The sequence below is a fragment of the Trichomycterus rosablanca genome, chromosome 20 (assembly GCF_030014385.1).
Source record: "Trichomycterus rosablanca isolate fTriRos1 chromosome 20, fTriRos1.hap1, whole genome shotgun sequence".
Lineage (NCBI taxonomy): Eukaryota > Metazoa > Chordata > Actinopteri > Siluriformes > Trichomycteridae > Trichomycterus > Trichomycterus rosablanca.
In genome coordinates this window covers 25164256-25308434 of record NC_086007.1, presented here as the reverse complement: position 1 = coordinate 25308434, position 144179 = coordinate 25164256, and the positions used below count along the sequence as shown (strand labels likewise).

The 144179-nt window shown below is 43.0% G+C and overlaps 3 protein-coding genes and 1 long non-coding RNA gene across 6 annotated transcripts; 1 reads left to right on the top strand and 3 right to left on the bottom strand.

Annotated features, from left to right (window-relative positions):
- Positions 1-52067: 52067 nt before the first annotated feature.
- arhgef12a (Rho guanine nucleotide exchange factor (GEF) 12a) lies at positions 52068-96348 on the bottom strand. 3 transcript variants are annotated; one of them, XM_063017137.1, is made up of 39 exons: positions 94808-96346; positions 84282-84302; positions 83741-83835; positions 79540-79638; positions 77988-78037; positions 75738-75795; positions 73782-73957; positions 73274-73384; positions 71980-72060; positions 71760-71888; positions 69989-70087; positions 69786-69896; positions 69257-69355; positions 68421-68463; positions 67839-67944; positions 67542-67679; positions 67405-67437; positions 65696-65810; positions 65488-65593; positions 64729-64923; positions 64484-64613; positions 63350-63385; positions 62407-62549; positions 61940-62086; positions 61772-61857; positions 61514-61639; positions 60992-61106; positions 59701-59801; positions 58754-58831; positions 58560-58635; positions 58262-58429; positions 56308-56395; positions 56129-56206; positions 55927-56006; positions 55665-55826; positions 54464-54625; positions 54162-54376; positions 53294-53363; positions 52068-52964 (listed from the first exon to the last, which is right to left on the bottom strand). In XM_063017137.1, the coding sequence occupies exons 1-39, from the start codon at positions 94837-94839 to the stop codon at positions 52954-52956; spliced, it is 3969 nt and encodes a 1322-aa protein (XP_062873207.1). In that variant the 5' UTR covers positions 94840-96346; the 3' UTR covers positions 52068-52953. The 3 variants fall into 3 exon arrangements, with proteins under 3 accessions (XP_062873207.1, XP_062873205.1, XP_062873206.1); XM_063017135.1 differs by having other exon boundaries at positions 54162-54625; positions 94808-96348; XM_063017136.1 differs by lacking the exon at positions 84282-84302 and having other exon boundaries at positions 54162-54625; positions 94808-96348.
- Positions 96349-101291: 4943 nt separating this feature from the next.
- Positions 101292-104762, bottom strand: tlcd5a (TLC domain containing 5a). The gene is made up of 3 exons (XM_063017189.1): positions 104692-104762; positions 102683-102892; positions 101292-101947 (listed from the first exon to the last, which is right to left on the bottom strand). The coding sequence occupies exons 2-3, from the start codon at positions 102876-102878 to the stop codon at positions 101415-101417; spliced, it is 729 nt and encodes a 242-aa protein (XP_062873259.1). The 5' UTR covers positions 102879-102892; positions 104692-104762; the 3' UTR covers positions 101292-101414.
- A 1391-nt stretch (positions 104763-106153) lies between these two features.
- On the bottom strand, positions 106154-130368 carry oafa (OAF homolog a (Drosophila)). Its single transcript, XM_063017185.1, has 4 exons — positions 129745-130368; positions 110387-110521; positions 109457-109637; positions 106154-108481 (listed from the first exon to the last, which is right to left on the bottom strand). Exons 1-4 carry the CDS (start codon positions 129973-129975, stop codon positions 108207-108209), a joined length of 822 nt encoding a protein of 273 aa, XP_062873255.1. The 5' UTR covers positions 129976-130368; the 3' UTR covers positions 106154-108206.
- On the top strand, positions 123794-139770 carry LOC134334754 (uncharacterized). The gene is made up of 3 exons (XR_010015522.1): positions 123794-123864; positions 131492-131600; positions 139691-139770. It is a non-coding gene; the product is annotated as an uncharacterized LOC134334754 (long non-coding RNA).
- Positions 139771-144179: the final 4409 nt, after the last annotated feature.

Below are 144179 nucleotides of genomic sequence, written 5' to 3'. Positions count from 1 at the left end.
GATAGATAGATAGATAGATAGATAGATAGATAGATAGATAGATAGATAGATAGATAGATAGATAAATGATAGACAGACAGAAAGACAGATAGATAAATAGACAGACAGACAGACAGACAGACAGACAGACAGACAGACAGACAGACAGACAGACAGGTGATAGATAGAAAGACAGATAGATAGAAAGACAGACAGATAGAAAGACAGACAGACAGATAGATGATAAATAAATGATAGACAGACAGACAGATAGACAGATAGATAGACAGAAAGTTGTAAATAGTGTTTGTACACTACATGGCCAGAAATATGTGGACAACCAAATAGAGGCATTAAACCAAGAGCAGGTCCTCCACCCTATGTGACCATTACAGCCCCCAATGAAGGACTGTCCATGACATTTGGAAGAGAATTTCAGGTAATAGGCAAGTTCAGTCATGTTAGACATTCTAATTCATCCCGAATGTTTTCAATAGGCTTGAAACCGGAAGCCCGTTCAGGCCACACGAGGGACCAAGTTATGGGCTTTAAAAAGGAATCAATTCCACTTAATGAGAACTGGTTCCAGTACGAACTCTGCCGATGCCTCATTGACACGATCATCAGGCACCGATCTCGCTCCGAGAGCCGATTCATCTGCTTGTTTACCCTCCACTCGTCCTGATTACAACATCCATTAAGACCTTCATGAGTATCGTGGAGCAAAAGAACATGCAGTAAATCTCACTGGGATGTTTTACTGGTGCAGTGCAGCTGACGCGCACTTCCTCTGTTCCCCGTACCGCTCAACTTCAAGCTGACTTGTAGCAACAAATGACACCCTATAATTAAATTTCACTGCTTATCCGATTAGGAGCGCGGAAGCCTAATGGCATCGCTTTAATCATCCTAATGTGAGTCTGCACACGTAGCTCAGCTTAGGAAGTACCTGCAGTTACCATGACAACAAAACGGGACCAAAGCCTCGCCTCCGTACCGACTCCGGAAATGTCAACGGCCCGTCATGACTTCTGCTTATCAGCGTCGCCTTGTGCAGAATTTACAAACTATTCAGTCGCTCTTATCAGAGGAGGAAAATAATCAAGTACAAAGAATTTCTTCACTGTATTTGTTAGTGTGTTCGGATTTTGAAGGTCGTGTTTTATACTTTGGTTCCATTCGTGACAGGAGGGGTAATTACAGGTTACCCATAATTCATCAGTCCAAGTTTAATGTCAAACACAGTCATGGACAATTTTGTATCTCCAATTTATCAAACGTACATGTCTTTGGACTGTAGGAGGAAACCAGAGCTCCAGAAAGGACCCGGACTGGCGTCAGTGCTACCCACCAAGCCAACAGCACATAACCATGAGCTTGTTGTTCAGCATTTAGCAGAAGCTTTTATCCTAAGCGACTTACAGTACTGTGGCAGTATATTGTCTAAGCAATTGAGGGTTAAGGGCCTTGTTGGCAGTGGTGGGGCTTGAACCAGCGACCTTTTGATTACTAGTCCAATACCTTAACCGCTAGGCTACAAATGCCCTATGGGGCCAACCCCAAATCAGAAAAAGTTGGGACAGTATAAAAAATGCAAATAAAAAAACATACTGTTTACCGGACGGCTCCACCCAGGAATCGAACCCAGGAGCTTCTTGCTGTGAGACAACAGTGCTACCCACCAAGCCACCAAGCTTGTTGGCCACCCCATAACAACCCCAAATCAGAGAAAGTTGGGACAGTATGGAAAGAACAAAAAAATACAAAAAACATACTGTTGCCATTTACTTTTGTAGCATTTAGCAAACACCTTTGTCCAAAGCGACCCACAATTATAACTGAATACATTTTGAGCAATTGAGGGTTAAGGGCCTTGTTTAGTGTCCCACAGTTTAAGACTGTTGATGGTGGGGCTTAAACAGGCAACCTTCTGATTCCAGCAACACATTCCAAACAACGTTGGGACAGTAAAGCATTTACCATTTTGTAATGTTGTGTTATTTTGTACCGTTCTTCATGCAAACATGTCTTAATGTGTGCGATCAGGCATAACATGATCATATTATGACCACCTTCCTAATATTGTGTTGGTCCCCCTTTTGCTGCCAAAACAGCCCTGCAACTGTGATGCTCTGTGTATTCTGACACCTTTTTATCAGAACCAGCATGAACTTCTTCAGCAATTTGAGCTACAGCAGCTCGTCTGTTGGATCGGACCACACGGACCAGCCTCGTGCATCAATGAGCCTGTCGCCAGTTTACCACTGTTCCTTCCTTGGACCACTTTTGATAAATACTGACCACTTCAGACCGGGAACACCCCACAAGAGCTGCGGTTTTGGAGATGCTCTGACCGTCAAGCCATCACAGTTTGGCCCTCGTCAAACTCGCTCAGATCCTCACGCTCGCCCATTTTTCCTTCTTCTAACATCAACTTTGAGGATAAAATGTTCACTTGCTTCCTAATATATCCCCCCCACTAACAGGTGCCGTGATGAAGAGATGATCAGTGTTATTCACTTCACCTGTCAGTGCTTATAATGTTATGCCTGGTCGCTGTATAAAGATCACATAACTGCTGACTTTTGGCTTTTTGGAGAGAAGATGAGGGTTTGGGTTTTTCTTGCCACATTGGTAAGAGCCAACTGTTCCATGTACTTTTAAGGCATGCAGTGAAATTGCCTGCACCTGTATATACACACACAAGTGTAACTAATGCAACTTTTGACTCTGTCCGCACAGATTTAATCTCTGTTTAGTTTCCTTTTACGGTAACATTAGAAAATGTCATGTGATTGTAAGATGCACAGCAGGCCTCGAATAGCGTAACGGATTCCACTGTAAGGTGCCAACCTGTTTTCTATGGAAGAAACAGAAGAGAGAATCAATTATTCACTATTATAGTGAAAGCACATCAGTAAAACGCTGTATGCCAGCCTGGCTGTGCTTAATCTTAGCGGAGAAAACAGCATTACCAGCCGCATCTAATGACGTTTTAGGATGAGCGCCATGAAACACATTCATAATGTGAACTGCAATTCGATGTACTGGATTATTATCACAATACCAGAATTATAAGGAATGATATGAAGCACCAGGATTTTCTACTGAAGAAAAGGAAGCTCGATCCATCACACGAGCAACGATCGCTGCTGGCTTGTCTCATAATTTTACATTTAATCAAGCCGAGTTCCAGAATGCACAGCAAATTGAATATTGATGTACCTATAATTTCATTAACTGCTGCTTAGCTGTTAATATGTCTTCCCGTTTAAGCAAATGGATTTTTTAAAAACGCTTTTAAAGAGATCTCGGGGGGAAGGTAGACGTCCACATTCCACAGGTCGGTACAGGGGCCACATTTATTTATTTATTAGGATTTTACCGTCATGTTTTACACACTTTGGTAATATGAATGGCAGGTAGTTACTGCTTACACAAGATTCATCGGTTCAAACACATGGACAATTTTGTATCTCCAAGTCACCTCACTTGCACGTCTTTGGACTGTGGGAGGAAACCGGAGCTCCCGGAGGAAACCCACACAGACACGGGGAGAACATGCAAACTCCACACAGAAAAACCCAGACCCCTCCATCTGGAAATCAAACCCAGGACCTTCTAGCTGTGAGGCGACAGTGCTACCCTCCGAGCCACCGTGCTGCCCCGCTGTGCCTGAGGAAGGTTAAATTGGATCCTCTTTTGGCTGGTAAAGGTGCCTGTATGACGTTTAGCAGACGCTTTTATCCAAAGCGACTTTCATTACTGTTACAGTATACAGTCTGAGCAATTGAGGGTTAAGGGGCCCAACAGCAGCAACCTGGCTGTGGTGGGGCTTGAACCAGCGACCCTCTGATCACTGGTCCAGTACCTTAACCACTAGGCTACATCTGGCCCTATCAGAGACTTTTAGTCCTATAAACGGCTTTATCGCTGGTCGTGACAGGAAACACTGGGCGCAAAGAAGGAACACCCTAAACAGGGCGCCAATCCGTCGGCCAACAAAGACGCCCAGCAGGCCGATAGCACAGTTGAGATCTGGGTCAGATTCTCTATTTTAATTAATCTATTTGTTGTACACTTTTTACATAAAGGAGAAGATCCTGGGTTCGATCCCCAGGCGGGGCGGTCCGGGTCCTTTCTGTGCGGAGTTTGCATGTTCTCCATGTGTCTGCGTGGGTTTCCTCCCACAGTCCAAAAACATGCAGTCAGGTTACTTGGAGACACTGAATTGCCCTATAGGTGAGTGTGTGTGTGTGTGGATGTGTGTGTGTGTCTGTCCTGCGATGGACTGGCGCCCCATCCAGGGTGTTACTGTGTGCCTTGCGCCCATTGAAAAGCTGGGATAGGCTCCAGCACCCCCCTGCCACCCTAACTGGATAAGCGTCAGTTGTGCTGTGTATGATTATGTACATGACAAATAAACCTTGACTTAATTTCATTTGATTTTTATTTGCAGCAAATCTACAGAAATCCTGGAATATTGTGTTGTTTTATCAGAACATTGGGTTCATCCTAAAATAATACTTGATGCGTCCTTGATTCTTAGCTTTTACGTTTTTCGGGACGTCGTCCTTGCTTAGGAACGCTTCGTTTCTCTAAATGCAATCAAACAAATCAGAGGAACACAAGGCATGAGGTTTGTGGAGCGAGGGTACGATGGTGTCTCCTACACAGACGTACTTCACATCTAATTATCATGATGTCATAAATTCTTCACATCTGAAGCAATTTGCAAGTGAAGTCCTTTTGTAACACTTTAATTCATGATGCAACACAAACAATAACACGCCATCAACAAGTGACAACAAGTGGTGCTTTAGTGAGCGAGGATGTCTCATTCCACAAATATTCATGTTATATATAGATCCAGCCCTATTTGCTATTTTGGTTGAGAGTCTGAATAGCTTCTATTTGTGAATAGAAATTCAGCTGAAGCACAAACCAGCCACTTTTGGCCGTCTGCACTGAACTGGAAAGCGTCAGCACTCGGGGAATAGAGACGCGGTGCATTATACCACAACAGCGTTCAGAACACAACCAGAAAAAGAAAACTTCCTCTGTCTCTCTCTCCAGTCTTGTAATAGCACCAGAGAGCTTATCATGCATTAAAATTTATCAACACTAAGCACTAAATCTTGTTTTTCTTTATTATTTTATTTCCAATCATATGGGGAGCACAACTGAGATCTGCGTCAGAGTAAACTCGATTGGTTTCACTTCCAGCCGGGTTCAGACTTCTGTAACGGCCTCCGGGGAGCCGTGGCGGCACCGGGCGTGTTTGTTATTCGGTCTGCCGCCTCACAAAGAGCCACTGCATCAGCGCCGGGAACTGAAGCACTCCGGGCTGAGATATGCTTCCTCAGGAACGAGTCTTTTACTGGATATCGGAACAGTGGGAGGTTTTCGGCTATTGTTACACATTTTAAGCACTTTCTAGAAAAAAAATCAACAGTGTTTAATAAACCAAAAATACAGGCTGTACACGGCCTACCAAGTGTTCATTGACTTTCCTTGTAGCTGTTTTCTTATTATAGATTTATAATAGAGAAAAGCTTAGGAAAAAAATCTGTGGTATAAAGTTAAAGTGAAAAATGTATACATTCTTGTGAAAGGCTATAAGGTTTTTGCAACTTATAGATATATACAACAAAAAATGAGAAGTAGATATGATTATACACTGTCGAGTCACATTATTATGACCACCAGCTTATATCCAGATTAACCGCTGTGTGCAGCTCGGACAGAAGCTGGACGGGCTGGGGGTGACTCAATAAGATCCTGGTAGGTCGTCACAGGTATCTGGAGCCATGCTGACTGCAGTGCATCCCACATCTGCTGGAGGGGGCGTGGGGGACGATCCACAGAGCGAACATGACCATTGAGGAAGTCCCAAAGATGCTCAATTGGGTTAAAGTCTGGGGAATTAGGGGCCAGGGTAGAACTTGCCTGACATGCCAACTTCCATCCGTTTCATGAAGCAGAAAATGCATTTGTTCACTTATGATACACTTTCACCACAGCAGCACACGAACAGTTCACAAACTGCACAGTTTCAGAAATACTGCCACCCTTGGCTCGAAAGCCAATAATCATCCCTGTTTGCAACTCTGATAAATCGCCCCTTTTACCTATGACAGTAACGAGGCATATGTGCAGACAGCCTATCACACACCTTACATACCCACCAAGCCAGCTCATGAAAAATGACTTCCTAGATAGATAGCTAGATAGATAAGTAGATTGACAGACAGACAGACAGACAGACAGACAGACAGGCAGACAGACATATAGATAGATAGATAGATAGATAGATAGATAGATAGATAGACAGACAGACAGACAGACAGACAGACAGACAGACAGACAATAGATAGATAGATAGATAGATAGATAGATAGATAGATAGATAGATAGACAGACAGACAGACAGACAGACAGACAGACAGACAGACAGACAGATAATAGACAGATAGATAGATAAGCTAGATAGATAAGTAGATTGACAGACAGACAGACAGACAGACATATAGATAGATAGATAGATAGATAGATAGATAGATAGATAGATAGATAGACAGACAGACAGACAGACAGACAGACAGACAGACAGACAGACAGACAATAGATAGATAGATAGATAGATAGATAGATAGATAGATAGACAGACAGACAGACAGACAGACAGACAGACAGACAGACAGACAGACAGACAGACAGACAATAGATAGATAGATAGATAGATAGATAGATAGATAGATAGATAGACAGACAGACAGACAGACAGACAGACAGACAGACAGACAGACAGACAGACAGACAATAGATAGATAGATAGATAGATAGATAGATAGATAGATAGATAGATAGACAGACAGACAGACAGACAGACAGACAGACAGACAGACAGACAGACAGACAGACAGACAGACAGTAAGACAGACAGAAAGACAGACAGACCCAGAGCTTCAGTACTTAAAAAGACTTTTAGATTATAAGACTCATCTTTCCAATTACTTATTTTATTAAAAGCCTTTTTCTCAATGTATCTCTATGAATTTCCTTTGGCACTAAGTCTCATGCTTTTAGGAACCCAATATTAAATAATTAGTGAAAATGAAGAAATAAGCCTCTCAAACGAGGCTGTTCTTAATGTATCTGTAGTTCCTGAATCGTATGTTGTCCTCGACTCCGGGCTGATGCATGTGTGTGAATAAGATAAAAATAAAATAGATTTTATTTACCAACAGTAAACCAACACCCCCCATCTCCACGTTCTCCTGGAATTAACGATGGCAGGCAGAAGCAGACTACAGTCTGATAACTAGTGCAAGTGTGGCAGTCCTGGTTGAGAAGCAGATTGTGTGTCGTACTGCTTTGGCATTTCAGGTAAATTAAATCCAGATCTGTGCATAAACAAGGCTGGCGGACGGTTACGTCGCATTAAAGCAGCTGCTGGAGACGTTCATGGTTCTGCTCGGCCACCTGTGTTCATCTCGACAAGGAACAAAACAGCTTCGCTTCTCTGTTTCTCACCTTTTACCATAAACAACAAAAATAAGCCACATCAGGCAGTCGGGAGCTGGATGATTTGTTTTCCAGCTATTAAAATTCTGCTCAGCATCGTTAAGTGGACAGACAGGAGCTGATTCAAACTTAACGGGTGAATAACAATTCTCTTAAAGTTTAGGGTTTAATAATAATGCTACAAGCATTCAGGAGCATTCAGTACAAACATCTCACCCTAAACAGTGTTGCACTAAAACACAAGAGTCATTCATTACTTATTTATTTTACTACTTTATTTTATATTAAAGTTATTAAACCCCCTGGACAAGTCGTCAGTCCATCACAGAGCAAACACACACACACACACACTCAATTAAGCGTCAATTAACCTGGACTGTGGAAGGAAATCCACACAGACACGGGGAGAACATGCCAACTCCACACAGAAAGGACTCGGTCTGCTCCACCTGGGAATCAAACCCAGGACCTCCTTGCTGTGAGGCGACAGCGCTACCCACAGAGCCACCGTCCCACACATGAGAGTCGGGTTGACTAAATATGCTTGTAGGTTTAGTCTGGCACTTGGCCTTACCTAAAAAAATGAACATCCATCTCAAATGATCTCAAATGTTGTTGTTTTTTATCTGAACTTACAGATTATTTGTTTATTTCTACGCTACATTTCCAATATATGTTTTGTGTGGATTATATTGACTCGCGACTTGACTCGAACTCGTATTTTGTGACTTGTGAACATCTCCGCTCAGGTGGCACAGTGGTAAAACACACTAACACACCAGAGCTGACATCTCAAAATTGGCTCGTCTGTCAGGGTCGGATTGCTGGAGAGGATTCATCATAACTGATGCAATTACGACCTCTGCTGGCTGATCGATAGTGCCTGGGGATCGGTGTGTGACTCTCTGAGACTGAGCCCCATATGAACCTGCAGGTGAAAAGATGCGGTCAGCTACTGCACACGTGTCGGAGTGTGTTAGTCACGGCTGTCCTCGGTCAGGAGTGGAGATCAGCATCAGTAGAGAGGAAGCATAACACAATCGGGTAATTGGATACGACTAGATTGGGAGAAAAACTGAGAAGATGCGGAGCAAAAAATCCAACTTTAGCTCATGTTTACCAAAATGCCTGACGATCCTTTACCTCAGGTTATTAACCTGTAGCCCTTCCACCATTTGTGTCCCCTGACACATTAGTGCAGCCAGTATTTCTACACTATAGCAGTCCCCGAGCCCCGCCCCTCAGGAGCCGCTCTGGGTCACCGATGCAGCCCGGCTGATAAAAAGGTTGAGAACCGTTTTCTACCAGTTTTGTGTCAGATTTGTTTATCTTAATCCAGTGAAACCAGCGGCAGCTCCCTGGATTTCACTGAATTTTTACAGTCCTAACAAGCCTGCAGGAGGAAACATTAAGCTGGAGTTAGTTCCTGACATTCAGCAATATTAACTGACATATTGACAGAGGACTATTAAAATTCTACAGGCGCTGAGCAGCTCATTTACAGGCCGAAGCTAAAGGAGCTGAAGGAAGCAGAACCTCTGAGTTTTTTTTTTTCACCCAGCACAGGCACTAAAGAGCCGTTCATGCCGTGTCATATGAAAGATTTATGGGAAATGATACAGAGCAGGCGTTTCGGGGAAATGCTTCAATAAATAATTACATTTATAGAGGGCGGCAGGGTGGCGAAGCGGGTAGTGCCTGGGTTGGGTTCAACGGCCGGCGGCTGAGGTCCTTTCCGTGTGGAGTTTGTGTGGGGTTTCATACAGGTGCTCCGGTTTCCTCCCACAAGTCCAAAGTCGTGCAGTCAGGCCAAATTAAGCAACTGAAAATTGCCCCAAGTGTGTGTGTGTGTGTTTGTGTGTGTCTGCCCTGTGATAGACTGGCTACCTACCCAGTGTGTTTTCTGCCTTTCACCCAACAAACTGGACCCACCGTGACCCTGACCAGAATAAAGCGGTGGTAAAACAGACAATTTACATTTTTGGCATTTACTGTAGCAGACGCTTTTATCCAAAGCGACCCTCAGTATACAGTCCAAGCAATTGAGGGTTAAGGGCCTTGCTCAAGGGTGGCAACCTGGCAGTGGTGGGAATTGAACCAGCAACCTTCTGCTTACTAGTCCAGTACCTTAACCACCTTAAGCAGCTCAGTATTAGTGCCTATAGTTTGAAAATGGGACGTTTAACAAACTCATGGTTGGTTGTCCACATATATTTAGCCACACAGTGGACACGATGTTAGCCCAACATCTTTGCGATCCAGGTTTGAATCTCATCTGTGCTATCGCCCGGTTGGCAGTTCGTTGGATGGACGAAACCCTGCGATGGAATGGCACCATGTCCAGGGTGTTCCCTCCCTGTGCCCAGCTAAAAAAAAGGTGTATTTGATTGCTTTTTCTCACCATTTCCTGTCGTTTTGTTTTCTTCCTCAGGCAATTACAGCAGGGCATTGTGGGCACATGCCAGTCTGAATGACACATAATGAAACACAGTGGCCGCATCGGTGATCTGACCCGTCTTCCCCGCTATGCCGTGCTGGACTTCTAATTTAATGCCTTCCAGCTCCTCAGCGTGCTGTAACGAGCATCTGTCTCAAGACGTCTTTCCATCGGACTGGCAGAGACGCTCTGATTAATTTGAACCCGAAGCCATTGATCAGACTCGGCTTGTTTGACGCGATCGATTCCACCGGGGCTTCTGTGATGTGGTGATAATCTGAGCTGTGATGTGATGATAATGACTGAGAACATTTCACAGATCTGAACCAGCAAGCTGCTGCAGGAGATTCTGAGGTCATTCGGTCCACGCTCGGTCCAGACAGTCTGGTCTGTGTGTATCGAAAACCGTCCAGTTTTATCTGGAAGGTAAATAAGTGTCAGTTAGTAGGTTTTATTTATTTAATATACACAGATCAGCCATAACATTAAAACCACCTCCTTGTTTCTACACTCACTGTCTATTTTATCAGCTCCACTTACCATATAGAAGCACTTTGTAGTTCTACAATTACTGACTGTAGTCCATCTGTTTCTATGCATGCTTTGTAGCCCCCTGTCATACTGTTCTTCAATGGTCAGGACCCCCACAGGACCACCACAGAGCAGGTATTATTTAGGTGGTGGATCATTCTCAGCACTGCAATGACACTGACATGGTGGTGGTGTGTTAGTGTGTGTTGTGCTGATATGAGTGGATCAGACACAGCAGCGCTGCTGGAGTTTTAAACACCATGTCCACTCACTGTCCACTCTATTAGACACTCCTACCTGGTTGGTCCACCTTGTAGATGTAAAGTCAGAGACGATCGCTCATCTATTGCTGCTGTTTGAGTCGGTCATCTTCTAGACCTTCATCAGTGGTCACAGGACGCTGCCCACGGGGCGCTGTTGATATTTAATTGGTGGACTATTCTCAGTCCAGCAGTGACAGTAGGGTGTCTAAAAACTCCAGCAGCACTGCTGTGTCTGATCCACTCATACCAGCACAACACACACTAACACACCACCACCATGTCAGTGTCACTGCAGTGCTGAGAATGATCCACCACCTAAATAATACCTGCTCTGTGGTGGTCCTGTGGGGGTCCTGACCATTGAAGAACAGGATAAAAGGGGGTAACAAAGCATGCAGAGAAACAGATGGACTACAGTCAGTAATTGTAGAACTACAAAGTGCTTCTATATGGTAAGTGGAGCTGATAAAATGAACAGTGAGTGTAGAAACAAGGAGGTGGTTTTAATGTTATGACTGATCGGTGTGTACTGATAAGCCAAAACATTATGACCACCCAAATTTGGTAAATATCAGTGTGTGTTATTCCTTTAATGAACTGGCAACCCGATTGGTGTGTTTCCTGCCTTTCGCCCAGTGAATCGGACCCACAGCAACCCTGACCAGGACAAAGCGGTGGTAAAATACACAATGAATGAACGAATCTCAGTAAATGAGGCTCTGAATCTCTCAGGCAAACATCAATATGACCTGTTTTATTATTCATAGATGCTGGAATGTTCCACGAATGCTCGACTGCTTCTCTGCCATCGTGCACAAAATGGTTAAAGACACAGAGGACAGGCGTTCACGCGGGTGCCGGTACGAAGGCGCCCGAAAAAAGACGCAGCTCGCAATTCTGCCCTCCACAATCAGTCCGGCGAATATGGGTACATCTGTCATGTGGGCGCAGCAAGGGCTGGTAAATAGATGGAAGTAGGGAAACGGTGCAGCCAGCCAGCGTCTCGCATTATTTCTTTCCACTTGTGATTGCATCTGTGATGGGGTAGTTCATCGTCTTTAATCAAACTGTCCTCCCAGTTATTTGTCTTGTAGATATACGGCGAGTGTCCCGTCCTGTGTGATGCATTACACACGGCGAGACGGCCGCTATAACATATTTGGAACATTTGTTTCCACATCTTGACAAAATCAGTGACTACTAACTTCCAATTCATTCTTTCATTCATTTATCCTGGTCAGGGTCGAAGTGGGTCCTATTTATTAAGCAAAAGGCAGAAAACACCCAGATCAGGTCGCCAGTCCATCACAGAGCGACTGCTCTCCACGATCAAGCATCTCCAGGATTAAGAAGCATAAGGAAACAATAAAGAAGTGACAAACAACCCCATTATTTTACATTTGCCTAAAATAGGTTCGATGGGTTCGATTCCCAGGCGGGGCGGTCCGGGTCCTTTTTGTGCGGAGTTCTCCCCGTGTCTGCGTGGGTTTCCTCCGGGAGCTCTGGTTTCCTCCCACAGTCCAAAAACATGCAGTCAGGTTCATTGGAGACACTGAATTGCCCTGTAAGTGAATGGGTGTGTGTGTGTGTGTGTATGTGTGTCTGCCCAGCGATGGACTGGCGACCCGTCTAGGGTGTTACTGTGTGCCTTGTGCCCATTGAAAAGCTGGGATAGGCTCCAGCACCGAACCCTGACTTGCATATACACTATATGACCAAAAGTATTTGGACGCCTGACCATGAGCTTGTCGGACGTCCCATTTCAAAAACTAATTCTATTAATATAGACTGACCTCTGTGAGATCTCTTCAGCTATAACAACAGCCGCTCCTCTGGATTCAGTATGTAGATGTATAAAGCTGAAATAAAAATAAAGCTTTTTAAAGCGTCGCTTTAACCCCCGAGTCAAAGCATTAAGCCAAATTAAACACACTCACTTCGTTTGTTCTTAGTTACAGCAACAGAAAATAAAATCTCATCTAATTTCCGACATAAAAGCAGACAGGTAATTACAGATTTAAACCAAACGATGCCCTTAGGTGGCGAGGCTGGTGCAGAACGCTGGGGATTTCATTAGCAGCGGTTCTGAGTTTACTCTGCCAAACAGCTTGTTGGTCATAAAATGCTTTATTTTCTTATTTTTATTTTTATCAACCACCATTGAAGAACAGCATAACAGGGGGCTAACAAAGCATGTAGAGAAACAGATGGACTACAGTCAGTAATTGTGGAACTACAAAGTGCTTCTATATGGTAAGTTGAGCTGATAAAATGGACAATGTGTGTAGAAACAAGTAGGTTGCTTTAGTGTTATGGCTGTAGCAGGTACAGCAGTGTTGTTGGGATTTGGTTGGAAGAATAATGCTCCAACCAAAAATATAAAGCCTGCTGTGATTGTTAGGGTGAATGCAGCGGTGAGAATGATCCACCCCACCACCCAGATATTTGGTGTGTTAAAAGCGCTTTAATTTCAGTTGACCAGAGGTCAGTTTTGGAAAGATTTATGAGGACAGAGCTTCTTTTATTGCACTTAACTATAGTGTGACTCCCCAAATTCTCACTCCGCTCCCAGGTTTCATTACGGGCCAGTGATAGCTCAGTGGTTAAGGTACTGGACTAGTAAACAGAAGGTTGCCGGTTCAAGCCCCACCACCACCAAGTTGCCACTGTTGGGTCCCTGAGCAAGGCCCTTAACCCTCAATTGCTTATCGTGTTCTGCTCATTGTGTAAGTCGCTTTGGATAAAAGCGTCTGCTAAATGCTGAAAATGTAAATGTAAATGTACTAATGATGCACTAAGAGTGTGTGTGTACAACTTCTAATTACTCACAATTCTGCAACAAACTGGCCATTATTAGTCCGAAAAGTATAACTGTGCTCTAAAGTGCTGGTGGGCGGACACACACACACACACACACACACACAGATCTCATTTGTCCTGATTAGGTGAGTGTTACGTGGCTGAACTATTAGCACCTCGGCTTTTTCTTCGTGGCTCCGCTAATTAGCCGCCGGTGGAGAAGCCGCCGGTCCTGAGGGTGTTCGTACGGGTTGTACAAAGTACGTCCCTTTTGCTGTCGCTGCATTTGACTCACTTTGGGAGCTTGCAGTTATATAATTTAGACTCCTGTGCATTCGGGACGCCCCGTGAAAGCTCGTCTTCGTTAATAAATGAAATAAATAAATGAAAACAAATGGAAAAATGTACATTGGTTACATACAAAAAACACAAATAAATATTCAGCTTGTTGCCTCTGTGAGCACCAAACTGGCTGTACTGGAATCTGCTGTGGTATTCAGCACACATCATTTTCACTGGCTCCTGCAGGGGCGTCTACTTCAACGTACTGCTCCCAAAACACTGATCTGAAAGCATGATGGCTCACGTTTTTTGCTCATCTTGCATGTACCGGAATAGCCCCTGTGACCTCCATACTCACCGCAGATGTGCTGGAATGGGCTACAGCGGTCTGGGAATATCGCTGGCGAGAAAACAACTAACCATGATGAATTGATTCCCGCATTCAGTGTGAAGTTTGATCACTCATTCAGTAAAAAAAACTGTGCTTCCGTTAAGGGCACCCGACTATTTGGAAGTACTAGGGAAGCGTCAGCTAGGCTGGGTCTATTAGCGGCTGATAATTGTTTTGATAATAATACTAAATATTATTAACATTATTTACTACATTCTATTTAAGGTCGGTAACCAGCTCAAATATTTTATTTTTTATATGTAAACACCAGGTCACCAGTCCATCACCAGTTCGATAATATCATTCTAATAACAGCAGGTTATTTTAAAACCGAATTGCCAGTCATGCCAGGTCTGGATTCTCAAAGAGTGTTGTGTCACATATGGAGGGACATGCTATGCCCTGTGTGTTTTACCACCACCTGTGCTGGTGCCTCGACCAGATAGCAGGAGACGCTGTTTGGATCTTTCAGGCCTGCTGGGCACTTGGCAGTCCTGTAGCACAGGGTTTTTTTAAACCCTGGGACGCGACCCTTGGGTGGGTTTGCCAGCCAAAAAAGGGTCACAGATAATGATAATAATAATAATAATGATAATAACAATAACAATAATAATAATAATAATAATGACAATAACAATAACAATAACAATAATAACAATAACAACAATAATAATAATAACAATAATATGATAATAATAATAATAACAATAATAATAACAATAATAACAATAATAATAATAGTTATAATACTACTACTAATAATAATAATAATATAGTAATAATAATAATAATAATAATAATAATAACAATAACAATAATAATAATAATAATAATAATAACAATAATAACAATAATAATAAGAGTAATAATATAATAATAATAATAATAATAACAATAATAATAATAACAATAATGATAATAAAAATAATAATAATAATAATAACAATAATAATAATAGTAGTAGCAACAATAATAATAATAATATTAAACACAAAATGAACTTGTATACAAACGCCCCCTTGTGGAGGCTTTATGTTACATCTTGTAAACCACAGTTGAACCAGATTTCCACCGTTTTTATAAATGAAGTATATTTCATTAAGTGTTTTGTTTTTATAAATCGCTTGTGTTGCTTGGGTGGCAGTAAAAATCCTGAGCAAAATGTGGGTCGCTTGAAGATAAGTTGGTGTAGCACCACTGAGATCAAACTCAGAAGCTTGAAGCTCTTTGCAGTGGTTTGCATTGCCAAAGTGCCACGTATGGACGTTTTAAAACAATAATTACAGTAAGTAAACTAAGCTTTGTTAAGCAAACCATCGTTTAATGACCTAATGATGTTTATTTGATGTTGAGCTTTTCATTTAATGAAAATCTGAGCTTTCTTATCTGATCTGATACGATGACAGCAATCAAATTAATTATTATTTTTGCCTGAATATGAAAATGAATTAGTTCATGTTTTGTGGAATGTGCACTTTTCACAGTAACACGCTGGAATAATTCAGCAATCAGGAAAGAAATTGGACTGTGATGGTGTTGCTCTGAGAATGAGGTAATTGGCTGAAAAAGATTGAAAACCCTGCAATAGGCTCCTAGTTCTAACAGTCACTTACAGAAACCGAGTAAAGAGCTTTTTCACCCTCAGATTTCTCAGAAGGTCTCAGGAGGGTCAGTCGTTAACTCCTCTGAACTGGTGATTTAATCAGGTGATTAGTGTCTGTAAAGCACGACAGACGAACGCTGCGGCCGAACACCTTGCTATTTTCAGACGTTTATGTTCCACGTGTAAATATGATGAGGGGAAATGAAAGCAGATACAGAAGCTTGTTATTAGAGCAGATGTTAAAATGTGGAGGATCACGCCGAGACGAGAATGGCCATAAATAAGAAAGAGAGAGAAGATCAGAGGGAAAACTTAACAAAACCTGATATAATAATTATAATAATATTTATTTGTTATATGTTTTTATTTTAAGTAAAAAATCTTAATGATTAACACACCCAAATAAATTCCATATGTATTTCAATTCATCTTAATAAATTCCATATCAATTTTAATTCATGGTAATAAATTCCATATGTATTTTAATTCATGTCAATAAATTCCATATGTATTTTAATTTATGTCAATAAATTCTATATGTTTTAATTTATGTCAATAAATTCCATATGTATTTAAATTCATCTTTAAAAATTCCATATAAATTTTAATTCATGTTAATGAATTCCATGTTTTTTAATTCATGTTAATAAATTCTATATGTGATTTAATTCATCTCAATAAATCCCATATGTATTTTAATTCATCTCAATAAATCCCATATGTATTTTAATTCATGTCACCAACAGAAAATCACACTATGCTCTCTGTATTCCTCCACCACTAATGCAGTGGGAGTCCCTGTTTCAGCAGCATAGAGGTGAATCGATATTACTTTTCCTCCCTGGTAAAATGTAAACTGTTGGTTTTTTTTAACACAGGTAAACAATGTGATACAGATTCAGTTGTACTAGCGAGTATTTCATTCAGAATGACGCTCGCAAACCCAATAAACCGATTTTAAAAAAGAATCCAAGAACAATTTCATCAGCGAATGCTTCAGGGTGTTACATCACGCTCCTGAATTATAGACGCTAATTCAATTGGATTTAAATGAAATTCCTTTTTTTTCCACATTTCAGTTATGACAAGAGCAATACAGCGAGCAAACTCAGATCACAGAGAGAAAATTCAACACTCTTCACATTAATATATGAAACCAGGATGAAATACATTCCATGGATCAGGGGTGCCGGGGTGCCACCCATCAGCTGTAACACCCAGAAATACTGTTCTGCTGGTAAATAATCCTTCAGTTTTTAAATACATGCTGTGTAACGATTTTAGAAGGAAGCTTATGTTGCTGTAAAAGGGTAAATACACTGATCAGCCATAACATTAAAACCACCTCCTTGTTTCTACACTCACTGTCCATTATTATCAGCTCCACTTACCATTTAGAAGCACTTTGTAGTTCTACAATTACTGACTGTAGTCCATCTGTTTCTCTGCATACTGTTTTAGCCTGCTTTCTACCTGTAGTGTGTGTTGTGCTGGTATGAGTGGATCAGACACAGCAGCGCTGCTGGAGTTTTTAAACACCTCACTGTCATTGCTGGACTGAGAATAGTCCACCAACCAAAAATATCCAGCCAACAGCGCCCCGTGGGCAGCATTCTGTGACCACTGATGAAGGTCTAGAAGATGACCGACTCAAACAGCAGCAATAGATGAGCGATCGTCTCTGACTTCACATCTACAAGGTGAAACAACTAGGTAGGAGTGTCTAATAGAGTGGACAGTGAGTGGACACGGTGTTTAAAAACTCCAGCAGCGCTGCTGTGTCTGATCCACTCATACCAGCACAACACACACTAACACACCACCACCATGTCAGTGTCACTGCAGTGCTGAGAATGATCCACCACCTAAATAATACCTGCTCTGTGGTGGTCCTGTGGGGGTCCTGACCATTGAAGAACAGCATGAAGGGGGGCTAACAAAGCATGTAGAGAAACAGATGGACTACAGTCAGTAATTGTAGAACTACAAAGTGCTTCTATATGGTAAGTAGAGCTGATAATAATGGACAGTGAGTGTAGAAACAAGGAGGTGGTTTTAATGTTATGGCTGATCAGTGTATATAACACCTTTCACATACACAAGGAAGAGATGGAGGAACACTTTTAGATTTTTAAGGAATTGGTCTTGACGTTCTCATTAATGTCGTGTATTTTGATTTCCAGGTGAATGAAAATCCATACGTAGATGGCAGAGCTAACACAACACCGGGCATGATGCTAATACGGACGGTCATAACCACGTTATCAGAGAAGCGCTCGACAGCTCTTGGGTGGGGGAATCTGTCTAGACGTCGCCTTCACGTGCAGGACTGAAGAGAAATTTCTCTTTTTATTCCATATCCAAATGGAATCAGATCAATATGGGCACAGGGGGAGATGAGTCTGCATTTGAAAGCAACGCTACGGGTACACGCTGCACCCCTGGTCTTCCTTTGATCTCAACCATACAAAGAGACTTCAGGCAAATAATGCCACGCATGCAGAGAACATTTATTAGGGTTTTTTTTCTTTTGGCTGTTTGTTTGCTTGCTTGTTTTATATCCTGTAATATTTGTACCATGGCCTCCTGCATGTCTATACAAATAGAGACATACGTAGAACAGTGGTTCCTATTTGCCAAGTCAAAACGAAAAGTCCCCACTGTTTATGTATTTTTTAACGCATGCAAGCAAACTAGCCTTATTTATATGGTCACACAGAGTACATGCTAATCAGTAGTGAACAATTAAGGTGACATACATTAAAGTTAAGTATCGTAATAGATTATTAATATAGTGGTGTAGAAAGTTCTAAGTCGCTGCCACTTCATATACATAAACACTCATGTATATATAATATTTGGACCATTGTCATGAATCCAGCCTCTCTGTGCTTCAAAACTCATGTTTTATTTATGTGCCACGCCCCTGTCTCCGGGAGTACGTGGTTGGGGAAGCTTTGTTTATAGTGTCAGGACAGGAAGCTGACGCCCCTCATGTTTATTGGACAATAGCTAATGATCCACAGCTGAACCTCATTTCAGGTTGAGTGCTCAAGGTATTTAAAGACTGGCTGTGGATCATTCGGTGGAGGTAATTTTGATGGTTACCGTGTTCATGGCTGCTGGTCGCGCTGCTGGTCGCGCTGCTGGTCGCTTTGCTTTGAGAATCATGTATTGTAGTTCATGGATACTGTTATGAATCCTGGTTGGTCCCTATATACTAATGTATGTCATGTTGATTTAGCTTGCAGGGTGTTCAGGATAGTTTAGAGTCCTGTTTCATGTGGTTAGATTAACATTAGCAGTTAGCTTAGCGGTTAGCATAGGCCAGGTTTTGTCTTGTGTAATTCTGTCTTGTCCACTGTTATAATGAACAAACATTTTCAAGACATCTTTCTACAATAACTGTGAATATAATACATGTATGCCTAAAACAGAGTTAGCAACATTAAAATATTACAACCACAAAAGGATTCAGACCCTTGGCTCTAGCATTCTAATTAGGGTAGGGTTTGCTTTATTTATGCTTGAGATGTTTTAGAACTCAGTTAAAGTCCTTTTGTTCGCAATAAAGTGTAATAAAGGTCTAGCAAAAGTTGTTTAGGTTCACCCTGATGTTAACACTAGTTTTAAATGTGTTAATGCATCATGGTTCCTCTGTTCTGGTACCAGGAGATCAGAAAGCAGACACACACACACACACACACACACGTCTGTTTCAACAAATTCTTAGCACATTAATCCTTTATTGCTGGGACAAAGTGTATATATAAAGTGAAATGTAGGGTGGGGTCACCTTCTGCAACAGCGCAGTCATGACTTGCAGTACTGTGACAGTACACTGTCTAAGCTATTGAGGGTTAAGGGTCCAACAGTGACAACCTGGCAGTGGTGGGCTTGGACCAGCGACCTTGTGATTGCTAGTCCAGTACCTTAACCGCTAGGCTATAATGCAGGGAAAAAACTGTTTTAGCAGACAAAACAAAGCGTGAAACCAACTCTGTATTGTGTAAACAAGTGTGTGAGACTGAGAGTCTGGTGAAACTGTGTATTGCAGCGTAAGCAGAAGTATTAAATTGAATCTAACAGCTTGAATACTTTCTGAATTCACTGTAAACGCCTGAGTAGAGCAAAATATCGCCAATGAAAGAGAGAGCGAGAAAGAACAGAGAGATTACGTAACGCCGTTCCTCACAGGTGTATAAAAACTCTCCGCTGACCCACATTAATTCATAACATTTATTATTACAGACTCTACGCACTCGCTCAGGTGATTAATTATACTGCAGGCCAGAATCATTTCCATTTTAATGCAGTGTGATTACAGAAGATTTAAAGAGCAGTTCCAGGGTAGTTGTTGTTCCGTTTACTAAGCGTGATAATGAATGTGGGGCGATTCGGAAAATACTGAATCAGCTCGGGAAATTCTCTCACATTTATCATTGTGATGGGTGTATAGGAGGAAAAAATGCATTCAGCAAGCACCTGTGGACCTTCCTGATTGTTGATTTGTGTATGTTTAGGTCAGTCGATCTCAGGTCAGGAATCACTGGCCTCATATGGTGAACAGTTATGACCTGGATTTGTCAGACCAGTCGACCTTCTTCCATTGCTGTGATGCCAGTGAACCCATTATAATAATAATATTAATAAGTTCAATTTATAGGCGGCACGGTGGGTAGCACTGTCCCCTCAAAGCAAGAAGGTCCTGGGTCCAAAAACGGTAGTTACTCATTACACAAGATTAATCAGTTCACAAGGTTATATCGAACACACAGTCATGGACAATTTTGTATCTCCAATTCACCTCTCTTGCATGTCTTTGGACTGTGGGAGGAAACCGGAGCACCTGGGGGAGAACATGCAAACTCCACACAGAAAGGACCCAGACCGCACCACCTGGGGATTGAACCCAGGACCTTCTTGCTGTGAGGTGCCAATTCTACCCACTTAGCCACCGTGCCGCCCTTCTGTGCTGTAGTATGTTGTGCTGACAATGTTTGATGTATGTGTTTAAGTATTGAGGCATTTTGTCTCTTTGGGGATTCCATAATCAATATAAAAGTGTCGCTTCTCTACACACGTGATCATCTCTGTGCTTCGCCTCAAAAGAACAAGCCAGTAAAGTATTATACTCATGATAGTTTGTCTATGTACAGTTTATTTCTTTCTTTTTGAACTCAGTAAATTCTAAAGACGCTCGTTACACTAGCAATCCTACGGCAATTCAGTCAGCAATCAGTTAGACAAAATGTCCAAGACGTTGAAGTGTAAAGCAGGTAAACACGACTCGAGTAAATGAGTTTGGAAAACTCCCAACCAATTTCAGGGGGTCAAAACACGGACGAGTATTTTCGTCTTTAAGACAATTGCTGGATGTTCTAGGTTTACAATCAACTATTAAGATAGCTGTGCTGTGTATTGTAGCTTCCATGTATTATATTATTTAATTTATGAGTGTAATTTAAATGACCGCCGTAAAATGTGGCACTTGTTTAAAAATTAGATTTTTGAAAAACGAGATTAATAAAATGAAACACATTTTCCCGTGAATTTAGTAGGGCCCTAATTATAAGAAACTACCATCAGCCTAATGTTTAATATAGTCCTGATCATGCCAGGCACACTTTCAGAGCGTGGGACTGAGCTGTGCCTGAATTCAGAGCTTTTCTCCAGTCTACTGCAGGGGTATTTGCATATGTCTCACTGTCCTTTACCTGTAATATAGGGAGGTCTCTCAGGGACACAGATGAAGCCCGGAGCCTGTCAGGCAAAACATGATTTATTGGTTAGCCGGCTAACTTAAAGTTAGTTTGACCTGACCCTGGATGTTCTGTTTTACATAAGTGGATGACATTTTTTCCTAGGGCGACTCGACATGGTGACTTGTTCTGCATGCCGTACTCGCTCTTCGGTTCGTTGTCACGGATCACACGCAGCTTTCAGACCAGTCGGCTCTCAAAGGTTTTATTTACTTCCTCACAGTGCTGAATCCATCGAAAAATATTCTCATTATTTAATGAAAAATAAACGTGTAAGACATCGTTTCTTAGATCAGAAATTTAGAACCTTTCAAGAGAAAATAAACATTAAGTGACCAAAATAATGTGTACACCTAATTATTGAGTTCAATTATATGCTTCTAACTTTGTACCTACAGTTCAGCATGTCTGTGTCCCATGGTCCGATGAGTTACAGAGCCCTTACAAAAACCTCAATTTATTTATTTATTTATTAGGATTTTAACATCATGTCTTACATACTTTGGTTACACTCATGACAGGACAGGTAGTCACTGCTTACACAAGATTCATCAGTTCAAATTTAATATCAAACACAATCACTGACGATTTTGTATCTCCAATTCACCTCACTTGGAAGTCCTTGGACTGTGGGAGGAAACCCACATGGATACAGGGAAAACATGCAAACTCCACACAGAAAGGACCCGGACAGCTCGGCTAAGTGGGTAGCACTGTCGCCTCACAGCAAGAAGGTCCTGGGTTCGATCCCCAGGTGGGGTGGTCCGGGTCCTTTCTGTGTGGAGTTTGCATGTTCTCCCCGTGTCTGCATGGGTTTACTCTGGGTGCTCCAGTGTCCTCCCACAGTCCAGAGACATGCAATTGAGGTTAACTGGAGACACTAAATTGTCCACGACTGTGTTCGGTATAGTCGATATATAAGTGATGAACCTTGTGTAATGAAGAACTGGATGATGCTGTTATAGGTGCAGCTTAATTCCTATTGTTTTGTAAAGGACCAGCCAACAATCTCACAGTCAGGTGTCCACATACTTTTGGCCATATCTTGAAAGTTTGAGTTATGAATACACGCTATTTCTGTTCTGCTCTGTATTTGTGTGTCACCCGGTGCATTTTGAGCGCCCTGTGTGATGCTGATAAGCTCGGTAAACATACAGTTTAGCCATCATTCACTAATCTGCACTCTACTGAAATACCTTGACATTTATTTACCAGCTCTCGCCCTAATAAAGAGCATCTACAGAACAACGTGTCAGTCGAGTTATTAAAATGGTCTTTGGTGGTAAGTACCACTGCTTTCTAAATACTGATAGGATCTTTTAATTTCAGTCCAGATTCATATAAACATTGCTTTTTCTGACATTCCAATAACGGAAGCCCAGAGGGAACATGAGGCTTATCATAAAATGACCTGTTATTACATGGAAGCTAACCTGCATGCACTGTGTAGATATGTGTTAGCATCAGTGTGTAATCTCAAGCGTGAAAAGCAGGCGGTTTTGACAGCTGTATGTGAAAATGTGAAAACCCGGACTGTAATTTATTTGTTTGATATTGTATAACATGCCATTAGGTGCTCAGGAGGTGCAGCGGTAAGTTACAGTACATTAGCCCACCACCAATGTGAGTCTGGGCTTTAGGGTGCAAATCCAGGGCTCATGGTGGATTAACATCCTGTTCAATGTGTGTTAAGCAGTACGCCCGGTGATTCCAAGAAAACCAGACCCACCACGACCCTGACCAGAATAAATAGCAGCAACCTGGCAGTGGTGGGGCTAGAACAGGCAACCTTTTGATTACTAGTCCAGTACCTTAACCACTAGGCTACAACATTCCATAAATTTACATTTTATCCAAAGCGACTTACAGCACCGTGACATTATACAGTCTAAGCAATTGGGGGTTAAGGGCCTTGCTCAAGGGCCCAACAGTGGCAACCTGGCAGTGGTGGGGTCAGAACCAGCAACCTTCTGATTACTAGTTGAGTACCTAAACCACTAGGCTACAACGTCCCATAAATTTACATTTTCAGCATTCAGCGGACACTTTTATCCAAAGCGACTTACAGTATCGTGACAGTATACAGTCTAAGCAATTGGGGGTTAAGGGCCTTGTACAAGGGCCCAACAGCAGCAACCTGACAGTGGTGGGCTAGAACCAGCAACGTTCTGATTACTAGTCCAGTATCTTAACCACTAGGCTACAACGTTCCATAAATTTACATTTTTAGCATACAGCAGACGCTTTTATCCAAAGTGACTTACAGGACTGTGACAGTATACAGTCTAAGCAATTGGGGGTTAAGGGCCTTGCTCAAGGGCCCAACAGCAGCAATCTGGCAGTGGTGGGGCTAGAACAGGCAACCTTCTGATTACTAGTCCAGTATCTTAACCACTAGGCTACAACTGCCCTAGAGCAGAACCAGACTAATGCCTAGTTTACAATACACGCCCCTAGGGATAAAAACTCGGCTCTCAATCGCTGTGTGAACTGTTCAACGACTCGATCCGAGCGGTCAAGTAAATTCTCTATATATATATGGAATTTGTGCCTCTCAGGTGGAGCAGCGGTGAATTGCGCCAGCCCACTACCGCTGGGATTCAAGGTATGAATTTCCAGTTGTGGCATCTACACACAGACAGGATTGCCAGGGACTCATGTTGGATTGGCATCCTGTCCTGGGTTTTTCTTTACTACATTGTGCCCAGTGATTCCAGGGAAAACTAACCAACCTTAACCAGGATAAAGCATTGGTTAAGCATGAAAATGAAATGAAATAAATATAAAAACACAGAGACTAGGAGGCTTCAAAGCACAATAAACAGTGACAAATGTACAAAAAGGTACAGAAGCCTTTAAACCACAATTGTTTGGGACCTAAAGATGCATAGATCCGGTTTTGAAAGCACTTGAACCGCCTTCAGGATTTATTGATATGTTATTGTGTGTTTAATAGGAGACAGATCTTGACTACTGACAGGCCAGGCTAGCACCCGTGCACACAGAATGTACCAGATCTTGGTGCAGGGATCAACATACAGTGTATCACAAAAGTGAGTACACCCCTCACATTTCTGCAAATATTTTATTATATCTTTTCATGGGACAACACTATAGACATGAAACTTGGATATAACTTAGAGTAGTCAGTGTACAACTTGTATAGCAGTGTAGATTTACTGTCTTCTGAAAATAACTCAACACACAGCCATTAATGTCTAAATAGCTGGCAACATAAGTGAGTACACCCCACAGTGAACATGTCCAAATTGTGCCCAAAGTGTCAATATTTTGTGTGACCAGCATTATTATCCAGCACTGCCTTAACCCTCCTGGGCATGGAATTCACCAGAGCTGCACAGGTTGCTACTGGAATCCTCTTCCACTCCTCCATGATGACATCACGGAGCTGGTGGATGTTAGACACCTTGAACTCCTCCACCTTCCACTTGAGGATGCGCCACAGGTGCTCAATTGGGTTTAGTCCATCACCAAGGCAGTTGTCATCTTGGAGGTTGTGTTTGGGGTCGTTATCCTGTTGGAAAACTGCCATGAGGCCCAGTTTTCGAAGGGAGGGGATCATGCTCTGTTTCAGAATGTCACAGTACATGTTGGAATTCATGTTTCCCTCAATGAACTGCAGCTCCCCAGTGCCAGCAACACTCATGCAGCCCAAGACCATGATGCTACCACCACCATGCTTGACTGTAGGCAAGATACAGTTGTCTTGGTACTTCTCACCAGGGCGCCGCCACACATGCTGGACACCATCTGAGCCAAACAAGTTGATCTTGGTCTCGTCAGACCACAGGGCATTCCAGTAATCCATGTTCTTGGACTGCTTGTCTTCAGCAAACTGTTTGCGGGCTTTCTTGTGCGTCAGCTTCCTTCTGGGATGACGACCATGCAGACGGAGTTGATGCAGTGTGCGGCGTATGGTCTGAGCACTGACAGGCTGACCTCCCACGTCTTCAACCTCTGCAGCAATGCTGGCAGCACTCATGCGTCTATTTTTTAAAGCCAACCTCTGGATATGACGCCGAACACGTGGACTCAACTTCTTTGGTCGACCCTGGCGAAGCCTGTTCCGAGTGGAACCTGTCCTGGAAAACCACTGTAGGACCTTGGCCACCATGCTGTAGCTCAGTTTCAGGGTGTTAGCAATCTTCTTATAGCCCAGGCCATCTTTGTGGAGAGCAACAATTCTATTTCTCACATCCTCAGAGAGTTCTTTGCCATGAGGTGCCATGTTGAATATCCAGTGGCCAGTATGAGAGAATTGTACCCAAAACACCAAATTTAACAGCCCTGCTCCCCATTTACACCTGGGACCTTGACACATGACACCAGGGAGGGACAACGACACATTTGGGCACAATTTGGACATGTTCACTGTGGGGTGTACTCACTTATGTTGCCAGCTATTTAGACATTAATGGCTGTGTGTTGAGTTATTATCAGAAGACAGTAAATCTACACTGCTATACAAGCTGTACACTGACTACTCTAAGTTATATCCAAGTTTCATGTCTATAGTGTTGTCCCATGAAAAGATATAATGAAATATTTGCAGAAATGTGAGGGGTGTACTCACTTTTGTGATACACTGTATATACATCTAATTAAATAATAGAAATAGAAACACTCTATACAAACATATAATAAACAGTACAGCAGTGACATAGACAGTACAGCATCAGACAAAGTGTGCAATGAAGATGTAACATTATTACAATTATGTTAAAATAAGCATGAAATAATTAGCCACATTAAGCGCGACATGCTTCATCATAAAGATGTTCTGCATAAACAACAATGCAAATTGGCATTCGCACGCCATCCAGATTCACCCGCTCAAAACAGCAAGCGACTGGTTTACATCCAGCTGTACATTAGCATATCCACATCCCGCAGGGTACTGACGAATGTCTTGTAAACAAAATTCATTTTCAGGGATAAAAGCACACAAGTTTAGCATGGAAATGAAGTAATTAGCTGATGATCATAGAAGTCTTGATCAAAAGACCAGAACGCATGCAGGAATAAAACCAGGAGAACCAGAGCTGGAAAATACGATCTATCATCAAACCTGAACCGGTGCTTGGATTTGAGCGCAGGCCTGTCGCAGGCAGTCAGGCGTGAACTCAGTAATGCATGCTAGGAGGAGCGGATACATCACGACTTAATAAACCCTCTGCAGATTGTTCACGTGGAGTGCATGGGCATAAAATGCTCTCGTTTCTTCCACTTCATGACCTGTCTGCTGTGAGCTATCGCGCTCGTCTCCTCCGCTGCTGAGATCCGGCCGTTACGGGATAATAACACAAAAGGGACTGATGCTGATTTCTCGATCTCAGAAAGCGGTGTCGGTTCTCGTTCTTTAAGAGATGAAGCACGATAAACAGTTTCAGTGTTCTTTTACATATTGTGCACGCTCAGTCGATTGTGCACCAGAAAAAAATGAACGTCTGTAACTTACCTGCATTCACGTTTGTGACATTTTAAAGTGATCTCTGACTGCTGAATCAGCATTTTTTACAGTTTTAGCATTTAGCGGACGCTTTTTTCCAAAGCGACTTACAGTACTGTGACAGTATATTCTTTAAGCAATTGAAGGTTAAGGGCCTTGCTTAAGGGCCCAACTGGCAGTGGTGGGACTTAAACCAGCGACCGTTCAATTATTAGTCTAGTACATCGATCAGCCATAACATTAAAACCACCTCCTTGTTTCTACACTCACTGTCCATGTTATCAGCTCCACTTACCATATAGAAGCACTTTGTAGTTCTACAATTACTGACTGTAGTCCATCTGTTTCTCTACATACCTTTTTAGCCTGCTTTCAATTCTTCAATGTTCTTCAATGGTCAGGACCCCCACAGGACCACCACAGAGCAGGTATTATTTAGGTGATGGATCATTCTCAGCACTGCAGTGACACTGACATGGTGGTGGTGTGCTAGTGTGTGTTGTGCTGGTATGAGTTTTTAAATACCGTGTCCACTCATTGTCCACTCTATTAGACACTCCTACCTAGTTGGTCCACCTTGTAGATGTAAAGTCAGAGACGATCGCTCATCTATTGCTGCTGTTTGAGTCGGTCATCTTCTAGACCTTCATCAGTGGTCACAGGACACTGCCCACGGGCGCTGTTGGCTGGATATTTTTGGTTGGTGGACGATTCTCACTCCAGCAGCACTGCTGTGTCTGATCCACTCATACCAGCACAACACACACTAACACACCACCACCATGTCAGTGTCACTGCAGTGCTGAGAATGATCCACCACCTAAATAATCCCTGCTCTGTAGTGGTCCTGTGGGGGTCCTGACCACTGATGAACTGCATGAAACAAAGCTTCATAGCTAACAAAGCATGCAGAGAAACAGATGGACTACAGTCAGTAATTGTAGAACCACAAAGTGCTTCTATATGGTAAGTGGAGCTGATAAAATGGACAGTGAGTGTAGAAAATGTTATGGCTGATCGGTGTACATGCAGCAGGTCTAACTGGATTTACAAATCACTGCTTTTTTGGTATCAGACTGGTGCTCAGCATGTTTGTTTTTTCTGAAGGTGATTTATTTTACTAGATTTATGATGTCTTGTGTTATCCAGTGCAGTTTACTGGGCTGGTGTCCACACCGCATGTGATATAAAATATAATAGTATATTTTAAAAAGCAATAGAATAAACAATCATTATTGTGCTCATGTTTCAAAAAACAAAGATGAATATCGTTCCTGTTTAGTGGCATCATAATGACATGCCACAGCCAGCCTGGCAGGTGCAACGTTATTGTTTTCCTGCTGTAAATAGCATTTAAACAAGGAGTAAAATTTAGTCTACTCTTATAAAATAGTGATAGTTGACATTAAACCTTGTGGAGGCAGGCAAAATGAAGCTGTCGTCATATGCTAAAGAAAGAGAAAATTTGGTCTAAACGGTCAGATGTAATTGAATGCACGAAAAATGTTCTGCTGACACTTTAAAGCTGCAGAAAGACACTTCTGTACACTTCTGCTTTTTTATTTATTTATTCGGATTTTAACGTCATATTTTACACACTTTGGTTACATTCATGACAGGCCGGATGGCACGGTGGCTTAGTGGGTAGCGCTGTCGCCTCCCAGCGAGAAGGTCCTGGGTTCGATCCCCAGGCGGGGCGGTCCAGGTTCTTTCTGTGCTCCGGTTTTCCTCCCACAGTCCAAAAACATGCAGTCAGGTTAATTGGAGACACTGAATTGCCCTATAGGTGAATGGGGGCTTGAACCGGCAACCTTCTGTTTACTAGTCCTGTACCTTAACCACTGAGCTATCACTGGCCCTATATGAGTATATAATAATACTCATTTAATCAGGATACCTGTACTGTACAAAACTGTAACCAAGTGTATATACAACAAATAAATGGGTGAGTGGGTGTGTGGGTGAGTGGGTGTGTGTCTGCCCTGTGATGGACTGGCGCCCCGTCCAGGGTGTTACTGTGTGCCTTGTGCCCTTTGAAAAACAACCCTGATTGGATAAGCGGTTAAGAGAGTGAGTGAGTTACACTCTTAACATCTGTAATTATTTTAGTCTGGGCTGAATATACTGAAACCGTCTCTCACACGATTCGTTCAGCGATGTGAGTGTTCAGCTGTTAGAGACGAGCCATTTCACAGCGTCGATCTGCTGATTCTAGTGTCAGTGTACATCTCACATCAGGCGATAACGAGCAGCCTTTGAGCGTGTGATACGACACGGGACGATAAGAATGAAATCCTACGGCGCACAGATTCAGTCCCGATACTGAAGCGACAAGGCCGCGCGCACAGTATAACGAGCTGGGTGTTATCTACTGTATCCTAATCCTCCATCAAACACGTGAAGGGCTTAAGCACAGTTCTGACGACTTTATTGAGAATAAGAATGAGGCAGAAAGACTCAGACGGAAGCTGCACAGTCATCGTGTTTTCAGCACAGTCAGTTTTAAAGGTGCTTTCATGCCAGAGCTCATAACTTTCTCATAACTTTAATCCCATTAAAGATACTGTATGTGTATATATTCTTTTATTGGTTTGGGCTGCAGGCCAGCAGGAGCAGTACGTCACTGAATGAAGCTTCACAACATCCACTGGTAAATTCTTACAAAGTGTTTAAGCAAATATGAAGGACTCGGATATTCCTATCGTTTTCTTCCAACACATTTATATTTACATCTTATCCAGAGCGACTTACAAAAGTAAACATTTCAATCTCTAGTTTAAGTAGACAACAGTCCGCTGAAACCCTGTTAGATTAATTAATTAATTTATTTATTTATTTATTTATTAGGATTTTAACGTCATGTTTTACACACTTTGGTTACATTCATGACAGGAACGGTAATTACTGCTTACACAAGATTTATCAGTTCAAGTTTTGCATCTCCAGTTCACCTCACTTGCACGTCTTTGGACTGTAGGAGGAAACCGGAGCTCCCGGAGGAAAACCCACACAGACATGAGGAGAACATGCAAACTCCACACAGAAAGGACCCGGACCACTCCACCTGGGAATCAAACCCAGGACCTTCTTGCTGTGAGGCGACAGTGCTACCCACCAAGCCAGTATGCCGGCGAAACCCTGTTAAAATAAAGTTTTGGGTTTTTTTAAGTAATAAATAAGCACGTTAGTTAGTATGTTAGCTCTCAGTTTAAGCGCTTAGTAAAGAGGTGATGAAGGTGTTTAATCATCTTTTAAAGACAGTAAGAGATTCAAATGTTCAAACAGTAGTTCAAGGAGGAGTAAATCGGTGGTCCCCAACCACCGGGCTGTGGACCGGTACCTGTTCGTGAGTCATTTATTACCGGGCTGACATTTAACAGAGAGAATAAATAATTAGAGATTGCTACAGGAGCAATTCAATTTCTGAAACACTTTGGGTGTTACTGTCGCTTATCACCACTAGGTGGGAGCAGCGTCTCGCTGCATCGTAAAAAAGCTCAGGATTCACCCAGACTTTCCATTTTATGGTTATTCTATATTAAATCCTCCCGCCCCTGCCGGTCCGTGAAATTATATCTTATATGAAACCAGTCCGTGGTGCAAAGAAGGTTGGGGACCGCTGGAGTAGATGATCCTCCTTCTGTCTGAAAAGACACACCCTGCATCTTTACCCCAGGGTCAGATTCCTACAGTGAGAGCCTCAACACGTACAGAGGACCAGCGCATCTCTGTCGGTATTGCTCTGTCGCTCATAATGGCACCTCAAGCAGACAGTAGGGGTCACTGTTGCAGCGGCATCCAGTCTAGCTTTATAAAAGCTTGTATTTAAAAAAGCTTGATTTACTTTGCAAATCAACCAGTGGATTTGCAGATCCGTCAGCCACGTTTGTTTTTTATTAATGAATAAATCTTCAGTATATATATTTATTTCAAATCTACACAAGATGTCCTTCGAATGTGCACTTTGAAATATCAAGGAAAAGGAAGGAAGTTAAAATAAAGACGTGTTTGACTGTGGAATAGGAAAAAATAGACACAATTTAATATTTGAATTAGTTTTTTTGCAAAGCCATTTTTGCCAATTATATCTGTATATATGAGACAATTACAGCAAAGTTTAATTAACCTTCTGCAGCAATGCACTGCCAAGTTTTGCCCCATTAGTTCTGACAAATTGTCTTTAATTCCCCAAGGATACTTGCTGCTTTTTATTATATTTTTAATGTGATCCAAGTCAGGAAATTGACCGTGTCATAAAAACTGTTTCTTTAAAAAATTTGAAAAAGAGTTGTTTGAGTTTAACATTTAATTGTGGGTTTGGTGTTTTTGGGATAATTTTTTGGGATTTTTTGCTGGCCATAAATAAACACGACTTTATGTTTATTTAACCAGAGCTGTTTTGGATGGAGTCTAGGAATAATTACGGATGCAGCTTTGGAACTGTTGTTTCTGCTGCTTTTAGGTCATCCTGCAACTCATTACCAACTACTGCTAACTTTTTACTTATTCTTAAGTCTAAGAGCTCACTGTAAAATAATTGTAAAAATAAGAGCTTATTGTAAAATAATTGTAAAAATAAGAGCTTATTGTAAAATAATTGTAAAAATAAGAGCTCATTGTAAAATAATTATAAAATAATTGTAAAAAATGAATGTGATTGATGTTTAAATATTTCATCCCTCAGAACTTCAGGAAGCTCCTTTATAGACTGTAGACAAAGGCGCAGAGCTTGGGGGTTCTAGGTCATAGAAACTTGTGCTTATCAGGGATGTCGGGTTGCTGTCGTTCTGCCTCTCTTGTCCGATCACTCAGGTTTGATGACGGTGGAAGAGGTGGGCGCTGATGTCCTGTGAAAGCCCTCATGACTGTGTTACCTGCTCGCTCTGTCTTTTAGTTATGTTGTAATAATCAGGGGTGCCCGAGTCTAAAGCTACTCTCTGCAAAACTGACATTTTACTCTTAATGATTTCACCTTTTAACTCCATTCTCTGTTGTTTTAATCCGAGGTGGTTCTGACGGAAACCTGTTTACCAACCCGAGGTTAAACCCTGCAAGTCGAGACTGCTGTGCCAACAATGCTGCTCCTGCTGGATGTGACGGAAACCTGGTGTGTTTGCAACTCCAATTGCTTACATTATTATTTTTTGCTAGTTATAACTTTAAATTTAATTTAAGTTTGTGTTTGTATGATTTGTGTAAATCCTGTTTATTTCAATGATCCTCCAGGCCACCCAAGGAGGACGGAGGCTCCTGCTGAGTCTGATTTCTCTCAAGGTTTCTTCCTTTATTCTTAAGGGAGTTTTTCCTCGCCGCTGTCGCCCCTCAAACCTGCTCAACAGGGGTCTGTTGGTCCTGGATTCTGTAAAGTTGCTTTGAGACAATGTTGTTGTTGTTGCTACTTGTGTGAAATCTTCCCATCTCAATTCCAAAATCTTTTATTCTTTTATTATGAAACTCGTTGCATTTTGCCTGATTTATTTATTTAATTCAGAGCATTAATATCCAGAGCTTGATGTATCCACAGGATTTACAGACGTATGTTTCATGTGCCATTTTAATGCTATAGAAGTAACCAAACATGTGAGTCACAAGACAGTTAATCTAAAGCATAAATCTGCCCTGACATTAAACATTAATTGTTCATGAGTCATTTCGTCTCCTTGTGAAATTTGCTAAAGCTTTATAAATATCTATTCGTAGGTTAACCTCCCCTAATAGAGTCTGAATTAAGTTTGAAAATTTAACTTTTATTTTAATGCATATACTGAGGACCTTAAAATCATATCATTTGTTTTTAAATTGAGAAACGACATAAAAGCCATTATTAAAGAGACACCACTGTAATATTAATGCAACCATATAAAACATTAATAAGTATTATGCAGATATTTTTGAACTCCAAGATTTTAAATCTTTTGCTCCAGAAGTTAATTAAAAATAATGCTGTATTATTGTTATATCTAAGTATCCAAAAGTATATGAACACACAATCCAAAAACACATCCTTTAATATGAAGTCGTGCTCCTCTTTTCCTACTGTGTGGATGAGTTACAGTGGAACCTCGATTTAACAGACTAAAAGGGGTCCGCACTGGTCCGTAACATGCGACTGTCAGAAACGGTGAGGTGTTTTTCCAGGGGGTGTGAAAATATACACAAACGCAGCACTAAGGTCCACAAAAGAGCCAAACATGCACATATGATGAAGAGGAAAATGAACAACGTACATAGATATGTTTTTGCCGTGATTGTGTAGTGGGGACTATACACCGACCAGGCATAACATTATGAGTACTGACAGGTGAAATGTTCACTTGTGAATAGAACCGATTATCTCTTCATCACGGCACCTGTTAGTGTGAAAATTTTATCCTCAAAGTTGATGTTAGAAGCAGGAAAAATGAGCGAGCGTGAGGATCTGAGTTGTTTGATGAGAGCCAGATTGTGATGGCTAGACGACTGGATCAGAGCATCTCCAAAACTGCAGCTCTTGTGGGGTGTTCCCGGTCTGCAGTGGTCAGTATCTGTCAAAAGTGGTCCAAAGAAGGAACAGTGGTAAACTATCTGGCTCACTGATGCACGTGGGGAGCGAAGGCTGGCCCGTGTGGTCTGATCCAACAGACGAGCTACTGTAGCTCAGATTACTGAAGAATAATATCTGAGAAAAAAGCGAGAACAGAGCAAGCCTCCTGACAAAATAAAGCCTCACTCATGTAAACAGAGAGACGTGTGCCGGCTAGTGGACGATTACTGAACTACTGGTCTCGGTACGCTTCTCGCTAGAGTTTTAAACAATCGGACAGGACGTTTGGTCTCCAGATTTTGTCTGTTATATCTGAAATCCATTAAATTGAGGTTTTACTGGCTAAGCAAAATATAGTACTGGGACTCTGTAGGAATCTGCTGCTAATCGATGTAAAAATGTGGTCAGGGGACGTCCAAACCTCAAAAACGTTAATATTCCAGGAATCTAAACACTGTGAAGGATGGAAGCCCTCACAATTAAAGTATCGACTATTAATATTTTTAAGATTTATTTATTTGAGGTTGAGTTTGGGTGAGAATCCTGGTAAATTCTGACCTGCACCCTGGTAAAACAGCGTCTCTTGTACGTTAAACAAACGTTCCTGTCTGCCTCAATATGTGATTTATTTTACCAGCTTGACTGTAGCACTCTCTGACAGGACCGCCGCCCAGCCTGTAATGGGCACGGCAACTGGAGAGGAACCGGAGATCGTGTCCGCTGACCCCAAAAAGCAATGTGTTAAATGCAGTAAAGAAGAGCAATGATTGCACGGTGGGGGTTCCGCTGCGGTTTCGTGCCCACACGAGTGATTCATCAGTCACTGTCACAGCAGCAATGTTTCATAAACAGATATGGATCAAATAAAGACGGTGCCAGCTGTGCAAACTAATGTATACAGGAATCACTGACTGACCGGGGCAGAGAAGATCATACCTGGGCACTAACGTGGATCAGTGGTCCACCAAAGGGAACTCAAGGTCTCAAGTTAAAGTCTCATTATTTACACATATATACAGGAGTCCCTGACCAGGGCAGAAAAGATCATACCTGGGCACTCGGGTGGATCAGTGGTCTGCTGTGCCAGGCACCACCATTCATTGTCTGTTTTACCACCACTCTGTCCTGGTCAGGGTCATGGTGGGTCCAATTCATGGGGCGAAAAGTAGGAAACACCCTGGACAGGTCAACAGTCTATACACACACACATACACACACACTCATATCTACGGCAATTTTGCATCTTCAGACTGTGGGAGGAAACCAACACAGACATGGTGAGAACATGCACAGAAAGCACCCAGATTGCTCTACCTGGGAATTGAACCCAGGACCTTCTTGCTGTGAGGTGACAGTGCCACCCACCACGCTTAATATATAAAAAATATTTATTAATTTAGTTAGTTAGTTAGATCAACTTTGTTGTTACTCATATGGCCAAAGAAACAGCACAAGCAGTTTCCTTCTTCAACACCCTTTAAACTCATAATTATATTAAGCTTACTTGACTGTGAACAGTGTAACTCATGCTCTAAAAGCTTCTAATTAATAGTAGTTCCCGATACTTCTTATTTTACTCCATATTACTAATTTCCTCTCATCATAATGTTCTTCTGAAGCACATCAGGGGTCCAACGAGAATAAAAAAGCAGGAACCTCCACCGAGCTGAAGACACAATGATGGTGATGATGATGATGATCGATTCCACACACGTGAAACCCTGCTGCTACCGGTACTCACGGGAGACGCCGCTCATCGTCTCTCCAGGCCGTAAACACTCGGAGGTCATTGTCATTACTCCGCAAACACTCCGCCCATCTGTACGGGGGATAAACTCAGCCCTCCAAAAATGGACGGAGCACAGAGAGGTCACTTTTCTTACTCTGCCAGAGATGGATGCGTAACAGGCTCTGGGCAGATGGCTGGTCTGGCTAATGTGTGTTGCTGGGAGAAACGGTTAATGGTGGGTCTGAATTGCAGTGAAATTGTGATGCACTTAGTCTCTCTGACATTGTAATTACACAGCACGATTAAAAGCTAATAGAGGGGAATGTATAATAACCTTTATGCCTCTCGCACCCCGGTCCTGTAATTTTAGATCTTTTGTGAGCCATTATCCACATCGCATCCATTAGCCTTCCGCGTCTAGCTCAAAGTATGTGGAGGTCAAACGTTATCATCTTCACTGTTGTGATATGTGTGTGTTACTGTACGTACCACGAGACATTTGGCATAGTGGGTTGCCTTGCTGCCTACTTGATCAGCTGCCTCAGTAGAGAGGATTTAGACGCACTACTCACATCACCGCAGTTTTAGCTTAATAAGCTAACACAGTTAGCCTCAGGCCATTCAAAAAAGAACTTTGTTGGTTGCTCCGCATTCTTCCGCCATACCATCGCAGGGCAGACACACACACACACACACACACACCTATAGGGCAATTCAGTGTCTCCAATTAACCTGGCTGCATGATTTTGGACTGTGGGAGGAAACCAGAGCTCCAGGAGAAAACCCACACAGACACAGAGAGAACATGCAAACTCCACACAGAAAGGACCCGGACCGCCCCGCCTGGGAATCGAACCCAGGACCTTCCTGCTGTGAGACGACAGTGCTACCCACCGAGCCACCGTGCCGCCCATCACTGCACCACCTGAGCACCCCAATAGATTACCACAGTAGAGCTTGAGCTGTGGCCTTAACAGACCATATTAGACTGGCTGTGCAAATCCACTGCTGGCTGGTGTAAAGAATAGTGTGGTGCAGGAGGCGAAGGAGTTATTTTAGGGAGTTTTCTTGAGGTCAAAAAGTTCTGTTATTATTACCACAACACAGACGGACTTTAATGTACGTATTTAAACTGTTCCTCATATTTATAGTGATCTTTATACATTTATTAATGTGCTTATTAATGATTTAATTCCTGTTTTATTGTTTTTATTTCCATAATCTAAACCAAAAATAAGGCATCTTTGCTTCCTACCAACCGCTGAGTGATTACAACCGGGAGGAGGACTTCCTGTGTGCCATCCGTCCCCACTATTCATAACTGCTGTGTAATCTAATTAACTGCCATCCTCCTTTTAACCGAGCCGGCCATTAGTCAACGTTAATTAGTTGTGCATTTAGTTGTGCTTGTGGCCCGCAGCGGCGTTTCATCATGGATCACTCCCACCAGAATCTGAGCTGCAGAAAGAGGCTATTAAAGATCCCACTACAGCACCAACACAACACAACACAGCCAGGGCAGCAGGGGTATAAAGAGGGGTATAAGGATTGGGGGGGGGGGGGGGGGGACCGTGTACATTTCAGGAACCTCTAATCGGACACAAGGTTCAACAGGAACCGTGTACAAAATAATAAAAATTGTATGAGATGGAAGATTCGGTGTCTTACCCTGTCAGGGGGGCACAAAAAAAATTATGTTGGCATGCTTGGCCTGGAGCAGGGTTAAATGGGGTCATCCGTTCTGAGCTCAAGAAAAAAGAACAATGTATTATCAGGCCACAATGGCACCACAGTGCCTAAATAAATTATACATATGGAGCAAGATCTGACCCAGGTTCTACACCCACTACAAAATCCAGCAGGATTGGCTTGAAAAGCTCAGCCTGTGTTTTGGCAACTGGCACTACTGGCATTACTCTGACCAGTTTGAGCAGAATAGTAAACCAGCCTAAAATAGCTTTCTAACTGCAGAAAGAGATCATTCATTTACTCATTGATTCATTCAATGTCTGTTTTAACACTGCTTTATTCTATTCAGGGTCACTGTGAATCCGATTTGTCCAGCAAAAGGTAGGAGACACTTCGGACAGGTTGCCAGTCCATCACGGGGCAAACACACACACACACACACACAATCACACAATCCATCATACCTAGGAGTATCCTTAGTAGCTGCAATTAACCTGACTGCATGTCTTTGGACTGTAGGAGGAAACCCACACAGACACGGGGAGAACATGCAAACTTAACACAAAAAGGACCCAGTTCACTCTATGTGGGAATCGAACCCAGGACCGTCTTGCGGCCACAGTGCTACCCTATATACCACCCTTAGAAGAGAATACCCAACAGACAATGAACATGCTATTCCAAAGCAATAGGCATTCATGTGGCGTTGGCTTCCTTTTGGACTCTTCTGGGATGGTTTTATACAAGATTTTGGAATGTGTCTGGGTGAATTTGTGCCCACTGAGTTAACAGAGCATTTGTGAGGACAGGCACTGATGTTGGATGTTCAATACAGATCTTAGCAATAGGTGTGGCTAATACTTCTAAAGACAGGGTGTGCAGCTACTTTTCGCCACGTAGTGTATATCTTGAGATTTCTATGACAACTGTCCTGTGTTTTTCATCTTTGACTAAATGATTGAAACAAATCCATCTTTGTTGGTCCTAATTTTTTGTCCATGATTATGGTTGGGGGTGGCACGATGGCTTGGTGGGTAGCACTGTCGCCTCCCAGTAAGTAGATCCTGGGGTTGTTCTTCTCATGTCTGTGTGGGTTTCCTCCGGGAGCTCCGGTTTCCTTCCACAGTACAAAGACGTTCATTCAGGTTAACTGGAGATGCAAACTTGCCTTGGGTGTGTGTGAGTGTGTGTGTGTGTGTGTGTATATATGTGTTTGCCCTGTGATGGACTGGCAACCCATCCTGGGTGTTTCCTACCTTATGCCCAGTGAATTGGACCCACTGCGACCCTGAATAGGACAAAGCGGTGGTAAAACAATGAATGAATGATTATTCATTGTTGAGTTTAGCTGGTGACCTCTTTGTGTTTACATAAATAGGGTTAGATTGACAGCATAGCGTAAACGATTCATAATTCATCATTATTTACCAGGAAACCCCAAATTGTACCATAAAATTCGCCCATATGGTCAGATGGAACCCAAGAAAGACCAAGGAACCCAGGCGTCATTCATGGTCAACTTCTACATAGTCAGGGGATTTTTGGACACCCCATGTGTCCCTTACACATGTCCGTAAACTTCTGATCTCCGCTGTAGATAAACCAGGACTGGCATGAGTAAATATATTCAATTGGCCGATGTCAGGATGTGTCAGTCAGCCCACCACATCCATTTGTGTGTGTTTGCAGTAGATGTGTGGTGAGCTGTGGCATTCAGCAGCCTGTCCGGGATGATTGGATTGGAAACAGGGAGCATATGTCACTCTCATCGGTGCCCGGTCCCTACCCATTCAGCTTGGCATCACAGCTGCTCTGGGTTTAGAAGACCAGGTACCATGGTGAATAATTTTAAACCATCCTGTTATCTGTCATGTCATTTCTGATTTACACTGAGGTCTAGAACATTCCACCTCTGTACCACCCCGAGCACCCGCGCTTTATTGTTTTACATTTTTAATTAAAAGACGAGTGAACACAAAATATAGTTTTTTTACATGATTTGCTTCTGTGATTAGTTAATCAATTAAGCAAATTTAAGTGATTATCAGGTTTAATAGACTGTAGACGGACGCAGGCTTGGTAGCTGCAGCCCTAACGGATCTAAAAATGTGGAAAAGGCTAAAAGATATCAGCAATCAGCACAAAAAAGCCACGTTTAAAAACGTCATTTGAATGGATAAATGAGACGTAAATTAGACGTTTGGCCTCTGATTCAATTCTTATTTATTGCCTATTGAAAGAAGAAGTCACGGACAAGCGCTTAAGAGCTTAATCAGATCAGTAAAATATGATTATCGGCATGCTTCAGTTCCATTTAGTTCATCAGAGTTTATCAGAATATGTGTGTATGTGTAAATGTATATTATATCCTACATAATATATAAGATTTATATATAAATATATATAAATATTTATAATATATGTAAAAATCTACCAGCAGCAAGATTAATTCAAAAACTCTTAATATTTTTACGTACAAAGGATAAATACATCCGAATTGATGTTTTTTATTTAGCTACAAAAAGTTTTACTCGTTTTCTCTCTTGTTTAGTTTGTACTGCTGTAAAAATATTTTTTTTAAGTTTTTAAATGTACCAGTACACGTCCCAGGCTGTGACCTGTAAAAAAAAAAAAAGGGACGGTATGAATATTTCCTCACGTCACCGTAACAGATAGTAAAAGTCAACACAACGAGCCACTTTAAAGCGAGTAGGAGGCGATAATAAATGACGAGCTGCGTCGTGGCTTTTCGCTTCGGTTAGCACAGAGCAGAGACGCGCGGTGACACACAGAAGTTTATAGCTTTGATAAATACGTCTATAAACGCAGGTGTCGTTCCTCCCCTCAGAGATGATCCAGCGCTGCAGCCGCCCTGCTGCACGACTGCTGCATCCCTGCTGCATCCCTGCTCAACCTGACATCAGTCACAAAGAGAAAAAATCCCCGGGTATGTGGTGGTGGCACAGATGGTGTTATAGACCGTTTATATTTAATATTAATTAAACACAACACGTCTGTCTGTATTAGGATTGGTACTGAGCACTGTAACTTCAGGTTCACGCTGCTCTGTACACATACAGAGAGAAAATTATTACTTTATTTATTTATTTATTTGGGTTTTAACTCCAGGTTTTACACATACTGTATGTGTCATTTAATGGCAAAACAGGTATTACGTTTCTGTCTGCTTATTTTATCTCGTCTTCATATTTTATGGCCTTTTATATTTTCATTTTTATTTTTATGGCTGCCAGGTAGATTAAAACTGTTCTTGTGTTCGGTGAGAAAATAAAACGACACATTTATTATTGTTATTTAATATACTTGCGGTGCCTATAGCCACTATATGAACAAAAGTATTTGGACACCCGACCATGAGCTTGTTGGACATCTTGGTTCAAAAACAACTAGTATTAATATAGAGTGACCTCTATATTATGTGATCTTTTTTCAGTTATGACCACATGCAGCCACTCTTCTGAGAAGGCTTCTCACAAGACTTTGAAGTATGTCTGAGGGAATTTGTGCCCATTCAGTAAAAAGAGCATTGTGGTGGAGTCTAAACATGTACATGAACATGAACATGCCCCACTACCCAATCTAGTAGTAGCTTAGTGGTTTAAGTACTGGCCTAGTAATCACAAGGATACTCAAGCCCTACTACAACCAAGCTGCCAATACTGGGCCCCTGAGCAAGGCCCTTAACCCCAGTTGCTTGCATTGTATTCATTCACAATTGTAAGAGGCTTGGGATAAGAGTGTCTAATAAGAGTAAATGCCATAAATGTAAATCCAGCACTAGCTAGCGTAGTAGACTGCTGCAGCACCCAAGTGCAAACTAAATGGGCACAAATTCCCACAGATACAGTTCCATTTCAATGCCCTTGTTTTTTCTAATGGAAAGTCCAACAATACTCAAATGGGGCCCAAGTTTTACACCACAGTTAAAGCGAACATCCACTGCCAACTAGATGTTTTGTTCAGGATTATAAATGCAAATTTAAAGACATTGTGCGTAAATCTGAAGTGGATTCATGCTTTAAAAGAATCTAAACAGAGGTGGTTGAATACTTCCTCCACTGCATGTTCTTTATTGTGCTCCAGACACCTGACGCAGGGGGCTTGATTTCTGCACTACATAGCAAACTCAAGTTCCTGTGAATCCCCTGAACATTTCCTCCCAAAACAAGTTCCTAAGCCTAACCCTGTCAGCCCAACGACTTTCAACCCTCAATCACGGCTGGTTCGATAGCTCGAACAGGACCAGTGAACCAGAGCGGGTCTTGGGCGGAGCTCACACCCATTCATTAGCTATTCCTGAAACAGTGCAGGTTCTAAGTCACTCCATTCAACCCCTATTTCCCTGCGCTGTGCTGCATTTGCATGAGCAGCAGTATAGATCCCTCTTCTACAGACTTGGCAGCCGGCTGAAGGTTCTGGCACACTACCAGCCTTGAGCACAGGCACCCTGGAAATTACATGTGACACTGCCTCAGCCGATCCCACATTTACACAATGCAGCTAGTTTCAATGGCCCACTGGCAAAAGAGCTGAAATGTGTTCATCAATTTACCAGGAGATGCCGTTGCAATTAAGCGCTGACGCAGGCATTTCAGCGGCTGCTACATGCACTAGCTAGAAAGAAGATGCCCAGGATACTAAATTACGTAAAGCTCTTACTGAATGCCCTAATGTTAACAAGACCTTTACTTTAGACTAATTAGAAGCTCCTTACATATACAAAGATTTGAGGCTTATAGGAAATTCTTTACTTACGCCAAGTTTAAAACTCAAATAGAGAGAATTTAGATTACACAAAGCTCATAGACTCACTACAATCCCTGTACTTACACAAAGCTTGTAAGCTAAATAAAACCATCTTTTCAACATAAATCCCCATAGTTACACAAAACTTATAGCCCCTTATTTAAAAAAAAGCCTTAAGGCTAACTACAACACCCTTAATTACACCCTTAATTACCCAAAGCTTGGAGACTAACCAGATAACTCTTTCTTAAAGCTTGGAGACTAACTAAAGACCCCCCAGTTTCTTAAAGCTCTTGGTTTATCAAAGCTTGGAGTGTAACTAAAGACCCCCTAGTTTCTTAAAGCTTGGGGTGTAACTAGAGACCCCTTAATTTCTTTTTTTTTTTTTAATGCATTTTCTCCCCTTTTTCTCCCTTTTAGGCGCGTCCAATTGCCCGAAGCTAACCCACGCCCCCTCCGGCACGTGGGCAGCAGCCGTATGCATTTTATCACCTACACTTTGGCGAGTGCAGTGCAGCTCAGCGTTGTGTACGGAGAGACACACCCTAAGAGCACTCTTTTCTCATCTCTGTGCAGGCGCCATCAATCAGCCAGCAGAGGTCGTAATTGCACCAGTCATGGGAGAGAGACCCCATCCGGCTTAGTCCCGCCCATATCTGAACAACAGGCCAATCGTTGTTCATGTGGCCGCTCAGCCTAGGCGGCAGGCAGAGCTGAGATTTGATACGATGTATTTGAGATCCAGCTCTGGTTCCATCGTGTGAGCGGCGACCCCTTAGTTTCTTTAACCGTGGAGACTACCTAAAGACCCCCTAGTTTCTTAAAGCTTGGGGTGTTACTAGAGACCTCTTAGTTTCTTAAACATTGGGGTGTAACTAAGGGCAGTTGTAGCCTAGAGGTTAAGGTACTGGACTAGTAATCGAAAGGTCACTGGTTCAAGCCCCACCACTGCCAGGTTGCCACTGTTGGGCCCTTGAGCAAGGCCCTTAACCTTCAATAGCTTAGACAATATATACTATCACAGCACTGTAGGTCGCTTTGGATAAAAGCGTCTGCTAAATGCCAAAAATGAATGAAATGAACTATGGGTATGAAGATACCAGTAAATCATAACCAGTCAGCTCTGAAATCACCTACAGGGACACACCAAAGTCTCATGTCAAGGAGAGATGATTTAGAGAGCGTAGATGATCCTTGCAGATTGCTTGGAGTGCATATTGGGCGCATCCTAAACACGCATTCATGTGTCCTTCTGATCCAGTCCCTACGTCTATCAGCTCATGACCTGGAAATCAATCAAGTCCCTAATCTCTGAGGACGTCTCATTTCACAGAGTCTGGGAGGCTAATTCAGAGAGGATACGTCGGTGTACCTCATATGTAAGGCATCATAGTGTGTTATCATAGTAAGCAAGGATCTCTCATTTAACCGCTCAGCCTGGATCTTCGAGTCCGTGTTTTCATTTTCTCTCTCCCCTCCCTGGCGTCCTTGAAAAGAAGGAAACAAGATGACGTTTTAAAAAATGAGATGCACCCTTAGAGAATTAAGACGTCCTTTAAGGGGGTCCGACTTCAATTTCCGGGTAACAGGCAGAAGGACGTAGGAAGCTGAGAGTCGAGGTGGCACTGATTAGTGTTTCGGGATGCGCCCCCTAACAAAAATATCTACAGGAGACAACATGAGACTAAATGAACAGTGAGTATGTCAAATGAACAGCTAAAAAAAGAACAGAAATGAAGCCGAGTCAGATTCTTGGAAGCCAACTTGTCTTTTAATTTAGAATGCTTTACTCCTCTCATTGGCCTTGGCTTATGGCTGTATTGATCTAACCGCTTGGACTTTACAGAATGAATTAGGATGGTCTGACAACCGTTCACGACTTTCAAACGAGTAAACACTAGAGCGTAAAAATCAAATGTCCAACAGAAAGAATCAATGCCGTGTTCAAGCCTGAACAACCTCACGATGGAATAAACCCAGACCTCCAGCTCCCACTGCAATACCAAAAGCAGAAGTCACAGATTCTCATCAGAAGGGGAAAACTTGATGTCTTTTGCATCTTGATTCAGTCTTATGAATAACATTAAAGGTCTAAACAAAGCCCCCAAAAAGAGGTTCCTGTCAGTCCATGTGGAGAATAATACTCAACACAGTGCAGGTAGTGTAGCTGGCACATAGCACCCGAATCCCAGGGGTACCCCAGGTTCCTCACACCTACCAAGACATGCCATCGAGTCAGCTGGTCAGGTGACCCCAAAAAGCCCTTGTAATCAATCTTTTAGTAAAAATTTATATCTCAGCAGAGCCTTTGACCTGGCCGGGTGTCCACACAGACACAGTCGGTCATGTATGAGGGAGGTAAGGTCCGACGTCTCTTCTCGCTGCTGCTGTGATGTATTATTTATTTATTCATTTATTTTATTAGGAGTTTAATTAGGTGGTAATTACACAAGATTCATCAGATCACAGTCATGGACAATTTTGTATCTCTAGTTCACCTCACTGCACGTCTTTGGACTGTGGAAGGAAACCGGAGCTCCCGGAGGAAACCCACACAGAACAGACCTGGACCACTTCACCTGGGAATCAAACCTAGGACCTTCTTGCTGTGAGGTGACAGTGGTACCCAACAAGCCTCCGCAGTGTCTGAGCAAGTGAGGGAGAGTGGCATGGAGTGTGGCTCTCCATAAGTAATGTGGGGACCCACAAGTGACCCCCCCATCGCCAAAATGTTTGACATTTACAGTTACCATTTCAATTCACACGTGACCTCCTTTTGTCTTGAGTCAATACATCATCATCATGTTTTACCACTGGCGTCCGTGCATTCACACACTCCAGACAGGATGCCAGTCTGTCGCAGGGTCTGCAAAGCATGAGGCTCATCACCTGACCGCTGACCATTAGAACATCAGGGTTCAGGAGCGTGGTCAGAATGTTTACCAAGAACGTAACAGATGTTGAACTTTTCATCCATTTTGTCCTTTGCTCTGAGCTCTTTCTCTTCTCTTGTTAGCAGTAGCGTACGGTTTGTATTGATCTGACCTCCGTGTTATTGCTTCTTTAAACGCTCTGCTAAGCATCCATGGGTTGTTAAATGAGTAAACTTGCTCTTCCTCCGTGCTCTGCTTCTCGCAGAAATACTCGAGACGGCGGCGAGGGAAATGATACCGATTCAGACGGGCAAGCAAGACAGATCAAGGGTGTAAAAGTTTCTCATTACACAGTGGTGAGGAACTTTGGACAACCAGCATCTTCTACAGTTATTTCATCAGTTTAATGTCCAGCAGACTGAAACACCACACAGCTGTAGCGTAAAGTTTTAAAACTTTCTATATAAACTCCGTACAGAACTTCTACTATATCTGTTCTAATGGCCTTTCAAAAAAATGGCTTTGCTTCTGTTTTTCTAATCACTATTCTGAACGTATGTTGTAAAATGTTATGTGGAGCCCCTGACCAGGGAAGATTTGTGTAGTCCGCTCATCCCGCCCTAGCAGAACCATGTCTGCTGCAGGCACTGCCAATTATGCCCGCTAGATGGCGCCCAGACGTATTATAACAATACAATCGTTTCATAACTACATAGTGCAGCAACACGTCTGCATGCACTCAACTGACGAACCTGCTGTGTCAGAGGGAGGGGAGGTCGCATAGGTTTTCTCCTCATTGTCTGGTTGAGATGCTGGCACAAGGGTAAAGCATGGCTCACTACAAGTATCCACTGACTGGTGTACCATATATGGCCAAAAGTATTTGGGCACTTGACTATAAGCTTGTCGGACATTCTAATTCAAAACCTAATGGTGTTAAAATAGATTGTAAAACCATATTAATACCGCTTTTCTGAGAGGTATGTCTGTGGGAATTTGTGCCTATTCTGTCTACAGCTCATTTGCATGGCTGGGCACTTATGTTGGTCAAGAAATTCTCAGTTGATGTTTCAATTTATTCTAAACCTGAGGTCAGGGCTCTGTGCAGGACACTGGAGTTTCTTTAAACAGAGTTTTCTTCATGTCTGTATAGAGCTTGCTTTGTGAACTGGGGCGCAGTCATGCTGGAACAGGAAAGGGCCTTCCCTAAACTGTTGCTGCAAAATTGGAAGCATATAATTATCTTTATATTAAAGATTGAATACACCTGTTAGCAACTGCTGGGGTCGAAACACATGAAATCAATAATTTTGTAATATTACAAATGTATTTTTCTTATTTAGGTGTTAATGTCGTCCTTATGAAGAGATTTAGAGCTAACTGGTTGTGTAATGAGCACCGGCTGGTTTTCCAGCAGTACATAAAGGAAGGATCCATCCATTTAGGCAAGTCAATACAAACAAAGAAGATTGATTAAAGGGACAATAAGCACCTAGCATTGAACCGCAAGTTATTACAGCCATATCGCAGCTGAAAACAACTCAATCAATATTACATTAGTCTATTTACAACAACAAATGACTCCGAATAGATGATCGGCTAAATCTCTGCTGGAGCATCACTGCACAACCCTGGTAATCACACGTCCTCAGTAATCATATCTCATCATGAGGAGCTTCACTCTCCAGTGATCAAAATGCTGCAAATCTGAGAAAGACAAACTGTTAGAATGTAGAAAAATTTCTATACATGACAAAAAACAACAAAGTCTCGTTTACTTTCAAGAGTTTATTTATTTATACAATACTGCTTCATCCCAGTCAGGGTTGTAATGAATCCAGTGCACAACCAAGCGCAAAACAAAGCCCGTAGGTAGGTAGGTAGGTAGGTAGGTAGGTAGGTAGGTAGGTAGGTAGGTAGGTAGGTAGGTAGGTAGGTAGGTAGGTAGGTAGGTAGGTAGGTAGGTAGGTAGGTAGGTAGGTAGGTAGGTAGGTAGGTAGGTAGGTAGGTAGGTAGGTAGCAAGCAGTGGCGGCTGCTGGTCTTTCAAAGAGGGGAAGCTCATTGTCGGCTTACATCATAAAATTTGTCAATTTATTTATATATAAATGTATAAATTCTCCCCTTTGTTAGTTTTCAAGAAAATGGCATGAAATGGGTTGCAGTTTGTCTTCCGACTTCACTCGCAAAATCTGCGATGGTACTGAAGCTCCCAGCGACAGCTGTCAATCAAAACGGGATTCGGCCTTTCGACTGATCCTCCAATCATCTTGCAGAAGCTCAGCGTCCAGACCCGCCCACAGCCCCATTCATCCCCAGAGACGCCCATGCAGCCCCATAGAAGCAAAGAGACGCTCAGACGCTCCGGGAATGTATGAGTTAAGTTAACAAAATCGAGTCGATTTGTGATAAGTAGCTGATTCTGAACGAACTCGTCTTCAAGATGAACGTGTTCTAACGCATTTGTAGTCAATGAAATGTTAACACAACTGTACATATTTGACCATTTAATTTTTGACATTTTAGGGGAAGCTGAGCTTCCCTTGCAGTCTTAGAGACATCGCCACTGGTAGGTAGGTAGGTAGGTAGGTAGGTAGGTAGGTAGGTAGGTAGGTAGGTAGGTAGGCAAACAGGTAGATAGATAGACACAGACAAATATATATACAGACAGACAGACAGACAGACAAATATTTTATTTTATTTAAATCATTAATAAAAACAGAGAGCCAGTCAGGGAAACTTTAGAGCAGCTAATAAACCTAAAGTGCTTTTAATATAGAACAAAACAAATTAGCCAAACTACAGTAAGATAAGAGCCAGAGACAGATTAAATGAATGTATTAAACATATTGTTTATATGAATAATTGTAAGATGTATTTACATGCTGCAGTCGAGGATGATAGTGCTTATATGTCAGATCATTCCTGTATTCCCTGTAACTGCTATCCAGCACATTTTGTGAGTTCTCTGAGAAGGTGCCTCATTATTATACCACGTTCACTTAATTATTAATGTGCTACGTTTACTTAAACAACTTCTCCTGAATAAATTGTACTTATGAGAGTAGCTTAAAGTACTTTATATTCTAATCGATTCAATCTGGAAGGACAAAATGTACTTTATACATAATTAACCATTTTCATCCTGCTGTAAGTTTCTCAGTCTTCTCTAATGTTCCTTTGGGGAAGAAAGTTTACCACGTCCTACAGCCACAGTATAATACAGCCTGGGGTCAGACGTGTACACACACACACACACTGCACACACACTGTACACCTTCTGCACACACTGCACACACACTGCACACACACTGTCATGTAGTATGGTTACACTCTGAAGAAGATTGTGACGTTACATGTGACACCACTAATTCAATGGTAACTGCACTAGCGTTCTAAAAAGGAAGGAAAGTGGACATTGGGTGGCGCAGCAGTAAACCAAGTTAGAATCTCAGCTCTGCTACTAGCAGGCCAGACACCTACACGGACACTGATTGGCTGGTCCAAGGGTGGGATTTTTAAGGAAAATTTATCATGACTTCTGCCATTACGACCCCTGCTGGCTGATCTATGGTACCTGCACAGAGATGAGAGATAATAGAGATCAGTGCATGACTCTCTGTGCACAACACGGATCCCCATATGAACTCAACTTGTGCAGGTGAAAAGAAGCGGTCGGATATTGCACACGTGTCGGAGGGGGCGTGTGTTAATCATGGCTCTCCTCGATCAGGAGTGGAGAAAGTAGGAATTAGATTGAGAGAAAAATTGGAAAAAAGAAGAAGGAAAGATGCTTAAACTATTTGTGGGAAGAAGCTAGAGAGAACTCGACTAATGACATTACTTAATAGTGCGATGGTCTACTGTTATCTACACAGACATCATTGGCCTGTGTTATGGCCGAAGCCCTGTAATGGCTTGGCCTTCTGTCCAGAGTATTCCTGTCTTGCCCCAGTGTTTCCCAGTGCAACCAGACTGCCTTAACCCTGACCAGAATAAAGCAGTTTATGAAAAGAAGGGTTTTACATACCGTAGCATCAAGAGAAAAGACAGAGAATTATAGAACAAAGGAAGAAACCTGAACAGCCTGGAGGTGTTAGAATTTAATTTAAACTAAACCTCGTGTGTGTGTGTGTGTGTGTGTGCATGAGAAGCATGTGATTAGTTTCCTCAACAAAACAGAGCAAGAGCTGCAAAACATTTAACATTCTTCCACTGCTTCTATCTAAATAAGGTTGGAGTCAGTTAATCCAGCTACCAGCATATTTTGGGAGGTATAAGAAAAACAGAAGAGGTATAAGAAAGCCACACAGACACAGGTCACACCCTACCAAAGGCTAGGTTTGAACCCAGAACCCTGGTGCTGTAAGGCACCTACACTACCTGCTGAACCTCCAGTTTCAGTGAAATCATTCATTAAAGTACACAGCGCTCACTGAAACCATGTTTTGCTTGTTTGCTTAATTCTTGGGTAAACACAGTAAGGAAGCAGCAGCTGAGGACTGAACCTGATGTTCCTTCCCCATGGTACACAGGGACTGATTGTTAAATCCTAGGAAGGAGCGTCTCTAAAACTCTCTACCTCTCCCGCAGAGACTGAGAATATAAGAGAAAGAAGGAAGAATCACATCCAAAACTGTTCTAGGCTTGAGAAAATCTGCCTGAGGCCTCATTCATGTGGACATTTTTGGCATCCGTCAGAAACACACTGCTGGCGCTGATTTCGATGCAAGAGTGAGTCAGTCATTCACCGACTGAACCGCGGTGAGCAGGACGTCCACGTGGGCTGTGAGCTCTCATCCGAGGCTGCACATCCGTGTTGATCCCGTCAATCAAATAAATGTATGTGGGAGGAGAAGTAAATGTGCACGGGGTAAAATTTTGGCTCCAGCATCTGATCGTTGTTTTATAGTACTACTGTAAATAATGCTAGGCTCTCATATTCTCATTGTTAGCAGTTAAGATTGGGATAGAGTGAATGCACCATGGGTGCACGCCAATAACATGATTAGTATTGTTTAAAAAGACAGTTTTTATTACTAATAATTATGTTGTTCTGTTCTGATGCATTGCTGTTAAACATGTTATCCAGGACTGAACGCTACAGGCTGCAATCAGACTTTTCAATAATTCATAATAATTTATAATAAATACCTACCATTATTGTATGCTATGCATACACCAACCTATAATGTTTACATTTATATATAGATATTCTTGTTTTTTATACTGTATCAGTAAATGTTGTAAGTAACAAGTTGTTTGTCTGACGTGAGCTGCTGTAAATTTCCTGCATAGGATCAATATCTATCTATCTATATATCCATCCATCCAACATGTAACATGTGTCATATGTCATATATGTTTTCTATGTACAAGTTACACAAATATATAAAATAACCCCACCCAGCAGACTGGAAGCCAATTTTGTCTGCTGCAGGCATTAGCCAACTCTGTTTGCTAGATGGCGCCCAGCCGACCGATAGCAGAGCCGAGATTCGAACCCAGAAACTCAGATTATCCCACTACGCCACCTGAGCACCCTAACACATATGGATGCTAACATATATGGATACATTTTATTATAGGTAATTCATATATTATAACATTATAACATGTTATAAGCTTACTTCTACATATATCCAGAGGATACATGTATGTTACAATAATATATCACCTTACAGGTAACATTACTGATATAGGGAATTGAGACGCCACAAGTGCTGTCATTACATCAGTGTGTTATTATGCTGTTTCCCCAGTAATGTTAAGGAAATGCTCCCAGCCTACAATCTCACATACAGCAAAGCAGCACTGCACATATAGTACATGCACTGTCTGAACGACGCCATCGATTCCTCCCAGTCCCACTCCTGAAAACTCCAGTTTATTGTGCGTAAATTGTGTTTAAATACTGTAATGCCAATAAGGATTGAAGTAATAAATCACTGTAATGCACCAGAATTAGGGAGCTCGAACTATATTTGCGTTTTACTTGGTTCTGTTATTGCTGCTGGTGAGAAACAGAATCACGCTGCAGAGTTTAGGTGCTTTAACAGAAAGTGTTCAACTGCCCCCTACCGGCCTGGAACAGAACTGACCAAACCTAACAACAGGTCAGTCCAGATCAAACGTTTGTTTAAGAGGAAAAAAAAAAACTTTTTCTTTTTTTACCAGCCGAATGCGAGTCCTGGTTTCAGTACACAAGCTACACCAACTAGGCATAACATTATAACCACCTTCCTAATATTGTGTTGGTCCCTATTTTGCTGCCCCGTGCGCAACTAACTGTGATGCTCTGTGTATTCTGACACCTTTCTATCAGAACCAGCATGCACTTCTTCAGCAATTTGAGCTACAGTAGCTCGTCTGTGTGACTGTGATGTCGGACCACACGCTGGTTTACCACTGTTCCTTCCTTGGATCACTTTTGATAGATATTGACCACTTGACCACTGCAAACCGGGAACACCCCACAAGAGCTGCAGTTTTGGAGATGCTCTGACCCGGTCGTCTAGCCATCACAACTTGGCCCTCGTCAAACTGGCTCAAATCCTCACGCTCGCCCATTTTTCCTGCTTCTAACATCAACTTTGAGAATTAAATGTTCACTCGCTGCCTAATATATCCCCCCCACTAACAGGTGCCGTGATGAAGAGATAATCAGTGTTATTCACTTCACCTATCAGTGGTTATAATGTTATGCCTGGTCGGTGTATATCAGTTAATTCAGGTGTGTTGGGGTAGCAAAATCATGAGAAGTAGGTCTCCAAAAATCATATTACGAGACTGATAGTCAATTTGTCTTCCGCTGCTGGGGATCTCTGATTGCATTCAAGGAGGGTATATTGCAGCTCACGTGCCGGTCCTAGCCGACCCCCTCTTTACGCCTCTATCCACTAACCAGCGATTGAAGACCCCACCCAGCAGACTTGGTAGCCAACTCGCGAGTTTTGATCTCAGCTCTGCTACCAGCAGGTCAGGCGCTTATACAGGTAAGTTTGCTTGTCAGAATGATGACAATGCAGGAGGGGATTCCTCATAACTGCTGCAATTACGACCTCTGCTGGCTGGTCGATGGTGCCTACAGTGATGGGAGTTAATGGAGATCTGAGTGTGTCTCTCCCAAGTGAGGTGAATTGGAGATACAAAATTGTCCACAACTGTGTTTGATATTAAAAATTGACCAGTAACTACCTGTCCCGTCATGAATGTAACCAAGTGTGTAAAACATGATGTTAAAGTCCTAATAAATAAATAAACAGCCAAATACTCTCACAACTGTAGGTCCACATGACATTTAAGCAAAATGTGTGGTATGAAACACTCACCAAAATAAGAAGCGACCTGCAGTTTTTCCCTGCGAGGTGCTTAACATTTATAGGTCATCACTTTGCTTTTAATGATTACAGAAATGCCACATTCCACCCAGCCTAACAAAACATGATCTAAAAAACAGAGCTTTTTATTCCGGACTGGAAAAAAATACATACAGATTAGTCGAGAAGTGCACAACTGCTTCTTTATTTCTGAGTTTTGCACCATTAGGCTGTGTGACGGGAGCGCTCAGGTTCCGTTTACATTTGTGTCATTTAACCAGATTGACTTACAACTGTGACGGAATAAAATACGAGCGACTGAGGGTTAAGGGTCTTGATCAGGGTGGTGGCGGTGAAGGGCTTGAACCAGCGACCGCTGAGCTTCTGCTGCCCTAGACATACCTGAACAGCTCAGTTAGAGGTCTTGCTCTTCTCTTGGAGAGGAAAAGAAAGATTAAGAGTCACCAGACATAAAGAAGACGGCACGGCTGCTCTGGATCTGGATCTTGTTTATAGGAGCAGCTTATACAGCAGCCCTGGAACCAAACTCCAGTCCTAAAGTCCTAAATCCTGAAGCATTTTAAAGCTGCAAGAATGGAAGAGCACGACCCCAAAAAAAAACACATGCAAGCAACTCGGGGAAGAAAGAAAATAAATATAATACATCCATGATTTAAAATTTCTTACATCATAACAATAAAAACCTTCTTTCTTGTTTATATATATATATATATATATATAATCTATATATATTTGTATATTTATATTTCGCCTTTTGTCTCTCTTTATCTAGCGAGGGCAAAGGGCAGGATTGGGCCGCCCATGCTGGCTGGACTGGGGGCGTACTGTGAATACATGAAGTCGCCCCGTCCTTCACTTCATTCATGTCCATTAGCTCAGCGTTGAGTTCTGTGCCCGGGGTGATGAGTGGTAATCTGGGCACAGAGGGGTCCGGTGAAGGGTGAAGCGCCCGCAGGTTCGCCGACAGCAGGAAAACGCCGTGCCACGCCCTTATTTGTTATCTGTATAGTGAAAGAAAGGGATGCAAATCAGATTCCATAATCATGTACCTGACCACTGATATGGGTCTGTTTTTCCTGCGTGTCACATGGCCAAACTTATGTGGACACCTGAGCGACACTTCCATAGATGCTGGCTTTTTTTTACCACCTAGATTTTGAACCATGACTACCAGGATTTATTTCTTTGTAGCCACAAGAGCACGACTGATGTTGACCAGGCGTCTTTGTGTGTTGACAGTCACAGAGATCTAGTCTGAGCCATTCTACTGATTAGAAGGGGTGTCCACATCCTTTTGACAGGTTGTTAAATAAAACACATTTAATGTTACCTCGGTTCTCTGCGGCGTCCGCTGACGATTGCCTCTGACGCACCAGACTGTAGTATCTGCTCTCCACCTCCTGTAATGAATGTAAAGGCACAATAAGCACAACAAGGCATGACAGTCCAGCACCAAATCCCAGTGACTGGCTCCAGTAGGTCACAAGGACCAACTGGTATGGCGTGGGTGTCTGATATCAATCACTATCTATGCTGACATGGGATATTCCGGTAGCACACCAGCACACCAGTCGGTCGGTTGGGCGCCCTCTAGCGGGCACAACTGGCAGTGCCTACAGCAGACAAAATTGGCCATCAGGTCTGCTGTGTTGTAAAGGACCAGACTAATAAGTGGGTGGGGTCTTCAAACACTGTGAAAAGACCCTGGTTAGCAGACTGAGGCGCCTGTGCAGAAGTGGAGGAGCATGGAGATCAGAGAGAAGACTGGCCTCAAGTGCAAATCCACCATGTAGCAGACAAAAAGGAAGGGGTCGAGGGACTGTGCATGCGGAAGACTAATTGGCTGTGCTTAAATCGGGAGAAAAAGGGACAAAATGCATAAAATAAATATACAAAAACGCCTTGATGGCATGTTCGTGTTGCACAGAGATCTGTCTCTAATGTGTTGACCGGCCCAGAGAACCGGAGCAGGTCCCAGGTGGTGCTATCGACCTGGACAAAAGTCCAAACAGGCACAAATGTGACCTCTGGTGGCTTATTTTTTCCTGACAAATGTGCATAAATGTCAGTCCAAGAACGCACATGTAAACACAGATAACCATTTTATTAAGACATTCAAATAAAGTATTTTCTTGGCCCCAACAGAGACCACAAACAGCACAGTAAGGTAAAAGGTAGAGCCAGAGGTGTGTCCAGACCTTGAGGTGGTTGAGGTCGGTCTGTAGTGAGCGCAGGTGTGTGAGAACCTCTCTGCTCAGGCGACAAAAGCTCTCTCCTGAAGACGAGGAGAACCTGAGGCTGATACCAGAATCGGCGGCGCAACCGCGAGAAAGTCCCGGCTCCTTCCTCCTGAACTGGACGTCATCATCGGTGCTGCTCTCACCGGAGCCGGAGCCTTCTAACACCAGGTAACCTGATTCACACACACACACACACACATTATTTATCTGTGGAACTGCAGCGCTTCTGTAATCAGGCGAGAGGTCTCGCACACACTCACTGTAGTCCTCTGTGCCCTCGTAGAAGCCCGTGTCCCCCGAGGACGTGTCCTGGGTCCTGCAGGATGTGCGCAAAGATGTGGTCCGGAGGAGACGCCGGCCGAGCCGCTCGCCGTCGGTCTGGGCCATCAGCTCGGTCACCAGCACCTGCTTCAACGCCGCCACTGGCAGAGCAGAACAGAAAACACACAGAAAACAGGAAACCGATCTTTAAGCCTGAGTGATGTTGCAATGAGATTCAACGATACACGACGAGAGAGCTGTTGGCCGCTTTATTTACCCAACACTAGAACTCAGATACTTTAAACTTGGACACCTGATTATGAGCTTGCTGGACAAGAAAAAAAATCTCACATACACCGATCAGCCATAACATTAAAACCACCTCCTTGTTTCTACACTCACTGTCCATTTTATCAGCTCCACTTACCATATAGAAGCACTTTGTAGTTCTACAATTACTGACTGTAGTCCATCTGTTCCTCTACATGCTTTGTTAGCCCCCTTTCAATGGTCAGGACCACCACAGGACCACCACAGAGCAGGTATTATTTAGGTGGTGGATCATTCTCAGCACTGCAGCGACACTGACATGGTGGTGGTGTGTTAGTGTGTGTTGTGCTGGTATGAGTGGATCAGACACAGCAGCGCTGCTGGAGTTTTTAAACACCTCACTGTCACTGCTGGACTGAGAATAGTCCACCAACCAAAAATATCCAGCCAACAGCGCCACGTGGGCAGCGTCCTGTGACCACTGATGAAGGTCTAGAAGATGACCGACTCAAACAGCAGCAATAGATGAGCGATCGTCTCTGACTTTACATCTACAAGGTGGACCGACTAGGTAGGAGAGTCTAATAGAGTGGACAGTGAGTGGACACAGTGTTTAAAAACTCCAGCAGCGCTGCTGTGTCTGATACCAGCACAACACATACTAGCACACCAGCACCATGTCAGTGTCACTGCAGTGCTGAGAATCATCCACCACCTAAATAATACCTGCTCTGTGGTGGTCCTGTGGGGGTCCTGACCATTGAAAGGGGGCTAACAAAGCATGCAGAGAAACAGATGGACTACAGTCAGTAATTGTAGAACTACAAAGTGCTTCTATATGGTAAGTGGAGCTGATAAAATGGACAGTGAGTGTAGAAACAAGGAGGTGGTTTTAATGTCATGGCTGATCGGTGTATGTTGGTTACTTACAGGTCTTCAGCGCCTCGTCAGCTCTGCAGGAAAAAGACTGAGCGTCGTGGCCGTCCAACAGCTCCGAGACAGGACACGTGCTTTCTGCACCGCCATGTTCCTGACCCTGATCCTCCTCCTCACCTCTGGAAGCGGGACCGGTCACCGCGTGCCGGCCTTTACCTGTACACCCGGAGCACAGACCATACAGACGGTGAGCGACACGACAGCGACCGGGAGCATCAGGGTCAGTTTAATGATTCGGCTAATACACGACTAATACCTGAGGCATGATTTCTGCCGGGAGACTCTCGCTCCGAGACTCTGGCAGGTTTTCCCACGTCCTCGCCGTTCCTCTCGCCACTGAAACGAAATAAAAGATAAAATGTGGCATTCTGGTGGAAAACGGAGGGGGACGAGTGGCTGTGATTGAGATTATAGGCTTGAAGTGAGCAAACACTACAGGAGAAGAGAAGTGCACTCACACAGATTGAGGCAGCGGGATGACGCAGTGTGGTTTGGAATTCATCGGTTTGGCTCTCTGAGCGATAAGCTTCTGCCACCTGGGGGGGATCGGGAATAGATTCAAACGATTGAAGAAATAAATAAAGAAGGTAAAGGATGGAGGATGAAATATAGACAGAAAAGAAGCATTCGCACTTACACTTTCTGTTCGGACACCGTCTGGGCCATCAGCTCGTAGATCTGAGCTCCCTTATCCGACATGGAGATCAGAAAGAAGGACCGGTTGTCTGTGCATGGACAGAATGTTAACTCAATCACTTTTGCATTTGTTATGTAATATATTTCTTCTACATGGATCCATCTAACATTAACACAGTGTCTTGTAAGTTTGTAAAACGCCCCGGACCTCAGCCGTCCCCCAACCCTTCCAGACATAGCTGATCATGTCTGTATGTAGACGCCCGACCATCCGACAGCGCCACTGTGGATTTAGCAGACGCTTTTATCCAGAACGACTTACAGAAGAGCTTGAACAGTAAACAGAATTAAGTTTTCTTTAATAAGATGCTATAAAAGCCAAAGTGCTTAGTAAAGACTCCGATGAAAGACCCCTGGATCCCAGCACTACCCGAGCACCCTTCATTTTAACACCTAGAGCAAATTTTCAATCAGTAATTCAAACACTGATGAGCACTGAATTCCACTTAGGGATGTAATTATTTAACCTCTTAACTAACGAATAATTGTTGTTTAATTAATGCCATCGGTTAAAAATAGATTTTTAATTCATTTCCATAGTCTCTATTTCCCCGGCTGCTCCCGTTAGGGGTCGCATTATTGATTTGGCACAGTTTTTACGCCGGGTGCCCTTCCTGACACGACCCTCACGATTGATCCGGGCACGACAATGCACTGGTTCATGCAGCTGGTTTATGTTTAGGACAGTTCAGTGTCCCCAGTTAGCCTGGCCGCATGTTTTTGGACTGTGGGAGGAAACCGGAGCACCCGGAGGAAACCCACACAGACACGGGGAGAACATGCACAGAACTCCGCACAGAAAGGACCCGGACCGCCCCACCTGGGGATCGAACCCAGGACCTTCTTGCTGTGAGACGACAGTGCTACCCATTAAGCCACCGTGGCACACAATTCATTTACGTAGTATTTCACGGTATTTTTTCACCTTTTTCTTCAGTGGACGTAAAAGCAGACACAATATATGTCCAAAAGTATTTGGACACCTGACCATGAGCTTGTTGAGCACAATGACCAGTCCAATATTTTTCAAGTGACCCACATTATGTCCATGATATTTTACATGACCCAGGCAACACAATCAATCCATCTTACTCCCTCTCCTCTGCTCTGTAGAATCTGATCCCACTGTGGTTTACAAGATGTAACATAAAGCCTCCACAAGGGGGTGTACAAGTTTCTTTAATTATTATTATTTCTCCCAGGGTTTGAGAAACCCTGCCACCGCACAGACCCAAGTGTTGGTGGTTCCTCTGGCCTGATCTGTGACCTTACAGACACATCCGGTCATGTCTGAGAGAGGGAAGACTGGCTGGGTAATCAGATCCTTGTTCCTGCATCAACAGTCTGTCCACAGTGGGTTCCTCTTGAATGATGGGTAAATGTGAAACCTTCTCAACAAGCATGGGTGTCATGTATGCAGCGCTCACAACTGTAATTGTGGGTTGCAAGGTCCTGGGTTCGATCCCCAGGTGAGACGGTCCGGGTCCTTTCTGTGTGGAGTTTGCATGTTCTCTCCGTGTCTGCGTGGGTTTCCTCCGGGTGCTCCGGTTTCCTTCCACAGTCCAAAAACATGCTAATTGGAGACACTGAATTGTCCTATAGGTACCTGGCCGCTAGGATGCATAAATCAGTGCATTGTAGTGCCGGTCCCAAGCCCATGGTTGTGTCAGGAAGGGCATCCAGCGTAAAAATTGTGCCAAATCAATAACGCGGACCACGATCAACCAGCGACCCCTAACGGGAGCAGCCGAGGACATAAACAGAAAGATTTAGGAATCTTATAAAGGTCCTATTGAGACGTTACAGCATGTTTTAAAACAGTGAGGTTCACACACGCCGCTAAACGGGTTCTGTGAAGGCCTGAATCGATAAGTAATTTGAGCAGAAGCCGTTACCTGTGGCGACGGAGCGCACTAATAGAGAGTTGAGTTTGATGACGGGGCTGAAGATGTGCTGCGTGTCCGCCGAGCCCGCTCGGTTCTTACTGTGGCACTTGAGAACGAGTTTCTCATCCTGCTTCTGCAGCAGGACCAGGATGTCATCCAGGAGCAGAGTGTATAGTTCTAACACACACACACACACACACACACACACACACACACACACACAGCTAATGAACACACTGCATTGCGTCTGCATCTTTAGGTATCATATATCAGGACCAGCCTTCCCGATAATCCCTCAGAGACCCACCAACAGTCTTGTCTTTGTTCAGCTTCCAGGTTAAAGGACCTTCATGGATCAACGTCTTCTTGGTCAGATCAAGATTCTGAAAAGATTTATGTTTATATAATATTAATAACCTCAGATTTTAGTAAATAACTGTTTATAAGGGTCAGTGTTAGACTTGTATACTGACAATGTAACAAGGTTTCCTAGTGACTGACCTTTAATTCAGAGATGAGCGGATTGTCGGTCTGCTTCAGAGAGGAGAGGTCCAGACGTCTCTGGTAGTCTTCCAGACGCTAATTAATACACACACACAAATGTTAAGTGCATAACACACTGTAAAACTGGACTCTTGATTATATAAATAAGGCCCTATCTAATTCATGGCCAAGAAAATCACATCCCAAACCGTGAAATGAACCTTTTCCCGTGTAATTCGCAATTGTGTTTAGCAATTTAACGTTTTTCATTCACGTAGTGTTCAAGTGCCTCACGTTTACTATTGGTTAATTCACACTATGAGGCGGTTCTAGCAATCCTACGGCAATTCAGTTAGCAATCGCTTAGTCAAAATGTCCAAGATGTCGAAGTCTAAAGCAGTTAAAAACACGACTCGGGTATTTCTGTGGACGCAGAGAGCGGTGGTCAAAGCACGGACGAGGATTTTCGGCTTTGAGACAGAGCATGAAGCCTCGCACCATCGCTGGATGTTCTAGGTTTACAACTATTAACGTAGCTGTGCTGTGTATTGTAGCTTCTATTTATTCTATCATTCAATTAATGAGTGTAATTTATAAATTATAAATACAAATTGAGTACATTTTCCTGTGAATTTAGGAGGGCGCCATATACATAGGGACATTCTCGGTATGTGCTGGGTGGCGCAGAGTCCTAATAAGCTATCACACGACCAAAGTTAGATCAAAGATCGAATCTCAGCAGTGCCACCGACCAGGCCAGGCGTCCAACAGACACAAGTAGCAGTGTCTGGGGGATGGACGAAGGGGGGTGGATATTGGACGAGGAATTTCCCCATCTGCCCCTACATAAAACCATCCTAGTGACTGACTGAGCTGGCAACTGAACAGCCTAGCCAACAGGAGGTGGACTTGATGACCACTGAGGTGGCTTCACATATTTGGTGTCTAAATGGATCAGTCCTTACCTGCTTATTCTCAGATTCCTTCACCGCCTGGTTCACGTGGTTGAGGATTTTGCGACAGCAATCAGCTGCTCTCTTTACCTTGTCTTTTTCCACAGAGTCACCTGGAGGCAAACACACACACACACACACACACAAAATAAATACCATATATAGGCAAAACCAGGGCAGCTAAATTGCTAATATTCCCAAGCGTAGAGAAACACATTCCATGCAAAGACTTAGACAAATGAGAAGCCATTACTGCCTCTTAATCCTAAGTTTTTTTTATTATATTCATAATAACTCTTTCATAACTCATAAAAGCAGGCAGGCGAAGATGAAGCAGGTGGAGCAAAAAGCTTTGAAACCAGAATTAGCCCCTTTAGAAAAATCCTGAAAGTTTAAGCACAGTCCATTCGTGATTCAGAAGTGCACGGCTAACAGAAAGTGCTAGCGAGCCTTTATTACAGGCTGCCGAATGGGAACGGCTCTGTGTGAGCAGGCCGGGTCCTTCGGGAGCTCGCTATACAAGCTGTTTCACTGATTCTTTTCTGGATTTTTCCCGCTTTATCTGCCAGTCTAGTCGTTACACAACCCCCTAACTGATTAACCGGGTCACCACACGCCCCCTCCAACACATGGCCAATCTGCTTCTCATCACCTGCCAGTGTTGGGTTCCCATACGGAGCAGTGTCGTGTTTGGAGAGGCACGCTATGCTCCCTAGGATTCGCACCGTGCCCGGACCAGTCACAAAGATCGCATATTGGGGTTAGCCAATAAGTTCGATTGATGTTTGATTAATGCTGTGGGTCGAAGCGCAGCTACTGATCTCTACAGATTTAAGACTGCTGACTGAAACGCACCCACACCCACCACACGGACGCTTCACGGAAATACGAATTTAAACCTTTTAATGTGTTTCTGTTAGTTCAATACTAAACGAAGGAGGCACCCAGGTGGCGCAGCGGGATATTCGGTTCAAAACTCGGCTATGCGACCGGTCGGCTGGGCGCCATCTAGCGGGAATAATTGCCGGTGCCTGCAGCAGACACTGATGGGCCACGGTGTCTGGTAGGGCGGGATTACCGGACTATGTGGGTGGGGTCTTTGAACGCTGTGCAAGCAGATAGAGGCACCTGTTCAAGAATTCTGCATTACAATCCCACGCGGACGCCGTTTTGTGTCAGTATGGAGCCTGACTGCATGTTAAACTCTGCACATGTGGATCTGCGTATTATATTACTTATTAAAATGATGAGGATATTTTGGCTGGAGTAAAGAAGTCAGTCTGCTGCGGGTGTATGTAAGCACCGGTGTATTTGGCGATGTTCTCCAGCAGCAGCGGGTACTTGGTGAGTCTCTGCATCTCAGCAGGGATGATGTCCTTCAGCTGCAGTCTCCGGCACAGTCGGTTACTCTCCGCTTCCTGCAGGCAGACAAAACAGAACTCGGTTGTTGACAAATCCCACATGAGACTGCCTGCTCCGCCCAGAGCCACTGACCTCTCATAACTGGCCAATCAACGTTTGGCTATGCACATTAGACCGCTGTGCCACTCAAGCAACCCAGTATGTACATTTTTAACCCAATAAACTAATAAAACAATGCAAACCAATATGTTCCTTAGAGTTACCAGACTAGGCAACATACCAGACTTATTGGAAACACAGGACCTGATTTGCTCCCACAAATTAAACATGTTCAGGTCATGATGTTTGTTCATGAAACCTGATAAGTGGATACAAGGTGAGAATACAGCAAGGACAGGGTGAACTTTTAGCAGCCAATCCACCTGCTGAGTCAGGAACGGAATAGTGCGCCATGTGCTGTCACCTGCATAAAGGTAATAAACCGCTGGTCCTTCTTCTGTCGGTTCTTGATGAGCTCCAGAGCGAAAGGCTGGTTGCTGCAGAAGGTGCTCACGGCTCGCTTCTTTCTCTCCATCTCTCCTCCGCCAAACTGATAAAAAAAATAAGCAGGGTCATATCCAGTCCCACATTTCTCCAATAATAATAATAATAATAAAGTTTAATTTATATATCACCTTTTACTAAAGTATTGGCACACCTAAGCATTAAGCGCTGCACTTACCCAAGACAGTAAATCGTCTCCAATTTTATCCACCACTGCTGAATCGACCCTCTTGCGTATGCCGGCCATCTGATCCAGTATCGTCACTAGAATCACATACAGAAAAATCAAACATAAAAAGAACCGGGATTTTGCACACACATGCAAACATGTTGATGTGTCAGGTACCGTGAAGCTGGACGATCTCCTCCAGGTTGGTGAAGATGTTTCTGATGTCGGCAGGGGGCAGGATGTTGTCCCGGGTCAGTTTCTGATAGAAGACGTTATCCAGGACTTTCAGCATGCGAACGTGAGCCCGCTCAGTGTAAAAGAGCTCTGAGGAAAAATGAGACGTACACATGTGTACATTTAAATAATAGAATAACAGAAGATACTCCAGAAATATTGGGACAGTGGGTGAGGTGCTTAAAAAACAGAATAACGTGTGTTCTAGATTTGCTATATTTAAATTGACAGCATTAAAAACCTGTTTTTCTTATTTTGTGAACAAATAATAATAATAATAATAATCATTTTTGCAACTGAAGGTTTTACAAGTAGCTTTTTTGTAAACAAAATAGAAATTCAATCTATATTTTACTTGAAATATTAGTTGACAAGGTCATGTACTAGTATCCTGCTCTGAGACAATTTACCATTTATGACCTCCTGTCTCTTAATCTCCTGGGGTGTCAGCCCAGCTAGAACCTCCCCTCCAACCAGCTGCTGCCAGTTTGGGAGATCCACATCTGAGTAAATTCCACCACTGGCATCATCATCACTGAGCACTTCTTCCATCCTAAAAGAGACAGTAAGAGGTGATGGAAACAAGGACAGCATGAGAAACAAGAGATTACTGAATATTAAATCAACATTGAATGTGATGTACAGCGCACACGAGTGACCAATCAAATCACAGCATCTAAATAAAAAGTCGTCCACAATCCCAGCAGTAGTGTGCTAGGGTCATTTTACATATTCCGTGACGTAAAACCAGTTTTCTGTGTGGTTATTCAAATAACAAGAGTGCGAGCTGGAATTAACGAGAGACGTCAATATTTAGGATCTTACTGGCTATGAGGAGTTTTCTCCCTGCTTGGTGACTGTGCAGTGGATGAATGAAATTAGGGATGTAACGATACACTCTACCCACAATGCGATACGATTCACGATACGATTTTGTCCCGATTTTTTTAAACAAAATGAAATTGAAGACAAATTATGACAAAGTTTCCTTTTATTATTTCTCTTTAAAAAAATACTCTATATGTGCTTATGTTTTATTTATCTAAATAATAAATGCCCTTTTATTTCTGAGGTAGGTACAAACTGTGCAAAACAATTTTGAATTAAGCCCAATTTGGCTGGAAAAGCACGAACCTGGCAACCAGGTGTATAGCGCCAGTGACGTCAGCCAGGCAAGGTGTATAGCGCCAGCGCCCTCTGCTGTGTAAAGTAAATATCGATTCATTTTACATCGCAACCGGTTTGAATCGTGGAATTTTTGAATCGGTTACTAGCTGATATTATGTTATATATTATGCATTGTTACATCCCTATATAAAATGATTGTTAAATATGTCGAAGATGCTTGATTACCTTCTGCTGAACCTGGGTGTGCCTTCATCCACAAATCTGAAGAACAAAAACAATTTATACAATAAGGGGAAACCACCATTGTTTCTGTTATTTAATATCCTTCTAGTGTGTTTAACCGCGTCTAAATAAACACAAAACCCTGTTACATTAAAGTGTCTAAATACTTTTTACTCACTCATGATCACTTTTCTGTTTATGACTATAAAACATAACATTAAAACCTAATTGCTAAATCATTTTTTAGTTCTATTTGTGCATTTGTCCTTTTTCTCCCAACCTAGTCATATCCAATTCCCCAGATTTTGACCAAGCAAGGCCGTACCTAATACACGCCCCCTCTGACATGCGTGCAGTGGCCAACCGCAACCTGCGGGTTCACACAGGGATCAGTATCACAAACGGAGAGTCATGCACTGATCATCGTTATTTCCCGTCTCTGTGCAGAGGCACCAGCCAGCCAGGAGTGATGTAGAACCCTTTCAGCCTGCCCCGCCTCAGACACAGCCAATCACATATGTGCACAGCTGAGATTCGGATTCTAGAGCTTGAGTGGCGGAGTGGCGGGATGGCGCGTGTAAGAAAGAATGCTTTATGTGGCATGCTGGATTCATTTTGACAAGCTCTAGTGAGGTGTCCATATACTTTTGGCCTTATAGTGCATCGCCATCATCAAAGCAGCTGCTTTATAGAACTACTTTACTGTCTAAAAAACAAATCCCATTAAAATATAAATCATTATTAAAACATAGTGCAGACCCATTTATCAGACTTACAACTGTGACTAAACACAATTTAAGCAACTGAGGGTTAAGGGCCTTGCTTAGGGGCCCAATCTTTAGTGGTGTGGCTTGATCCAGCAATCTTCTGATCAGTAGTCTAGTACATTTACATTTATGGCATTTAGCAGACGCCTGTACCCAAAGCAACTTACTGTACATTACAGTTAAAGTCTGCAGTCTGAGCGATTGAGGGTTAAGGGCCTTGCTCAAGGGCCCAACAGCAGCAACCTGGTGGTGGTGGGGCTTGAACCAGTGACCTTGTGATTACTAGTCCAGTACCTTAACCACTAGGCTACGGCTTGGCCCTAGTACCTTATCCACCAAGCTAACTGTGCCCGCACTCCAGACAACATACCGGTCTCCTTCTCGCTCCTCGTCCAGCTGCTCCAGACAGTAGGGTAGATAATCGCATGGGGGGTACGTCATCTCTGGCCCTTCCCCAACCTGAACGCCATCACTGAGTCGTGAAGGCATAGAGGACGGACCTGCAAAAACAAAATAGTATAAACACGCTTAATGTGTTTGCTTCCGCCCTCAGGGTCGTCTATATGAATTATTTAGTACTAAGGGATTTGAGAACTCCAGTACTCCAGTACTCACTGCAGTCTGAGTCTCTGAAGGCAGTATCCGAAACAGGACTGTAGGGGGCACTGTTGGCGAAGAATGTAGTGAGGTCAGAGCCTTCGCTCGACTGACTGTTGCGTAAACGCCCGCCCTCCACCAGCTCACTCTTGCCCATCGCCGGTTGCGACAGCTGTTTCTGCGGCTTCGGCTTGCTTTCCCCACTGCGGCTGACTGCACGCACACACACACACACACACACACACACACTAAACACTAAACACATTGAAAGAACTATTTTGGTCTCGGAAGGTTCCACCTTACACAGCTTACTAAGACCAGCTTTACACTTGAGTGATAACAGTGGTCTGATAAAACCATTACACGTCACATGATATGAGATTGTATACATAGGCACTGACAAGTGTAACTTTTAATGGCTAGGCTGGTCAGCACCACCTTAAGACATGGCCAATCATGTCTATGTAGATGCCCGACCGGCCAACAGCACTGCTGAGATTCAAACCCGGGGCTGGCACACATGTGGGCAACACTGTTCAGTTATTGTTTTCGAATCTAGCCGTTTGGACCCCTGTGCTGGCCGGAGATAGCCATGGACTAGCACCCATCCCCTCTTGCACAGGTCAACTAGCCGAGTTTAACAGCAGCCGGCAATTAATTCTATACTGGTTTACTTCATGCACTATACAATCCTCCCTATCTGACCGTCTCTCTCAGACAGACACTACACCCGTGATCAGGTTTGTAATACAAACAGAGCAGCGTTATCCGGATTACCAGGCGTCGTTTCGATTCGGCTGGGCCGGCGCGGTGGCCCCAGGAGATTAAATCGTGGCTTCTTGACCTTCTCTTCTCCCTCTTTCTCCAGCTTGCTGCTGCTTTTCTGAGGGGAAAAGAAAAACATCAGATGAAGAAGCTCAAAAAAAGGAACCCATTGTGAAGAGGAGTGGAGTGTATGAGGAGGAGAGGAGCGAAATACAAGTACCTTGATCTTGGGCAGGAAATGAATGCGCACACGCTTAGACTCCAGGTTGCGCTGCTCCTTGACCCTCACGCCGAGATGCTTCATGTAGGTGTAGATCACGTACTGTATTGTGGTGCTGCAGGTAAAAGACGGAGCTCGTTACACGACACATTCTCACCTCTCACAGTTCAGGAGGACGGAGAGGCTCATCCCAGCAAAAATAACAGAATCTGAATGGGAATCTACATGCTGGTGTAGATTATAGATTCTGGTATAGGGTATAGATTATTAGAGTACAGATTCTGGTATAGGGTATAGATTATTAGAGTACAGATTCTGGTATAGGGTATAAATTATTAGAGTATAGATTCTGGTCTAGATTATAGATTATTAGATTATATGTTCTGGTATAGATTGTAGATTATTAGAGTATATACTCTAGTGTAGATTATAGATTATATTATAGATTCTGGTGTAGATTATAGATTCTGGTGTAGATTATAAATTATTAGATTATAGATTCTGGTGTAGATTATAAATTATTAGATTATAGATTCGGGTGTAGATTATAGATTATTAGATTATAGATTCTGGTGTAGATTATTAGATTATAAATTCTGGTGTAGATTATTCGATTATAGATTCTGGTGTAGATTATAGATTATTAGATTATAGATTCTGGTGTAGATTAAAGATTATTAGAGTATAGATTCTGGTATAGATTATAGATTATTAGATTATAGATTCTGGTGTAGATTATAGATTCTGGTATAGATTATAGATTCTGGTGTAGATTATAGATTATTAGATTATAGATTCTGATGTAGATTATATATTCTGGTGTAGATTATAGATTATTAGATTATAGATTCTGGTGTAGATTATAGATTATTAGAGTATAGATTCTGGTGTAGATTATAGATTATTAGAGTATAGATTCTGGTGTAGATTATAGATTATTAGAGTATAGACTAGTGTAGATTACAGATTATTAAAGTATAGACTCTGGTGTAGATTATAGATTATTAGAGTATAGATTCTGGTGTAGATTATAGATTATTAGAGTATAGATTCTGGTGTAGATTATAGATTATTAGAGTATAGATTCTGGTGTAGATTATAGATTATTAGAGTATAGATTCTGGTATAGATTGTAGATTATTAGATGATAGATTCTGGTGTAGATTATAGATGATTATATTATATGTTCTGGTATAGATTGTAGATTATTAGATGATAGATTCTGGTGTAGATTATAGAAAGCGGTGTAGATTTATTCATTCATTGCTTATACCTACTACTCTGTAAAGACGTGTGTATGACACGACAGTACTCATATATTGTCTTATCGCAGTAGGGCCCTACCTATATGGTATTAAAAAATAATAACGGCAGTATGCAATGGATTGGGACACAGTCATAGGCAGGAGCCCAGCAATGAATTGGTGCCCTGCTTGTGCTCAGCATTTCCCAGTGAAACCGGACCTGAAGAGCATCATTGTTATTATTAAAATCATTAAAATAATTCTGCTGTACCCCATCCCACCCTGTCCCAGACATGGCCAATCTTGTCTGTGTGGACTTCCAACTGGCTGACTGAACTAGCCGAGCAGAAGGTGCAATCAGCATTCTGGACGAATGCCAGGAACATCCATGCCAGCCTACAACTGGCCCCCATGCAGAGCGGGTCCTTTAGTGTATTTAGGGAATGTTGTGCAGGGTTTTCTCACCACTTTTCCTCTTCTTTGTCTTGTAAAGGCAACCTGCCGCACAAAAAACGAGAAGCGAACGTAAGAGCACGATCGACGTGTGATCAGAATCATTGACCTTCGCTAGGTTAGGCTTTAGAGTGAACTCTGACTCTTACAGGATTTCGTCTATCCTGGTAATGAGGTTCTCGGCAAAGGATCTCTCTCTCTCCAAAGCTGCACTGTCCTTTAGCTGCTCCGAGTCCAGATGAGTCAGCTTTCCTTCGGCCAGGGTCAGGCCCATACTGCACTTCTGCCTGCACAAACATGCACAACCACTCAGTGTAAAGCACTCGCTCACAACTGACCACACAAATGCCTTAAACACATTGTAGAATGTATCTGAAATCTGTGAATTTATGTCTACTCAGGGGTGTCCAAACTCAGATCAGATCATCCACCGTCAAGAGTCTCACCTGAAGTCCTCCAGAATCCTCTGTATCTCGGGGAGAAGCGTTTCCTGCATCGTCTGAACGTACTGCCTGTGCAGTTCTTCAGGAATCAGCTCCGGTCTCCGCCGCTCTGAAAACACAGACCACATACCCACACGGTCACAGACATCCACGTGGACAAAAGTATGTAGACGTCCGACTATGAGCTTGTCCGGCCCCAAGAAACTACTCAAGCCAGAAATGAAATAGAGTCAAAATCGGTGACTATCATTTAGCAGCGACAGCTCGTGATGAGTTTTTAACGTCACTGTGGAGGAATTTTGGTTCAGATTTGTTTTATTTTATTACGTTGGAGGGTTTTCCAGCATTAACCACTTGTGTAAGGTCTTGCCACAGCACTTCAATGGCTTTTAAATCAGGGCTTTGACTCGGCCTTGCTTGTGTGCTGTGAATCATTGTCCAAAACTGAAAGTGCGTAAGGAGTAAGGAGGAATTACATTTTCACAGGACTATAAATCACGACAGCTTTGGGAATGTTGGGTACACAACAGTTATTAATTTTCTACATCTACTTAAGCTTAACTTCTCATTTAAAAGCAGACTTACCAAGTTCGGACGAGATGGATTCAGGTACAGGTACTTTCAAGCTCTGTAAAACAGGAAAGAGTTTTTACAAGAGTTCAGGTAGGTAGGTAGGTAGGTAGGTAGGTAGGTAGGTAGGTAGGTAGGTAGGTAGGTAGGTAGGTAGGTAGGTAGGTAGGTAGGTAGGTAGGTAGGTAGGTAGGTAGGTAGGTAGGTAGGTAGGTAGGTAGGTAGGTAGGTGACACTAGCCTAAGGGGAGTGACATTAAAAACGTTAAGGTTTTTCTTTTACATTTACATTTTCGGCATTTAGCAGACACTTTTATCCAAAATGACTTAAAGTACTGTAACAGTATATTGTCTATGCAATTGAGGGTTAAGGGCCTTGCTCAAGGGCCCAACAGTGGCAGCCTGGCTTAAACCAGCAACCTTTCAATTACTAGTCTAGTACCTTAACCACTAGGCTACAACTGCCCTGTCTAGGGCAGTACACATGCTTGTATTACTATGCTTTTGTTTGGTCTTTTTTAACTTATTATTTTATAATTATAATATTTTGCTTGTTTCTGTTTTTGCAGTTTTTTACTTAAATCTTCACTCTTGGTTATTTATGTCATGTATCTGCAGAAGTATCTGTCTTATTTTACGTTGTGAAATAAGAACAATGTCAGTATAAATCATAACAAATGGCACCAGTTCACCACAGACACACTTCAAAGTCTCGTGAAATTAAGCTAGGGTTAGGAAAAAGAAAAGCCAAACAAGAAAAACACACAAATCCCAAAGTCTAGAATCCACACTGACGTCCCACAGTCTTTCGAGTGAAGAGGATTAAGTTTAGGAATTACAGGTGAGACTTACAGCGCCATGATCGATAAAGAAGTTGAAGAAGTCCATAAAGACACGCCGTGTTTCTTTGGAGTTGGTGTGTTTGTAGAGGTCGGCATGAAGGTAGCAAAGCTGCAGGAGGAAGAAATTCCATCAGAAACGGGCTGAAAACAGGTCAGCAATTACGCAAACATGCGCATTAAATGAACGTCTGTTTGAGGTAAACGGCTAAAAAGTGAAATTTTAAACCCTACTGTACAGTTTTGGGATGAACAGGAAAGTCAGTTATGAGTCAGGCCTTTTAAGCAGCATTACTGCCGGATCTGGCTGAGCACAAACCTATATAGACATTGGGTCTGTATAGTAGTATAGTAGTATAGTATATATAGTATAGGGTACATAAGTAGTGAGTCTGAATAATCTGCCTTATGTGGTCGACGTCTCTTAGAATCCTCTGTACTGAGGCAGCTGCACAGGTAGGCATTAGGCAGCAAGGCAGCTCAGTAGGTTTTTAGACAGATTCTATTTCTTTAAATGCACGTGCAGGTGCTGGCGTCGTTACCACTGGAGCTGGGTCGAACTGGGACACCACGTGGTGCAGGAAAGCGGCGAGGTGAACGGGTCGTGTCTTCAGCAGCTCCACGCTCTGTAAACAGCTGCACTGCACGTTCACCTGCAACACAGACCAGCAGAACATCTGGGCTGAGGAGCGCAACTACAAGCAGGAGCTCCGCATACAGAAAAAAGTGGAACAGAGAGCGGTACCTGTTCCTGTTCAGACTCAAAGTATTCGTCCTCGACTCCTATGATCCGAGAGACCTGACGGGGCGAGGGGCCGCCCGCAGAGGAATGGAGGAGCGAGTCCTGCATGGAGAACAGAAGTACAGACACTTACATTTTCATCATTTAGCAGACGCTGCTATTCAAATTGCCGACTGGTCAAGATTTGCCGACTAGGAAGCAAGTCGGCGTTCGCTCGGCGATCGAAACTCGGCTCTCAATCACTATGTGTGAACTACTCAACAACTGGATCCGAGCGGCTCCGACCGAAGCGAGATTTCTAGCATGTCAGATATCTGAATCCGAGTTGCCCGACTGGCAATGAGTGCTATGTCGAACGGCCAATGAGAACACAAGATACGGTGTGAGGAAAAACGCAGGGGAGGAGTGTAAAAAGGTGGGACAGGGGCGTAATATAGTTTATATCAGAATACATCAGCACACACACGAGTTTTACAGTATTTCTGACCTGATCGTTCTCTACAAAACAGCCACGCTGCATTGCAAAAATATTTATTAACCTCCAACTCACTATAGAACAATCCCTGCTGCTCGCGTAGCCAAATCCACTCAGATTCATTTATTTTTCCTCCTTGATTTTATGCTGCGTATTACCGCACAAGCTTTGATCGCTCGCTACTTGTTGACGTGCATTTTTTTAAACCCCTCGCATTTGTTTTTGTGACAGAACGTAGTTTGGGAGACCAGAGACGCTCTCTTGCGATTCCAGTTGGTGATAGATGGTGTAGTGTGTGACCCCCTATCGCCGATCAGTCGTGTAGTGTGAAAGCCACACCGACTTGAAAGACTCCCGATTACAAGAGATCCAGTCGTGTAGTGTGAACTGTACAGCGACCTGACGACTTGGAAAGTCGTGTAGTGTGAACTTGGCATTAACCGCTAGGCTACAACTGCCTAGACACGAATCTGGCAACTGCTGTGCTTAAAAACCATGACAGACTATGACAGACACGCTAGCCCACCACCACTGCTGAGATCTAGAGCTTTTGGGTTCAAATCTCGGCTCTGCTATCGACCAGCCATACAGGATTAGCTGTGAAGGGATTCCTGATTGGCTCCTGCACAGAGACGGGGAATAATGGGGATCAGTGCCTGACTCTTTGTACGTGATACTGATCCCTGCAGGTGAAATAAAGCCACCGCACACATGTCGGGAGGGTGTTAGATACAGCCCTTCTTAGCCAGGAAAAGAGTCTGCAGCAGTGGAGGAGATACAGCTGGGGAATTGGATATGACTACATTAAGAGAAAAAAAATTTGAATTACAAAAGAAAACCAGTCTGGTTTGTCTTGGTCCACTTATCAGGACTAAAAGAAGACGGCATCAAGGTTCTTTTGTACGAGTGCCTGTAGGGCTCTCCTGGCATCTTCAAAATACGACAGAAGTGCCACCCTAGTACCAACGTCTCCTAAACAACACTTGTGGTTTTCTACCTACTTTCAGCATTTGTGTTTCTGGCCTGTCGTCTATTTGTACCTGAGCAAAGCTTCTTCACAATTCTGTAAATGTAAAAGACGATTCTGGTGAGCGGTTCTTTAACCCCTGAACACGTTGGGCTAGCGTAATCGGCGGTTCAACACATGTCAACCAAGGAGTAGATACGAGTAAACAAGATGATTTAAATGCAGCTTATTTTTAACAAGTATTTAGACTCAAACTAAGACTAGCAGACCATTAAAGGGTTAATACTGCTGATGGGAATGTAGGTTCCGGTTCCAGCTGTTATGTCTCTCACCAGGTCGGATGTTTCTTCGCTCTCGGGAGCAGGACTCGAGTCGAAGCTGTCCTGCTTCATGTTCTTGGGACTGCTGGAGTTTCTTTTGCACCGGCTCTCAGGGGACGCTGGGTAATATCCACGCAGGGCCTGTAGATCAGAATTCACCGTGTTTTTAAACATGCAGAGATGAAGAAAGTCACATGTCAAGGACTTTTAAAGTGCTAAAGAATGCACTTACGGGGCTGGAGAAGCCATCGGAGCCGGTCTGGTCGACATCCACCTCACCACCATTAAAACTGTCGCCTATATGCAGGTCATCCTAATAAAACAATTAATATTAGTAAGTCCAGTCACTATTATAAACCTTGAACCACTGTCCACTTAGAGCTTACATTTACATACAAAGTGACTTACAATTATCACTGAATACAAATTGAGCAATTAAAGGTTAAGGGCCTTGCGTAAGGGCCCAACAGTGGCAACTTGGTGGCAACTAAGAACTTAAATTTATGGCATTTAGCAGATGCGTTTATCCACAGCGACTTACAATTATCACTGAATACAATTTGAGCAAATGAGGATTAAGGACCTTGCTCAAGGCAACTTGGTGGTGGTGGGACTTGAACCGGCAACCTTATGATTACTAGTCCAGTACCTTAACCACTAAATTACCTATGTCTACTAAGAACATACATTTACATTTGCGGCATTTGGCAGACACGTTTATCCAAAGCAGCAATGCTAGGGGTTAAGGGCCTTGCTCAAGGGCCCAACAGTGGCAACTTGGTGATGGTGGGACTTGAACCGACAACCTCATGATTACTAGTCATAATCACCGCTGAGCCACCACTGTCTACTAAGAACTTACATTTACATTTGCCAGACGCATTTATTCAAAGTGACAATGCTAGGGGTTAAGGGCCTTGCTCAAGGGCCCAACAGTGGCAACTTGCTGCTGGTGAGGCTTGAACCGGCAGCCTTATCAAAGCGACTTACAATTATGACTGAATACAATTTAAGCAATTGAGGGTTAAGGGCCTCGCTCAAGGGCCCAACAGTGGCAACTTGGTGATGGTGAGCCTAGAACCGGCAACCTCCTGATTACTAGTCCAGTACCTAAACCACTGAGCTACATTTGTGGCATTCGGCGGACGCTTTTATTAAAAGCGACTTACAATTATCATTGAATACAATTTGAGCAATTAAGGCAATTGAGGGATAAGGGCCTTGCTCAAGGGCCCAACAGTGGCAACTAGGCAGTGGTGGGACTTGAACCGGCAACCTTATGATTACTAGTCCATAGACAGATCACCACACGCCTCCTCTGTCCAGTCTGTGGGCACTTCTTATCACCCGGCAGTGTTGGGTCCCGACACAGAGCCGTTTCACATATGGAGAATCACGCTAAGCTCCATGTGGATTACCCCCCCCCCCCCCCCCCCCCCCACACACACACACACACACACACACACACACACACACACACACACACACACTCCTAAATCCAGAAGGAATTGTGGGTAATGTAGTACCTGTACGGTTCTGTGGACCTGGTCCTGCTGCTGTACGATGTGTTTTTTGGCCTGCTGGATGTCCCTCAGTAGCTTGAGCGTGGGGTTCCTGCTGTAATCCTCATTCATCTCCTACAGTAAAGAAAGAAGAGATAAAGTCTGTGTGAAGTGTAGCATGGCAGCTGTAAAACGCTGTAAGACAGCAGGGTGCATCCAAATGGTCGAATCTGCCCTCAGAAGCTCAGGATTCCCAGAAAATACAGCTCGGCCTGCCTGCTAAACGTTACAGGGTAAACAAAGTCTGGGCAGAATGAGCTCAACACAGTTTACCGTCAGTTTACCCACAACAGGAAAAGCCTCATTCTTATCAGCAGAGGTCACGCCCAGAGCAAAGTGGCTACACCACAGCGTTACACTAACAACAGCTGTAAGAGAAACGTGCTAAATGCTAACGCTGCGCCTCTTTAAACTCAACACCAGAGCTTCCGCGTCACACTTCTACACGCACAGTAATAAACCGGATCCTTACCCACGGTGGTAGAGGAGAGGTGCTCAGTGCTCGGTACTCCCGCTCGCTCCGGCTCTGCCTTGGGGAATGCGGGGAATCTAGAGATGTTCCGTGTAGGTTCATATCGACCTCTGACAGAGGGACCTGGGGACACCCAGGGGGTCGCCCCAACACTGTAAGGGCAGCATAGGACCCCGCTAAAGAAAATAAAAAGGGAAGATCTGTATTAGGCATCATGGTGCTTAAGACTCCCGGATGGCCGAGGCTCAGCGATGGATTGCTTTCCAGTCTGTTGTGTGTTACTTATTGTGCCCAATGATTCAAGAGAAACTGGACCCACCGTGGCCCTGACCAGAGTGAGACAGGTGTAAAAAACACAAACATGTCTGCCTGATAGTCAAAACAATTTGACACATCAAAAAAACATTATGAATGTGTTAGTAGTTATTTTTAATTTTCCTTAACCACTTTATCCTGGTCAGGGTTGCGGTGAGTCCTGTTCCACCTGTAAACACCGGGAGCAGGGCAAGAATACCCTGGACAGCGTGCCAATCTATCACAAGGCTTCAGCCACCATCCACAACATATACAGAACCATTTATGTTCCACCTTTTCTACAGCATCCTGATCCAGTTTAATAGCTTTTCCTCTCCACACTGTTAGCAGGTTTCTTTTTATAACAGCTGATCCGTTCTGAACTCTGACCCATTTACCAATAACGGCAGAAGCACCAACAGTAAAGACTTTACCCGATATTACTCAACCCCACTGAATAATTATTAAATATTGCTGCAAAAGGAGGTCAGGGGTCTGAGGTACATGAGGAAATGGTGTAAATAGACAGACAGACAGACAGATAGATAGAGACAGACATATAGACCGATAGATATAGACAGATAGACAGACAGACAGACAGATAGATAGACAGACAGACAGACAGACAGACAGACAGATAGACAGACAGACAGACAGACCGATAGATAAACAGAAAAATAGATATAATGACAGATAGATAGATAGATAGATAGATAGATAGATAGATAGATAGATAGATAGATAGATAGATAGATAGACAGACAGACAGACCGATAGATAAACAGAAAAATAGATATAATGATAGATAGATAGATAGATAGACAGACCGATAGATAAACAGACCTTGTCATTATACTTGCATACATACAATTTAGTGCGACACTCTCCACAAAGAGATAAAAAAGTACTTTACAATTTATTATGTAATATAACATAGTTTTATATTTTTATATTATATTTAGTGACTGTGCAAAGATGTACAAAACGTGCACACTGTACCGACACATGACGGTTTAAATTGCAATATGAATAACTAGTGTGCAAAGATGTGCAAAATGTGCAGAATGTGAGAGCTGACTGTCTCCGGAGGGGGGTGTTCAGTCAGTCAGGTGTGATGGAGGCCACGGCTCCTGGGAGGACACTGTTTCTCAGTGTGTTTGTGTGTGTGTGTGTGTGTGTGTGGATAGCCGTGTACCGACTGCTGTATGGTTATAAATCAAGCAGGCAGTGTCCTACCCTAATGACTTTCACTGGGCTGTACTGTGTGTGTGTGTGTGTGTGTGTGTGTGTGTCCATCATTGTCATCTGTAACCCAACTCTGACAGGTGGATGAACCCCTAATATACAAACCCTTGTGTATATGTATCATAATTCGGTCCCCTGACCTGATTTCACAAACTCACTTTGTTTTTCTGAAGCCGGCAAAACCAGAACAAATTCTCACATTGAGAATGTAGCCACGCCCGGGCTGATAATTACTGGCATACGATTACAGTCAGTCAGACAGACGAGTGCGTTTTTGGAACAAAAAAAATAGCGTTTCTGATTCTGCACTTCAAAAGAATATAATACCAAAACAGAACCAAACTAAATCTAATTATAAGGGGGAAAGTATATATTATAATATCACATAAAAAAGTTAAAAATAGAAAATAAACTCACATTTGATTAATTTGACCACTTCGACATGATTTGATTGGGTCACCAGGGTTCCGTTCACCTAAAATGAAGAAGAAATTCAAGCAGTAGGTTCATAATAAGCCAACTTTATATTGAAAATGAATAAACATGATTTATTTACCCTACTGAGCCAAGTCAAAGCTTTCTTTACTTGTCTTTTACATGAAATATTATCATTTTATGTCAGTATGTCAGTATTTTCCTTCAATACAATGATTCATTAGTCTACATTACTATTAAAATGAACAAATGTTAGAGGAAAAAAATTGAGCTGCTATGTAGAAAAGCCTGGTTCTTGGTAATCTGGGGCTGTCTGGTGCTTAGAAGAATGGAAGAGGTTTAGAGAAATTAACTTCTAAACCTCACATGTACATAGTGTTAATGGGGCAGTGGTAGCTCAGTAGTTAAGGTATTGGATTAGTAAGCAGAAGGTCGCTGGTTCAAAACCCCACCACTGCCAAGGTGCCACTGTTGGGCCCTTGAGCAAAGCCCTTAACCCTCAATTGCTTAGACTGTAAGTCGCTTTGGATAAAAGCGTCTGCTAAATGTCAAAAATGTAAATGTGTTAATGATGGTGTTAATATTTTTAGTATGGAGGTTTGGTTGTGCACAACTGTGACCAGCAGGTGGCAGAATTGACCCATTAGAAAGCAGCTTAGATTAAGCAAAAGGTTTTACACAAAGTGACACAATTATTACTGGATAAAATTCAAGCAATTGAGTATTAAAGGCCTTGCTCAGGGGCCAAACAGTGGCAGCTTGGCGACAGTGGGGCTTGAACCGGCAACCTAATTTCTTTAAACTTGGCGTTAATGTAGACAGAACAGAATAGAACACATTTATTTGTCATATATACATACTGTACATACACAGAGGTACAGCACAACGAAATTCTATCTTCACATATACCAGCTGGGGTCAGAGCCCACGGTCAGTCGTAGTACGGCGCCCCTGGAGCAGAGAGGGTTAAGGGCCTTGCTCAAGGGCCCAACAGTGGCTGCATGGCAGACCGCTTGGTTTGTGGGGAGACGAGACAGACGTCTCTTAAGTGTCTTATTTGGCAATAAATAACCAATTAAATATTTAAAAAAAACACAAATTGGTTGGGAAGATTTTACGCAGCAAGTAGCTGCATGTATAGAGGTGGGAGCATCACAGTCTGTAAAGAGCGCTAGGACGTTACGTCACTGAAGGAACCAGAAATGAAGTGAAGAATTTGTTCATACCAGCCAAGAAACTAAATCTGGACGTTTTAAGGCAGATATCAGGGCAGCAACTACAAGAATAAATCCGATCCGATAACAAGTAAATACAGGGCCAGTATCGCCGATATCGATATCGATCCGATACCGACACTTTTTACTTATAAAGCGGTTTATTTACTTTCATGTAGGGAACAGCAGTGTGTCATGATTTATGAGGTGAATGTATCATCAATATGCTTTGACTAATAAATGATTTTGTGTTCATTAGATAATCATGTGCAGTGAAAACCCACTACAGTTTTTAGGTGAATAAAAAGTAATTTTAATAATGTAATAAACTTTAATGAAGTCTGGGGTTTTTGTTCAGAAACAATTATATAATAAGAAAACATAATCCCTACTCTCACTGCACTCTCTGGCTTTTTGTAAAATAAAGTACAGAAAATAGTAAAGAACGTCAGTTTTTGTTCATAAACAATAATATAATAAAACTAAATTCATTACTTTCACTGCACTTCTTATCTGGCTTAAAACAAAGTACAGTACAACATTATAACTGAAGAACAAATGTTTTAAAACTTACAATTTTTTTTTATTTACTGATGAAAATATCCACTGTTTCCATGTATTTTCTCTGTGTCGCTTAGTCACGTGACGGCACGACAGTAAAACACAGCGGAGCAAGAGGAGCAAAGTGTGTATACACACACACACACACACACACACACACACACACACACACGTCTACTTTTGGATAAAACAGGAGGAACGTACTGAATGTAGCGGAGAAAAAACTGAAACTAAAGTATCGATCCCATTGCTAGATTCGATCCGATTCCGATACCAACGTTGGTATCGATAATATCGATATTTGGATCGATCCGCCCACCACTACTAGCCATTGGGAGACACACTCAGTCGGGTATACTGACCGCTATGGCGACCCCTAAATAATAATAATAATAATAACAGTATTGTTTTGTTATCGTGTGGTGTTTAACACCCCTGCACGTTATCATAAACTCACCTTGATGATCCTGTCCCCAGTCTGAACCCCGGCTCGCATAGCAGCGCCATCTACAGGGAAAAAGGAGACGAGCGAAGGCGGTCAGGGATTCCTCCCAACATCTCTTTCATTAGGAAATACCCCTTCACTACATTCTGGGTCCTAACATAATCAGAAATTCAACAGCACAGGCCCTGCACAGGTTACTGCACTGCACCCAGTGATTCCAGAAAAAACTGAACCCACCACAACCCTGACCAGGATAACGTGTGGTAAACCATTAAAATGAAATGAAACAAAGAATAGGTATCTGAAGGGTTAAAAAATGGTGTTTTGCATCCATAGAAAGGCCTGCAGATTGAAGTCGATTCCCATCAGGGGTTTGGAACGGGCGTGGCTCAGTGCTCCACCCTGGAAAGCCACTGATTATGGGATAACACTGAAAACAATTACAGGGAGACGCATTAGATTCACATCTCTATTAAAAGCCACACACACACACACACAGAGAGTTTTATAGGGGCTGTGAGGGGCGCTCTTTAACCCCCATTCTGTTACACCGAACCTTTTCTAAACGGGCGGAACATTTTAGAAGTGAAATTTCAGATTCTTCAAAAGTATTGGGACGCCCCTTCTAATTATTTAATGCACATGTTTCAGCTCCAACAGTTACGAACAAATGTAATGAATTAATTATATAACAAAAATGATATGCTACCAATCTTAATATGCAGCAACAGCGTAGGGAAGGCCCTTTTCCATAAAGACATCGAAAGCTCGCTTTAAAGAAACTCCAGTGTCCAGCACAGAGCCCTGACCTCAGCCCTACTGAACAGCAGAACATCAACTCAGTGCCCAGCCATACGAATCCTTTTTTCACCGAATGGGCACAAATTCCCACAGAAGCTCTCTCAAGAGCAGATGTTGTTATAACTAAAATATCAATAAAGGTCACTGTACAGTATATTGATACCATTTGTTTTTGAAATAGGATGTCCAGCAAGCTCATGGTCAGGTGTCCAAATACTTTTGGCCATGCTATTTAGCAACTCCAATATGAAAAAGTACAAATGACAAAATCAGTTCAAAAGGAGGAGAGGGGTTATTACAACGTGTAGGGACCTCGGCTGCCCAGGGCGCCTGTACAGAAAGTGGAGGAGCACAGAGATCAGGGCGTGGCTCTCCGTACTCGAAGCCGACCCCGCGTGCAAATCTACTGAAGTATAAGAGAATAAGAAGGGATTGATGGACTGCGCAGACGTCAGAGGGAGGGAGTGTGTCAGGGAAATGTACACCCTACTTGGGCACCATCAGGGTCCCCAGCAGTGGATTGGCTTCGCAAAACTGGGAGAAAAACGAGGAAAATGCATAAAAACATAAATGATGCTGAAAGCAATCGACTCTGATATTGGCAGAACAGTCTCTACATTATAACAAAGTCCCTGGGACAGCGATGGACGTTTCCCAGAGCTCCATGTTACATAATGGGGAAAGTCTAGGAATTGAATGCAGTTGGAAACATCGAGTTTGTACTATAACCCCCCTCAGCCTTCGGCCGAGAGAATCCACTCACCCTGTTTGACGAGCTGAACGAAGACGGGGTTGTCTCCGCTCACGGTGAGGCCGAATCCGTTTTCATCTTTCTGAATGATCAAACATCTCTGAACCAGCCCTGAAATAAAAGAGAAAAAAAAAGAGAGACGGGGTAAGGGTGTGCCAATCAGTCTACATTCGGATGTAGATTTCGGAAGGTGTGATGTGAAGACCAAGTAATGAACAGCGTAAGTTAGGGCAGGTTGTAGCCTTATCTAAGTCTTGAAGCGCTTGTACAGTCCATTACAAAGGTCTGTTACTAGGCCGCTCAGGTGGCGCAGCGGTAAAGTACGCTAGCGCACCAGAGTTGGGGTTTCTAGATACATCGTATCGAAACTCAGCTCTGCCTTTCCGACCGGGTTGGGCGGCAGTATGAACAACGTTTGGCTGTTGTTCAGGGTTAGGGGTAGAGTCGGAGCATAAGGTCCTCATAACTGGTGCGACTGCGGGCCCTGCCGGTTGACTGACGGCGCCTGCACAGGGCTGAGGAATAACATCGAGGGGGGTGTGACCCTCCGTGCGCAGTGTCTCTCGGTGTATGAACTCGGCTCGTGCGGGTGAAAAATGCAGGCTGTACTGACTGTGTGCCGGAGGGGGCGCAAGTCAGTTGAGTGGCGTCCTCAGTCAGCGGCAAAAAGGGTCGAATCAGTATAGAGGACACAATCAGGGTAATTGGACATGACTAGAATAGGGATAAAAAAAATTGGGGGGAAAAAATAGATAATTAAAATGAAAAACAAAGGTCTATTACAGAATATAAGTGTAACGAGAAGACATGTCCATGGCGGGACGACCATGTTTACACTCCGGTGGTGTTCCAACGGCATGGTAGGGTGTTAAACAAACTCCTCCTGTATTACTGAGGTGCAAGTATGAATGGTGGAGGAATACAGAGAGCGAAGAGTGTTCTCTCTTTGTAATAATCTGCCCCTCTGAGCCAGGGAGAGAAGAGAAGAATTCTGCATAACACCAGTCTTGTACTGCTAATTGACAGCACAATTGCTTAATTGCTAAAATCCTGCCCATGTCCAATCCTGAGCAGCTTGCCCAAGCACACTCAAGTTTAGACCTCATGCTCTGCTGTGCTATTGACCAGCGAGGCGCCCACACAGATACGCCTGGCTGTGTCTGAAGGGGGAGGATGGTCAAACGGGCTGGTACATGATTCTCTATATGCTATACTGCACTCTGTGAGATGGACTGACAGCTCAGAATTCATAAAATTCTTGTTCCTCTGTCCTTCACCCACACGAATCTCATGAACAGAATGTTGTTCATGGCTCTGCATGCTTTTCTTCTTCTTTTAACCCGGACATGACGATTGGCGCATTGTAATCCAGTATCGTGCCACATAAACGACCCTCACCAACCCTGCTTTAAGCTTCGCAGTGGCCGATGTGATGACGATGTCTTTTCACTGGCGAAAAACAGGGCTAGGAACATACGCATAGCTTATGGTCAGCAAGTCTGAATCACAGCACTGTTTGAGGCAGAGTCTTGGCACAGAGGACAACCGTGGCCATTCTGAGAGGCCAGTGTTAATGTGAGAGGCACAGAGTACTTCAGTTCCGTGCGCAAACCCTGCATAGCGCAGGCTTTCCACCCTCGGAAGCATTCAGCTTTACAGCACGGTCTGACATGCTAACTTTGTTCCTTTCAGTTAGAGTTTTTCACCTGTTTCCAGCATGACTGTGCGCAAAGCAAGCTCTATAAAGACATGAAGCTCGGTTTAAAGAAACTCCAATGTCCTGCACAGAGTCCTGACCTCAGCCCCACAAAACAGATCTGGAATGAACTGAAAAACCAACTGAGGCGTTCTTGACCAACATCAGTGCCCAGCCTTAGAAATGCTCTTTTGACTGCATGGGGACAAATTCCAACAGACATACTTCAAAGTCATGAAGGCTTCACACATAGAGGTCACTCTATTTTACTACCATTTGGGTGCCCAGGTGAAACTTGGTGTTGCCACCGGTCGGCTGGGTGCCATCTAGCGGGCATCTAGCGGGTGGGGTCTTTAAACGCTGTGTAAGGACCCTGATTAGCAGATATAGAGGCACTTGTGCAGAGTGCATGGCTGAAAAAGGGTCCCGCTAAGGGCTGCACCCGGGTCGGAGGAGGCGTGAGCAGCAATATACCCACCTCGACTGCAAGCAAAAGGATCCCCCAGCAGCAGGAGACAAATTGACTACACTAAAATGGGAGAAAATGCATAAATAAAATAGAAATATATATATATACAGTGTATCACAAAAGTGAGTACACCCCTCACATTTCTGCAGATATTTAAGTATATCTTTTCATGGGACAACACTGACAAAATGACACTTTGACACAATGAAAAGTAGTCTGTGTGCAGCTTATATAACAGTGTAAATTTATTCTTCCCTCAAAATAACTCAATATACAGCCATTAATGTCTAAACCACCGGCAACAAAAGTGAGTACACCCCTAAGAGACTACACCCCTAAATGTCCAAATTGAGCACTGCTTGTCATTTTCCCTCCAAAATGTCATGTGATTTGTTAGTGTTACTAGGTCTCAGGTGTGCATAGGGAGCAGGTGTGTTCAATTTAGTAGTACAGCTCTCACACTCTCTCATACTGGTCACTGAAAGTTCCAACATGGCACCTCATGGCAAAGAACTCTCTGAGGATCCTAAAAGACGAATTGTTGCGCTACATGAAGATGGCCAAGGCTACAAGAAGATTGCCAACACCCTGAAACTGGGCTGCAGCACAGTGGCCAAGATCATCCAGCGTTTTAAAAGAGCCGGGTCCACTCAGAACAGACCTCGAGTTGGTCGTCCAAAGAAGCTGAGTGCACGTGCTCAGCGTCACATCCAACTGCTGTCTTTGAAAGATAGGCGCAGGAGTGCTGTCAGCATTGCTGCAGAGATTGAAAAGGTGGGGGGTCAGCCTGTCAGTGCTCAGACCATACGCCGCACACTACATCAAATTGGTCTGCATGGCTGTCACCCCAGAAGGAAGCCTCTTCTGAAGTCTCTACACAAGAAAGCCCGCAAACAGTTTGCTGAAGACATGTCAACAAAGGACATGGATTACTGGAACCATGTCCTATGGTCTGACGAGACCAAGATTAATTTGTTTGGTTCAGATGGTCTCAAGCATGTGTGGCGGCAATCAGGTGAGAAGTACAAAGATAAGTGTGTCATGCCTACAGTCAAGCATGGTGGTGGGAATGCCATGGTCTGGGGCTGCATGAGTGCAGCAGGTGTTGGGGAGTTACATTTCATTGAGGGACACATGAACTCCAATATGTACTGTGAAATACTGAAGCAGAGCATGATCCCCTCCCTCCGGAAACTGGGTCGCAGGGCAGTGTTCCAGCATGATAATGACCCCAAACACACCTCTAAGACGACCACTGCTTTATTGAAGAGGCTGAGGGTAAAGGTGATGGACTGGCCAAGCATGTCTCCAAACCTAAACCCAATAGAACATCTTTGGGGCATCCTCAAGCGGAAGGTGGAGGAGCGCAAAGTCTCGAATATCCGCCAGCTCCGTGATGTCGTCATGAAGGAGTGGAAAAGCATTCCAGTGGCAACCTGTGAAGCTCTGGTAAACTCCATGCCCAGGAGAGTTAAGGCAGTTCTGGGAAATAATGGTGGCCACACAAAATATTGACACTTCAGGAACTTTCACTTAGGGGTGTACTCACTTTTGTTGCCGGTGGTTTAGACATTAATGGCTGTATATTGAGTTATTTTGAGGGAAGAATAAATTTACACTGTTATATAAGCTGCACACAGACTACTTTTCATTGTGTCAAAGTGTCATTTTGTCAGTGTTGTCCCATGAAAAGATATACTTAAATATCTGCAGAAATGTGAGGGGTGTACTCACTTTTGTGATACACTGTATATTTCACTACCATGAGCTCCTGCTCATGTGTCCAGATACATTTGTCCGATCCAGCGGACGCTTTTATCCAAAACGACTGTACTTTGACAGTATATTGTCTAAGCAATTGATGATTAAGCGCCTTGCTAAAGGGCCCAACAGTGTCAACTTGACAGTGGTGGGGCTTGAACCAGTGACCTTTTGATTATTAGTCCAGTACCTTAAACCCCCAGCAGCCAAAACTTTTCCCCAGCTGCGTCTCTCATTTCAGGATCACGTCTGGATCTGTGAGTCTATTCAAAAATCTGTATTATTACCTGTAGAGTCAAACTCATTCCCCGCTGGACTGCTGGCCTGGTCACTTTTGGGTCTTTTGTCAGGAGGAGGGTCTCTGCTGAGAATGCTACTGCTTCTGCGAACACAGAAATGAGGATGAAGGTCAAAGCTCAATGTGTATGCTTCCATTCATCTGAGACCAAAACAAGAAGCAAAGCACAAGTCTAAACCCCCTCCCAAAAAGAGGTGGAGCGGCGGAGGGGAGGTGGGGCACCCAAACCGGTCCGACTTTGAAATGTGCAGCGAGAAAGAGGGCATGTGTGTGGTAAACAGAAAGCTGCTTTAATGCCCTGCCCTGCCGCCTGTGCCTCGCCCTGCGCTTCTCTGTGAAGGCCCTCTGTTCGCTGGGGCAGGAGGAGATGAGCCACACCGCTAAAGAGGCCTGCTGTGGGTGTTTCTGTACGCCGGCCGTTCGCTAAACAGCCCGTGCTTGAGCCAGGCCTCGTGTCTGAGGAAAGAAGGAGGGGGTACAGCTGGCAAAATCATCTGTACCAACTAGTTCATCAGAAATGACGCACTTACCGGTTTACTTTTTTGGAAAATCTGTGAAAGAGAGGAAAAAAAAAGGTTCCATAAACTAGTGTTCTATATAAACATCCAATAACAGAACAAAAACATCTCTTCATACAGTCGAATAAAATTATATTTTATTCAATAATTTTTTTATACAATAATTTTAGACATTTTATTAAATTCAGTGAATTACAAAGGTATTCATTAGCCATTTAAGATCAAACTAAATTTCTGTGTCCTGGTTATACAGCCAAAATCATCCATTACTGTAAGTAAAGTTATTTTCTCTCTCTCTCTCTCTCTCTCTGTCTATTACACTGACCCACCACACAGTCGGGTGTCTACACTGACGTGATTGGTAAGATAGACAGACAGACAGACAGACAGACAGCTAATAGATAGAGATTGCTATACAGATAAATAGACAGACATACACAGACAGAAAGACATATAGACAGACAGACAGACATATAGACAAACAGACATAACTATATAGACAGAGATAATAGATAGAGATTGCTATACAGACAGACAGACAGACAGACAGACAGACAGACAGACAAACTTTATTAATCCCAAAATGAATAACAAGTATTACAGGTATTTGATGAATGTAAGTATCTAAGGTAAGTACAGGCAGTATTTAAGATAAATACGTATTACTGTACAACACTATATAGTTAAATAAATAGAATAAAGATGTATAATATGTGCATAATACAATATGTAATAAACTATATATCATGAAAGTGTCGTGTGCAGTAAATATTAATAAATGTGAAAATGTAGGATACATAGTGACGGAGCGTGCACCATGAGTCCGGGACATTTTGTTAAAGTCAATAACAAAAAACAAGAATCTGTGATTTAAACACAGGGACAGGGACAAAATAAAAGTGAATCTTTTATTAAAAATATTCAGGTTAAATCATGTTAAAACATCCACAATATGCAGGTGAACTGGTAACAGAGAAGAACCAACTGGGTTCTAAAGCTTCCCAACACGAGCTGTAAACCACAACGCTCATCTGTTCTTCACACAGAACTCAATAACAACGAGTCGGTCATAACACACATCCTCAACACACTAAACAACCCCCCCCTCCCCCCCCTACATCCTACTCTGCTACTGACTATCAGAACGAAGCATGAAATATTCAGTAGTGCTGCAAATACTGGAATCAGAAACGCATTAAGGATCTGCAAACTGAAAGGCTGTGTGCAGTTATATATTATTTAAATAAAGATCCCAACAACACTGCTGCACCTGCTATACTTATACCAGTACAGAACTCTGCATTACAGTGCTGAGAATGGTCCGCCATCCAGAAAACATTCAATCAGTGCGAAGGGGGGGAGGAGGTGACAAGATGTAAAAGTGCTTGGTGTGTGTGTGTGTGTGTGTGTGTGTGTGTGTGTGTGTGTGTGTGCGCTCCTTTGAGAGCTGCTGAATGGGCCGTTTATGAGAGAACGCGTGTGTAATAAGTTCCACTGTGTTTCCTTCAAGCCTGCAGGCTACTAAACAGAGATGGAAAAGTAAGCACAAGCAAGTTTCCGCGGCTAATAATCGTATCATTTACGTCTGTCCTTCTCTCGGCAGTGAATCGTACTGGCTGATGTGGCTCGTTTAGGAGAGAACTGAACGTCTGTCCTGATTAGCGGTGGGTCAGAGAGCCAAAATCCTCTGTTACTGTAAGTAAGGCTATCCACTCTCTCTCTCTCTCTCTCTCTCAGCTGGGCATCCACACAGACGTGATTGGCTAGGTTTGTGAGAGGGATTGCTGTTGGATTGGCGCCCTGTCCCAGAGACAAGGAATAAAATAATAAAATCAATCAATAAAACCAACATCATTAGCCAGCAAAGCTAACATTCTGGCGTCAGTACGCTGTTCTTGTTTGCTGGCTGATTTTCCACAGTGATGCGTTTTCCAGTAAGCACGTGGGTGGACTTTTCCAACTGAGCTTATTCCTAAACTGGAACTGCACTGTGTGAACCGATGTGCTCTAACGTGATCCGAACAGCAGAATAAGTGAGAATCTGTTCACCCTGGTGGAGGCGCTCCGTCCAGTCAATGAGCTTTTGTGGGATGGTGGAAAACAGAGGCGAGACGGAGTCAGAGACGCCTGGGCGATCGTCTCACCGGCAAACTCACAACGCTGGGACAAACTGTTCCTTCAACCTCACCTTACGCTCCCCTTAAGTTCACACTACACGACTTTTAAGGTGTTCAGATCGCTGTAGAGTTCACACTACACGACTGGATCTCGTCATCAGGAGTTTTTCAAGTCGTTGTGGTTTTCACACTACACAACTGATCAGCGATAGGGGGTCACACGCTACACTTCCAAATTAGCAAGAAGTGGTGTGAGGTATAACGATACCGAGTCCAAACATACACGTCAACAACAGTGAGCAACTGAAGTTGTTTGTATACTCTATGCTTAAACGTTAACGCTCCATTAGTTCAACCTTTTGTTTTCATCTATTCCCAACAGCTGAAGGTTGATCTCACACACAGCCCGGCGCTCTGACAGAGAAATACGACGCCCCGACGCCCTCTGACCGAGCAGAAATCGGAAACCCTTGAAGCATGCATGCACACACAGCACGTGTTTCCCCAGCAGTCGCGTCACGCCGAAATGTTCCTGCCTGCTATCAGGTGCATCCCCTCTCTAAAAAGCATTCTCCAATAGTCATTTAAAGCATGTTTTTAAACTGTGTTTTTATTTCTTAATGAGTAAAACGATTAGTCCAACATGTCAGGTGAATTATTAGACATCAGAGTTTGAATCAGCTGCAGAGGTCTCAGGGTGGATAGACAGACAGACAGACAGACAGATAAATAGATCGATAAATACTAAAAGATAGACAAACAGATAGACAGAAAGATAGATGGACAGACAGACGACAGATAGATAGACAGACAGATAAATATATAGATAGATGATAGACAGACTGACAGACAGATGGATAAATAGACAGATGGATGATATATACATAGACAGAAAGACAGGCAAACAGACAGACAGATAGATCGACAGATACAAAAAGATAGATAGATAGACAGACAGAAAGACAGAAAGAAAAATATATAAACAGATAATAGACCGACCAACAGACAGACTGACAGACGGATAAATAGATCAATAGATACCAAAAGATAGACAAACAGAAGGATAGATAGATAGATAGATAGATAGATAGATAGATAGATAGATAGATAGATAGATAGATAGATAGATGATAGATAGATAGATAGATAGATAGATAGATAGATAGATAGATAGATAGATAGATAGATAGATAGATAGACAGACAGACAGACAGACAGACAGACAGACAGACAGACAGACAGACAGACAGACTTATTGGGTATACAATTATGCAGATATGTGTGAGGTAGACCAGTCTGTAGTCCAGGGTGTTAGTGGTGTTAACAATGTACAGTAGTGTGGTGTTCAGCAAGGTGAATGAGGTGGGGAAAAAATATGCAGTATTGAGCAGAACCTCAAAAGAGAAAGAACAGGAATAATGGGAGCAGGTTAGCAACATAAGCAGTGAAGGACAGCTGGCTATGCAGGACGACACCAAGGTTTCGTACACGTGTTTCATGTTGAGGGCTGGACAGTGGTAGTCTAGTGGGTAGAGCTTTGGGCTATCAATGCAAAGGTTGAGAGTTCGCTCTGTAATGCAGCCACTGTTGGGCCCTTGAGCAAGGTCCTTAACTCTCTAGGCTCCAGGGGTGCTGTACAATGTCTCACCATGCGCTCTGACCCCAGCTTTCAAACGAGCTGGGATCTGCGTGTGTATGTGTATATATGACAAGTAGAGGCATTTTATACTATTCATTCTAAACCAGCGCTGTTAAGAAGCTGCTGTGAAGGTGCTCTGGACGATCTCATTAATCTACACAAGGTGGGATCATCTAAAGAACTGCAGTATGAGTCTGAGAAAACAACATCCGTTATACAGTAGATACGCCACCAGGAGCACTTCATTTCCCCACTGTCTTTACGGCTCACAAATGAAAACAGGACAGACTACAATCCTCTGCGGATTGAGCCGTGTGAGTAACGAATCAGGGCATCTGTAATCCAGTAGCGCTACATGATCTGTGATCTCTGGTCTGAAGAGAGCTCATCTGGTTTCAATGTTCCACACACACACACACACTGTTACCACAGCTGTTGCTGTTGCTGTTGCTGTAAGCGTCCGCATGGATTCCACTCAGGCCGAATCGGTTTGCGTTCACCAGTGTGCACAGCTGCTGTGCCAACACACTTAACCCTCACTCGCAGTAATGAGAGGGTCGCATTAGCATCCATTAGGCACGATGAGGTAATACAATTAGCTCCCTGGTTGAAGGGAAAGTGCTGCGGCGTGGCGAAGAGGAAACGTCAGTGAAGTGCTTCGACTTGTTAAACTGTAAACCGGAAGAGCAGGAGGAAGTTCGGTTTAGATGAGGAACGCAGTGCCGAGACTCTGTCAGTTGGTCGTGTGAGAACGTTACAAGCGTTTCTGTAATTTAGCGAGAAATCTTTGCTTCAAACAGGCCTAAAGATGAATAAAAATGGTACCGAGGGCTGGTCTATCTTTCTATTATTTAATAATACATTTCCCGCCGTGAGTTGATCAGTGTCGGTGGGAACTTTAACGCTGCTCAGGCTTCACAAACTGTAGACAGGGTTGCCAGGTCCAGCAAAAATATCTAAATGTCTAAAACCTTCCCTTCAGAAGTTGACGTTGAAGAAAACAGGCAATAAATGTTAAAATAACTACCAGTGTACTACCCTAAATCTTCTCTAAATCTTTCCATTAAGCATTTCGTTTATAACGGTTTTATTATTAAAACATTACTATTATAATTGTTAACTTTTATAATAATTTCAGTTCTTAGTCAAGAACATTTAATAGGAACACGACACTAAAACGGCTAAATTTAATTTGTACTTACTTAGGTAAGTACTAAAAGAGTATAGGAAGTTTATAGGACAGGACAAAATGACAACCAATGATCCGCTGTAGTGACCCCTAACGGGAGCAGACGAAAAAAGAGAAAGAAGAAGACCAAAGCTGTACCAAAGACAGTAATCACAGTATATGTTGGGGGCATGCTCCAAAATGCCGATGAACAAAATATAAACAATCTGTCCGTGTTTCCATCAGTTGTTGATACAGCAGGTACCCCCTCGTCCTTGTAGATTTGGCTACAGCCGTGCCTAACTGTTTTAAATGTGCAACACATCTGTGGTATTTGCCCTGGGATGTCTGAACCTGAACTTGCATGAGGTGTAGTGTGAATGCTAACGGGGTTTGAAACACCTACCTAGGCCCTACCTAATTCACGGCAATGAAAATCCCATGTTTTGTGCAATTTGCTGTGAAATTCAAACTTTCAGGTGTGTGTTTAGTGATTTAACATTTTTTATCTTCATAGCGTTCGAGTGCCTCCCGTTTACTGGTTAATTTGCACTGTGAGACGGTCCTAGCAATCCTACGGCAATTCGGTTAGCAATCGCTTAGTCAAAATGTCCAAGATGTCGAAGTCTAAGCAGCTAAAAATACGACTCGGGTAACTGAGTTTGGAAAAATCCCAACCAATGGGGTGTCAAGACACCAGGGATGTAACGATTCACCACAAGACAGTTAATAACCGATTCAAGAATTCCACGATTCAAATCGATTTGACATGTAAAATGATCTATATTCATTTTAAACAGCAGAGGGCGCTGGCGCTACACACCTCGCCTGGTTGACGTCAATGGCACTATACACCTGGTTGCCAAATTTGGGGTTTTTTCAGCCAAATTGGGCTTAATTCAAAATTGTTTTGCATGGTTTGTACCTACCTCAGAAATAAAAGGACATTCATTATTTAGATCAATAAAAGATAATGACAAGTACAGTATTTAATTTTCTTGTTTTAAGAGAAATAATCAAAGGAAACTTTGTCATAATTTGTCTTCAATTTCAGTTTTAAAAAATCAGGAAAAAATCGTATCGTGAATCGCATCGTGGGTAGAGTGTATCGTTATATCACTACAAAACACAATCAAGTATTTTTATCTTTGAGACAGAACATGAGGTCTCGTACCGTCGCTGGATGTTCTAGGTTTTCATTCTACTACTAAGGTAGCTGTGCGGTTATTGTAGCTTCATTTATTCCATCATTCAATTTATAAGTGCAATTTAATGACCCGCATGAAATGTGCAACAGTCGTAATTGCTTGTTGATAATCCACAGTGAGAAGAGTCCTGAATGGCTTTAATGGTCCAAACACCAGTGTGCTCCAGCAGAAACCCACATCTTAAAAGACATGAACCTGCGATGACCTGCGTATCCACAAGATCCAGCAAGACCAGCAAGAGCATGAGTAGGTGTGAGCAGGTGTGTGTGTGTGTGTGTTTAGGCAAGCCATGGCTTGATCAAACTCAGGACCAGTAACAAGAATAAGAAATAAAAGATTGATGGATGTGGAGGCGTCGGTTCAAGTTATGTCAGCTGTAGAAACAAGGCTGGGGTTGCTAGCATGGCTACATGTCCTCCTCCTTCCTGATGACATAACAGTGCAGTCTGGAGTTCACAGCCTCAGCCTGAGGAGATCGTTCCTTTCTGCTCCAGTAAACCCAACCGAAAATCTCGCCTAGCTCATGAACGAATACATCCTCATCCTCATCCTCATAATCCTGTCCGTCCTCGTCACTCTTAACGAGAATCTCAGCATCGTTATCTCCGCCACCTTCAAGCTGTACAGCACAGCTGAACACAGATTTTACTGGTAAAGGTTTAGCTGCTATATTAAACTTAGACATGATACAAAACATCCACATCCTTATTGTAAACAAACCAGCGTCTACGAGCATTTTTACGTAAATAACTGAATCTCAGTATTCGATTGGCTGACGTGTGATCACATCACGGCGCGTTTCATCAAAAGTTCAAACTGGGCGCTCAGGTAGCGCAGTGGTAAAACACACTAGCACACCAGAGCTGATATCTTGAACTTGTTGGTTCGAATCTCAGCTCTGCTACCGGCAGGCTGGGCGCCTACATGAACAATGATTGGCTCGTTCTCAGGAAGGGTGCTGGAACACGGTTATGAAGGGTGCCGAACACAGTTACCCTTCGCAGGAAGGGTGCCGGGACACAGTTATGAAGGGTACCAGAACACAGTTATGAAAGGTTCCGAACACAGTTACCCTTTGTTGGAAGGGTTCCGGAACACAGTTATGAAAGGTGCAGAACCCATTTACCCTTCGCAGGAAGGGTGCTGGAACAGTTAAGAAGGGTACCAGAACACAGTTATGAAAGGTGTCGAACACAGTTGCCCTTTGCAAAAATGGTGCCGGGACACAGTTATGAAAAGTGCTGAACACAGTTACCCTTTGCAGGAAGGGTTCCGGAACACACTTATGAAGGGTTCCAAACAGTTACCATTCGCAGGAAGGGTTCCGGAACACAGTTATGAAGGGTACCGGAACACAGTTACACTTCGCAGGAAGGGTTCCGGAACACAGTTATGAAGGGTACCGGAACACAGTTACACTCGCCGGAAGGTTGTCGGAACACAGTTATGAAGGGTACCGGAACACAGTTACACTTCGCCGGAAGGTTGCCGGAACACAGTTACACTTCGCCGGAAGGTTGCCGGAACACAGTTATGAAGGGTGCCGGAACACAGTTAAGAGGAGTTCCAAACACAGTTACCCTTCGCAGAAAGGGTGCTGGAACACAGTTATGCTGGATCATAACTGGTGCAATTACGACGGGGGATAAGGGAGATCAGTGTGTGACTCTCCATGCACAATACGGATCTCCATATGAACTCGCCCCATGCAGGTGAAAAGATGCAGGCGGCTACTGCACACGCGTTGGAGGGGGGCGTGTTAGTCATTACTCTCCTCGGTCAGGAGTGGAGGTCAACATCAGTAAAGGGGAAGCGTAACGCAATCGGGTAATTGGATACGACTTGACTGGGGGGGAAAAGTTTCAGCTTGGTGGTGTTGTAGCGTTTATGTATGCCAAGAGCGTGAATAAAAAGATGGATAAATACAATCAGAGGAAGAACAAACAAGACATTAAAAGCACAAAGTCCCAAAACAGAAGACAGGATGGAGGATATTCCAGAGAAACGCCATCGCGAAATTGGCTGACTGAACCGGACTTAATGTGGAAAACTTCAACACTGCATGTTCTGAACAGGAGCAAACACAGCCACAGTCGACGTGGTAACTGCACACGGTTTCTACAGCTTCTGCAGGCCAGGGCAACACCCAAAATCACAAACGGCACATTCACAAAGCCCGTGACTCACCCACCGTCAGGCTTACAAACTCCTATTTATTCCCCTGATGTCTGGTTACTAAGTGTGTGGAGAAGCTTTTACCGACAGATCCTAACCAGACTAAAGGTGCTGGTGGGTGTGGTTCTCTTTACGGCGTGGGGAGGGGGTTGTGTGTCGGACTTTCGGGATTACAAAACAGTCATAAAAATAAGTGATTAATAATTTAATTGTCTTGTGTGTCATTCACTAGTGTAATATTTCATTCTAATACACTACACGCAGTAGGAATGTAAATGTTGCCGTTTTTTAATCGATAACGGCCCATATCCATATCGTATATCGTACCACAGCCCATATCGTCCCATCCTAATATAAAACGTAATACAGATTCACGTCAGAAAGTCTCGGTGCTTTATTTAATCAAACGAAGCGTTCCGTAGTGAACATGGCAGGATGTGGAACAGCAAGAGGAACTACATTCTCATGTGGCAGTGATAGCTCAGTGGTTAAGGTACTGGACTAGTAAACAGAAGGTTGCCGGTTCAAGCCCCGCCACCACCGAGTTGCCACTGTTGGGTCCCTGATTGTTGGGCATCTTTACATTTACATTTTCAGCATTTAGCAGACGCCTTTATCCAAAGCGACTTACATTACAGTTGCAGTATATAGTCTGAGCAACTGAGGGTTAGGGGCCTTGCTCAAGGGCCCAACAGCAGCAACCTAGCAGTGGTGGGGCTTGAACCAGCAACCTTTGGATTACTAGTCCTGTGCCTTAACCACTAGGCTACGGCTTGCAAGAGCAAGGCCCTTAGCCCTCAATCGCTCATTGTGTAAGTCGCTTTGAATAACTGCTGAATATGTAAATGTCAGGTTTTACCAGTGCTATCCTGGTCAGGGTTGCGGTGGCTCCAGTTATCCCTGAAATCCCTGGGCGGGAGTCGGGACACCGATCCATTGCGGAACCTCAGCCATCCCCCTGTCCCCAAGACATAATCAATCATGCATGCAGACGCCCGAGCAGCTGAGAGCACCTAAAGGTTCTGACACGTCTATCACTATGGACCTACAGTCTCATTTAGACTTAGTCATGTCCAATTACCCTGTCCACAACAGACTTCTGAACCAGTTGTGATGAGGACGGTTCGGCTGCCATATAAAATCTGGTCGGCGGTGGTTTTATAGTGGTCGCTTGCCACTGACGGATGAAAGGTGGCTGACAGACGGTGCACCGCGACAAATGGGCAAATCCATTTGCCTAAAATAAACAGGACGACCCAGAGCCCCCTCAAGAATGAAAACTGACCCGGGAGGGTGGTGAAAGGGATAAACTTTTAAATAAACCCAAATTTCCAACAACCAATTGTGTCTACAGTCTATGGATGAACGCTGAAACTGATGCTTCTGTTTCTAAATGTGATTGGACATACACAGATCAGCCATAACATTAAAACCACCTCCTTGTTTCTACACTCACTGTCCATGTTATCAGCTCCACTTACCATATAGAAGCACTTTGTAGTTCTACAATTACTGACTGTAGTCCATCTGTTTCTCTACATACCTTTTAAGCCTGCTTTCATGCTGTTCTTCAATGGTCAGGACCCCCACAGGACCACCACAGAGCAGGTATTATTTAGGTGGTGGATCATTCTCAGCACTGCAGTGACACTGACATGGTGCTGGTGTGTTAGTGTGTGTCGTGCTGGTATGAGCGGATCAGACACAGCAGCGCTGCTGGAGTCTCCTACCTAGTCGGTCCACCTTGTAGATGTAAAGTCAGAGACGATCGCTCATCTATTGCTGCTGTTTGAGTCGGTCATCTTCTCGACCTTCATCGGCGGTCACAGGACGCCGCCCATGGGGTGCTGTTGGCTGGATATTTTTGGTTGGTGGACTATTCTCAGTCCAGAACTGACAGTGAGGTGTTTAAAAACTCCAGCAGCATCGATGTGTCTGATCCACTCATACCAGCACAACACACACTAACACACCACCACCATGTCAGTGTCACTGCAGTGCTGAGAATCATCCACCACCTAAATAATACCTGCTCTGTGGTGGTCCTGTGGTGGTCCTGACCATTGAAGAACAGCATGAAAGCAGGCTTAAAAGGTATGTAGAGAAACAGACGGACTACAGTCAGTAATTGTAGAACTACAAAGTGCTTCTATATGGGAAGTGGAGCTGATAAAATGGACAGTGAGTGTAGAAACAAGGAGGTGGTTTTAATGTTATGTATATACACTTACCTATCAGTGAGGGATGGGTGTGTGTCGCTCATTGGGCTTCCGTTTTTCAGCTCTTAGGAGATTTAAATCCAGTTGGCATTTTGGAAATCAGAGGCAAAGCACCAGTCTACGGTGAGCGAGTCTGATCCGACAGACTTGGTTGGATTTGGTTAAGCTAAATGTTCCTTAAAAAGGTTCCTTAGTCATATCCAGGTACGATGCAGGTGTATTCAGGAGTGTCCGGGAAGGATGAAAACGAAAGTGTCCGAGCTCTCTCAGGGCAGTCGGTGTTGAGAGATCTCAACCACTGCATGGAAAACGAGATGTTTGTTTTGCAAATCGAGCCAAGACCGAAAAGCTTCTTTTGTTTATGGCTCAGCGGTTAAAACTGGATCTGAAAGCTGTGAAAGTTGGTGATCTTCATGAATCCTAGACTCTCCAAACCTAATTTACTTAACAGACATCACCGAGTTCCAGTAATCAAATCAAATCCTCGCACGCAAACAGTTCCTGGGATGCGATAATCTGTCCCTGTAAGACTCAAACAACAGAGCAAACGTTCGATCATTTACATTTATTTAATTAATCGTTCGTCACCTAGGTCAATCGAATGGTTTAAGATGTCCAGACACAGGTTCCCAGTGACCTAACCAATGCAATAGTTCGTTCCCTTTAGACCAAAAAGACAAAATCAAGTATCCCTGGAGTCTGATTCATCCCATCGCCCCATGGTTGAATCGAATATTCGCACTTTAAATGCAATAAACCATCTCAAACCATGGGGACTTCTCCGATTATTCGTACAGCCCCAGAAGTGATCCTGTGTTTGAATCGAATATTTAAATGCTCTTAATTATGACCCTGACCACTGCACTTCGATTATAACCCTGCTGCCACAAAAGTAAATCTAATATTCGAATATTTCCCCAGATCAGCATCCGATTAATCGCAGCTAGAGATAAATGAATGTAATATTCGAATGTTCCCACACAAAAACGGTAATATTACAACACAAACACGTTAACTAAGAACATAACATTGTGTCTGCATACATAAAAACCTGTCATGCGGTGGTTTTATTTTATTTTTAACTTCGAATCGCAAAAGGCCCGACAAGAACAAACTGAACTGGTGAGTTAGCCACGGAAGCTAAAGCTAACCGACTAGCATCCCGACCCGCTATCGGGGGTTAAGCGCAAACAAGAGGCTCTTCTGCATCGAATTTCAAATCTGTAAACACTCCAAAACGCAGAAAATGATCGAATATCCGCGCATTCGTGCAAAAACACGCGTGTCGAGTAGTTTTAAAGACTTTAAACAATGTTCCTCTAATGACGCTGCAGAGATTTTTCCATAAAGCGCAGAACCGAACTCCCCGAGTCCCTGAGAAAAACACCCCGAAATAAGCGGGGTAACGGTTCCAAACAAGCCCGTCCACTCCAGCTGTGATTTCCGTGGGGTTCCGTGGGTAAAATCTAATAATATACGAAGCTCCACGGTGGTCCGTGTGTCGTCACGGACACTGACACTGGCGCCCCAGTCCGAAAGTAACCGGGACCAGTTGCTGCTCCAGCTTTGACTAGGACTGGGAGTCGACCTCAAAGAGTCGGTTCACTTTGTGAATGGAAATAAAGAGTCGATTCCGAAGAAAAACACGCTGCTTAAAATTTACATTACATTTACATTACATTTTTAGCATTTATAATAATACTAATACGGGGTTTGAGGGTTTCTAATGTGTAGAGACACTTTAGGGAGCTGGCTGAGTATATATAGCTGGATAATAAATTATAAACAACATTTAAAAGCACTATCAGAGGAGTGGATGATGCTGTGTCTCTGCATGGATGCATTTCAGCCCTGTTTCATGTTATGTACATGTATTAACAAGCTTATTACAGTGTAATGTTGTCTCCATAACCAGCAGCACCATCCTCCAGTTACAAAATGTATTTTATGCTCACTTGGTTTTACCTCAGGATAAATAAAGTGTCTATCTATCTGTCTGTCTATCTATCTATCTATCTATCTATCTATCTATCTATCTATCTATCTATCTATCTATCTATCTATCTATCTATCTATCTATCTATCTATCTATCTATCTATCTATCTATTTACCTGTCTGTCTATCTATCTATCTATCTATCTATCTATCTATCTATCTATCTATCTAGCTAGCTATCTATCTATCTATCTATCTATCTATATATCTATCTATCTATCTATCTATTTACCTGTCTGTCTATCTATCTATCTATCTATCTATCTATCTATCTATCTATCTATCTATCTATCTGTCTGTCTATCTGTCTATCTATTTGTCTATCTATCTATCTGTATGTCTATCTATCTGTCTGTCTATCTATCTATCTATCTATCTATCTATCTATCTATCTATCTATCTATCTATCTATCTATCTACCTGTCTATCTATCTATCTATCTATCTATCTATCTATCTATCTATCTATCTATCTATCTATCTATCTATTTACCTGTCTGTCTATCTGTCTGTCTGTCTATCTATCTATCTATCTATCTATCTATCTATCTATCTATCTATCTATCTATCTATCTATCTATCTATCTATCTATCTACCTGTCTGTCTATCTGTCTATCTATTTGTCTATCTATCTATCTATCTATCTATCTATCTATCTATCTATCTATCTGTATGTCTATCTATCTGTCTGTCTGTCTGTCTGTCTGTCTATCTATCTATCTATCTATCTATCTATCTATCTATCTATCTATCTAGCTAGCTATCTAGCTATCTATCTATCTGTCTGTCTGTCTGTCTGTCTGTCTAACTCTCTCTATAGTTACTGTGATACTGCTTAAATGACTCGATTCAGAAACTATCTAACCCTATGTATCAGAATTTGTTACCACATTAATCAATCCAGCATTAACCTAGCATTTAGGTTGAGACCTGGTAAGATGTCATGCCATTTACTTAGTATCTTATCTCTTGGGTGCTGTTACACAACAGAGATTCAGTTATTCAGCGGTTAATACACTAGTAAACATGCTTATGTCAAAAGAATATAGAGTATTAATTCCAGCAATTAAAAAAATTGAGACAGTGGTAGCCTAGTGGGTAGAGCTTTGGGCTATCAACTGAAAGGTTGAGAGTTTGAATCCCAGCTCTGCTATGCAGACCTTAAATCTCTCTGCTCCAGGGACGCCCAATACGAAGGCTGACCCTATGCTCTGACCCCAGCTTCCAAACAAACTGGAATATGCGTTGAAAGAATTTCGTTGTACTGTACACATGGGTATATGACAAATAAAGGCATTCTAAAAATAAAAGGTGAATTTTTTGAGGATTAAAAATTTATGTATTTGCATTTAGTCCACAATACACGTTAAAACAGCAGCATTCAGAATAGTAACTTTATTGTTTAAAAACATACCTTAATACTTTAAATACTTAATCATTCAAATTCTTTAGTGCATGAAGATTAAAATAAAAGTTTAATAATAGTAATTATAATAATAAATAATAAAATAAGAATATTTTGCATCTCCTCTTGCATGGGTGCTTCAGCCTGGTCAAGGTTTGGTGGGTCCACACAAAAGCACCGGTATCACAAAACAAGACAATCATGCTGACAAATAAAGCTAACAACTGTGTAAATGTGTTCTCATATTGTTCTGTATGTTTCTGTAACCAATAATAAATGTAGGACTCAGTATGATGAAGTATTAGTAGTGTGTGGGTTGCCACGTGGTCCATGTTGACGATAACTAAACACAGTAAATAAATGAGTTCTTGACACCTTGTGGTCATCCGAAATATTACATTGTAAAAAAAATCCTTCATTGTTCTTATATGTAAGTACGAAGTCAGTGGTGCAGCACTAAATTCTGCTTGGGTTCCAAGGTTCGAATCCTGAGCGGTGCTATCAGCCGGTCGGGCGTCTACATACACATATGATTGGCTATGTCTGACAGGGGTTGGCGTCCTGTGTGGGATGTGTTTCTGTGTTAATGCAGGGAAAATGGACCTCCCACGACCCTGACCAGGATAAAGCAGTGGTTAAAAACATAAAAATGAAACACTTTTGTTAACTAGTAGAAAGTTTCCCTTGTTTTTGCTGCTAATGTGAATGTTAGCAGCATTTTATTTGAAGCCCTTTCCTTGTCCCAAAATACAACAAAATTAGATAAATTCAAACAATAGTAAGGACATTTTTTGCATTTATTGTCTTTGAAAATGTGCAATCATTAGTTTTTTAGTTACAAAAATGTAAAAGTCATGACAAGTTTAAAAAGAGTCAAAAAATCTCAGTGTAGCCTAAAGTTACAAAAATCGTGTATTTATTTAAAGTATCCTCCAGACCACCCATGAAGGATGGGCCCTGCTGAGTCTGGTTCCTCTCAAGGTTTCTTCCTGTAATTTTCAGGGAGTTTTTCCTTGCCACAGTCGCCCTCGGCTTGCTCAACAGGGGTTTTTGTATCTGTTGGTCCTGGATTTTGTAAAGTTGCTTTGAGACAATGTATATTGTAAAAAGCGCTATATAAATAAAGTTGACTTGACTTGACTAAAGGAAAGTTCCAGTGTTTTCCTCACACACACACACACACACACACACACACACACACACACACACACACATTTCTGCATTTCACAGTGCTGTAAAATATGTTTCTTTTTTGAAACCTTTAAAACATATTCCGTGTTCCTTAACTTAAACATTAGAACCTTAACTTAGAACCTTAAAACACTTAATTAATTACCAAACTAGAAGTTAGGTAAAGAACAACAACGGCTGACCTGGCAGTCTCAGCAAGTTATTTGTTATGAAAAAACTTAAGAAAAAACGTCCTTCAATTGGAAATACACAACATGATAGACAGGGGGACTAAATATGGCTTATAAAAGGCATTGGATTAGTAGTTTAAATACACTAGCCCACCACCACGGAGAGTTTGGGATTCCTAGTGCCAAGCTGTGCTACCGGCCAGTCATTGCTGCTGCAATAGCGACATCTGCTGTCTGGACAAAGAATCAACATGACTAGTAAAGGAACACACAGGGTCACGGCTCTCTGTAAGTGACTAGGTTTGTTTGGAAAAGCACTGGAAATCTCCATTAGCATTTAAGCAATATAAAAACTTAAACTGTAGTTACCTGACCGTGTTCACACAATCACATAAAACACTGTTAATCAAGTTAGACGTCATTATGTCTGGTAAACATCTCAAAGCTTCTAGGATCTACAACTGAAGTGAGAAGTTTACATACACCTGTGAGGAAACATGTATGTGCAGTTCATTTTCTGTGACTAAATAGGTTGAAGTGCAGCAGTCCGTTACACTAGCCCACCATCGCTGAGATACAGGTTTAAACTCAGCCAGGTAATTGGCCGGCCGAGCATCTACACAGTCATGATTGGCTATGTTTGAGTGCCCGAAGCCCTGCGGTGGATTGGCGCTCTGTCCAGGGAAGTTCTGCCTTGTGCCTAGTGTTTCAGATGAATGAAACAGATGAATTTGAGTTATTATAAATAAAGTATATAAGTTGTGGGTTTTCTAAAAATTTGGATTATTAATTTATTCATGTAGAATTTCTATGATAGATGTAGACTACAACTGGTGACTTCTCAGTGCCCATATAAATAAGAATTCCCCCCAAAACATGCCTTCTTCTATTGATTAGTAGCTGTTGCAACACAGGTCAAGCTTTACACTGCATTACATTACATTACATGGACTTTACTTAGACTGCCACAGTAGAGCTTGTTGATCACATGGATGAAAAAAAAGCAGGATGTTAGATTTAATTCTACATTTACCCTTGTATCTGTAACAGATTCACCACTCAATGCTTTTTGCAACCCTGCTGTTTGTGTGCTGTTTTGTTTATAGAAACCTTAATTTTATTTGGTCTGCATTGTTACTTTGTGCTTGCAAACAACACATGTCACTTCTTTTAGACCAGAATGACAATGGAACTTAGAACCTAATACAGGAGTAGACACTTTTTTCTGTATGGCAGCCTCTGAGACAATGGCAGTGTAAAGCTCACTTGACTGTGATCAATAGCACCTGTTTTTGACTTTTGTTGTTGTTGTAGATCTTTGATCAATCTGACCATCCTGAATTTTTTTTTTCTTCAGCATTAGATGACAGTTTTTTTTTCTCCTTTTCTCCAATGTTTCCCCCAATCTGCTGACTGAGGAGCTTTGCAACTGACACACGCCCCCTCCGACACAAGTGCAGTAACGACTGCATTTTTCACCTGCACGAGATGCGGATCAGCCTTGTGCATGGAGAGCCACACCCTGATCAGCATTATTCCTCTACCGGATGGCAGAGCTGAGATTCGATCCCAGCTCTGGTGTGGTAGTGTATTTTACTGCTGCGCCATCTGAGCGGCTTAGATGAGAGTTTAGATTTTCTAGCCCTATTTATGTGTGCACAAATAATAATCTGAGCTCAAATTCTTGATTCTTGATAGTTTTTTGTTACAATCATTCTTAGAAACAGTAGCAGAAATGATTGGATTCCCAAGACTACAATGACATACATGATCTTAGCAGGTGTATGTAAACTTTTGACATCAACTGTATATGCTGGTAAAAGTGATGTTCAGTTTGTAAGAGGAATCTGAGCTCATTCAGTCCCTTTTAACATCCTGGCCGTTGACATCGACGTGTACCCGCGGCTTCTTCCAGCGCTGGAGTTTCGTGCTGCATTTACGGTAGGAAAACCTAAAAATGTCAGCCACGAACACCCAGGACAGGACGTACATGGCCACCCCACCACACTTGATAACAAATTTCGGCCTGGGTGAGATGAGCTCACAGTACAGCATGGCGCCGCCCACGAACACTCGCATGATCACGAACAAAAGCACGAACAGCACGTCCACCAGGTCACCCAGCAAAGTGTCGTAACGTCCCGAGTGCTTCAGGAACCAGCGGGTCTGGAGCAAAGGGTTGGTGATCTCGCTGCCAAAGATGACGGCGCACGACTCGATTCCTGACTCGCCCAGCCACAGGGTGAGCAGGATACCCAGAATGCTCATGGTGTGGTGGGCCAGCATGACCAGTCCTTCGGTCTGGAAGTACACGCACCAGCCCATGTCGAAGATGAAGTAGCCCAGACTGAGCACCATGGCTGTGATCTGCAGAAGGGTGTTCTTGGTACCTGCAATGAATTTAAAAACACAAAGAGTATGAAAAAGCAAAAAGTATGTGGACAAGCCTTTTAATTACTCAGTTCAGCCACATTCACTGCTAACGGAAGTATAAAACCAATTTATGGCACGCCAATGGAACACTACACTAGTGCAGGTACCTCTACCAGACAGCAGAGGTCACTATTCACACTGGATTTCCCTCCAGCCAATTGTGCCTGTTTGGATGCCTGGCCAGGTTGATAGCAATGCCTGGGATTTGACAGCTTGAAAGCTCAGCAATGGTGGGTTAGTGCACCCCATTATTGTTAATAATGTTAATATTATTATAATGTGGAAACTAACGTGACCCAGAGGTCTAGGTTCAAATCTCAGTGGTGCTATTGGCCGGCTGGGCGTCTACACAGACATGATTGGCTGTGTCTGAGGGGGGAAGGCTCTAAGCCCTGCAATGGATCCGCCCTTCCAGGGTATTCCTGCGCTGCACCCAGTGCCCCCATCAAAACACAACCAGGATAAAAATATGAATCAATTATTATCAGTCATTATCAATATTGTTCAATATAATTATCATTAAAAATCATGATTATTAATAATATTGTTTATTATTTTGAAATGACCAGTTTGGAATTCCAGTTCAGCTTTTTCAGATGCAGATAAACTAATCTCAGAAATCAGAATTGTGGTTACAGTTGTACTGTACCAGTGTTACTAACTAAAGTTTAAACCAGTCGAACAGGGTTTACCTGGGTAGGTGAAAGGCCATGGACCATCCACGTAGCCGATGTATGCTGTTACACACACTGCCAGGATGCCGTGGATCAGGGTGACCAGCCGACAGTTCCATTCATAGCCACAAGAGCCGTTTGTGTAACAGAGCAGAGCATAAAGAGCGATCCACCCCAGCAGGCATGCACCGACTCCCAGAACCAGTGGTGACATCTTTAAGCTGTAGGCTGGACAAGCGAGTGACAAACATTAATGGATTTTCCTAAAACCAAATCCTCATGCTAGAATTTTAAGTCCATGTTTTAGCAATACTTACATTAAGATCTTTATAAAAGCTTTATATAATCCCACAAATCCTGTGGTTGGAGTAAAGAAGACCCTGGCTTTGACTCTGCCTCTCGAGTCCTGCTCAAACCACTCCCGTGTGTGAAGGAACACAGTAGTGTTGCACATCACCGATTGAGAAACCGATCAGATCTGCCTCGTTTTGGTGTCAAAATGAGAGCAAAAGTAACCATGGCAAACTCACAGACTGAATCACGCAGGAAGAATACGGCTACTATCCAAGAAAGATATGTTTCTGTACTCTATATGTTTAAACGTTTATAGACACACTTGTTCATTATAGAGTTTAGATCTTTCGGACACGCCCATTATCTAAATTATATAAATTAAGTGATGCATTAAGGGTTGCTGTGTGTCTATTGCCTCCTGAAGAAAGAAACTCCTCAAAACAAACCCACACCCCTAGTACTCTTGCTGCAGTGTGGCATAAACCTTAATAATGTCGCAAGTGGCTGCTCAGATGGTGCAGCAGTAAAACACGCCAGAGCTGACATTTCAAACTTGTTTGTCCGAAACTCAGCTCTGCCATCCGGCAGGCTGGGCAGCAATGTGTACAACGATTGGCTTGCTGTTCATACAGGGTGGGAGCCAGAGCCGGAGCCGGGACCTCATAACTGATGCAATTATGACCTCTGCTGGCTGATTCATGCCGCCTGCACAGAGACGAGGTATAATGTGATCAGGGTGTGGCTCTCCGTACACAAAGCTGATCCACATATGAACTAACTTCGTGCAGGTTAAAAGATGCAGTCGGCTACTGCAATTGTGTCGGAGGGGGCGTGTGTCGGTCTTTCTCTCCTCAGTCAGGAGTGGAGATCAGCATCAGTAGAGAGGAAGAGTAATGCAGTTGGGTAATTGGATACGACTCGATTGTGAGGGAAAATTGGGAAAAAGGCAAAAGAAAAAGCAGCCGCAAATGATTGATAAAAATTTAATAAAATATGACACTTAATAATAATAGTAATAATAATAGGAAGAAAAAGAAAAAAAAGTGGAGTATGTGATAATAATAATAATAATATTAGTAATAATAATAATAATAATATCAGGACAGCAGGAACAACAGAAAAAAAGCTGCTGCTACTACTACTACTACTACTACTAAAAATAAATAAAACATTAATAATGTAAAAGAAATAGTAAAAATACGAAAACACACCAAAATATTAAATAACATATTAAGCAATAATATTAAATAAAATATTAAACAATATTATAAGTAATACCACTACTACTAATAATAAATATTAATACAAATAAAACCAAATATTACATAACAACAACAACAAATAATTTGATGACTACTACCTCTACAAACAACAACAACAACAACAACAACAACAACAGAAAACCCAGTATGATAGAATGAGTTACTTTAATTTTGACACACTTGATCAGAAAACCATTCCAGCATTCCAACGTAAAAGTGACTACAGTAAAATGTTCCATCTATTTAACAATGCAATAATACAAGAATAATTCCTTATTAATATACAATTTAATGCTAAAGTTCAGACACTCCATGTAAATTCCATAAGGCAGCATTTCGCTCTCTAGTCTGTTAATAAACACAGTGATCTTTCGACAGGCCTCGGTAAATTCCACATTACACAGCCCTGGTCCGTTAAGCGTTTTCATCAGCTGTACATAAAGACAGTAAAGTTTTAAATCAAATAATCACCTGAATTACATGGGAGCTTGTTTTGATCTCTGAGGTTTGTGCCTCACTCCTCCATCATTCCTCCGTCCTCCACCTCCTCCTCATCGTCATGGAGACGGCACGCCGGTCACCAGCCACACAAAAGCGGCGTTCACTGAACACGGCTGTGTTCCAAATAATACCATCAACCCTACTCCCTACGCCCTACACACTACAAGTGCATTGTGGTGCATTGGTCTGCAGATCTAATGGCGTGTTGTGCATTGTATTGGACAACCAGTGCGCTAAATCATCTACTCTAGACTTCCACAGCTCACTTAAAAGCAACAAATTGCCCTAGTTAGTGCACTATGTAGTGTCCAAGGTGTGGTTTAGGACATACAGCTGGAGTCTGAGGCTCTGCCTCTCAGTATGTAAGTCACAGCGAGCCCTGGCGCCTGGGAAACTCAAGTGCTACTTAAAGGCCGTTCATCAACTTTGGCAGCATCTTCAACATAATTAGGGTCGCGGTCAATCCAAAGCTTAATAAAACAGAGCTCAAGACAAGGCAGTTTAATCTGTATAAAGCATCAGTCCATGACAGGACACGACTCATTTACCTCACTTACACTTCGTATGGGCAGTTAGAAACATCCAGTTCACCTGATGGATGTTTTTGGGATGTTAGGGGAGCTGGAATACATGAGAAGAACTTGCCAAACTCCTCACAGAGAGCTACCTGGATAGGAGATTTGAACACATACTGCTGTGTTACACCAACACACCCATACTGCCCCCAATTGCAAGCTTAAATACATAAACAACACAGCCAAAAGTTTTCGGACACCTGACTCCTTGATCCTCGCTGTTTTGAAAAAGCAATACAATAGAATTTGGAACATGACTGCATTGAGTTACTGATGTTAGGCAATGTGGCCTGATCACAGTCAGCATTCCAGTTTATTCCAGAATGTTTTTCTATATTTGTATAGACCAAAGATTTCTTAAAGGGCCTCGATTTGTGCATAGAACAAAGAATTGCTATCTCATCATTTCTTCTTCACACTTTTTTTTAACATTTTCCTTGTCCTCCCAATCTAGTCATTTCCAATTCTCAGAGGGTAGTGCTACCCTCACTAGTAGACCCTACCCTCACTACTGTGGCACCTCTTTTTTTTAGCATTTTCGTCCAAATCTAATCATTTCCAATGATCTTCCTACTATTCTCTTGCTGCCTGCACCACCCACATGTTGGCCAAGTCATATCTTTTCATCTACCAGTGGTGGAGTCTCATAGAAAGTCGTACCACGTACCACAATCAGACACCAGAGGTTGCAATTGTACAACGGCAATGAAGCCCAGTCAACATCCATTCCTCAGAATTGTGTCTGTTTGGATGCCCAGTCAGGCGGTCAGATCTCATTAGTGGGGGGCTTTTTTTAAATAATGCTTCAAAATGAGTGTCTTATGTGTCTCAATTTACAACACAACACAAACAACGACTTGGCTGTTTGGAACAGTTTTAATTCAAGTAATTTCTTCACATATTTATATTCTCATTTTACATTTTCATAAAAAAATATTTAGCATTTCTATAACACTTACTTACAAAAATATCAGTAAACACTGATGCTTTAAGGCACTTTAAATAGCCCCAGGGCCCCTTTTGCAGGGCCAGAAAAAAAATTAGCATTAAACATTTATCACTGCCTGATAAACTAAATACACTGAATGAAATGTCTTAGTACCACATTGTAACACAAAACAAACAGGTTTCTAAATGAATCATTTTAATCAGGATAAAGATTTTGGTCCTGCAGCAAATATTCCTTCGCTTAAGGCCTGTCAGATTTATTTTATTATTATCTCGTCACAAATTTCTAACGGATTGGGATTTTTAAACTGATGGAAAATAGAGAAACGTAACATAAATGCATAGCAGGTCCAGTTAAACTCAATGCTGGATGAATATAGCAAAAGTAAATGATAGCAGAAAGGTTCATTAACGGAGCACGAATGGCAGAATCTGGCTGGTGTATTAACTAAAGTGACATGTGCGCTTAAATCCACGTGAAAGGCATCAGGGTTAGAAACGAAGTGGGGACGAACACTCGGTGAGTGTAAAGCATTATGCATTAGAGTCGAGTGTAACGAAACGTGTGAATTAAAATAGTATCCATAATGTTTATCCATAATGTTTTCAGACTGATTAGCTGCTCAATACAATGATGGAATGGAATGAATTTTCGTCTTGATGGGAGGGTCTTTCCCCGTCCTTCTGGGTGAAAACGGGCACAGAAATGCTTATTTCAAAACAGCCAGAGAAGTGGTGTAGTCACAGGCCAGACAAAGTGCCCTACTTACTCCTGTCCATCACTTAAGGCACTTACAATCGGACCAAAGCAGGGATCGGAACTGGAGGTCGGAGGAATACAAGAAGGCAGATTGGTTTAGCCCGGAACGTACAGAAGTTAAAGGACCTGCTGGTAATATCCTGGTACAAGATACAACAGGACATGTTGATATGCTTTGCCTCATCAGTGTAAAGTCGACAGAAAACGAGAAGACGTGTATGACAGGTACATAATCCTGACAGGCCTAGTTAGTAAGCTTCAGAAAATAAACATTGTACAAATTTTCAGGCTTTAATGTTCAGCATTCGACGTCGTTTTCATCCCCACCAGAAGATGGCAGTGTTGGATGGAAAGTGGCACTTCGCTGTATCAAAAAAAACAGTCGTATTGCTTGTGAAGTTTTATTCCCCCCTCATCGCATAGAAAAATACTTTGGTTTTTAAGAGGTGTAAAAAAAAAACAATACCAATTGCATATCACGTTTAGGTTCAACACTGGAGCGTCCCAGTTTGGTCCCAACAATCTTCTCAAATACTTACAAACCGTGTGTGTGTGTGTGTGTGTGTGTGTGGTGACAAAGCAGCTAGTCTTCTTCAGAGACAACAGATTTTTACGAGCTAATAAAGAGCATTCGTACACAACCAAACCAACCCCAACACTGTGTTTACGGCTGCACTGGAATCCATAATACAAAACCAGTAAACACCAGCGTGAGAATCCTCATGACTCCCTAATGACAGTGTGACTGTGAGAGCTAACGAAATACAACAAAATACAAACAAAAGGTATGAAAAACGTTTCCGAACATTTCTTCATTCGTTTCCCACAGCTAACAATAAACAATAAATAAGGAAGAAAAACCCAGAGAAGAAAAAAAACTCCCCGGCAGTTTGATCACCATCCAGCTACAAAGGAAACGCTTTTTAGATTAGCCACAGATTCACAGTAACGTCGTCTACAAACCGTGAACTGCAGGTTGTGTAGACTAAGTCTTAATGCTCTGGTGTGATTTACAGAGCGAATTGAACTGAAAATGTTCCCGACAAGCTGAACATCACGGCTGCAGGCCGCTCTAGATGACGTGCAGCCTGGCAGAACGAGCCACACGCGACCTCGATCTCACTCGATCAAGTTCATGATGCTCGCAGCCGTCATTCTGAATAAAAGGAATTCGCCTGAACCCGCCGTTCCTGGCCGTTTCGCTAGGTCTCCTCCTCCCAAAGGCACAGCTGTTTATGAGGGGTGTAATAGGTGAAGTTGTAGCCCTTGCTGCAGCTCCTGATGCCGCACTTGTAGGGGGCGCCGCGGCCCGAGGCGTCCCTGTTGCGGCAGTATTTCAGCTGGCACGGGTACCATTCCAGCCTCATGCTGTAGCTGCACGAGCACGGCTGCCAGAGATCCTTCACCGAGCGGCAGCTCTGCAGCTCCGGCACCTCCACGGTCTGCGGCAGGATCTCGAACATGGAGCCCTCGACACCTGCACAGAATTAAACACAGGAGATGATGATTATAGCTGGGAAATGACCAGGGTTACTGTACTTACCCCTCGCTCACGGTCCAGCCTTGAAAAAAGCATCTTATTACATGTGGATGCTGATCAGAGAATATTTCTTACAATTCTAGAATTTTTAGCATGACCACTTCATCGTGGTCAGGGTCACAATGGGTCCAATGCCACTTCTAAACAAGGCACTAATCCAACACAGGTCAACACACTCACGTACACCCAGAGCAACCAATCCCAGCTTTGCCAGTGTAAAGCTCATTCTAATTTATGGCACCCATTTTTTAATGTATTTTCTTGCTTTTTCTCCCAATTTACCGAAGCCAATTCCCTTGCTGGGGACCCTGATGGCATCCAAGAAGGGTGTATATTCGCCTGACACACACTCCCTCCGACGTGAGCGCAGTCCACTAATCCTTTCTTATTGTCTTATACTTTGAGTATGGAGAGCCACGCCCCGATCTCTCTGCTCCTCCACTTTCTGTACAGGCACCCTGAGCAACCGTCCTTACACAGTGTTGATAACCCCACCCCTTGGTCTGGTCTTTCCCACCCAGCAGATTGGAGGCCAATTTTGTGCCTGCTAGATGGCGCCCAGGGAGCTCCGCTAAAGGATTATCCCGCTGCCCATCCAGAAAAGGTGCATAAGTTGACAGCTTTTTCTTCTCTACCTTATCAGGAGACCACTGTTCCATGTACTTTATTATGAGTGAGGAATCATTACAGTTGCATGTGCAGAAATGATCAAAATCCCAAGATTCAGCAGAAGATGAATGTGAGCACTTCTTTTTTTGCTCTACGTGAACATCTGTGCAGCTCTTCGTTTGCTCTGCGCAGTAGCGGGCGTCATGCTGACCGTGCAGAATGAAAATGACCTCTAGAAAAATTCCTCGGCTATGAAAATGGCAGGGGTTCGGTTTTCTCTAGGCTGTAATTAGGAGCACTTGCCTGCGTCTAACCAGTGGTGAACGTCGGCCTCGCGGGTGTACACGGCCTCGCGGGCCACACTGCACGTGTTGTAGATGTGGCTGCTCAGCTGCCAGGCCTGCATCAGGTTGACCGCCACGTTCATGCTTAACGTCTCCGTCAGCCGTTTCTCCTCCGCCGTCCGGATGGTCTGTGGGTTTTTCTGTTTGGGAATAAAAAATGTTTCTAAATGCCGTGTCGGCACTTTCAGACCAACATTGTTTATCTTACTCAGCATGTTACATTTAAAGTAACGACTGGTCATTATGGGTAACGGACACGGACGCATCATGTGGTAGCGTTCCACAGTGCAACCACACACACAGCCTACACCCATTTATTCATTTTACTGTTTGACCACCGCTTTGTCCTGGTCAGTGTTCCACAAAATCACTGGACGCACTGTAGCAACACACTCTGGACAGGACGGCAATCCACTGCATAGCCTCGTCCAATCCCCCTCAGACATAGCCAATCATGTCTGTACGTACTATAGATACCCAATCACCACTGCGGATTGGACACAGTCATGGACAATTTTGTTTCTCCCGGAGGAAACCCACACAGACATGGGGAGAACATGCAAACTCCACACAGAAAGAACCGGGACCGCTCCACCTGGAAATCGAACCCAGGACCTTCCTGCTGTGAGCCGACCGTGCTAAATCGTTCCCTCTTTTTGCATATCCCAATTTTGGATATATCTAATTCCACTGTACTCTGATGCCCCCTGCTGCCTGCGGTATAGCACACGGCTTATCTATACGTAAAGCCACTGACCAGTGCCTTTTAACATGAGGTCTATAAAGACAGGACTTGATGAGTTTGGCATGTAGGGACTTTGAGATGAAGTCAGTGTCAGTCAGTGCCAGACCTCATAAATGCTCTTTTGATCTGGAGAATGGAACTGACCTGCCGGAGTCGCGCCATGGACTCGCTGGAGATGACCTCGTTGTGGTCGAGGCGTGTGATGAAGCACAGCGCCTGGTACTGGTTCTGCCCTCTCTCCAGCTCTCCCAGTATCAACGCCCGAAAGATCTTCACATCCTGGAAAATAAAAGTCAGGTTACTTTAGGCCAAGTTACAAAAAGTATGTGCCCCCTTCTTTAAGTGACTTCCAGTAGGGACAGAATACAATGCAAGTAAATGATGGCTAAGGCCCTGCTCAGGGGCCAAAGAGTGTCCGTTGGCAATGTCGATCACTAGTCTACAACATTAACCACTAAGCTACCACTGCCAACTGAAATAAAAGACGAAGACCTGAACACCTACACTGTGTGTGTGTAAAGTAAAGTGGAGTCAGTAACTGGCATTAGAAAGAATAACCACACCCAGGTGTGATTACTGCCGCCGTGTTGAGTTCTAATCACTAAAACAGAATCTTTTTCAGTCAGAGGGTCTCAAAAAGCAGTCAGTTCTAAGGCTGTGGGACTCCAGCAAACCACATCGAGAGCTACTATATCAAAACGGAGAAATAGTAAATCTGTGAAAAATGTACATTTACGGCATTTAGCAGACGCTTTTATCCAAAGTGAATTACAGTACTGTGACAGTTTACTGTCTAAGCAATTGGGGGTTAAGGGCCTTGCTCAAGGGCCCAACATTGGCAACCTGGCAGTGGTGGGGCTTGAACCAGTGACTTTCTGATTACTAGTCCTACCACTAGGCTACAACGTACCTATATAGTAGATATAAAATAGTAAATAGTAGCAGTACAGTTTTCATGTGTATCAATGCTCCTCAGTGACCCACAGCAACCCTGACCAGGACAAAGCCCTCGTTACAAGTTTCCTCAGTGATCTGTAAGCCCAGGAGCTTCTGCGCTGTAAATCTAAGCCCATACAGAGTAACTACAGTACTGTATATTACAACGTGTCTGGCCTTCGACTGGCTGAAAGGGCTTGTGGTGCGATCGTGGATCGTTTTTCAACTCGCCTGCCAATTAAATTCCAGCGCTCCATTCAACTAAAAAAACTGCAGCCAGCTACAGATCGTGAATTACAGATTTAGTAAAGCAGCGAGGCAGAACAAAGGAGACGGGCGGTATAGTTCAGAACATTACAGCATCACCTCTGGCAACACAAGCGCCACCCTGGCAGGGGTCCTGTCTCAATAAAGGGTTCCATGTGTGGTCATGATGGGAAATCCGAGGATTTAGATCCGTCTAGTCGCTTTCTTTTTTTTTTTACAATCACACACACACAAATACAAATGGCCACACCAGGGTCTTGAATACAAAGCCTCCAGGAGAGCAGCAGCTCTCAAAACAAACAGAGACAAAACGACTTCGTTTTCTCTGCCGCGGCCTCGTCTTCAACTTTTCTTTTGGCCCAGAGAACTGGTCAGCGTCAACGTAATAACAAAACACCTCTGCGTGAAGCGAGCCGACATCTCGCTCTACTCCAGACACGCCGGCGGCCAAGAGAGCCTCGATCTGGACTCGAATCGGTCCAATAACGATCGGTCGAGGCTCCTCTAACTACAGTGTGGGAAAGGCGGCTAATAAAGCAGTGGAGCTGACGTGACGGCCAGACCTGCCGGAGAGTCTCAGATGACAGAATGATCAGCGAATACTGTGCGAATACACGCTTGGCACAGAGAGACAATCAAAAAAGATGTTTTTGTAAGTTTGAATAAAGAAATGCAGATAAACGGCATGTCCAGCAGCCTGCTGAGTAACTCGTTTACTTTTTAAGTATGAATGAGAGAGCAGATCAGGCTGCAAAAAATAAATAAATAAATAACACAGGCATACCGGACCGAAGCACAAGATTCCACCAATGGACATCAAACCTATAATAAACTCATATATCAAGGATTATAAATCATATGAAGCGAATTCTAATAATGGAGAAACAATAAAAAACCTTACAACTGCAGGAACTCATCGGTTCAAATCTCAGCTCTGCTCCCGGCAGGCTGGGCGCCTACACGAACAACGATTGGCTCGTTTGCAGGGAGGTTTCTGGACGGGATTTCTCATAACTCATGCTGGCTGATTGATGGTGCTGCACAGAGACGGGGGATAATGTGACTCTCCCTGCGCAAAGCTGATCCACATATGAACTGAAAAGATGCTGTGTCGGAGGGGGCGTGTTAGTCAGGGTTCTCCTCAGTCAAAGTGGAAGTCAGCATCAGTACAGAGGAGGCGTTATGCAGTCGAAGAATTGGACACGAATACATTGGGCCGTATTGGACACACCAGAATAACACACATGCATCTGATAAAAAGTAAAGCTGCACCATATCGTGCAGCATGCCAAACACAGCTTACAATAAAACATTTGACCCTGGAGTATATCGTTTACGACCGTGAGAGACGACCGACCTTGACAGCGAAGATCATGAAGGAACTATTCAACAACACAAAAGCACAAACACTCCTAAAACTCCTGTCAACACATAATAAACACACACACACACACAACAGAACAGTGAATAAAAGACACATCACAACCTTTCCTGCCATGCACATCGCCCGGGGCAGACATGGCATTAAAAACTAAACACTAACGAACCTTTAAAGTAGGAACTGAACCTCGATTCACCCCGTCCCATTTCACTGAGATCTGACTGTTAATTCCTCTGCAAAAAAAAATCTTATCTCCATTGAGAAGCAATTTCCTCTCTCATTATCTAAGACAGCACATCCTCCTCAGCTAAACATGTTTCCACAGGCGCACTGGGCTCCAGTTTCTGTCCCCTGCTTGACCCCTTTTTCAAATCCATGTTGAAACATGTGTAAGCCAGGACAGGACGACAGTCTGGATCCTGCTGCCTCTTTGTTTTACCAACCAAACACTGATCTAGTGCTGGTATAATCTGGACAGGGCTCACTTTCACCAGCTGCTGGTTGGTGACCACGAAAAACAAGCATGACCAGCAAAAAAACACAACAAATGTTGGACAGTTTAGCCATTGGGAGGTTTTAGGTACTGGGGCATCATCATCATGCTGGAACAGGAGAGGACCTTCCCCAAACTAAAGGTGTGGAAGCACCTTTCCTGTTCCAGCACAATAATGCCTCTGGGCCCAAACTGTGGTCAATAAAGCAAATTAAGAAGAACAGTGGTAGCTTAGTATTTAAGGTACTGGACTTGTAATCAGAGGGTTGCCGGTTCAAGCCCCACCACCGCCAAGTTGCCAGTGTAGGGAATCGCTTTGGATAAAAGTGTTCACTAAATGCCGCATGGATTGTAATGGAACACCGACTGTGAGCCAGGCCTCATGCCAAACATCAGTGCCTAATCGGAATAAAGAGTAAAAGCTGGATGTGAGGCCTGAGTAGAACTGTGATCTTCACAGTCAGTGGTAGCCTAGTGGGTAGATGGGTAGTTGTAGATGGGCAGTTGTAGCCTAGTTGTTAAGGTACTGGACTAGTAATCGAAAGGTTGCTGGTTCAAGCCCCACCACTGCCAGGTTGCCACTGTTGGGCCCTTGAGCAATGCCCTTAACCCTCAATTGCTTAGACAGTATACTGTCACCCTACTGTAAGTCGCTTTGGATGAATGTCGAAAACATAAATTAAAATGGGCTTTCAATCGGGAGATTGTTAGTTCAATTCCAGGCTCTGCCATGTAGCCACTGTTGGGCCCTTGAGCAAGGCCCTTAACCCTTTTGGCTTCAGGGGTGCCATACTATGGCTAACCCTGCGCTCTGACCCCAGCTTCCAAACAAGCTGGGATAGGTGTAAAAAGCATTTCATTGTACTGAACACGTGTGTGTGTATATATGATAAATAAAGGCTTTTCTCTTCTTCTTCTCAAACCGAGGAACTCAGATCTATTCACCACATGACTCTGCTGCTGTTATTGTGTGGTTGGAATCGAGAATTTGATGGTTGGGATCACATCATTGAATATAGCAAGACGTAGATCCATAACCGACACCATTCAGAACACAAGCAGATGGTGATGGAATTCACACCCAGTTAAATAATCCGATACACGGGTAACCGAGTGTGCCGCGTCTCTGCCCGAACGTAGTGATAAAGGCTGATAAGACTGAGAACAGAGTGGAACAGTTAGAACATTTCCTCTTGGCTGTGAGCGCTTCTCCCGGCGTTTGTTTTGACTGGCGCTTCGCTGTGAAGTCCGGCTCATGGGAAGACCCATTCCAGACTGATTCCACTCACCGGCGCAAAGCCACCAGCGCTGCCTCCGCTCGTTCCAACTGTTTTAAACGAGCCAACACATACAGAACCATGTCTCTCACACACAAAAAAACGCTTCATGGGTTTTTTTCTTTTCTTTTTGAGTGAGAACCATAATGGAAAAATCTGAAAGAAGAAAAACTCGTATCCACCCCCATGTGTTTCTATTATTTCACATATATGGAAATATGCACAATATATACACTGATCAGCCATAACATTAAAACCACCTCCTGGTTTCTACACTCACTGTCCATTTTATCAGCTCTACTTACCATATAGAAGCACTTTGTAGCTCTACAATTACTGACTGTAGTCCATCTGTTTCTCTAAATACTTTTTAACCTGCTTTCACCCTATTCTTCAATGGTCAGGACCCCCACAGGACCACCACAGAGCAGGTATTATTTATGTGTTGGATCATTCTCAGCACTGCAGTGACACTGACATGGTGGTGGTGTGTTAGTGTGTGTTGTGCTGGTATGAGTGGATCAGACACAGCAGCGCTGATGAAGTTTTTAAATACCGTGTCCACTCACTGTCCACTCTATTAGACACTCCTACCTAGTTGGTCCACCTTGTAGATGTAAAGTCAGAGACGATCGCTCATCTATTGCTGCTGTTTGAGTCGGTCATCTTCTAGACCTTCATCAGTGGTCACAGGACGCTGCCCACGGGGCGCTGTTGGCTGGATATTTTTGGTTGGTGGACTATTCTTAGTCCAGAAGTGACAGTGAGGTGTTTAAAAACTCCAGCAGCGCTGCTGTGTCTGATCCACTCATACCAGCACAACACACACTAACACACCACCACCATGTCAGTGTCACTGCAGTGCTGAGAATGATCCACCACCTAAATAATACCTGCTCTGTAGTGGTCCTGTGGGGGTCCTGACCCTTGAAGAACAGCATGAAACAAGGAGGTGGTTGTAATGTTATGGCTGATCAGTGTATATATATATATACAGTATATACTGTTGCTGCAAAGCTTAAAGTAAGTAAGTAAGTAAGTAAATTTTATTTATAAAGCACTCTTAAAACAACTTACGTTGACCAAAGTGCTGTACATCGAATAAGCATACATAACACAACATTATATTAAAAAAGTAAGAACCAAATAAAAATACAGAGTAAGAGACAAAATAAAACAAATACAAATAGACTAAAACATTAAAATTAACACAGCTCCTCACTGTTCAAATGCCAGCTTATAAAGGTATGTTTTTAGGAGTGATTTAAAAACAGCGGCCGAAGGTGCTTGTCGAATATTAAGAGGTAGAGTGTTCCATAGCCTCGGAGCATAAACTGCAAATGCACGATCACCTTTTAGCTTCAAACGAGCCCTAGGAACAGTCAACAAATTCTGAGTGGCTGATCTTAAAGATCGCTGTGCGGTTGCGGGAGAAAGCATACCACTGAGATAAGCCGGGGCTTGACCATTAAGCGCTTTAAAAACAAATAAAAGCACTTTAAAATGAATCCTGTGCTGAACAGGCAGCCAATGTAGTGAGGCAAGGACTGGTGTAATATGGTTTCTTTTCTTGGTATTAGTCAGTAACCTTGCTGCTGCATTCTGGACTACCTGCAAGCGCCGCAACAGAGGCTGATTAATCCCAATATACAGAGAATTACAGTAGTCAATTCTTGCAGAAATGAATGCATGAATAACTTTTTCCAGGTCAGAATAGCAGAGAAAAGGCTTAATCTTCGCAATATTTCTGAGCTGGAAGAAGCTATTCCTTACCACAGAGTTGATTTGTTTATCAAATCGGAGGTCAGAGTCAAAGATAACACCAAGATTTCTCACAGATGTTTTGACACATGTAGACAAGTGACCAAGGTTATTGGAGACACTATTGATGTGATGAGGACCCCCAAAAACGATAACCTCTGACTTGCTTTCATTCAGCTGAAGAAAATTGTCAGCCATCCACCTCTTTATGTCCTCAAGACAACTGCTAAGAGATGTTAACGAGCCATTGTCATTCGGTCTAATGGGAAGATAAAGCTGTATGTCATCAGCATACAGGTGAAAGCTGACATTGTGCTTCCTAATTATTTGACCCAATGGCAGCATATAGAGAGAAAAAAGGAGGGGCCCTAGTATGGACCCTTGTGGAACACCACAAGAGACATCAGCAGAAGAAGAGAAATAGCTGCTAATATTCACTGAAAAGGTTCTATTCTTAAAATAAGATATGAACCAATTCAGGGCCTCTCCCTGTAACCCCACCCACTTTTCCAGGCGACCAACAAGTATGTCATGGTCAACAGTATCAAAAGCAGAACTAAGGTCCAATAAAATGAGGATGGCACAATTTCCCTCATCAACAGTAAGTAGCAAGTCATTTGTCACCTTCAGAAGAGCAGATTCAGTGCTGTGCATAGACTTAAAGCCAGATTGAAAAATCTCAAAAATACCATCTCTACTCAAAAATGGTAAAAGCTGAGAATATACAACCTTTTCCAGCAATTTAGCCAAGAATGGTAATTTAGAAATCGGCCTATAGTTACTAACCACTGTAGCATCAAGATTATGCTTTTTGAGCAGAGGTGTAACTACAGCATGTTTAAAGCATGCTGGAACAGTACCAGTGGCAAGGGAAGTATTAATGATATCCAGGACAAAAGGTCCTAATATATCAAATGTCTCCCTAACTATCTGTGGGGGCATCACATCAAGTGGGGAGGTTGTTGGCTTTGTTTTCAGCACCAAATCTGTTAATTCGGAGATTGAAACAGCCTCAAACTTTTCAAACATACCTGGGCACGGCGGTGGAAGTGGAGAATCTATACCCAAGTAAGTAATGCCAGACCTAATTGTTTCAGTTTTTTCCACAAAAAAGTTTAAAAACTCTTCACATACTCTAGAAGAAGGAACAGAAAAGAAAAAGCAAAGAATTTCCTTTATATAACTGATTTATAACTGATTTATTACACCTGTTAACAATTGTTGTTGCTTAAACACATACATTCAGTAATCAACAGGGTGTCCCAATCCTTTTGCCCATACAGTGTATCTGGGGTTATTAAATAACAAAAACAATCCGCCCCGCCTCACAACAGACTGGAAAATCACGTAAAGAGGCTTTTGAACTTGAACAGAGAGAAATAAAAACCCGCTCAGCTCACGCCTTTGTTTCCGTCATAAAATAAATAATCCACCCTCAGCAGTTCCCACATTAATAACCAAACAAGGATTTAAATCAAAAGCGCTCCGACAGCTGAACTCTCACTTTCTTTGCTCTCACAGCCTCGTCCGACAGGTAGAACGTAACTTTGTGCCAAACCTCCATGAAGAGATCCGTTCACTTTCTGTTTTGTGCCCTCATAGTACACGACTCTTAACCACTCACCCGTGTCTGCTTGAGGGCTAAACGAAACTACAACTGCTTCTTAGTTTGTGTTTCATTATAACAGAAGTTTGAAAAGCAGGTCAAAACAATGAGGATTAGAACAAAACCTCTTACTCGTTTCCTTAATATGAATTTAATATTTTAACGTCATGTTTTACACACTTTGGTTCCATTCATGACAGGACACGTAGTTACAGGTTACCCATAATTCATCAGTTCAAGTTCAATGTCGAACACGGTCACGGACAATTTAGTATCTTCAGTTCACCTCACAGTGTTTGGACTGTGGGAGGAAACCCACATAGACACGGGGAGAACATGCAAACTCCACAGAGAAAGGACCCAGACTGCTCCACCTGGGAATCAAACCCAGGACCTTCTTGCTGTGATGACAACCACTTCTTTTTACCTGCAGGAGGCAGGTTCACACAGCGATCAGTACCCCGCCACCCCATCCCTGATCGAGGAGGGCTGAGGCTGTATCGCTTCTCTTCACCTACCAGGGCCATGCACTGCCATCTGTAACCAGCGGCTTGACCGGCCTGCAGAGGGCATAATTCCTCAGTGACGAGGAACACTGTTTCGTCCTGGCCGGCTGATAGCTGCAAAATTCTGAGAAATTTTTCATTTATTTACTTTTCATTCATTGTCTGTTTTGGACATGGCACCCTGGACAGGACAAGCAAACACACACACACACACACACACACACACACATCTGGTTAACCTGTAAGCCCTCTTTGGACTGTGGGAGGAAACCCACACAGACACAGGAAGAAAGGGAGAACATGCAAACTCCACAGAAAGGACCCGGACTGCTGCACCTGGGAATCAAACCCAGGACCTTCTTGCTGTGAGGCGACAGTGCTACCCCTCGAGCCACCGTGCAGAAATTTGAATGCTATGCTAAGACAGTTATTAAGACAAACTCCCAGCACATCGTTAAAACCAGTAACGATGCCAAGTGGACCCAGTACAGTCCAGATCATGAGAAGTCTCTGTACTTACAAAGCGTAAACACCTTCAGTCGATCGAAAGTCGTTTTTCCACCCACACGGAGAAGTGTGTGACCGAACTGGAGCGGTGAGCCAAAGTCTAAAGCAAACAAGCTCTGAGGAGAGCAAACAGAACGTTACGGGGATTAAAACCCTAAAGGTTGAGGCGGCAGCGCAAAACCCAAAGAGAAATGAAGAAGAAACCTGCCCTGTCCGACGTTTCACTCCCGGCACCGGGGGCGATTATGAGTCAGTGCACCGGCGCGGAGGTATTTGCACAGGTCCGGTGAAAAGGCGCAGGTGCACGCCGGCGTTTTTACCTCCCGTTGTAAAAGACTAGCGATCCGAGTCAATAGAGCGAAGGAGGAGGAAGCTAAGCTGGCGAGAAATGCTTTAGTTCAAGCTAATTACAGCGGGATTGTAAAGGTCTTCGCACCTGGGACGCCAGACTTCCAGGGAACATGTTAAACCATAATCCTCGTCTGAAAGCAACACACACACACACACACACACACACACACACAAAACCCACAAAGCTCACACACACACACAAAATCCACAAAGATAAAGCTGAAAAGCTAATGACAAAGCTAACACAGACTCGCTGCTTTTCGGTTGCACTTCTGGGGGCTACGGCAACGGCACTGCTATATCTGCTGCTTTAAAAAAGGAAAATTAAAGAACAATTTTTCTCACAATGTAGTCATATCCAGTTCCCCATTGGGATCTTCCTCTGCTGCTGCAGACCCCCAGCCCCTCTGACAAGTGAGACCACTTCTTTTCACCTGTCAATTCTCTCAGAGCACTGAGAGTGCTCTCCATTATAAACAGCAGAGGGCGCTGTTGCAGCAGTAACAAGTTCTCCCTCCGATCGTGCCTCCCAATCGTGTCTGTTTGGGCGCCCCGCTGGCCCGTAGCATTGCTGAGATTTAATATCAATTCTAAGCGGTGATCGGCTGGCGCATCTGCTGACCGAACGCCCCAGATTTGATCCTCTGTAAAATTAATGCAGGGTCCTGAAAGCAGCAGGAACAACAGTTATACTGTGAGCAATAAGCAATAAACTGCTCCGCAATGTACATCATCTACACTGCCACGCATTTTTGTATGTTCTCCCTATTTTCACATGTTCTCCACTATTTTTCCTGGTCAAAACAGGACTGATACTGTTAATCTGGTGGTACTAAAGTGACACTAATTTAATGGGGTGGTATGGAACTAAGTAAAGTTTATTGCAAAACCCCAGTTACTCCCCCAATCAGCTGACCAATGACAGCTGAAAGACTGAGGCTCTTTCAAACTACACTAGCACACCAGCGTTCGAATCTCAGCTCTGCTACCGGTCGGCTGGTGCACCCCCTAGCGGGCACAATTATTGGTGCCTACAGCAGAAAAATAGGTCACTAAAGTCTACTGGGTGGAAAAAAACAGATTAAAAAAGTGGGCGGGGTCTTCAAGGCTGTTTAAGGGCCCTGGTTAGTCGCCTGTCTGTACAGAAGTGGAGGAACGTAGGGATCAATGCGTGATTCTTGCATAGTATGGGCGAATAAGAAAGAGCTTTCGGAGAAAGCGTGTGTCAGGTGAATATACCCTCCTTTGATGCAATCAAAATCTCAAGCAGTGGAAGACTAATTGGCTATGACTAAAATTGTGAGAAAAAAGGGAGAAAATGTGTAAATAAAATAGAAAAAATGCCCTACAGGCTAAGACGTTCATTAAAAATGTGGCAATAGCTGTACCAAGTTATTGCCCAAGATTCCCAGTGGCACTTTCACGCCATCGTTCCTGAGAATTGGGGCCGCAGCTACACCCCGTCTTTCTCATGTGACTCACACACAGCCGTGTTGCCCAAATCCGTGTTCACACACCTGGATGGCACCTGAAGACGTGGCACTCGCTGCCAGGAAAAGGTGACACCAGGATGTCAGACACACAGCAAGTTCCTGCAAGTGACACCAGCGGCAGGTCGGGGGAATTCAGATCCGGACAGAGCTGACGAACCGCCGCGGTAATAAACATGTTTGCGTAAGGGTTAGCGCCCGTTACGCCACGGCCGCGCTTCCTGTTCCCAGGCGAGAGCGGTGTGCTGGCGGGCTGCCCACAGATACGCAAACGCACGGGCATTCGCAGATAGAAATCTGGTCAACAATGGAACAATGGCGATGCCGAGCGGTGCCGCGTTCCTGCAGCGGTCTGAGGTTAGCGCAGGTACACGCCTATTCACGAGGAACTGGATGATAAGGCTAATTGCTACATTTCATAACAAAGCTCTGATTGAGCGGCGCATTCACGTAATCATCCGGTGTGTTGACTTCATCTGAACGTTCACGGCTTATCAGAACACCTGGAGGTTCAAAAGCAGACAAAAGTATTGGGACACCCTCGATTATTGAATTCATTATTGAAATCAGTGCCCGGCCATTCAAATTCATTAGTTTTTGAAATGGGACATCAAACAAACGCATGGTCAGGTGTCCAAATACTTTTGGCCACATAGTGTATATAAACAAGCACATGTACAAACGTCGCCAGGGTTCGATGTAGCACCGGCGTGTTAGTAAAGCTACTTATTTTAAAGTAAAGCTGCTTATTTAGACAAAAGCAACTAATAATACAAACTGATGAACGTCCAGCTACCACAATCTTCACTCCTTGTGGGGGGGGTAAGGTAGGTGGCTGTTCGCATAGTTTTGAAGCGTGCCTGTGGGGATTTGGACAAATTTTTTATGCATTTATCACCTTTTCTAGCAATTTAGTCAGCCAATCCGCTGCTAGGGACCCCACTTGCGTCCAAGTAGGGTGTATATTTACCCGACACACTCCACCAATCCCTTCTTATACACACATACTTCGGTGGAGCAGACTGGAGGCCAATTTTGTCCAAATGTGCCTGCTAGAGGGCGCCCAGCCGACCAGTAGCAGAGCCGAGATTCTAACCCGGGAGCTCAGAATTAAATTTGGACCCATATAGGGCTGCAAAAGGGCATTTCTGAGGTCAGGCAGTGATGTTGGAAGACGAAGGCCTTGCTTACTATTAATGTTTTGATTCATCCCAAAGGTGTTTACTACAGGCGGAAGGTAAAAAACTACATGTGACTCTTTAGCACTCGGGCCAAGTTGACAGGAGATCCAGATGTGGTTTTGGTACAGTAAGAAGAGACGAGTCACTGCCAGATGGTATCCCAATCGGGAGGAGCAGAAAAAGCCAAATTCTGCACTGAGTGAATCAATTCACATTCATCATCACTTACTGTGTGGGCTGTTTTTTAACAAGCGCCTTTCCTTTGAAGACGACCTGGATATTAGAGAGCCCGAGGGTGCAGAGGGAGCAGGATGGGTAACACGATACACCCAGAGAGAGATGAAAGACTGATTTAAGAAAGTTCTAGCGTGAGCTTTCACACTTACATCTCTGTAGCACGTTCTCGTGACGCCGTCTGATTGCTCCCTTACCCAGACACCCCTTTGTGTTTGGATCGCAAGTACGTCTCACCCACAAGTGTTTAACAGGAACGAGGGAGTGTATTTACACGCCGAATAATGACCAGTGGACATTTTTTGGCCTCATTTCCCAGTCTCCCAGAGCAGAGGTCTTCTTCTCTAAATTTATGCTTAACTGTATTAATCCACTGTATTAATGATTGTGCATATGTCAGTGTTTGAGGTAACACACGTGCATCACAGCTCAACATCATAACAGCACCGGCGTGTTAGTAAAGCCGCATTGAATTAAAGGGTATATACCAAAATCATAAGAAAGTGGATATGCGCTTGTGTTTAACCTGGCTAAAAACGCGTCCCTGTTTAACGTGGCTAAAAACGCACCCCTGTTTTATGTGCCTAGAAACACGACCCTGTTTAACACACCTAAAAACGTGTCCTTGTTTAAACACGTCCCTATGTAACACACCTAAAAATGCGTCCCTGTTTAACATGCCTAAAAACGCATCCTTCTTTAACACGTCTAAAAAACGCATCCCTCTTTAACATGCCTAAAAACGCGACCCTGTTTAACGTGCCTGAAAACATGTCCCTGTTTAACATTCCTAAAAACGCAACCCTGTTTAACGTGCATAAAAACGCACCCCTGTTTAACGTGGCTGAAAACACATCACTCTAACATGCCTGAAAACACGTCTCTCTTTAACATGCCTAAAAACGCACCACTGTTTAACGTGCATAAAAACGCGTCCTTGTTTAACGTGCCTGAAAACATGTCCCTGTTTAACGTTCTTATAACACAAGTGCAGCATATATTTATTTGAATCCAGTTGAAAATAAAACTTCCATCTAAGGTAAGTGTAACAAAACTAAGTGAAAAGTGGAAGCAACATGCTGGAGTTTTGTGTCGGACGTACACGGCTGTTCTGTGGTTAATCAATAAACATTAGAACTTCATCCAACTGGACAAAGTCCTGAAGTGATTAGAACTGAATCAGGGGGTTTTCATTTTAAACAGGACAAAAGATCCTGTCACAGTTCAGGTTCTGAACGACAGAAAAATAAAAAATTTTGTCACATGACATCTATAAAAATCAAGTGTGTGATTCTAAATAAAAGTCAGGAGGTAAAAATCACAAGATCCGCTGGAACTAAATTCAGCGGCAGCAGCGGCAGCACCAGTCGAGCCCGGCGACCTCGGGTCTGTGCTGCTACGTTAATACACGCGGCGCTGACTGGTGCATGAAAGTCTATCTGTTGGCGATGCCGTAAAATTACTCGGCGAGCAATAAATCGGAGCCGGCAGCTGGAAGTCGTGCTTAATTCAAGTTTCCATAAATCCTCGTAGACGACACAGATGAGAAACACATGTGAGGTGAAAGGAGACGAACCTCCGCGTGGAACCCATCAAACCAGCAAAAGCAAAGAGGAGCCGTGTGAGAAAAACGTGAGTCAGACATTACAAAGCCAAGATCAGACTCAGGATCAGATTCGAGATCAGACTCGGGATCACTCAGGTTCAGACTCAGGTTCAGACTCAGGTTCAGACTCAGGTTAAGACTCAGGTTAAGACTCAGGTTCAGACTCACGATCAGACTCACGATCAGACTCAGGTTCAAACTCAGGTTCAGACTCAGGTTCAGACTCAGGTTCAGACTCACAATTAGACTCAGATTCAGACTTAAGACTCAGGAACAGACACAGGTTGAGGCTCAGGTTCAGACTCAGGTTTAGACCCACAGGACTCACAATCAGACTCAGGATCAGACTGAGGTTCAGACTTAAGACTCAGGAACAGACACAGGTTGAGGCTCAGGTTCAGACTCAGGTTAAGACCCACAGGACTCACAATCAGGCTCAGGATCAGACTCAAGTTCAGACTCGGGTTTAGACTCACTATCAGACTCAGGTTTAGACTGACGATAAGACTCAGAATCAGGTTCAGACTCAGGTTTAGACTCAGGTTCAGGCTAAAGATCAGACTCAGAATCAGGCTCAGGATCAGACTCAAGTTTAGACTCAGGTTTAGACTCAAAATCAGGCTCATGTTTAGACTCACAATCAGACTCAGGTTCAGACAGCCTCAGAAATCAAATTTAGGTCAAGACTTAGAATCAGGCTCAGATTCAGACTCAAGTTTTGACTCAGAATTACACTTAGGTTCAGACTCAGGTTCAGACTCAGGTTCAGACTCAGTCCTTGTCAAACCTAAAAGAGATTCATTCAAAATACCTTGTCTGGTCTCATACGAAACACTGTGTGACAAACACAATGTGTGCTACGTTATTTATTTATTTAGATGTTTTACACCGTGCCTCACACAATGGTTATATTCACGGCCGGAAGGGTAGGTCATTTTATTAGTCTGTAGCCTTTGTCGTGTGTTGTTTATTTAGATCCATTCTTTTAGACCAATTTTAAGAAATAGAGGATTGTTTCTATATTGTCTTGGTTAAAACTTTTTCTCACAGTCTCAGGTATTGCTACAGATTGTCGTTCCTGTAAGTTCATGTGCTCAGAGTCAGATTCTGTTGTAAATGCAACATCAGCTCACCTCAGCAGTCAGAGCTTTCCGGACTCACAAAGAAAAAGAAAGTGAGATTTTGATCTGAAATGTTCTCAGCTGACTGGTCACACCAGCACTGATTCAGCAGCTGGTAAGTGGATCAGGCTGCGTTCAAAAGCTACCGATTCTAAAAACCAAAGCGAATCTTTGCACGCTGGCAAAATGAAGCTGGTGTAATGCCCACTTGACTGGTTTAAATCAGGGGTTACAGTGCTGGGAAAGCTCGAATGAGAGTCAGTGAATGGAGGTATGAAAAAATGAGGTTTGGGAAAAAAAACACGACTGAAATCCTGACTGACTGCCCAAATGTTTACCCATCATCTTCTCTCCACCTTGATGAATCCTCACACCCATTTCCTCCTCAGCTCTTCACATTTACTTTTTTTTTTTCTAAATAAATAAATAAAAAGACGGAGCCACCCTGAACTCCAGCTCAACATTCCCAGAGTTCCCCTCCCTTCCTTTAAAGTCTCACAATCACTCCTCATTCACTACAGTTAAAGGTGTGGCCTGCACTCGTAAAAAACAAACCACATTTATGAGCTGAATCACATCCAGAATGGTTATATAGAAGGGAAAGTGAAATACTAACCACTGGAAGAACCACTGGAAAACCCAGGTCAGGGCTGGTCATCTTTCATCAAGAATTACACTTCAAATCTTAGGTTCACCTTCATTTTTTATCTCAAGGGAAGTAGGTGACCACAAATGCTGGGTATCTGAATATTGAGGATTTGTTTTCTTCCACACTGGATGTGGTTCATTCTATTATTATATAAAGGGCCAGTTAAACGACCAAGCTCAAGACCAGAGAAGGACAACTCCAGTCCTCTGTTGCTAAGTGACCACTGCCCTTAACCCACTGCCCACTACTACAGGCCACAGAAACATACAAGTGTCCCATGCAGGTTTTCCAATCCACACATGGGACAGTGTTAGCTCAGCAGTTAAGGTATTGAACTAGTAATCAGAAGAGTGCCGGTTCAAGCCCCACCACCGCCAAGTTGCCACAGTTGGGCCCCTGAGCGAGGCCCTTGACCCTCAATTGCTCAAACTGTATTGAGTCGTAATTGTAAGTAATTGTAAAAGCATCTACTAAATGCCACAAAAGTAAATGAATAGACTTAAGCTCAGACTGACAATCAGACTCAGGTTTAAACTCACGATCAGACTCTCGATCAGACTCACGATCAGACTAACAATCAGACTCAGGTTTAGACTCACAATCAAACTCAGGTTTAGACTCAAGATCAGACTCAAATTCAGACTCACAATCAAACTCAGGTTTAGACTCAGGTTTAGACTCAAATTTTAAACTTAAGATCAGACTCACGATCAGACTCACAATCAAACTCAGGTTTAGACTCTGATTTAAACTTAAGATCATACTCACGATCAGGTGAAGTGCTATAGAAATAAATTTGACTTGACTGCCTAAAAAAGAAACTTCCCCAATGTTTACCAGGTTTGCATTCGGATCCACCTTAAATCTACCGTCACTGACAACTGCACTGGGTTCTGAAAGACATTTAAATCAGGCATGACAGAGGCTGGTAGAAACTAACAGCTGCAGCATGCTGGACTCCCAGGAGGACACTTAGTGACCAAACCTTGGGTAACCGGACTTTAAAATGAATTACATTAATCATTAAAAAATAGAACTGCTGCATGTCTGTACCTGACCTAATCGATTTCATTCAGCCAGTACATTCCCACTGGATAAAAAAACAAATCCAGAGGTAACGGTTGCTACACCTTCTCTAAGATTTCACTCAGGTCCGACTGAAATCTAACACCGCTGTGACAACTGAGCAGTGTTTTCAGGGCTCGGTTAAATCAAGCGTGGCGAAGGCTGGTAAAAAGTAAAGTCTGCAGGAAGGTACAAGCACGGAAAGAGAGAATGTGACCACAATCCTTACACTGTCAGTCGCTAAGCTAAAAAGTTACAATAATTAAAAATAATGCATTCACCACATGACCAGACGTCACCTCAGTCTGTCAATTCTCAGTGAAATTACCAAAACCAAGGTTTAAAATCCTAAACTGGGATTACACTCGGGTCAATCTGAAATCCAACACCAGTAAGACAGGAGAAGATCTCTAGAAGATGAGATGGTGACCACAATCATTAAGTAGCCAGCCATCCAAGTGAAGAATGTAAAGACTGTTTCTCAATTCTGATTTTCCAATGAACTGACCACAATTTAGGCCAGCGCTTACCAATCTTAGTTTGAGAACCCAGTGCAGATAATAATGCACCTACTGCTAAACCATATAACAAGCCATGCCAGACTGGTATACACTAAAGTTGGCATTAAGACCTTTCAGATATTCAGCCAAATAGGGAAAGCTTTTTTGGTCATTTGACGAGTTGCCTACTTTACCTGTGATTTACAAGCAGAATGGACAAGACCCAGGTCAGGGGTCGTCAACCCCTATCCAGGATTAGCCTACAGTTGGGTCCATCAGGCATAAATGAGGCATGTCGTGGAGACTAAAATAAGTCAGGCATGATGGAAGACATGACAGAATCAACGTCAGGCAAGCTGGGCCAATGGACACCAACTCCCTTTTAGGATTAAATATCTGACCACTGAGAAAACCACACTGCAGAGAGGTACGTTAACCAGGCAGGGATGAGCTGGCAGAACTGGTGGCCACTAGCTTGGTAGAATTCACTCATCCAGGTAAAATTACAAAACAATATTTATTCAAACCCACTGAAAGGCACTCTGGTGGCATAACAGTCCTCAATACTGCTGAAATCTGGGTTCGAGTCTATACAGACACGACTGGCTGTGTCTGAGTGGGATAGCCGGTCAGCCTGTTCAGGGCATTCCTGCCTTGCGTCCAGTGTTTCCCCATAAAACCGAACCCTGACATGGATAAAGCTGTTGATAAAGATGGAATGAAATTGAAAAAATGATCCATTGGGGAAAAGTATAAGCACTGGACAGTTGGTGACCACTTGGTCTAATTATTTAGCTACCGAAAGAGCAAACTGTTTGTGTGGCAAACTGTACATTCAATTAAGTGACTTCATTCCCAGTTTGTGAATGCATGGCTTAAGGAAGGTGGACGATGGTTCCATATTACTAAAACTAAGGTGCACTATGGTGCATGCCACTGAAGGTCGGTCAGCTAGATTCTGGTGTTCATGACATGTCTAGAAATAGTAAGACAAGTTGATTTGATGACCACTCATCAACTAGGCTTTAGTGGTTTCACTGCTGAATGGCTCTTCTAAACAAACAGAATCCAAAGGTTAGTTTAACCGTGAATCTACGAAACAGGTCAGCAAAAAAACAACAGTTAAAGGTCTTCGTGAAACAAACATCGGTTAATTTTAGCATTTCATCCCAGAGGTCAACAAGCTACGTAGCCTACAAATGAAGACATCTGCTGCACGAGTGCGCTCAATTTTCACAGTCACTGCAACGACCAACTAAATATATAACGTCCCCAGAATAAAACAGCGAGACTTAAATACGTCTTTATGTATCCAGCTGTTAGACATGTTGCAGCTGCAGTTATGCAACCGTCCCAATTATAAATATGACAACCAGTTAATGCAAAAGTTGGAAGGCAAATGCAGGATATCAAGCTCCACTCTGAAAGAAAGGGGTAAAACTAAAATGTATTCTATATTACGATATCCCACCACACCTGACATCGAGTTTGAATCTCGGCAGTGCTATCGGCCCACCAGGAGTCTACACAGACGATTGGCTGTGCCCAACTAGGGTGCAGCAAAAGCCTTGAGATGGATTGCCACCCTGTCCAGGATGTTCCTGCCTTGCGCCCAGAGTTTCCCAGAGTACCCGGACCTGTCGCAATCCTGGCAGGTATAACACAGTAGATAAAAATGAAAATGAAATGAAATAAGATTTTGAGGTGTGATGGTGAGAAGGTGAGCAGACAGATGACCTTCACCCAACCTAGTCATTTCCAATACACACCATGCCCCCCGAGAGATTATTTTAGACTTCTAGTACAAAAAAAAGGAAAAACTAAATAATATTAGGCTTATTTAAAGACTCAAATATGTTAAAATGAAAATAAAAAGTGAGATTTTAACAAATATTAAAAATCCATACTTCAATACTGCTGAGATCTGGGTTCGAACCTACACAGACACGACTGGCTATGTCTGATGGTGATGACCGAAGCCCTGCAATGGACTGTCGCCCTGTCCAGGGTAGTCCTGCCTAGTGTACAGCGTTTCCCCATAAAATCGAACCCTGACCTGGATAAAACGATTAAAAATGATCTATTGGGTCCAGAAAAGTATAAGCGCTGCACAGTTGGTGACCACTTCATTTGAGAAGGGGTATTTACGTTGTGTGAGGCAACCTGTACATTCCAGTAAGTGACTTCATTCCCAGTTTGTGAATGCATGGAATGCATGGTCTGTGGAAAGTGGGCGATGGTCCCATACTACTAAAACTATGGTGCACTAAGGTGCACGGCACTGATGGTCAGTCAACCAGATGCTGGTGTCTAGAAATAGTAAGATTTTAGACTTCTAAAGTACAAGAAACGTTTAAAAAAAATGAAATTAGGCTTATTTAAAGACCAAGTGAAGTGTAAGTGAAAGTGAGTGAAGGTAAACTTTTCACTTCAGTTGAAGCTGATGTGATGACCAACAGGGTTCTCCCCAACATATATGGAACGTTTGAGATGGTAAAGAACCTCTCACTGGATAAGTTCTGCTGGATGTGGGAAGGAATAATCTGAGCATTTTTAAGGTTTTCCTCTCACCTGCTTGAAATCAGCCACAAAAGTGATGAGTGTCCCGTCGGCCTGTCGGTACTCCAGTGTGATGGAGTCTTTCTCACTGTCCGCCTCCAGCAGCTCATCTGCGATCTGTCCATCCAGGAGCCGAACCCGGACTCTGAGCTCAGAGCAAAAGCCCGAACACATCAACAGAGTCCAGAGGACCAAACCGACTCCGACTCCGACTGATCCCGGTCGCACCGACTGCGCCGACATCCCAGATCCGACTGAATGGAAATGCGCACTCAGGAGCGGACGCGCACCGAACCGAGCCAAGTTCGCAAACAGATCTCACCGTGTCCGCGTTCCTACTCCATCCTTCCATGTCCTACAGAAGTCCCATAAAGTCCACAGGGCAAAATCTTCACGATGAGAGGAACAAATCGATCCTAAAGCAGGACGACGCTCAGAACCCAGTGAATGAGTGAATGAACCGTGATTCGGGACGTGGCCGCAGTTCGTTCTGAACACACATGGAAACTGTGCGGTGACCGACGGTCGGACGCGTTAACAGCACTCCACGTTTCCTTCACTCGTAGCTACTATTTTTACCCCCTCACTGGTTGTAACTGGAGTGAATGAAGTGTTTACTGGGCGCTGGGAAAAACCGTCACTTCATCCATGAAGCCAAAGTGCAACTCAGCGCTCAGTGGCCTCAAACTTTCAGAGCCAAAAAAAACTCTTAAAGGAGCCGCGTCCATAAAACCCGAGCAGCTACCACACAGCGAGGGCACCACCTCCTCACCACTCCTCACCACTCCTCACCCCTCCTCACCACCTCCTCACCACCTCCTCACATCACTCATTCATTCATTCATCATTTACCGCCCTTCATACCAGCACTTAGAAAGAAAGATTCTCAATAGTTATTATTGTTCCATAAGTTACTTGGCACTTATGGAACAACTCAAAAGCCATACATAAACCATTTCTTAAAAACTGACTTGCAATTAGTGTTCGTATTTATTTATTAGGATTATATTTGTACACACTTTGGTTACATTCATTTTTCCAAATGCCATCAAACTCATTAATAACTAAAACTGAACTGTTGTTTACTGTTGTTGTTTACATGGCACACTGCACTTTATACGTGCTGTATAATACTGTAACTGCATCATACCTTACTTTACTATTTATCTTATGCTATTTTTATATTTTCTGTACATATGCAAATTCTGCTGAACTTGTAAGTTTGTACATTGTCTACATATAGTTTTGTCTGTATATTGTATTGTTTGTAAATTGTAGAGAGCTAACAACAGCCGGAAACAAATTCCTTGTGTGTGTCAACATACTTGCCGAAGGTAGTTACTCTTTACACAAGATTCATCAGTTCAAGTTCTTAATGTCAAACACAATCATGGACAATTCTGTATCTTCAATTCACCTCACTAGCATGTTTTTGGACTGTGGGAGGAAACCCACGCAGACACGGGGAGAACATGCAAACTCCACACAGAAAGGACCCGGACCGCTCCATCTGGGACCTTCTTGCTGTGAGGTGACGGTGCTACTCACAGAGCCATAACACAATGGAATGTAGCAAATGTCACATTTAGCTTAGCCGAAAATGATATATTGTGTACTTCATATTGGTCTGTAAGGAGAAGTTCAATATTTTATCCTGTTCGGGCAATTTAAGCCTTTTCAGAACAAAATCTGTATATGTATAAATACCAGGTTGCATTTCCCTTCATTTCTTCAATTTACCAGTTTCCATATTCCACAGAGGGCAGCATCGCGCACAAAGAGCCACGCTATACACTCCAAAAATCATCCACCACTAGTGCATGTGCCTCGACCAGACAGCAGAGGACTGAGATCTGGTGCAATTGCAGGTAAAATACCAGGTTGGTTCATGGAAACAAAAGCTGATACACTGCTAGGTGAGAGGAATGCTAAGATGGGAGTTTTAAACTTTGGCTATATCAAGTTTTTGGGCATCTAACTTCAGCTGTGTTTGTGAGTCTAGATTTTAAATGAGACTAGAGTTAGTAGTCACAAATTCCCACAGACACACTCTAAATGTTTCTGTAAAGCCAACCGACATGTGTTCAGACTATTAAAGCTTAAAACAGGTGGGAAAATGCTGCAATTCCATGGAAATGCTTGTGGTTTTGGCCTAAGGTGACCAAGAAGCTCATGATCAGATGTCCACATACTTTAAGCGATATAACACCCAATACCCAACGGTCCAAAATGAACTCTTGTTTATTGAGTATTATGTCTTTATGATCTCTAATACGTTAAATTAAATGATCATCCATGCTGTGTTTTTTATTACAAGCCAGAGGGAACGTCTGACAACACCGGGTAAAGAGGAAGTGCCACACACAAAGAGCAACATCTGGAAATGTTTACGGTGATGAAATTGGCAAATTACGACTGAATGAGAGGATGTACCTCTGCACTCATCCTCCCAGGTGATGAGCGTCTCGCTGGGTGGCCCAGGTAGGATAGTATGATGGGCCACCGTGGAGGAACCATTTAAATAGTTGGAGTGTGTAGAGCAAACACTCACACTCCCAGTGTCAGCAAGCGGTGTCAAGTAGCCCAGGTCATTGTAGGTGATAAATTAGGGGAGGGGGTCAGGTAAACGTTGCTCTTTTTATGAGGTGTGAGGCTCAAATATTCTCACCAACCCACTTTTGTTTATAGTGAATATACCTCCAGTGCATGTGTTCACACGTCACGTCTTTGTATTTAGCTTTGTACTTAGAAACACATACAGCAACAAACCAGTATGTACTTTTCAGTGTGTTATTTTCATGTTTTACCTCTGCTTTATCCTGATCAGGGTTGCAGGGGGTTCCAATTCCCTGGAACACTGGGGATTCGAACCCTGGATCCCAACGGTAGTGTGTTAGCATAACATATTGAGTGCTCCATAAGCAAAAACATGATTGAGAAAAACATTTCATCACTATATTAAAAATAACATAAAATAAGTTTATATTAATGTAGCAAAGAAGTAGGGACCTCTGCTGGCTGATTGATGGGGAGGTTTAATGCTGAACAGGGTGTGGCTCTCCGTGCACAAGGCTGATCGCACATGAACTCGCCTCACGCAGGTGAAAAGATGCAGTCGGCTAATGCTCACATGTCGGAGGGGACGTGTGTCAGTTCGCTCTCCTCAATCGGGGCGGAGGTCAGAACCAGTAAAGAGGAAGCATAATGCAGTTGGGTAAAAATCTGACGTGCTAAAAATCGGTAGAAATGCATAAAAAAGAAAAAAAAAAATATCTGGATGTTTTAACAAGACAACCTAAAACATGAACCCAAAGGGACTTTCTACTGATTAATATGGACGACTGCATGAACTTTCAGTACTGTTTTCAACCGGAGTCGGATGATGTACTTTGTACTGTTTTGTACAGATGAACTTGTGACCTGAAGTTACACAGAAATGATTCCAAGTGAAACTGATTTCTGAAAGCTGTACAGAGCAGGACTACCATGACTAACAGTACCTGTCCTGTACAGGTGTATGTAAACTTCTGACTCTATTTAGTTTGACTACTTGACTATTTGGAGTGTATACGCTAGCCAGTTTCTGTAAAATCCAGCTGTGTTTCCCTCGGCTTAGGTTAGATACAGTGTATTATACAAGTTCATGATTAACTAAGCACTCAGGTAATGTGATCCTCTGACCACACACACACACACACACACACACACACACACACAAAAGCATACAAGGGAATACACACACACACATGAATACAAATACACTAAGAGAGACATAACAGTATACAAAGAAATACACACACAAACACACACTCATTTAATTTTTATCATGTGCTATTATTCTGGTCAGGGTCACAAAGTCTCCTCAGACATCACCAATCACGTCTGTCTAAAGTAGACGGCCGGCCAACTGATTCGAACCCGAGTTTCCGAGAGCACACAGAACTATACATGCACATCCAATAAATACATGTACACACACACACAAACACACACACTTAAAGAACACCGCTTGCTGCCAGCAATCTTTCTCCCCCACAAAAGCAGAAACCATTAAACCCTCCCACTGTAATAAAAGCTGGGTTACTGGTCTGCGGTGGAGAAACTAAAGTGTCTGTCTGACACCTGCTGAACACCGCCTCAACCGAATCAACAGCGCTCTTAGTGCACGCTTCATTCCTGTGCTTGGTGGCATGATGGGTAGCACTGTTGTGTCACAGCAAAAAGGTCCTGGGTTCAATTCCCAAGCAAAGCGGTTCAGGTCCTTTTTGTGTGGAGTTTGCATGTTCTCCCTGTGTCTGCATGGGTTTCCTCCCACAGTACAAAGACGTGCAGTCAGGTTAATCGGAGATACTAAAGTCCCCTTAGGTGTGTGTGAATGTGTGTTTGTGCTGTGATAGACTGGCAACCTGTCTAAGGTGTTTTCCACGTTTCGCCCCTTAAATCGGACCCACTGCGACCCTGAAAGGATAAATCGGTGGTAAAACAGTGAACAAATAAATGAAGGTGGTCAACTAAGTACCCAAGTACATAAGGGGTATGTAGATATTATTTATCAATCAAGTGTTTTAACCAGATCTCGATTGTTTGACATGATTAATTTCTAGCAGTTGAAAAATAAAAGGCACATTAAAATGGATTTTAAACACGATGGATCTTCAAAAAGTTTCCACACTTTTATATTTGGGTTATAATCGTTGAGGGTGGGAGGAGTCACAATCGGTCGTGTCTGAGAGACTGAGAGACTGAGAGACGCTTATAGTCCGGATTTACCACTATCTGATTTCCACCTTTTTGGATGCTCAAAGAAGCTTTAAGGGAAAGAAGTCTTTCATGTGATGATGATGTGAAAGCAGTGCTGCATCAGTGGCTACACGCTCAACCAAATACATTTTTTGCTGATGGCATTAAAAAGGTGGTACGACTCTGGAAAAATGCATTGAAAGGTGACGATGTAGAAAAGTGAAGTCATTTGTTTTCTAATAAATAAAATTCCTAATAAATAGAGTTTAAAGAGTGCAGAAACTTTTTGAAGAACCCTCGTAGATAGACATGGCATAAGCAAATGGAAACCCCTCCTAATTAGAGTAATAATAGAGTTCTGATGTTTAAGCTACACCCATTGCTATCAGGTGTATAAAAATAAATGACATACATAGAGTACATGCTTTTAACTTAATGGCAAAGCAAGATCTCAAACTCTGAACTCGAAGCCATGAACTCGACCCTACTGAACAACTCTGAGGTAATTTGGAAGGCAAATTGCAAGTAAGTTTAAAAAAAATGATTTATGTGTTACTTTTGAGTTGTTCAATAACTGTCAAGTCATAATAACTGGATTGACTGGTGCAATTGCCAGTAAAATACCAAGTTGGTTTATGTAAAGAAAAGCTGATATATTGATAGGTGAGGGAACGGGTGTTTAATTTTTCATCATTTAGCAGACGCCTTTATCTAAAGAACTGCAAGCAGTTGAGGGTTAAGGGCCTTGCTCAAGAGCCAACAGTAGCAAGCTGGCAGTGACCTTCTGATTACTAGTCCTGTACTTTAACCTCTGAGCTACCCCTGCCCCATTTTGAACATGAACACAATTAAAACTTTAGCTAGATCACGTTTTGGACATGTCACTTCTTGGTGCCACTTCAGCTCTGTGTTTGTACCCAGGTTCTATTCTATTGAGAACTGTCAAGTCATCATTTCTGATAAATAACTCTTGAGAACGTTTTTTAGGTGAATGCCCCTCTTCTAAGTGCTGGTGTGAATATATAATAATAGAATAGTAAATCCGTTGAGTGGAACAGGTGCTCCATTCCTTAATTATCTATAACAGTTCTGCTACGGCAAAGCTTTTGTGTTTTTCCCCCCTCTGCTTTCAGGGATTAAGATCTCAGTGTTGTATTCTGGCATAATAAGTGCTTGGGAAGGCTGTGTAAGGGTGACATTTTAATAAAGACTTCTTGACTATTCAGGGATTTGTAAAGCCATTATTACAAGCATTAGCTGTGCTAGCTATGTGGTAACGGCTCTAGCTTACCAATAGGAAGGTTGACACGGTGAATGTTCACTCTGACGAGCAGTCCTTGAACATGGCTCTTGAACCTCTCAGCTTTACGGGTGCTGTATAAAAGCTGATTGTTCTGACCCCAGCGTTATAAACAAGCTGGGAAATGTCCAAAAATGTACAATTGTGTATAAGACAATAGAAGCATTTTTAATTTGCAATTTTTCAGCTTTTTGTTTTAAATCAATCTAGTAATCACAATTTTTCATTGCTCTTGCAACCATTGCTTTTTGTACAGACAAGTGTGAAGCCGCTGACCACATCATTTCATCCACTAGCAGTGGATTCTTACAGAAGGCTTTATGGTCAGTTCTTTTTCAGTCTCACAGATAACTGTATCACGTCTATAGACTCACAGCTGTCTGTGAATCATCTATCTTTTAAAACCAAAAGAACATCCTTTCCTCAGAAACAACCAAAAGTGTCTGTTGGATGCCCAGCCAAGTCAATGGCACAGCCGAGATTCCTAGGAAAGATTTAGAGCTCATGTTCAATGTGAACATTTCAGAAGATGGGAAGAACGTACTCCTTACAGATGGTTCAAACCCAATCCTCGAGGAGCCGTGTACTATATGTTTGTTTCAGGACAGACTGAACTAACAAGACTCTTTGGAGACCTAGAACTCTGATCATGAGTCTGTTTCCCAGAAGTTCCATTTCTATATAATGTGTAACTTCCCATTGACTCATTTTAGCAAGAAATTACGTCAAAATGACCGAAGAACTGACTGGAAAGAGCATCATAATTTCTGTACACTGTAACAGGAAAGCATGGGGGTGAAGTTACTGTAATATTACTCTCAGATACATACTTTATTTACAGAAGTATGTGGACACCTGACCGTGAGCTTGTTGGACATCCTATTCCAAAACCTTGAGCAGTAATATGGAGTTTCCTTTCCGTATTACTTTGTGTCCCTTACAGCTTTTATTCTTAGTTTTCTAAGTTTTTTCTACAAGATTTTGGGGTCTGTTTAAGAAAATAAGCAACTGTAAGATCAGGCATTCTAACTCTTCCCAAAGGTGTTCATTAAGGCTAAGATCAAGGTCATGCCAAAACAAGGCAGGGCCTTCCTCAAACTGTTGCAACAAGGTTGAATAGATAAACTGTAATTTATTGTATATAATTGTTTTCATCCACCTGTTTGGTTAAGGCTGAAGCTCAGTAATTAGAAGGGGCGTCCACATACTTTTACAGTGTGAATATTTCAGAGGAGTGCAATAGTTCAAAAAGTTGGATCAGATCTCGTGCTCTCATAAGTAACGGACAGATCTGTAAATTCTGAGAGGCTGTTCAACCCTGCGGTATCCAGCGTGGCCGGAGGAACGTCATCTCACATCATCCTTCTGTCAAAGCAATTCATTAATACTGGAGCACAGGCCCAAATGGAGGACAGGCGTCTGAGCAATAACAACCTTATCCTTATATAGAGTAAGAAGAAAAGGTTTGTGAACCCTTTGGAATTTTCTTCTCAGAAGATCTGGTTAGTTTCTATCCAGAAACATAGATTACTTAAGTCCAGTCTCTGAGGGTGTCACCTCTACAACCCACTTTATCTTATTAACTGGAACACATGACTTTTAGAGAAGTTGTGCAACAGTTCTTGTGTTTCATTATGTATAGTAAATGGTCAGTAATAGCTAGTGGTCAGAGTTGTGATGGGTCTAGCACCACCCGCACTCCCTTAGAAACACTGACCACGTGGTGGGAATACACCCTGGTCAGGGTTTTAATCTATCTCACACATCTCACCACTTAGCGCATTCTCATGAGAAGCCGGCTGTGTTTCCTATGTGTTGTTTCCTATGGAGTGACGCATGCACTTTTCCAGTGTTCGGCTAGCGATTTTTCTGATTGAACTTTGACCCAGTTTGCAGCTGACCTTTTCAAAGTGCCTCCAATGAGACAAACTGTTTGATATGACACAGTAAAAGCGACTCAGGCCTCGTGAACAAAGCTTAACATGACTTATTGTACTCAAACAACGGCCAGTTTCATTAGTGGAGGAACATATGAGAAGTAATAATGAAGAGAAGTTTGGTGCTCCTGTGTCGTTCTTTTTTACTACATTAAACCCCATTAAGCTTTATTTTTAACGATAGGCATTTTAGACTCTCAGAGAAGCTGATTCAGATTCTCACAATTTCTCAGCACCTCGAGCTGTAACACAAGTTTAAAAGTGAATCAGGCAGGAAAATCCAGATAAACACAGATACACGTGGAGCTTTCAGACTGGATTTGATGGTTATTCCACACACATGCAGATTCGTCTCATATTTGCACTTTGATGATGCTGAGCAAAGCACTGAGGCTTGCAGTTTTGTCACTTCTCATGTGAATGCGCCCTTACTGACCTTCATTTTGAGACAGTTTAGTGCCTGTACACTTTCTGTACCCAAAAAGAAATATAGAAACAAAGATCAAACCCTGGTGCACAGGTCCCATGATGCTGTACGGGACCCACACTACCTGCTGGGCTACAATGAGGCCCCAGTAAAGAGACATAAAGACACAAAAGGTATAATTATTATTAGTGATATTAGTTTAGACTGAATGTTTGTCTAAACTGTCTCTGTATGTTCTGGTCAATGTCTCTTAAGAAAAATGGAGATTTGGATCCAGACTGGGCACTTTAATCGCCTAACAAACTATCTGCCGTCGCCTCAGTCTAGCAGCACATCTGCAGCGCACATGTACAGTACATTACATTCCTCATTACATCCAACCATAGCAAACGCTTTCTAGTCTGCAGACGGGTTCCGACCAAAAGCCACAGAACACAGCGCCGGTTCTCCTGGTGCAATTTTGAAGAAAGAGAAAAAGAGTGAGTGTTTGGATAAATCAAGGATGATTGAAGTTTGCTCGGCTGTTCCTAAGCACACGGGGTTGAAACCATTAGCTTGTTAGCTTTGTGGCGGCCTTTGCTTCTTATTTACCGACCAACATCAGCGAGTGGCTTCCAGATGGAATTGTTCCAACGAAGCCTAGGTTACACTCCGAAGAGTGTGTTTGAAGAGACACTTCTTGAAAGGCTGCTAATTGGACTCATCTGTTACCCAGGGATGGGTGCCCACGTTCTTTCCAGACGGGCTCCTGAATTCTTTCTCTGTGGAATTTCCCATTGTCGGGGAGTAAAAAAAAAAAAGGTATTTTAGATGACAAGAATAAACAAACATGTTCAAGCTTATCCTGGGAAAGCGCCCAGCCCCCCATAAGTAGCACTCATGTCACAACTTATATGCAAGATTAAAGAAGATCTTTGTTTACCCACCACAGGCAGACGTTTAGTGCTTTACTATTCAAGGTCAAATCACTTACAGTGGGTGCTCTGGTTCCAGATTTACAGAACTGTAGTTGGTCCTTCTTTAGCTTGGGAACATGGGAGCATTGACCCGTACAGCATTCAGCAGACGATTTTATTCAGAGCAGAGAGTTAAGGGCCTAGTTTAGGGGCCCAACATTAGGCAGGGGTGAGACTTGGCAACCTTCTGCTTACTAGTCCAGCACTTATATAGTGTGTTGGGTTTGGGACACAGACAGAATTTTGGAGAACACCTATGTAGGCGCATCAATTAGCAGAGGTTGCAATGTGACCAGTGACCAGGAATCCTGTTTCAGCCACTGTCCCGCCCAGATGATGCATAGCCAATCATCTGTCAATGTCTGTGTAGGTGCCCGGCAGGCTGATAGCAGAGTTGAGATTCCAAGTACAGGGACTCAGGTAGGGCAGACTGGCATGATTGGCTATATCTAAGGGGGAAAGGTGGTTGGCCAGAGTGTTCCTGCCCTGTGTGCAGTGTTTCCTAACAGCAACGAGCCTGCTGCAACCCAGACTAGGATAAAAGTATGTCAGTACTACACTACCATTTTTTTAATTTTAAAACACTGTTTTGAAATAGTGATTGGACATATCTAAGAGGGAAGGTGGTTGAAGCCCTGCGATGGATTGGTGTCCTGTCCATGGTGTTCCTGCCTCACGCCCAGTGTTTCCACCACTACTGTGATAAAGATGTTGGAAGATGGAAATAAAATACCCAAGTACAATAAAAATCACATGATTAATCAAACAAGTTGCTTCTTAGAGGGCTGTGATGCTTTTTTTGTATTCTTAATATTATGCACTTTAAACAATACTAATAAATAGGTTTCAGTGTGACAGTGATATGTGAAGCTGAGCTTTTTTCTTTTGCTTTTTTTAGTCATCATATCTGCAGCAGCAGCTCTGGACGGCAGAGCTTTATGGAAACTTTTCCGCCAACCTATTAGGTGCTGTTTAAGATGGAACGGCCTGGAAAAACACGACTGGTGGCAAGCTGCTATTAATGTGAATCGCTGCATTTGATGGAACTGCATGGAAAAAGTTTCAGAGCTCAGTTCAGCCCCTCCAAGCTGCAATAATCCCTGCAAACCCACCCCTGGAGACGTAAACAGAGCCGAACGATTCGACAATTTTCACAAACAAACTCAGTACGCTCGACCCGAGCTCATATTATTCCAACGTGCGCATAATTACACCTTTAAAACCTTCCTGAACTTCCTTGTTTATTTGTATTGTTTCTTATTAAAAGCAGAACGAATTGAAGAGCAGAGCCCAGAAGATCTGAAGTATCAGGACCACGTCTGGCTGGATGTGGGGGATCTTTGGTGAATTCGAGATAAGTGTAGATACGCTGCAGACAGTGAGAGCTTACAAATACCAGACCAGCATTTCTCATATATCATTCTCAGAAAGAAATGCAGTCGTAGAGGTTTCCTGTCCATCGTATACGTCGCTAATCCTCAGTCGAAAAAGCCCACATGCACATGAAGTAAACAGAATGAAGTAAACACATCTGTCCGCCTCTTTATGGCTTTCTTTAAACGGTGGCAGATGTTCATAAAAAGCCACTTTTTCAGCGTAGAGAATTAATAAGTAATTGTACACTTCAGTATTCAGAGGATAGACTTACACAATATGGTCAAAATATGTGGACACCCCTTCTAATTAGTGAGTTCATAATAATTCATTCATAAATAATATAAAAAAATAAGTATATGCTTCCATTTTTGTTACACCAACTTAAGTAAGAATGAATGAGCCTATGTGGACAAAGTGAGGTCTAGAAGACTAGGATCCCATATTAATGCTAATCATTTTAGAATGGTTTTCAGACCCCTTGACTTTTTCCACACATTATTGTGCTCTGGATTTGATTTTGAATGGATTTAATTTCCATATGACAGCCTGCTTGGAGTTTGTGAGAGGAAATTTAAAAAAGGAAAAGATTCTTTGGTCTGATGAGATGAAAAACAGGCATCTGTGGCGTCACCTGACTAATACTACTGCTACAGTGAACAGTAGTGGATGTATTATGCTATTGGGTGCTTCTTAGTGACAGGGACAGGGAGACTGGTAAGAATTTTGGGGATTAATAAATGCAGCTAAATACAGGGACACCTTTGAGGGACGTTCTTTAGCGTGCATGCAAACTATTCGACATGACAATGACCCAAAGCATGCAGCCAAAACAACACTGGAACGCTCTTTAGTGGCACAGCCAAATTTAAAACCACTCACTCACTCACTCACTTTCTTAACCGCTTATCCAATTAGGGTCGCGTGGGGGTGCTGGAGCCTATCCCAGCTTTTTAATGGGTGCAAGGCACACAGTAACACCCTGAACAGGGCGCCAGTCCATCTCAGGGCGGACACACATACACACACTCACACACATTCACCTTTAGTGCAATTCAGTGTCTCTAATTAACCTGACTGCATGTTTTCGGACTGTGGGAGGAAACCGGAGCTCCCGGAGGAAACCCAAACAGACATAGGGAGAACATGCAAACTCCACACAGAAAGGACCCGGATCACCCCACCTGGGGATAAAACCCAGGACTTTCTTGCTGTGAGGCAGTAAAATTAGAGTAACCCAAAACAAACATCTGTGGAAACACCTGAAGCTGGCAGTTTACAGATGCATGATGTAGAATCTGACAGCATTGGAGAGGATATGCCATGAAGAACGAGATAAACTGCCCAAATCCAGGTCTGCAATGCCTGCTTAGACATATCCAAGAGACTTTGCAGCTGGAATTGCTGCCAAATGGGCTTCTACAAAGTATTGAATAAAGGGTTTGGATATACAGTATTTGTAAATAAGGGAACATTAACTAAGGCTTTCTTGACCAACATCAGTGCCCGTCTATACAAATACTTTTTGTCTAAATGGGCACAAATTCTCACAAACGTACTTCAACTTCATCTTGTGAGAAGCGTTTTTAGAGGAGTGGCTGTTGTTCTAGCTGAAGAGATCACATAGAGATCTATTTTTATATAATTTGATTTTGAAATTGGTATGTCCAACAAGATTATGGTCAGGTGTCCAAATACTTTTGGCTATTTAGTGTATATGTGAATATAGTCATGTGAGTAGGGTTTTTTTCTAGTGTAAAATCAAGCCCAAAGCACTAGGATACCTTTTTTATTTGGTATTTAATGAACTATATATGACCAAGATATAAACTAGATCTGGTCAGGGTCGTATCCAGGGTCGTATCCAGCCTCCACGGGAAGACCCAGCGGGGCAAGGTCTCCTGAGGTCTGCCTTCCTCAGACAAAGAACACAAGGTTTCCTAACGGATTCCTCTGCACATTTGTATCAGCTTTCAACACACTGTCTAGCTCTTCCAGAGGTTCGGGACCTTTGCTGTCAGATTTGAGAAGTACCGGCTGGCTTGTGCAATATCGACAAGGCTCAGGTTGCCAGCGAGCCGCAGTCGGCTGCAGGTGTTTCATTTTAAGAGCCCGCCTCGGAAGTACCAGATCCTCCTGTCTTATAAAAAGTCAAAGGGATTGATGCTTGTCTTAAAAGAAGAATGCCCCGCAAGCCTCCACCGAGAACCTCACAGGAAGAGGGCTCTTGAGTTGCAGTGTCTGTGGCGTATTTATTTGCCCTTTTCCCAGTCTGGGACATTCTTTTCTCCGAGCAAGATGAGCCGGGGGTGCGTGTGAGCTCAGACTTCCTGCTGTAAACGGCCTTTTGTTCTCGGATCTCAAAACGAAGAGGACCTTTTTTTTAATGCCAGCCTAACGTGGAGAACGCCCCTGACATGCAAAGGCACCTTTGTGCTGGAATCAGGTACACTAAAGAAAAGGTTTAGATTTATTAAAGCTTGGATAGGGAATTCTTTTTTTTTTTTTTTTTCTTTTTTTTTTCATGTGCCTCTATTAAGAAACACATTGTGAAGAAATGAGAATGCATTTTGGGGATTAGTGTTTAATCATAAACAGGAATAAGACGGGAAATGTAGGTTTGAAGAGATGAGTCATTTATCTGGGAAGGTTTGAAAGGGAAAGTTAGGCCATCCCACACTGACCCCTAAATCTGACCTGCTTTAAGCTGACCGGGGAAAGTCTGTGTCAAAACAATAACACTGGTAGAGATAAATGTTCTCTAGGGTGCCTAATGTAATGTAACAGCTTGTACAATTGTCCACATGGGGCGGAGTTTTCCCCATACCACTGATAGACGTCAACATGGAACATGGATCTCTGGCTAAAAATTGGAAGGAAAAGCCACCTGATTCTAGGAAAAAACTCGTCTGATTGGCAGACATAATTTAGAAGTGTTGCTGCTGAAATATTGGTGACACTGTTTACAGTCAAGCAAGCCTCATATTGTCACAGGCTTTAAGGCGAAGCTCCTGGCTCCAAAATCACACTTCAAATGTTTACCTGAATTTTGCTGTTTAAAACATCTCTAAGTACTTGGTAATGTTAAGACTGCTTGCTTGGCCTCAGACAAAGTTCCTACTTAAGCAGATTGTAATTCATGGCGGATATGATTTTAATAAACATGGACAGATTTTGTATGTAGAGTGAAAGTAACTATCTATGACTGACATTCAAGAATGGCATAATTTAATAAATCATATTATTATTATTAAATTATGAGGTTTTTCAGTTTTTAAAAGATGCTACAACTCCCCAAATTCAGTAAAGTAAATAAGAGCAGCAATAAAAAACACAATACTGAGATTTAATTCATATTGTTCCAGCTCTGGTTTCAGTCTGTCTGTTTGCGCTACATCTGTAGCGTCACTTAAAGATCTAATCTGTTATGATTTACATTCCAGCTAACTTTTACTCCTGAACACAGTTTAAAGCAGCTTGTTAGCCAGATAAGCCTTGATAAGAGACTCGGGGGAAGATTAGTGGGCTTAGATTCCAAAGAAGCCTACGCCTCCCTAACGCTCTGTGGTTAGCACCTACAAGCAGATACGCTCAGGCTAATTACGGGCCTCGATGAGCCAAAAGTCAACAACATCTGAACCGCTTTGAATCTGATGTAATAACCACACATGCTAATAACTGGTTTGTCTACAAACCAATAAGGGTAATTATCT

Bases quoted from the DNA above. Each gene is read 5' to 3' on its own strand.
- arhgef12a (XM_063017135.1), bottom strand. From the start codon at position 94,839: ATGAGCGACACACACCCATCCCTCACTGATAG. The intron at 61,858-61,939 runs GTACCTGACACA...ATGTGATTCTAG, and splicing joins GGAGATCGTCCAGCTTCACG to TGACGATACTGGATCAGATG. The intron at 58,832-59,700 runs GTAAGGACTGAT...TGTATTAATTAG, and splicing joins AGGAATCTGAGAATAAGCAG to CGTCTGGAAGACTACCAGAG.
- tlcd5a (XM_063017189.1), bottom strand. From the start codon at position 102,878: ATGTCACCACTGGTTCTGGGAGTCGGTGCATGCCTGCTGGGGTGGATC. The intron at 101,948-102,682 runs GTAAACCCTGTT...AATTCATTGCAG, and splicing joins ATGGCCTTTCACCTACCCAG to GTACCAAGAACACCCTTCTG.
- oafa (XM_063017185.1), bottom strand. From the start codon at position 129,975: ATGTCGGCGCAGTCGGTGCGACCGGGATCAGTCGGAGTCGGAGTCGGT. The intron at 109,638-110,386 runs GTCAGTTCCATT...ATTCCCAAACAG, and splicing joins CCATGGCGCGACTCCGGCAG to AAAAACCCACAGACCATCCG. The intron at 108,482-109,456 runs GCAAGTGCTCCT...AATTCTGTGCAG, and splicing joins TCACCACTGGTTAGACGCAG to GTGTCGAGGGCTCCATGTTC.